Source organism: Crotalus tigris, unplaced genomic scaffold (assembly GCF_016545835.1).
Source record: "Crotalus tigris isolate CLP2741 ecotype Arizona unplaced genomic scaffold, ASM1654583v1 scf7180000024513.1755786, whole genome shotgun sequence".
Classification (NCBI taxonomy): Eukaryota; Metazoa; Chordata; class Lepidosauria; order Squamata; family Viperidae; genus Crotalus; species Crotalus tigris.
This window is the reverse complement of record NW_024100685.1, coordinates 1-122,500: the sequence shown is the minus strand read 5'-3', so window position 1 is coordinate 122,500 and position 122,500 is coordinate 1. Positions and strand designations below refer to the sequence as shown.

Here is a 122,500-nt window from a genome sequence, read left to right as displayed (position 1 = left end):
TAGTGACCGTCTGAAGTGACTTATGACCGTTTTCCCACACGTACGACCATGGCCGCATTCCCTACAGTTACGTGACCAAAATTCCAACACTTGACAACCGACTCCTATTTATGACGGTTGCAGTATTGGGGTGGTAAGTTGAGGATCCCCTGGTAGCTCGATCGCCTCGCCCCACCCCACGAAGCTTTACCACCACCCTGAGCTGCCCACCCACCCCCTCTGACGCACTTTAGACATGCTCAGATGCAGCAAAGAGGCCTTGGCGCCGGCGAGTCCACCCACCCCGAGTCCCGGGTACAATATAAGAGCTTGATTGTCTCCCCTCTTTTGTGCCCGTTTTCTCCTGGCCTGGCATCGCTCCTTCCCCGCACAGGCGGTGTCGGCACGTGGGATCCTGGCAAGGAAGCAATTTTCCAGGTATAAAAATAGACAATTATCTCAGCCATTAAAAAAAACACAATCATTAAAGCAACAGGCTCTCATGAAGGTCGGTCCCCCCCCCACCCGTTCCGGAGGGTCTGGCAAGCCTTCCAGTGGCTGATCCTGCACGGTCCACCCCCCCCCCTGCACTCCCCCCCCCGCCACATACCCATCATGCACTCTCTTGTCCTCATTTCACACACACACACAATACAACTCGATGTCCTTTTGGGTGCCGGAATTGAGGTTAGAGTCTGGAACAAGGAAGCGAAAAGCGTCTCCTAAAAAATCTGCAATCGGCGTTCGTTATCGCGGTTTCCTTTTCCAATGATTTTATTAGGGAGGAGGTGAAGCGTTAAAAACAAAAAATAAAAATAAACCCCAAATGCAAGAGATAAAATACTGATAGGAAAAAAAAATGCAGAAGCCTAATACAAAAGTATAGGGCAGGGGTAGGCAACCTTGGCTCTTTTATGACTCGTGGACTTCAACTCCCAGAATTCCTGAGCCAGCATGGGGAAACTTTGGTCCCTTCATGACTTTTGGACATCAACTCCCAGAATTCCTCAGCCAGCATGGGGAAAACTTTGGCCCCTTCATGACTCATGGACTTCAACTCCCAGAATTCCTCAGCCAGCCATGCTGAGGGGAAAGGGAGAGATTTCCAAGCTGAGCCAGGCTGGCTCAGGAATTCTGGGAGTTGAAGTCCATGAGTCATAAAAGAGCCAAGGTTGCCTACCCCTGGCCTAGGGCCTAGGTCGCTTTATGACTCGTGGACTTCAACTCCTAGAATTCCTGAGCCAGCATGGGGATCTGTGGCCTTTTTATGACGTGGACTTCAACTCCCAGAATTCCTGAGCCAGCCATACTGAGGGGAAAGGGAGAGGTTTCCAAACTGAGCCATGCTGGCTCAGGAATTCTGGGAGTTGAAGTCCACGAGTCATAAAGAGGCCTAGGCCTCGGCCAGGGGTAGGCAACCTTGGCTCTTTTATGACTCGGGGACTTCAACTCCCAGAATTCCTGAGCCAGCCATGCTGAGGGGAAAGGGAGGTTTCCAAGCTGAGCCAGGCTGGCTCAGGAATTCTGGGAGTTGAAGTCCACGAGTCAAAAAAGAGCCAAGGTTGCCTACCGCTGGTATAGGGAGTCCTCGAATTTATAACAGTCCCATTTAGTGACTGTTCAAACTTACAGCGGCACTGAAAAAAAGCGACTTACAACCGTTTTCCACCCCTACGACCTTTGCAGCATCCCCATGTGGTTATGCAATTTACATTCGGAGGATATAAGGGAAAAAAAAACACTGACTCATATTTATGACGGTTGCAATGTCCTGGGGGGGGGTCACGCGATCCCCTTTTGCGACCGTCTGACCAGCCAAGTCCATGGGGGGAAGCCAGATTCACTTAACAACTGTGGTTACTGACTTAACAAGGGCAGTGATTCACTTAAGGACAGTGGCAAGAAAGGTCGTAAAATGGAGCAAACCTCACTTTAGCTACTGTCTCGCTTAGCCGCAGAAAATTTGGTTGTAAATTGAGGACTGCCTCTAGAAAAAGATGATCCCGTGACACCCGGACACTGCAACCATCGTAAATATGAGTCAGTGGCCAAGCGTTACGAATTTTGATCACGTCACAGCAGCGGTCCTCAAGTGTGAAAAACAGGTCGTAGGTCCCTTTTTTCCAGTGCCGCTGTAACTTTAAATGGTCACTAAACGAACGGCTGAAAGTCCAGCAGGTTGTATTCGGTGAGAGAAATCCGACATTTGGGGGGCTTCGTGCTGTGAAGGAGCCTCTGTTTAGATTGCTCAAAGCAATCGTGGAAAACAAACCAGGGTTACAAAACGGAGCTACCAGGGATCTCTTAATATTTTTTTCCCCGCTAGGAAAACAAAAAGCACGGGCGACCATTTTTATCTGCAGTTCTTTCCCTGGGAACGATGTTCCCTCTTTGCAACGGCGAGTGGCAGAAATAAACAGAAATAAAACGTCCTGCTCGCAAAATTGCCTCCTTCCTTGACGCTCTGGACGAGAGGACCCTCTTAAGAAAACTCACACTTTGCTTTATTTGTAACAGGGGTCCCCAACCCCTCCGGGCCATAGATCAATACAGGGCCACAGCCTGCCAGCAAACAGGCCGCACAAACACGCAAAGCAGACAGCACACAAAACCATGCACTCTCCGGTCTGTGGTGCTCCCTGGGGCCCAAAGGTTTGGCGACCTCCGATTTATAAGGAAAAAAAAAAAAAACAAGCCAAGATTCGCCTCTCCCCGACTAACGTTCCCGGTTCTTATGAGGAATCCACCTATCGGGTGATAAGCTGGCAGCTGCCCTTGCTTGGGAAAAAAATTAGAATTTAACCGCTGTTTTCCTGAGATAAAAACAAACGCCATCATCACCAGTCGGGCCCTGTCTCGTGAGCATGGCATGAGAACAAGGGGGCAGGCAGGTGTAGGAGCGAAGGGGTGAACACCACACTTTATGCACAACCGGGCTTCCAAATTGCATGTCCAGGACACAAGACCCCCGTACCCAAATTAAGAAATAGGGGAGGGGGGAAAGTAAGATTTGAGGGAGAAATCCCGTTTAGTTCCGTTCTTTGGAGAAAACAGGGAGCTTGGATGACACCCGGGTCCCTGGGTATCCGATTCAGGCTGTTTTTCAAGGTCCCCGCGATTCAAAACACGACAGTCCTCGAATTACGGCCACACGGCTGAGCCCAGATTTCCAGTTGTTAACTTGGGACTTTTGAAAAACAAACGCAGCTTCTCGTCATGTCTGAACCACGCGAGGAGCTGTGGCAGCAGCCCCGTTGCTCGGTTCGGTCAAGAGGACGGAGAAAAATAAAAAGAATTATTGTTTAATAATAGAATAAGCATGTTTTGAAGGCGTTGTACACCTTTAGCTACATCTGGGTTTCTCCTGATAGGAAATACAGGTACAACCACAATCCAGCCCCAATTTTTTGTTGCTGAGGCCGTTACGTGAGCGTTGCCCCATTTTATGACCTTCCTGGACACCGTTGTTAAGCAAATCACTGAAGTTGTGACGTTAAGTGAGACAGCTGTTCAGTGAATCTGCCTCCCCCCCGTCGACTTTGCTTGCCGTGAGGTCACAAAAGGGGATCACACCACCACCACCATCCTGGGACACTGCGACCGTCGTAAATGCGAGTCAGTGGCCAAGTGTCTGAATGTAGATCACGTGACATTTAACGGTTGTTAAACGTGAAAAATGGTCGTAAGTCGAGCAGGTTGTATTTGGTGAGTGAAATCTGACGTTTGGTGTGCTTGTGCCATGAAGAAGCCTGTCTGTCTGTTTGGACTGCTCAAAGCAATCACGCCAAACAAACCAGGATTATGAAATATTGTCTCGGTGTTTCCCAGCTGGGAAAACAAAAAGCACAGGAGACAATTTTTATTGGCAGTTCTTTGCCTGGAAACGATGTTCCTCTTGGCAAACGGCGAGCGGCAGAAACAAACAGCCATCGACTTTAAAAAAACAAACAAAAAACCCATGTGCATTTCCAGCTGGGAGTTATGGGGATTGTAGTGCTGGAAGAAGGGAAATTGCAATGCAAGCTGATTTCATGAGCTGCATGTTCTTGGCATGTTCTCTCTCCTGAGCTTCAGCAAGTTTATAGTAATAATAATAATAATAACAACAACACCATTGGCATTGACAAATTAGCCATTAGTCAATTGCAAAAGGCAGCCTTACTGCCATCCTGCGACGATATCTGTAATACCATCAAACATCCACATCTGCCTATGTAAGGACTCAATAGGTAGACAAAAATGCCAAATCCAGTCTGAACATCTGGCTGTGTGATGATCCATAATAATAATAAAGTTGGAAGAGACCTTGGAGATCATCTAGTCCAACCCCCTGCTCAGGCAGGAAACCCTATACCAGTGGTTCTCAACCTATGGGTCGCGACCCCATTTGGGGTCGATCGACCATTTCTCGGGGGTCGCCAAACAAGGCGATCCGCCATTTTTCCCCCTCGGGGGGCGCCACCGCGCATGCGTGCCGCGCATGGGGCGCCGCCACGCATGGGGGCGCCGCCTCACATGCGCGGCACGTTTGTGTGATGGGGGTCACCGTCACACAAACGTTGAGAAGCACTGCCCTATACCATGTCACACAAATGGTTGTCCAGTCTCTTCTTAAAGACTTCCAGTGTTGGAGCACCCACAACTTCTGGTGGCAAGCAGTTCCACTGGTTAATTGTTCTCACTGTCAGGACCTTTCTCCTTATTTCTACGTTGCTTTTCTCTTTGGTTAGTTTCCATCTTACAAGGGTTCGTTTAGTGACCAAAGTCACAACGGCGCTGAAAAAGTCACCGTTCTTCACAGTTAACGACCACTGCAGCCACCCCATGAGCACGCGATCAAAACTCAGATGCTCGGCAACTGTATTTATGACGGTCGCAGTGTCCCGGGATCACGGGATCCCCCCTTTTTTGGGACCTTCTGACCAACGAAGTCAATTAACATCCATCAGGGCTACCTACACAATTTCAGAAAAATGGCTGTCCAATCTCTTCATCAAAACCTCCAGTGTCGGAGCACTCACAACTTCTGGAGGCAGGCTGTTCCGTAGATCTCAAAACAGTTCACGTATACGTATACATGGGGTTCTTCCACGCAAAATCGTTCCCGAGAAACTTCAGATTTCATGCACTATCAACCTGTCGCTTATTTTTCCAAATGTCCTTTCTTTATTGTAAAAATCCTGAGCCGTTTGAATCATCTATCAAGTTAATTCATCCTTTACCGTATTTAGTTTTTGTGGAATTGATAGACACTAAAGACGCTAAATCTGGTTGCAGGCATTTGCGGATTTCTGGCTGGGACCGAAATGGGGAATTGTTTTTATTTTTTTGTGCACACAATTCAGAGATATTCTTGCACTTCTTCAGAGATATTTTTGCTTCGTGCAGATAATGATAATTTAGACACACCTGGCCTGGTTTTTTGTGTTCTCTTCGCCGCCTGCTATTTCGAAACTTCACCCATCCTCCCTCACGGGATGGGACAGAGGAGCGAATGAACAAACATTTATTCTTTGCGAGAAGCGGCCGTCGCCCCAAATTCTCCAGTGGCTGTTCAATGCGCAACATTAATCAAACAGGAAAACGGGGCATGGTGCAATGTACAACAAGATTGTGCAAAAGGAATGCAAAATGCGTGTTCACCTCTGTGAGGGACAGAGCTGAGATCGCCCACAGCATGTCCAGGCTTGAGATACGTGTCCTTATGGCTGGAGCATTAATGGACAAACCTGGTGGCCTTCCTCCATCTTTTGAGGAAGCTCAAATTCCAAAGTCAGAAGAGACCTTATTCTATTGTTCACCATCAGCTGACAACAGCAGTCCTCGACTTATAAGCGTTCATTTAGTGACCGTTCAAAGTTACGACACTAGAAAAAGCGACTTCGGACCGTTTTTCTCACAACCACTGCAGCATCCCTGTGGCCACCCAATCAAAATTCAAGACGCTTGGCAACCGGCTCGTATTTATGACGGTCGCAGTGCCCTGGGATCATGTGATCCCCTTTGGCGACCTTCCGACAAGCAACATCAGTGGGGAAGCCAGATTCACTTAATAACCGTGTTATTAGCTGCAGCGATTCACTTAACGACGTCTGCTTTCTTGCCATTTTGGGAAATGTGGCGTGTTTGGGGACACATGCTTTCCCAGGCAACGTCTTCCGTCCCATGAAGCAGGTCCCACGAGACGGTCTCCGAAGAGACCCGGGTCTATGGCCATAACTCCACGGGTGTCCCTAATCCAGGGTTAGGCAATCTTGGCTCTTTTATGACTTGTGGACTTCAACTACCAGAATTCCTGAGCCAGCATGGGGGAACTATGGCCCCCTCATGACTTGGGGACTTCAACTCCCAGAATTCCTGAGCCAGCATGCTCAGCTTGGAAACCTCTCCCTTTCCCCTCAGCATGGCTGGCTCAGGAATTCTGGGAGTTGAAGTCCACGAGTCATAAAAGAGCCAAGGTTGCCTACCTCTGGCCTAGGCCTAGGCTGCTTTATGACTCGTGGACTTCAACTCCCAGAATTCCTGAGCCAGCATGGGGTAACTATGCCCCCTTCATGACTCGTGGACTTCAACTCCCAGAATTCCTGAGCCAACATGGCTCAGCTTGGAACCTTCTCCCTTTCCCCTCAGCATGGCTGGCTCAGGAATTCTGGGAGTTGGTCCACCAGGCATAAAAGAGCCAAGGTTGCTTACCCCTGGCTTAGGCCGCTTTCTGACTCGTGGACTTCAACTCCCAGAATTCCTGAGCCAGCATGGGGGAACTATGGGCCCCTCATGATTCGTGGACTTCAACTCCCACAGTTCCTGAGCCAGCCTGGCTCAGCTTAGAAACCTCTCCCTTTCCCCTCAGCATGGCTAGCTCAGGAATTCTGGGAGTTGAGGTCCACGAGTCACAAAAGAGCCAAGGTTGCCTAGCCCCGGCCTAGTCAATTGTCCTCCAAGACGGAAGAACATTCCAACTCGGGCACAAACACGGGGCAGGCTAAAGGGACGGTCTTCTTCTCGGACACTGGGCGAGCTTTGGAAAAGGGAGGGAGAGCAAGGGCACCCTTGAGGTCCTCCAAACCAGGCCCGGCCTGGAGAAAGTGGCTGGGAGAAACGTCAAGATCACCCAAGAGGAAGAGACCGTGAGAAGGAAGCGCTTCCTCGCGGTGTATTGTTCACCAGGGGAACTCCTCCCCACAGGACAAGGCAGTGGCCACCACTGGAGGGCTTTCCCAGGGACCTGGCTACTTTCATGGAGGGGGGGCAAGGGGAGGCTCTTGGTCTTGAAGACCCCAGGATGGGGGCAGCACTTCTCTAGATGTCGAACTGCAAAGGAATTGGCGCTCAAGAGTCGCTGGATGGTGAGGGGGTGACATATAAATTGAATGAAATGAAATAAAATAATACAATAAAATGAAATAAAATAAAAAATAAAAAAATAAAAATAATAAAATAAAATAAAACAAAACGTTAAAATGTAATTTTAACAATTAACCAGTGGAACAGCTTGCCACCAGAAGCTGTTGGTGCTCCATCACTGCAGGTTTTTAAGAAAAGGCTGGACAGCCACTTGTCTGAAATGGTACAAGATCTCCTGCTTCAGCAGGGGATTGGACCAGAGCAGGGCTTTTCAACCAGTGGCACGGGTACCACCTGTGGTCCATTGGCACCTGGCAGGTGGTACGCGACCATCCTAGAAAAGGGGTAGCAGGGGAGGAGAATGAGCTGAACCGGTGGCAGCACTGCACAAGCCTGAGCGAGAGACGGCTGGAGCTGCAGGGCTGTCAGGGCTCAGCGGAAGCCCCAGGATCAGTGCCAGGCTCCAGCTGGAGCTCGGCGCTGATCCTGGAGCTTCTGCTGAGCCCTGAAGAAGCACCGATCAGCTGGAATGTTGCAACCTCTCCAGGGTCTTGTGATTTACATTCAGATGCTTGGCCACTGATTCATATTTATGACGGTCCCAGTGTCCCAGGGTCATGTGAAGGGACCAAAACCTGCTGCAACCACCCAGCAGACGGGGGGGGGGGGGAAATAAAAACCAAACACCCCCCACCCCACCCCCGCTGCCAATCCTCAACAGAAATGCTCACAACAATGAAAACCTCGGACAGGAGGAAGAGCGCGGGCAGGTGGGCAGGCAGGTGTCTTGCTCGGCTGTGGCTTGGGGGGCCCTTTGTTCAGTGCCATTGTAACTTTGAACAGTCACTAAGCGAACTGTTGTAAGTCGAGGACTACCTGTACTTCATCACTTTTTTTCCAAGTTTTTGACACCTTGCTAGGCGACTGATGGTCCTCGGATGTTGCCATATCCTAAAAGCGGTACAATGGGTGAAAAGATTGAAAAGCCCTAGACTAGATGACCTCCAAGATCCCTTCCAGCTCTATTCTGATCGATTGAAAATGAAATAAAATAAAATAAAATAAATGAAATAACATAAAATAACAACAAAATAAAATAAATAGAAAATAGAATAAATAGAATAAAATAATGAAATGCCATGACATGACGGGAAATAAAATAAACCGTCTCCAGCTTCTGCTTGGAAACTCCAGAGAGATCCAGTTGATCCCTGCCAGAAAGCCCAGCACTGGTCCCAAACGGGCCTCATCCTGATCCAGCAGCGCCACACGATTCTCACATTCTGGATCCATCCAGACATTACTCAAAAGCTTAACGAAGCCCGTCACTTACGGGAGGGAGGGTTCCACCGCCAACGGGGTGCCCCGGTGAAGGAGCCGAGCTAGGCGCTGGGAGATCCAGTTGTGCTTCTCCTTAGGCACGGATGGCAACTGGGGGACCTGGGCCCAGTCCCCACCAGAGACTGAGAAACTGGAAAATACCTATTGATCAACCTGCACCAGATCCCTGGGGTAATTATGGCCCACCACTGGCCAGTCTGGTGCATGCTAGAAACCAGGTGCTGGTGAGTTCTAGTTCCACCTTAGGCATAGAAAACCAGCTGGGTGACTTTATGCCAATCACCAGGAGACGGTGAGTTCTAGTTCCATCTTAGACATAGAAAACCGGTTGGGTGACTTTATGCCAATCACCAGGAGACGGTGAGTTCTAGTTCCACCTTAGGCATAGAAAACCAGCTGGGTGACTTTATGCCAATCACCAGGAGACGGTGAGTTCTAGTTCCATCTTAGACATAGAAAACCGGTTGGGTGACTTTATGCCAATCACCAGGAGACGGTGAGTTCTAGTTCCACCTTAGGCATAGAAAACCGGTTGGGTGACTTTATGCCAATCACCAGGAGACGGTGAGTTCTAGTTCCACCTTAGGCATGAAAACCGACTGGGTGACTTTATGCCAATCACCAGGAGACGGCGAGTTCTAGTTCCACCTTAGGCATAAAAAACCGGCTGAGTAATTTTGGGCTAGTCCCCCTCCCTCTGTCCAACCCACCTCACAGGATTGTTGTTCTGGGAAAAATTGGAGGAGGAATGGGTATTGGGTACGTTGGCTGCTTTAGGAATTATTTATTAAAATAATAAAAAACAAAACCACAGGACATAACTAAATGAACCCCCAAAACCTCCACCAGTTTTATCTAAGGTCGAAGCCAAGCTTCAGTTCAGAAACCCCATTCAAGCTATCCCCCCACCCATCACCCTTGGCCAGGGCCAGGGCAGTCCCGGGCCAGGCTGGCAGGGCAGGATGGATGTTGTAGTACAAGCTCTGCGGAAGACAGCCCCGATCCCTTCACGGGCACCCGGAAGAGCAAAGCCTCTTTTCCTGGCGCCAAGAGGCTGCACCTTGTTAAAAGGAGGGAGGGGGTTTGGGGGTTTTGACAGTTCCTGCACACACACACACACAGCAAAATCAATCCAATGCACTGCCAGCCATTCAGCCAAGCCTTCCAGCTGTGCCTAAACTTAATATATAAATAAAACAGTCGGTGGGGAGGCTGCAGGGAGGGGGCGTCCAAAACGAGCCTGCCCCCCCTCCCGCTCTGCATCAATGCACCAAGCTTTGCTGGGAGGGGGGGGAGAGAAGAGGGGAAGCGCTCGGGCTCCCCCCCTCTTTGGTCCGGGGGGGGGAGGCTGCGAGTTCAGGTTGCAAGACAGCAGCCAGCTGGGGGAGGGGAGGAGCAGGAAAAAGCCCCCCCCATTAATGCAGCTCCCTCCCCCACCCAGGCACAGATTCCCAAGGCCTTGCCTCCCCCTCCCCTCCCCAGAGGCTCCGAAAGCCGCGGGCGCCCGGTTGCAAAAGGAGCGTGGGAGGCTTTATTTTTTGCACAGCGTGGCCCAGAAGCGCGAGGGGGAGCCCCGGGGTGCCACCCGTAGGCCTCGCGTCCCCCCCCCTCTCCATCCTTCCTCAATCCGGGCCCTGCGGCGAAAGCGAGCTGCATTGGGGAGGGGGAAGGACGGCGCACCACGCGGTGATCCCGGGACGGGGAAGCAAGCGGGGGAAAGGAGGGGGAGAGAGAGAGAGAGAGACACCGCCTGGCGCCCCGGGGTTTACAGCAAGGAACCGGGGAGGAGGGGTCCCCACCCCTCCAACGGCCCGCTCTGCGGAGCCCCCCACCCACCCCTGGGGCGGCTGGGAGTGATGGGACTCGGAGTCCCCCGCTTAGGAGCCGCCGGGGAGGAAGGAAGGGAAGCCGGCGCTGCGGAGGGAATCCACTCACCTGGCGTCAGCGCGGGGGAAAGCCTCGCCCGCCGGGACCGCGGCCGCCTCCGCCGAGCCTCCCGCTTCTCCCGCCGGGACGCCGGGCAGCCTCCGCCAAGAGTCGCCCCGCCCCGCCCCTCGCCGCCCATTGGTCGCTGCGACAAAGAGGCCGGCGCCCCACCCCCGTCCCGGCGCGGGTTGATTGGTCCAGGGGAAAGAGGGCGGGCTTTCCCCCCCTCGGGCCTGAGGAGGGCGGGGCGGGGCGGGGCCGAGGGCGGGAGGCGCAGCCAATGGGAGAGCGCGGAGGGCACCAACTGTGGCGAGGCGGGCGCGTGGCCGCCTCGAGCGCCCCGCACTGGGCGGGCGGGCTGCAAAGGAGGCGGGGGGGAGGGGCCTGACCTTCATCCCCAGGACGTGACCCCCCCCTGCAAGAGTGGATTTTGGGGGGGGGCAGCGCCATCTCTCCGCTCCTGGGAAGCGCTTTCTTCAGCAGTCCGGATGACGCCTCCTAGTTGGGTCCTGAAACGTCTGCAAGAAACCCCCCCCAGCTCAGAGAGCACCAAAGACACCCCCCCCCAGTCCTGGTCCTCCTCTTTTCCGCAAGCCCCCCCCTCCCTGATGACGTTCCCTAGTGGAGTAATTAAATGCCTGCAAGAAAATCACCGAGTCACAATCTCCTCCTCTTCCTCCTGGCCATGCACCACACTCTCTTCTAGCCCTGATGATGTTCCCCAGTTGGGTCATGAAACGTCTGCAAGAAAACAACCAGCTCAGAGAGCACCCAGGACCCCACAGTCCTCCTCCTCTTCAAGCCCCCCCCCCCCGCCTTGTAGCACTGATGATGTTATCTAGTTTGGTAATGAAACGTCTGGAAGAAAACCACCAAGAGAGAGCAGAGAGAGAGAGAGCCTCAAGGACCCCCCAGTCTTTTTCCTCCTCCTCCTCCTCCTCCTCCTCCTCCTCCTCCTCCTCCTCCTCCTCCTCCTCTTCTTCTTCTTCTTCTTCTTCTTCTTCTTCTTCTTTCTTCTTCTTCTCTTTTAAACCCCACTCCCTTCTAGCCCTGATGATGTTACCCAGTTGGATCATGAAACGTCTGCAAGAAAACCACCCAGCTCAGAGAGCACCAAGGAGCCCACAGTCCTTCTTCTTCTTCTTCTTCTTCTTCTTCTTCTTCTTCTTCTTCTTCTTCTTCTTCTTCTTCTTCTTCTTCTTCTTCTTCTTCTTCTTCTTTTCTTCTTCTTCTTCTTCTTCTTCTTCTTCTTCTTCTTCTTCTTCTTCTTCTTCTTCTTCTTCTTCTCTACAAACCCCACTCCCTTCTAGCCCTGATGATGTTACCCAGTTGTATCATGAAACGTCTGCAAGAAAACCAGCCAGCTCAGAGAGCACCAGGGACCCCACAGTCCTTTTCCTCCCCCTCCTCCTCCTCCTCCCACCAAATTCCTTCCCTTCTAGCACTGATGACGTTCCCTAGTTGGGTCATGAAACATCTGCAAGAAAACAAGCCAGCTCAGAGAGCACCCAGGATCCCACAGTCCTCCTCCTCCTCTTCAAGCCCCCCTGCCTTGTAGCACTGATGATGTTACCTAGTTTGGTAATGAAACGTCTGGAAGAAAACCACCGAGAGAGAGCCTCAAGGACCCCCCAGTCTTTTTTTCCCTCCTCTTCCTCCTCCTCCTCCTCCTCTCTACAAACCCCACTCCCTTCTAGCACTGATGATGTTTCCTAGCTGGGTCATGAAACATCTGCAAGAAAACCCAGCTCACAGAGCACCAAGGACCCCACAATCTTCCCCTTCCTCTTCCTCCAATCTAGCACTGATAAGGTTACCTAGTTGGGTCATGAAACGTCTGCAAGAAAACCACCCAGCTCAGAGAACACCAAGGACCCCACAGTCTTTTCCTCCTCCTCACAATCCCTCCTCCCTCCTAACATCTCTCATGTTACCTAGTTGGGTCATGAAACATCTGCAAGAAAACAAGCCAGTTCAGAGAGCATCCAGGACTGTTGTTTCTCCTTTATTGGCACGTTCCATTGCAAACTTAAGTTTGGGGCGTCTCTGCGTTTGCTCCTCTTGCACGAACACCTGCTCATTGCTGGGGGTGGGGGGAGCAGGGCGGGAGGCAAGCAGTTTCAGGGCCTGGGGTGTCCGCCCCAGTTGTGCTGTTGATTTATGCCTGTTTCAGATACCTTTTCCGCTTCCTGTTATTGCAAAACCTGGACTGCCGTTTGCAATCGAGCGTTTAAAATTCAAAAATACGTCTGTCAGGGGGAAATGTTATGTATACAGCTGCACTTTGTGGAAGAAGCGGGGCGGGGAGGGGGGGGTAGAAGGAGAAAGGAGCAGGCAAGAAAAGGAGGAAGATAAATAAAGGAAGAGAAAAATAACAAAAGGAGGAGGAAGAAAGAGAAAAGGGAGGGGATGAAGGAAAGGGAGGGAGGAAAGAAAAAGAAGAGGGACAGAGGGAGGGAAGAGAAAGGAAAAGAGGAATGGAGGAAAGACAGGAGTGGAGGGAGGGGGAGAGAAAGACAGGAGAAAGAGATGGAGGAAGGAAGGAAGGGAAAAGGGAGGAAAGAAAAGGGGAGGGGAGGAAGGAAGGAAGGAAGGACAGGAGAAAGGGAAAGAGGGAGGGATGAAAGACAGGAGAGGGAGGGAGGGAGAAAGATGAAGGAAGGGAAAACAGAGGAAAACAAGGGAAGAAAAAGAAAGAAAGAAAGAAAGAGAAAGAAAGAAAGAAAAAAGAGAGAAAAAGAAAGAAAACAAAAAAAAGAAAGAAAAAAGGAAAAGGAAGAAAGAGGAAGAAAGGAAAAGAAAGAAAGAAAGAAAGAAAGAAAGAAAGAAAGAAAGAAAGAAAGAAAGAAAAAGAAAAGTGAGAAGGAAAGAGATGTAATGGACCCTGAGAATGACTCTAATAAACACCAGGCAAAGCCAGCAACCAAGACAGAAGTCAGATCAAAGCAATATTCAATCCTAAGCAGAATTTTGTACAATCAACTAGAATTTTGTACAATCAACTAGAATTTTGTACAATCAATTTTGTACAATCTGATCCTCTCCGTTGCTCTTCTCTGCACTCTTTCTAAAGTTTCCACATCTGTATCATGGCGCCCCCAGGCAGACCAAGTCTGGTAACCCAGAAAAAGGAAACAAAGGCCTTTTGCTGGCTAGTGGTGACCTACTCCTGCCCCCCCCCATCCATTAGGACATTAGGGGGAGAGGATAAACGATACTGGGAACCAGATGGGTCCTAGTCCTCGTGGGGGAATCCAGAAACTTCCCTGCTGGGACCGAGTGGCTAACACAGCCTCCTTCTCCCTGATGCAGGGCAATGGTGCAACGGCAGAGACAGGAAAACGTCTGGTATTCCAGTTGTTTATCGAGCTTTCCTCAACTGCGCCAGGACAAAAGTCAGGCCAGCTGGGAATTTGGGGGCCCGAAGTCCCAGCAAAAGGTTCAAAGGTCAATGTTGCAGGAAACACAGTCCCTGGGGGTGCTGGCTGCCTTCAGAACCAGGCAGTTCTGTTTTGGAAGAGGCAGCCGGGAAGAAGCCCTGATCCTTGGACCCCACGTCCACCCAGGTGGTCAGCTCGGATTTGGGAAGGCAGGCCGGCCAGCGGGACGAGGTGGAGTTTCGTTCCCTACAAAGTTCTCTGCTGATAAAAAGCTAGACGGAAGAATTTTAAAAAATGACAGAATTGGAAAAGAGTTTGGCAGTCTTCTGGTCCAAGGGTCCCCAATCCTAGTACGGGGGTGTGGCCCGTTCAGAACCGGGCTGGTGGGGACCACTATTCTAGGACAGGGGACCCTATTGTCCAATCTCTTCTTAAAAGTCTCCAGTGATTTTCATATGTTTTAGCCTCCAGTCCCCTGATCCTCTTTGTTGCTCTTCTCTGCACTCTTTCCAGAGTCTCAACATCTTTTTGGATATTGTGGTGACCAGAATTGGATGCCCTATTCCCAGTGTGGCCTTTCCAAGGCCTTGTAAAGCGGTATTAACACTTCACGTGATCTTGATTCTATCCCTCTGTTAATGCAGCCTAGAACTGTGTTGGCTTTTTTGGCAGTTGCAACACACGGCTGGCTCCTATTTAAGGGATCGTCCACTTCAAGACTCCTCTCACAGTTGCTACTACTGAGCCAGGTACCACCTATACTGTACCTGTGCATTTGCTTTTCCAAAGCACCTGAAGGCAGGACAAGAAGCAACAGATGGAAACTCACCAAGGAGAGAAGCAAACTAGGACTCAGGAGAAACTTCCTGACAGTGAGGACAATTAACCAGTGGAACCACCTGCCTCCAGAAGCGGTGAATGCTCCAACACTGGAAGTTTTTAAGAAGAGACTGGTCAGCCATTTGTCTGAAATAGGGTTTCCTGCCTGAGCAGGGGGCTGGACTAGATGACCTCCAAGGTCCCGTCCAACTTTATCATTATTATTATTAAATGCAGAACCTTACTTTTTTTCACCGCTTGAATTTCATTTTGTGACCGTTGAATTTCATTTTGTTTTGCTTTCTTAAGGTCCAACTTTCCCAACCCATGGTAGCTACGGGGAACTCAACAGAGTGGACTAACCTAACAACAACAACAACAACAACAATAATAATAAAGTTGGAAGGGACCTTGGAGGTTATCTAGTCCACCCCCCTGCTCAGGCAAGAAACCCTATACCATTTCAGACAAATGGCTGTCCAGTCTCTTCTTTAAAAACTTCCAGTGTTTGAGCATTCACTGCTTCTGGAGGCAGATTGTTCCACGGGTTAATTGTTCTAACCTACCGGTTTTTTTGGCCAGGCTTTTCCTGCATATTTAGCATTATGGGGGGTGAGTGGGTGGGACAGACCTAATTGGACCTATTTCAGGATGAGGTTTTCCCCAGGAGGCTGCCCACGTCCACAGATGGTCGTTTTATGGAGACTTCCTGATTCTCCCACTTGTAATTTGATGCTCAGCAATTAGACGTGATCGGCGGGGGGGGGGGGGGAGGTGGGAGGACCCCATTGGAATTGTGGTCCCTTCCAAAGAACTTCTGTTCACCTTAACTGCCTTCAGGACGGTTTTATGCTTGCAAGGCCCACAGCAAGAAAACGTAACCTTTTCCACAAAAACAAGACTATTTCTGGGAAGGGTTTTAATGTTCACAATTGTGCATTTCATCTCCCTGAAAAGAATAACAGAATAACAAGAGTTGGAAGGGAGCTTGCAACCCCCTGCTCAAGTAGGAGAACCTACACCAGGGGTAGGCAACCTTGGCTCTTTTATGACTCATGGACTTCAACTCCCAGCTTACCCCAGAAATTGCGGGCACTCCATCACTGGAGGTTTTTAAGAAAAAAAACTAGACAATCACCTGTCTGAGATGGTATATAGGTTCTCCTGCTCGAGTAGGGGGCTGGACTAGAAGACCTCCAAGGTCCCTTCCAGCTCTATTCTATTCTATTCTATTCTATTCTATTCTATTCTATTCTATAATCTGTTCTATTCTACAATCTATTCTATTCTATCATTATTCTGTTCTGTTCTATTCTATTCTATCATTATTCTATTCTATCATTATTCTATTCTATTCTATTCTATTCTATTCTATTATTATTCTATTCTATTCTATTCTATTCTATTCCATTCTATTCTACAATCTATTCTATTCTATTTTATTCTATTCTGTCATTATTCTGTTCTGTTCTGTTTTATTCTATTCTATTATCATTATTCTATTCTATTCTATCATTATTCTATTCTATTCTGTTCTGTTCTATTCTATATCATTATTCTATTCTATCATTCTATTCTATTCTATAATCTGTTCTATTCTACAATCTATTCTATTCTATTTTATTCTATCATTCTATTCTATTCTATTCTATCATTATTCTATTCTGTTCTGTTATATTCTATTCTATCATTATTCTATTCTATTCTATCGTTATTCTATTCTGTTCTGTTATATTCTATTCTATCGTTATTCTATTCTATTCTATTCTAATTCTTTCCTATTGTTAATTCTATTCTATTCTATTCTATTCTATTCTATTCTGTTCTGTTCTGTTCTGTTCTGTTCTGTTCTGTTCTATTCTATTCTCTTCTAGTCAGGTCACAGTGATCCTGAGCCATTTGCACAATCTGCAGATGGATGCAGGATTGGGGTGGGGGAGGAACATTTCAAGGGACATTTTGAGCCACACGCCCTCTTTTGGGCGTCCTGTTTGCTACCAACACCCCAACCCTCCCACAAAAAAGAGAGGGAACGGAGGATTAAAGTATTTAATGCTGAAAAGCAGGCAGAAATTACCTTTACAGAAGGAAGCCGCGTGATCATAGAGAAAAATGGGCCAGGGTAGGGCTGGCCCCGCACAAAAGCAGCTGATTGGGCCCATAGCCACAGCTGTTTGAAACTGATAATCCCAGATCAAAGCGCCCTCTGCTGCCCAGTCAGGGGATGACACCCTCTGGATTTGGTTTTGTCTTATTTTGTTTTGTTTTCTGGCACCTGCCAAAACTCGAGACAGACCCACTCACCCACCCACCCATCACCACCAAGAAAACCTCCCCCCACCCCGTGTGGCTTAGCCAGGATAAATGAGCTTTTTGGAATCATAAGCCTATCCGTTTCTCAAAAGATAGCCTCAATTCCTCTCCAGGCTGGAGAGAGATTTGAAGTATCCGGGCTGTTCACAAGACCCTGGAGAGCCCTCTGTCCGTTCCATTGCAGGGAAAGATCATCAGAAGGGAGGCAGAAGTTACCCCAAACTTGGCTGCGCCCTTATTAGGACGGCCAAACGGGAAACCCAAACCCAGAGAACTGTATGGGAACCCCTGAAGCCGCCATTAGACCGAGAGCTCCTCCTGAACTGAGTTGAAGGCACTTAGGGGGTGCTATCTGCAGGGCCACGTGGGAGTAACCGTATTAAGCCACGGGGATCCACAGGGGATCCTGCTGGAAGCCATTGTGTGTAGAAGGCACTAATGGAGGGCTGGGGAGGAATGCAACTTTCCTGAAGGAAAATGATCCCACGGGACAATTTAAAAACAGCCACCCACACAGGTCCTACAAGAGACCAGAGAGACAGCCTGTTGGATCGTAGCTAATCCCGCTTTGAGGAATGGTTCGGAGGTCCAACAAATGTAGACCCCTTCTCCTTTTCTCCTTCCATCTTTGTGCGGGCCCTCAAAGTGTCTTAACGCTCAGCTCCCCTCCCTATAGGACGCCCCCACTTCTCCCAGTAAGATTTGGGATTGTGGAGGGAGGTTGACATAGTGGACTATTATCTGCTCCCTTCCAAGGATTTCCTACTCACTCCCCCCCTCCACACACACACACACACACACACACACACACACACACACCCTCTCTTCCTGTGCAGCAGCACCAGCGTCAACAACAGTTGTGAGAACACTCACACCTCACGCTGGCACCTCCGCAGAACCCCTGGGAAGTTGTGCCTCCCACCTCACCTCCAAGGTGTGGAGGGCAACAGGAGGAAGTGCGAAGGTTCCTTTCTGCCGGATGTGCTTCTAAATTGGATTGATGACCTCCTCGGAGGGGGGGGGGCTTTGGGAAACGGGAGGGGGGGAGAACGTCGCCAGAAGAACTGAGATGGCCACAATTGAAGCAAGGCCGTTCAGAGAACTTCACCCTCAACCCTTCCAAATGACCAATGGAGGCTGGGTCAAACACTTGTTGACTATGGCTAGGAGGTGACCTCTGAAGAGTTGACTTACCTTTTCTTTCCCTTCCCTTCCCTCCCATCTCCGTGCATCTCCAAGGAACGAAGCCATCACTTCCATCTTCGCCTTTAAACCTAGAGGAGGATGGTGTGTGTGTGTGTATGTATGTGTGTTTGTGTGCAGTGGTGGGCACAAGGTGAGTCCAACATCTGGACCATTAATAGTCTCTTTGAACACTGTATGGAGGCTGCAAGCCTTTGACCCAGGCCCCATTGGTCACTTTGATGGGTTGAGGGCCAAGCCTTGCTTTGATCTCAGCCATCTCGGTTCTTCTCGCAACCTTCTCCTCCTCTTTCCCAAATTCAAATGGTGTGAATTGGGTGTGTGAAAAAAAAAAAAAAAGCAGGCTTATGCTCAGACAGGCAGTCCCACCCCATATTTGGCTCCTGAGCTCTACAGAGGGGTGTTGGGGGGAGGGGAAACAGCATCTTCTCTGGGACATGCCTTGATTCAGCCGGTGGCCACCTACGGACCTCAATCAGTGTCTTCACAAAGACGCCCACCCCCTTGTCTGCAGGAAGGCAGAACGGGGTGGGGGTGGAGGTGGGGGGGTGGGGAGGGGAGTCTGCTCCGGTTGGATTTGTGCTAGGAATTTGTGCACATAAGGTCAGAGAGTCAAGAAAGGAAGCTGAGGTCATGCCAAGCCTTTGAAGACCACCTTCCCGTTAGACGACCTCAGAAGGGACGACCAGCAGAAGCCTCCAGCAGGCGTTCCCCAACTGGGGCTGGGGAAGGGGAGGTAGCCATGGGACCCGCTCAAGTGTCTGAAGGTGGGCAAGGGAGAATAGAGGGTCCAGAAATAGCCTCCTGGCAAGAAGCAATCTGGAACAGTAGAAGGACCTCAACCCACTGGAGAAGGACATTCTATTAGCTGGATTGTGCATTTCCTAGGGAGAACAGAATACCTCTCCTCCACACAAACACACATCTCTCTCTCTCTCTCTCTCTCTCTCCCCCAGGGTTTTCCTCCCTTACATGGAGCTCAAGACTTCATCTTGGGTAGGACCAACTCGGTTGTCCTCCTGGCTGTCCATAAGTCTATCCGCAGCCATGCTGGTGGGTTCTTCTCTCTTCTGGAGTCATCAGCAAGGAGAACAGCAGCTACGATGGCTTGAGCTTCAGAAGAAGAAGAGGAGGAGGAGGAAGAGGAGGAGGCTCCAAGCCAACTTCTGACCTCCCAACAGAGCCAAATCTGGGGCAATCCTGGCTAAAGGATTCTTCTGTTCCCGATATTCTTCTGCAAGGCCAGAAAGTCCGTATCCACTGTTATCGCGGGCTCCTTCCCTGGCTGCCTACAGATCCAAGCAGGAGAACTTTTCCTGGGGTCTCCTGCAACTCCAGGAGACAGACATGAGGGTGCCCGGAGACGGGGTGGGTGGGGGGCTGGAGGGGCCCGGCTTCTCCTGGGCTCTTCTGGAGAAAGTGTCTGAATGTCTCCACGTCACCCAGGCCTTCTTTCCTCTGGGAAGGGTCTCCCCAAGACTCGGGTTTTGGGGCCGCCGGCTGGACCAAACTTTGCCCTTCCCAAGCCGGAAGACCTTCGGCTTCCAACATCTCAGCCATGCTGGAGGGCCGCAAAGCAAAGCGGTGGGCGCTCGAAGGACGGAGGGAGCCTCTGCAGGGAGAACCACAGCTGGGACGGGGTGTGTGTGGGTGTGTTTGTGTGTGTGTTTCACTCCCGCTTGGAGAAGCACAGCTGGGAGGGAGGGGTCTTCACTTCCGCTTGGGCTCCGCTTGCTGCAGGCGCCGGCTGAGGTCATCGATCCGGACGTTCTTCAGATGGAGCAGGTGTTCCAGCCTGCGGATTTTCATCTGCAGAATCTAAGGGGAGAGGCCGTCTTCCTCAGAAGCAGCAGGGAGAGGAACCAAGACCACCACCATCACCCCCGGACCCCCAGGGACCCTTCCTCCCTCCCCGGTGCGAGGCTGCTTCCGAAGAGTCCCAGGAAACTCTTTATTATTATTATTATTTATTATTATCGATCATCGCACAGTCAGCCAGATGTTCAGACTGGATTTGGCATTTTGTCTACCTATCGAGTCCTTACCCAGGACCTGGATAGGCAGAGGTGGATGTTTGATGGTATTACAGATATCGTCGCAGGATGGAAGCAGTTCCTAGTAAGGCCGCCTTTTGCAATTGACTAATAGCGAATTTGTCAATGCCAATTGTGTTCAAGTGGTGCTCCAGTTGTTTTGGGATTGCACCCAAGGAGCCTATGACTATTGGTACTACCCTTGCTTGCTTTTGCCACAGTAAGCAAGGGTAGTACCAATAGCAAGCAAGGGTAGTACCAATATTATTATTATTATTATTAAAAAGTTTTTATTTTCCATTTATTCATACAAAATACAATTAAATTCCTAACCATTGGTACCGCCTGCCCATTCCCCCCAGGCTGCGTCCACCCTTTCTAATCCTTCCCCACTTCCCTCCTCTTTCTCTCCTCCCCTCCTACTCTCTTCCCCTCCCCTTCTCCTCTAACCATCCTACTTCCTCCCTACTCCTTCCTCCCCTTCTCATCCCTCTCACACACATGAACGCAGCATAAGGGAAATGCCCAAGCATTTACCATGACTATATTATCATTACCCACCCACTCACCCACCCACCCACCCTCACCCACCCAGGAAACTCTTGACCCACAGCTCTTCCTCCAGGGAGAAAGTAAGGGAGGATTTGGCTAATACGGGCGGTCCTCGCCTTACGAGCAGCGCTAAGCGAGAGGGTCTGGCCCCAGGTTACATCCTTTCCTGGCCTGGGCTGTTAAGCCAATCCCCGCCGTTGTTAAATGAATAAAACGGGGTTGTTCAGTGAATCTGTCTTCGCGCCCCCCCCCTGACTTGGATGCTGAAAAGGTTGCAAAAGGGGGATCGGGCGAGCCCAGGATGCTGCGACCGTCGTAAATAGGAGACGGTCGCCAAGTGGCTGAATTTGGATCACCTGACATGGGCTAGGACTCAGCCTTTCCCGCGGGGCAAGCCTGGTGCGCTAACCACTCTCTTGTGGAAAACGCAAGGACTCTTACCCATTCCAGAGGGTTTAGCAGAGAGATTTATTGCGCAGGTTCGGAAGCAAAAGCAACCAGCAATTCTGAACCCCGAGGGCGGATTCAGACTTCAGTTTTATACTTTCTTTTTCTCAGGAACAAAAGACTACACATTCTAATACACATTGTGATACAGTAGGTCCGTTTCTCACGGGTCTACAATGGAGAGTTTGCTACATACATTGTATCCAAGTGCAATGTGCATTAGGTTAGTCACGTACTGCTAACACAGCATTATTCCAGTAATTATGCAGACCCATCATTATTTTAGTGATTGTTCATTATTATTCCACATTAACTAGACCAGAGGTCTGCGACCTTGACCACATTTACGTCTTGTGGACTTCAGCTCCCAGAATTTCCCCAACCAGCCAGGCCTGTTTCTTTTTATTCCGTCCTCTGGAGTGGAGAGATTGCAGAGAAAGGGATTTGCAAGAGAATAAGCCGGCCACAATGAGGATACACATCCAAAGGAATGCACAGCTGGCTGAGGAATTCTGGGAGCTGAAGTCTTAAAGTGGTCAAGGTTGCAGACCCAACTGCCTCTCTCCCGTCCCTTCCCTCTCTCAACCGTCTCTTTGCCCTGCAGGGGCTTCTGGGAAGACTTGGCCCTTGGAAACGGCGGACAGGGGGGAACTGAGAGGGCCAGGAGCAGAAGAGGTGGCTGAGCAAATCCTGCCCCCCCACCTGTGCCATCCGTGGGTGCCAGGTGAGACACCGCCTGCCCTCACCTGGATGGTCTCCTGGGAAGCCAGCAGGGCCTGTTCCCGCTCGGCCAGGTGCAGGCGCAGGTGGGCGTTGGTTTGCAGCGGCGCCAGGTAGCCCGGCTGTGCCTTGGGCCCCCTGCAAGTGGAGAGCCGTTACACAGAGCGTGACGCCCCACAAATTGTGGACCTCCCCATTGCATGCAGAGAAGACCTCCCCGTCAGCCCCCCACCCTACCCCACCCCATCCTAGGAAACTGAGTTCGAGACTCTCCATTCCAAGAAAGACGGGAGCCCAGATGCTTCCAGATGTTCGGCAGACATTTTCACCTGGCCTGTCCCCGGCCTGGCTCTCTTCTCTTCCCGGAAAGGGCCGGAACCCACTTTAGAGGCATCACGATCCCCTCTAGTGGCAGGGAGTTCCATCGGCCACCACCACCACCACCCCTGGAAGAAGTCCTGGAAGAGCCCTGGCTCTCCTTTGGTGCCTTCTCTAGGGCACTTGCCCGCAGGCCTGCTTTACAGCTAGTTCTCGGCTTACGACCGTTTTGTTTGGCAACGGTTCGAAAGTCACAACGGGACTGGGAAAAGTGAGTTGTGACCGGTTTTTTTTTTTCCCACACCGAACGACCGTTGCGGCAACCCCAGTGTCACACGATCAAAATTCGGGTGCCCGGCAACTGGCTCGTATTTATGACAGTTTGCAGTGTGCCCAGGTGTGTGTGTGTCTGTGTGTGTGTGTGTGTGTGTGTGTCACACGATCCTCTTTTGCAGCCTTCTGACAAGCAGTCGAAGCGCAAGCCCAGATTCGCTTCACGACCGCGTTACTGACTCAAAAGTGTTGGTGATTCGCTTAACGACCGCCGTAAGGACGGTCGTAAAATGGGGGCAAAACTCGCTTAAGAACTGTCCCGCTTAGCCACAGAAATTTGGGGGTCCATTGCGGTCGTAAGTCGAGGACTACCCGTGTTCTCGACTGCCCTGGGCTGCAATTCAACAGGGCAGAAAAGGAGAAAAGAGATCCCTCGACACCCCCCCCACCTGCCGGATTCCCCGGTCCGGGGTTCAAGACACCCACCTGAAGGGGGCAGCCTCAGCTACTCACCCTTCCGAGCCAGGAGAGTCCTTGGTGTAAACCCCGGTGCTGTCGGGTTTGGACTTTGACGTGTAGCCTGTGAAATGCCAGAGAGGGATTAAAGGAGAAACCCCCCCCAAGAAGGGACCTTCGACACCCCCTCCTCACCCAGAGCTCTCTGCTTGCAGACCCTCTTTTGAATTTTTAAAGGGGGGGTCTTTTTAACCACGGACACATCTTCATTTATGTTCTATTTTATTTATTAGATTTTTATCCCACCATCCACCAGGAGGCGGTGAGTTCTAGTCCCCCACCCTTAATCAGGAAAGCCAGCTGGATAACTTTGGGCCAATCACCGGGAGGCAGTGAGTTCGAGTCCTGCCTTAGGCATGAAAACAGGCTCCGCCCACCTTTGCCCTGCCCGCCCTACCTGTCTCCATGTAGCTGTTCTCTTCCACAATGGCGCGCATGCCCAGGTCCTGTTTCGAGAGAGAGGGAGAGAGGCTTGCACGTCGAATGCTATGCCCCCCCCTTGTCCTCCCTGCTCCACCACCCCAAGAGTGCCCTTCCCTCAACCTGCCATTCCAGGGAGAAGTCACGGAAACAGACCGGTGACCTGGCCTGTGCAAGGCCTGGAAGCGGCTGTCTTGAGAAGAGGAGGGGGGCTTCAAGAGCAGACCAGAGCTTTCCAGGCAGCGATCTCCTCCAACGGAGAAGGGGGTTTATGCCCTTCAGGCAGTCCTCGACTTACAGCCACCATGGAGCCCCACATTTCTGTTGCTAAGCAAGTCTTGCCCCATTTTACGGCCTCCCTGGCCCCAATTATTAAGTGACTCATTGCAGCTGTCAAAGGGGATGGCGTGACCTTTCCAAAAGGCCACTGGACTCTCTTGGTGGTTTTCACTGAAGGTGCTGAGCTGAGCTGAGGAACCGAAGAAGCTCCTCGGACGAGAAGCGAAACATCTTCAAGGCAAGTCCAAGAAAGCACCTTTGGGGCGAGAACGTCCAAGGCAACCAGTGCTGGGGTTCGACTTTCGTTCCCTAGATTCAGCTCGGCTTTGATCAACGGCCAGCAAGCCTTTGCCTTTTTTTCTGAGCTGGGATCCAACGGAGAACCAGCGGCACCACCAATAATACCGTCTGGGAGGAGGGGGGGCTTCGTGGTATCTGGAGCAGAACATCCAGATTCGGTCAAAGTTTTGTGCCATACAGCATTAACCTTGTGAACCCTCAAGCTTCCTCCTTCCGTTATGTATTTAACGTGGACAGTGATAGATATTTATATGTTACCGGTGGCGGGATTCAGCCAGTTCGCACCTCTTCGGCAGAACCGGTAGCTAATTCTGGGTTGAGTTCGGCAAACCGGCTGAAGCCCTAGCCCTGTTTCACAAGGCCCAGAACGGACCACCAGAAGTGCATGGACGCCACTTCCGGAAGTCCGTTCTGAGCCAGGGAGACCTCACAGGCCAGAACGGACCACCGGAAGTTCATGGATGCCACTTCCGGAAGTCCGTTCTGAGCCAGGGAGACCTCCCAGGGCCAGAACGGCCCGCCGGAAGTCCGTGGATGCCACTTACGGAAGTCCGTTCTGAGCCAGGGAGACCTCCCAGGGCCAGAACGGCCCACCGGAAGTGCGTGGATGCCACTTACGGAAGTCCGTTCTGAGCCAGGGAGACCTCCCAGGCCCAGAACGGCCCACCGGAAGTGCGTGGATGCCACTTCCAGAAGTCCGTTCTGGGCCTCAGAGGCCCAGGTCCAGAATGAACTTCCGGAAGCAGCGTCCACGCAGAGAAGCGGTTGTTCCAGGTATTTGAATCCCACTATTACATGTTACTTATCCGTAAGGGTGTAGGTCTACACATATGTTGTATAGCAGTATAACCTTTCTAATGCCGCGACCCCATAATACAGTTCCCCATGTTGTGGTGACCCCCAACCACTTATACATCACTGGGTGCCAGGGGCGTGGTCAAAGAAAAGGGGGAAAAATGGCGGACAGCCTTGTTTGGCGACCCCCGTGAAATGGTCGTTTGTCCCCAAATGGGGTTCCGACCCATAGGTTGAGAACCACTGTTGTATAGAGTATGTTTAAATGTGTGTTATGTAGGTGTACGCTTTGAGAGCAACTAAATTTCATTTTTAATGTGTGCCGTTGTGCCCACAGTTAAAAAAAAAACAATAAAGGTTATCTAATATCTAAAAAAATCTAATCTAATCTAATCTAATCTAATCTAATCTAATCTGCCTTTGAGTTATCCTCCAATTACAATTGGCCTCTTTTTTCTCCTTCGGGTGGATCCTTGGTGTGTTTCCAAGCTTTCTCAATTAAGCAGAAAGCTTTGCACAATCTCCAACAACAGCCGTGATCAGATTGGGCCTCCAGGGAGATTATAGAAACCCTTTGAGAATCTCTCTGCCGAGATCCTTTGTTTCGGAGCAAAACAAGAGAGTCCTCTTCTGCTCCTTGACATCCTGCTCAGGATAGTGCTTCCTCTACTAATATTTTGTTTTTTTTAATTCCAATAGCCCTCAGGCACAAATCTAAACTTGCTCACAGAGGGCCTAAGGGGGCTTCAGCTCCTTCTGCAGAGCTAAGAAGTCAACAGCCACTAGTCAACATGACTCAACACACACAGGACAGGCAACATAGAACATCATCCTGGTGAATTTGGCCTGTGGAGAGGCAGGAATGTGCAGAACTTCTAGATCAGGGTCCCCAACCCCCAGTTTGTGAACCAGTACCGGGCCACATCATGCCACCAACCGGGCCGCACAAACAAGCAAAGCCCCATCCGTGGGATGCAGGCAGCACACAAACCCATACCCCCTCCAGTCCGTGGAAAAGCTTTTCTCCACGGAACTGGTGGTCCCTGGTGCCCAAAAGGTTGGGGACCTCGGTTCTAGATCAGTGACGGTGAACCTGTGACACGCGCGTCAAAGGTGATACGCAGTGATGTTTTGAGTGACACACACCAGTGTTCACTTGAAACCGTTCTCAGAAGCATGCCCCGTTCTGCATGATTTTTGGAGGCTGCAGAAGCTACATGAGAATGGGGAATGCGTCCTTGCGGCCTTTGGACGTTGTAGGAGAGGGCTGGGCTGTCTCATGACCTCTGGAACACCCCCCCCATGTTTTGATGGTAGTGGGGGCACTAAGGCTGAAGATAAGGCTTGGATTTCTGCTTCTGCTTTGGCATTGCCCCTGAGTGCCACTGTTCAGATAGGAGGAAGATAGAGAAATGTTTCTCATTTGTTTGGGATGTTTGTGTGTGTGTGTGTGTGTGTGTGTGACACACACACACACAAATCAGAAGTTAGACATTTCCCTAATTTTTGATACGTGAAGCCCAAAGGTTTCACCAACACTGTTTTAGGTGTTTCTTGCCCAAGTTATACTGTAACTGTGTACACTACTGCTCAAAACGAGCGGCAGTGCACAACGTACGGCAATTCATTCAGGGACTGCTCAAAGTTATAAAGATACTGAAAAAAAAAATGACACAACCGTTTTGCATGCTCACAACCGTTGCAGCCTCCCCAGGGTCACATGAAAAAAATTTGGACACTTGGCCACCGGCACGTGTTTAGGACGGTCGCAGCGTCCCGGGGTTCCTGTGATCCCTTTTGTCACCTTCTGACAAGCCACAGCCGGATTACTAACTTCACAACTAGCAACTTAGAACTCAGGAGAAATTTCCTAATGGCGAGAACCATCGGTCAGTAGAACAACTTGCCACCAGAAGTTGTGGGTGCTCTGTCACTGGAGGTTTTTAAGAAGAGACTGGATAGTCACTTATCTGGAATGGTAGAGGGTCTCCTGCTTGAGCAGGGGGTTGGACTAGAACAGGGGTAGGCCACCTTGGCTCTTTTATGACTCGTGGACTTCAGCTCCCAGAATTCCTGAGTCAGCCATGCTGAGGGGAAAGGGAGAGGTTTCCAAGCTGAGCCGTGCTGGCTTAGGAATTCTGGGAGTTGAAGTCCACGAGTCATAAAGTGGCCTAGGCCTAGGCCAGAGGCAGGCAACATCGGCTCTTTTATGACTCGTGGACTTCAACTCCCAGAATTCCTGAGTCAGCCATGCTGAGGGGAAAGAGAGAGGTTTCCAAGCTGAGCCAAGCCTGCTCAGGAATTCTGGGAGTCGGGACCACGAGTCATGAGGAGGCCAAAGTGTTCCCTGTGCTGGCTCAGGAATTCTGGGAATTGAAGTCCACGAGTCATAAAAGAGCCAAGGTTGCCTACCCCTGGACTAAAAGACCTCCAAGCTCCCTTCCATTATTCTATGTCCTATATTTTAATTGCTGTGACATTTAACAACTGTGACAAGAAAGATTGTAAGATGGGACAAAGCTCACTTTACAACCGTCCTGCTTGGCACCAAAAGTTTGGGCTCAATTGTGGTCATAGATCAAGGACTGCCTGTATGGGCCACCTGCATTTCAGGACTCTGGACAGCTCTACCTGTAAGTCTACGTCAGTGGTTCTCAACCTTTCTAATGCCGCGACCCCATAATACAGTTCCCCATGTTGTGGTGACCCCCAACCACTTATACATCACCGAGTGCCAGGGTCGTGGCCAAAAAAGGGGGGAAAAATGGCGGACAGTCTTGAAATGGTCGTTCGACCCTAAATGGGGTCCCGACCCACAGGTTGAGAACCACTGGTCTACGTTGCCTTGTCCCACCAGGGCTACAATACAGGGGTCTCCAATCTTTCTGGGTTGGCGGCCTGATGTGAGAGGGAAGGGCAGGCACTCTACACACACATGGGCAAACATGAATGTGGCTACAGGCGCGTGCAGGCACAAACAGGCTGCCAGCATGCGCAGCACGCAAACGGGGCTGCGAGCATGTACGCAACATTGTCAGCGACACCGGCATCTGTGTGAGGGTTGTGGCATCACCGCCCACCAGACTTGCGGCAATGCCCCCACCGGTGCGAGGATTGCTTCGCTGCCGCCGCTTGCAAGATTTATGCCATGGCCCAAAGCAATGCTGCCACCACCACAAGCATCAGACTACCACCGCCCCTGCACAAGGCTCGCGCCGTGGCCCACCAGGCTTGTGTTGTGGCCTGCAGAGATGCCATCACTTGTACAAGGTTAGCGGCAATACCGCTGCCTGCATGTGGTGCTACCGCCCATGTCACGCGCTATCACCTGTGCAAGATTTGTGGCAATGCCACCACCCGTAGGATACTAGCATCACTGCCACCACATGCACAACACTTGCGGCAATGATGGGACGAGGGGGTGAGCACACGCGCACACACGTGTGCACTGCCCAGCTACTCACGTGGACTGAGGGCCAAGAGGCCACGGCCCAGTAATGCACCGCGGCCCATAGGTTGGGGTCCTCTGCCCTAATTTGAGGACTTCCTGTATCGGTCCAGGTCTGGTGTCCCTCCGAACCTGGCAACTTCGAGACTTGTGGACGTCAGCTCCTCCTGCTGTTTGGGGAATTCTGGGAGTTGAAGTCCAGAAAGTTGCCAGGTTTGGAGACCCCCTGACCTGAAAGGTGGTGACCCTTTCAAAACAACCCCCCTTTTTTTCTTAAAACAAGCAGCATCTGACAAGATCACCCCCTCCCTTCCCCACCTTTTTGTGGCTTTTGATTTAGACCAGTGTTTCCCAAACTTGACAATTTTAAGGCATGTGGACTTCAACTCCCAGAATTCCACAGCCAGCGTTGCTGGCTGTGGAATTCTGGGAGTTGAAGTCCTCATGCCTTAAAATTGTCAAGTTTGGGAAACACTGATTTAGACAAACAGAGAGAGGGAAAACAGCAAGGTGTGTCTCCAGGCAAGTAAAAAGGAAGTGGCAAAAGGCATAAACCTGGGGCAACGGAGTCGGGAAGGAGCAAAGGCTGCAGCAGCCCAGAGGAGTTGGTGGCCGGCCCTGGAAAGAAGCAGAAGAAGAAGGAAAGACAGTGTAAAAAGAAAGAAAAGAGAGAGAGAGAGAGAGAGAGAGAAAGAGAGAGAGAGGGAGGGGGAGATATGTTTGCCATTATCCCCCCCCCATCACCTTTCAAGCTGGATTCAGAGAGTTCCTAAATTGGGAGGGACCTTCTGACCATCATTTGGACCCTGGCCATTTCGCAGGTTGACTACTGCCATGGTCTGACCATGGGGCCATCCTTGGAGACATCCTCCCGGAGCTAAAATACGTGTCTTCTGCTGTTTGTGACTGAAAATGCCACATGGATCCCTCTGTGTGGATCTCCCTGGATCTCCTGCTTGGGCGGGGGATCTCCTCTACAAGTTCCAGGTCGAAACCCAGAGAGGAGCAACCTCACGCTGTGTGTTCCTGCCGTGTGTTTGAAGGGCTTGCGCTGCACGACACAGCAGGTAGTCCTTGGCTTACAACTTTTCGTTTAGTGGCCGTTGGATGTTGCGACGGCAATGAAAAACGTGACCTAGTACACCGCTTTTCACACTTGCGGCCGTCGCAGCGTCACATGATCCAAATTCAGAGGCTCGGAAACTGGCGTGTACTTGTGACGGTTGCAGTGTCCCAGGGTCGCGTGATCCCCTTTTGTGATCTTCTGGCAAGCAAGTCAAGGGGAAAGCCAAATTCACTTAACAACCTAACGTAACAACGGAAGTGATCCACTTAACAACTATGGCAAAGACAGATCGTAAAATGGGGCAACACTCACTCAACATGCGACTCACTTAGCAATGAATATGTTGGCTCAATTGAGGTCCATAAATCAAGGACTACCTGTACAGTCGTTTTGTTTTCAAAACCTTGGCTTTTCTGCCTTCGGGATCTGGTGGGTTCCTGTTAAGGATCCCCCAACCAGCGAGAGAAATTTAGCTGCCCATTGCAATGAGATTCGCAAGAGGTTTAGGCCAGGGGTAGGCAACCTTGGCTCTTTTACGACTCATGAACTTCAACTCCCAGAATTCCTGAGCCAGCCACGCTGAGGGGAAAGGGAGAGATTCCCAAGCTGAGCCATGCTGGCTCAGGAATTCTGGGAGTTGAAGTCCATGAGTCATGAGGGGGCCATAGTTCCCCCATGCTGGCTCAGGAATTCTGGGAGTTGAAGTTCACGAGTCACGAAGAGGCCTAGGCCAGAGGTAGGCAACCTGGGCTCTTTTATGACTGGTGGACTTCAACTCCCAGAATTCCTGAGCCAGCCATTGAGGGGAAAGGGAGAGATTCAAGCTGAGCCCAGAATTCCTGAGCCCAGCCCCATGTTGAGGGGAAAGAGGAGAGGTTTCCACTTCAACTCCCAGAATTCCTGAGCCAGCCATGCTGAGGGGAAAGGGAGAGGTTTCCAAGCTGAGCCATGCTGGCTCAGGAATTCTGGGAGTTGAAGTCCAGGAGTCATAAAAGAGCCAAGGTTGCCTACCCCTGGTTTAGGGGGAAATTGCTGTCTCTCGTGGCACAGCCTGCTTGTACGTTGGAGAAGAAAGACTGTCGGGTGGACTAAGGAAAGACAAGACGTCAAGAGGTCCACGTTTGCTCAAATGAGCATTGCCCAAGCCCTACTGACCTGGTAAGAGCTGGTGGACATCTTAGCTTGCTTCTGCTTCTCCTCAATCTTCTGCCTCAACGGGATCAGCACCAACTCCACCACTCCTGGGGTGCACTGGGCAATCTTCCGGACAACGTCCTCCGGGATGGAAAAATTCAATTTGCTCAACACTTTCCTGAAAAAGAGACGTGGAACTGAGCAGGGGTATTCCAGTGTTTGAGGGGCTACCAGAAAGAAGAGGGGGTCCACCTCTTCTCCAAAACGCCTGAAGGCAGGACAAGAAGCAACGGATGGAAACTCATCAAGGAGAGAAGCAACTTAGAAATAAGGAGGAATTTCCTGACATTAAGGACAATTAACCAGTGGAACAGCTTGCCACCAGAAGTTGTGGATGCTCCATCACTGGAGGTTTTTAAGACGAGATCAGACATCCACCTGTCTGAAATGGCATAGGGTCTCCTGCTTGAGCAGGGGGCTGGACTAGAAGACCTCCAAGGTCCCTTCCAGCTCTATTCTATTCTAGGCACACCCAGAAAGAGGCAGGTGGAGACCTTCCCATACGACGGAGATTTTGGCCCACTGGCCCACTACAATTAGTCCTCGACTTATGTCCACAATTCAGCCCAAAATTTCAGTCGCGAAGTGAGTCCTCCATTCAGTGAATTTTGTCTGCTACCTTTCATGCACCAAGTGTTAAGCGAATTACCGCAGACACGGTCGTTAAATGAATCTCGTTTCCTGATTGACTTTGCTTGTTAGAAAGTCACAAAAAGGGATCATGGGACCCCCCCCAGGGACACTGCTGCTGTCATAAGTCTGAGTCACCTGGAAAAGCATCTGAATTTTGATCCCGTGATCATGGGGTGACTTTTGCTTCGTTTTAGATTTTTCTTGCCAGGGTCGTTAAGCAAATCGCTGCAGTTATTAAGCTAGGAACATGGTCGTTAAGTGGATCTGACTCCCCTGTTGACTTTGCTTGACAGAAGGATGCAAAAGGGGATCATGTGACACCGGGACACTGCGACCGTCATAAATAAGAGTTGGTTGTAAATCACGTGATCACAGGAACGCAGTGATCGCCGTAAGGGCGAAAAACGGTCTTACGTTGCTTTTTTCAGTGCTGCGGCAACTTTGAACGGTCAGTAAACGAACCGTCGTAAGTCGAGGACCTCCTGTGTATCAATATTCACAGGGCCATTTGGGGATCTAACGCTTCCAAACCACCAGAAAACAGGCTTAAAAGCGTTCTGGCGAGGCGTGTCCCAATGGACCACAGCTGAACTCTGTTGATCTGGGATGGGTGATTTTGGATGCTGACTTTACCTGTAGAATACCGACCTGTTCAGGTGTCCCCAGTTGGAGAGCTTCTGTTGTGTGGAATTAGCTGGAGCGTAATTGTGCATTTCCACCATTTTGGGAAAATAAAACTTCACCACCTCGGCAACCAGAACTGGATGGGCGATAAAAACGAAGGACGTCCTTAACTTACGACTGTAATGGGATCTGGCTCCATTTTACGACCTTCCTTGCCACCGTCCTTGAGTGAATCACCGCAGTTGTTCAGCTGGGAACACGGGGTTGTTAAGTGAATTCGGCTTCCCCCGCTGACTTGACGGGTGAGAAGGTCGCCCAACGGGATCAAGCGACCTCAGGACATTGCAACCGTCATAAATATGAGTCAGTGGCCAAGCGTCTGAATTTGGATCGCCTGGCTGTGGGCATGCATTGGAATTAACCGCGGGGATGCTGCTGTGACGGTCGTGTGAAAAATGGTCACGAGTCACTTATTTCCAGTGCCACTGTAACTTTGAAAGTCACTAAATGAACTTGTAGGTCGAGAAACACCTGTATTCCCACATTGTTCTTGTCCTGACCCAGCAACCTTGGCTCTTTTATGACTCGTGGACTTCAGCTCCCAGAATTCCTGAGCCAGCATGGGGGACCTATGGCCCCTTCATGACAATGTGGACTTCAACTCCCAGAATTCCTGAGCCAGCCTGGCTCAGCTTGGAAACCTCTCCCTTTCCCCTCAGCATGGCTGGCTCAGGAATTCTGGGAGTTGAAGTCCAGGAGTCATAAAAGAGCCACGGTTGCCAACTCTGGCCTAGGCCTTGGCTGCTTCATGACTGGTGGACTTCAACTCCCAGAATTCCTGAGCCAGCATAGCTCAGCTTGGAAACTTCTCCCTTTCCCCTCAGCATGGCTGGCTCAGGAATTCTGGGAGTTGAAGTCCACCAGTCATAAAAGAGCCCAGGTTGCCTACCCCTGTCCTGACCTAATGCGATGTTCCTCAACCCATTAAGGCTGAGTGGACTTCAACTCCCAGAATTCTCAGCAATGGCGATGCTGGCTGGGGAATCCTGGGAGTGGAAGTCCATAGACCCGGAAGTGGCCGAATTTGGGGAACCTTGCCAGATTCTCGCAGGGCATCCCTTGAAGAGGAGCTTGTAAGCACTAACGGGGGTTCCCCGGGGGTCTTCCCATCACTGCAGACCCCCCACTGCCCAGTACCCTCCCTGCATGGGGAGGGGTCTCCACCCCAAGGAGCACCTACTCCATCTGGATCCAGAGAAAGGGGCTGGATGTGGGAAGTGGGGGGGGGAGAATGGGGCTGAAGGTTGCTAAAAGGGGAGGGGTCTCCAGAGTGCCTTTGATTTCTGCAACAGTGGAGGCCGCCATCCCCAACCGGGCGCCCTCCAGAAAGTTGTATATGTTTGTTGGGGGGGGGGGCTGAAGATGCAGGAAGACTGGCCAGCTCTGGAGGGCGCCCGGTTGGGGATGTCTGCTTCCCAGACTCATGCCTCCCCCCATTTGCCCCCCACCCCAAACCTCCATCACTGAAGTCGCGGGTGATGTTCCTCTTTGGCCGGGAGAGAGGAATGGCGTCCACCCAGGTGTAGAGCTCGTTCAGGCTCTCCTCATCCAGGTCTCCGTGGGCCATGGTGCCTCTGCTCCTTGCTAGCCAGCAGGGCTGGGGGCGGCCATATTGTTTGCAGGGGCAGCCATGGCAACCTCAGCCTCCCCCCCCCCCGCCATCTCAGGCTAGGCATTGTGGGAGTGGTAGTTCCCTCCAGCTCCTGGCAACCGCAGCCACAGCAGGGTTGCTAGGCAACGGGTGCATCCTAGCAACCACCAGGCCTGCTGTAGAATAGAACAGAATAGAATAGATCTCTATTGCCCTTGTGTAACTCACAACGAAATTTAAGGGCTTTCCACAGTGCGCCCTACACACACGTCAAAACCACACATTAGAACACGCGTTATATACACACACCCTTCGCATTCTATTCACCCTGCCTTGCGCTGAGGTTGCACGTCAACGTTGCACTTTATACAGTGGTATTTCATATGGTTACAGCTCTGGGATTAAAAACTGTTTTTCAGCCTCTTTGTCTGGGAGAAGGAGCAACAGGTTTGGACTGCAGGGCCCATGATTCCCAGCCAGTCTGGAAGCAAGAGGAGGAGACTGCTTTGGAAGAAAGAAAGAAAGAAAGAAAGAAAGAAAGAAAGAAAGAAAGAAAGAAAGAGAAAGAAGAGAGAGAAAGAAAAAAAGAAAGAGAAAGAAAGAAGAAAGAGAAAGAAAGAAGAAAGAAAAAGAAAAAGAAAGAAGAAAGAGAAAGAAAGAAGAAAGAGAAAGAAAGAAGAAAGAAAGCAAAAGAAAGAAAGAAAGAAAGAAAGAAAGAAAGAAAGAAAGAAAGAAAGAAAGAAAGACTGGGCACCTTGCAATAATATCTCTGCCAGGTGGAGTCACGTTGCCAGAATATAGGCTATCGCAAGGGTGTGTAGTTCTTCCTAAACAGGGCTGTACCTGCTGAATTTCTGCCTGCTTTATTTCGTCCTTCTGGGTTTTGACTCCATACAGGTTCAGGGCAGATGACAAAAAAGAACCCACAGAAACATCCAAAAAGGTTAAAGCATCCATGGGGAATATAGATAGATAAAAATACAAGTAGCGACTGTCATAAATAGGAGCCATTTGCCGAGTGTCCAAATTTTGATAATAATAATAATAAAGTTGCAAGGGACCTTGGAGGTCATCTAGTCCAACTCCCTGCTCAGGCAGGAAACCCTATACTATTTCAGACAACTGGCTGTCCAGTCTCTTCTTTAAAACTTCCAGTGTTGGAGCATTCACTGCTTCTGGAGGCAGGTAGTTCCACTGGTTAATTGTTCTAACTGTCAGGAAGTTTCTCCTTAGTTCTAGGTTGCTTCTCTCCTTGATCACGTGACCACGGGCATGCTGCAGCGGTCATTAACTGTGAAAAATGGTCGTAAGTCACTTTTTTCAGTGCCGTTGCAACTCTGAACAGTCACTAAATGAACTGTTGTTTATTTTATAGTTTATTTTATATTTTTAAATTAAGACAGGGGACCTCAGGAGGAAGGCAGATCATGCTGCGTTTTGCTATTAAAATTGTTTTTAATTCGCTGGGGTGAAGGGGGAAGTTATTCGTTCTGCTTTACACTGCTTTTCTTTTTGGGTCTTTGTGCCTGTAATTTTTGTGGTTCATTTAGGATTCTTATAATTTTTTTTTCCTTTTGCAGAAGATGCCAACAATCCTTTTTGCTGCCAGGAAGATCCCAGAAGATCTGAACGACAACAACAACAAAAAATATATTTCCTGCATCATTCATCGCAGGGCGTTGAACCCTGCAATTATTCCCTTCGCTTTGTGTCTTTGCAACCCAAAATGTGAAAGAGTTGGCAGGGCAGGCCCTGACGTGTTGCAAACTCGCCAATTGCCTCTCCCGGCATATTTGCTCCGGGTTCCCACGTGTGTCTTTAGGGAGGGGACCCAAACTTCATCAGCTTCTGAACCCCCCCAGTATTGAAATAATTAAATTCAGAGACCCCAGCTCAGAAACCCCTCGAGATATTTCCCCGGCACAGAAATAATTAATCCCCACATTGGGATTAATGATTGGAGATGACCGAAGCTAGAGGCAAAGAATCCATTTGACTCCAGGTAAATTCCTCTCACCTGCAGATGTGTGCTTAAACAAACAATAATAATTTTCAAATTCATTGGAAGATGCCTGGCAAAAGCTCCGATTTCACACAAGGAGGGTTATGCTTCAGATTAATTCCTATTTCCCCCTTTTTATATGTTAAGAAAATCAGCAGTTATTTAGATAGAGGAGCTGAATCAGAAGCGACTTTACTCTGAGTTTCCTCCCCCCACCCCCAGGGCAGCCATTTGGGGCAATCAAAAAAAAAAAAAAACTCTCTGTGTGAGTGTGTGTGTGAGAGAGAGACTTGCACATGTGAGTGCGAGAGAGGTGTGTCTGTGCGAGGGAAGCGTGTTTATGTGTATGAGAGAGACTTTGTGTGTGAGAGGGGTGTGCGTGTATATGTCTGATTTGTGTGCACGTGAGAGACGTGTGTGTGTGTGTGTGTGTGTGTGAGAGAGAGAGAGAGAGAGAAAGAGAGGGAGAGGTGTGTATGTATGTGAGGGAGAGACCTGTGTGTGCATGAGAGAGATGATTCTGTGTGAAAAGTTAGGGAGACACTGTGTGTGTCGTGTGCATGTGAGAGACTGTGTGTGTGAGAGAGATTTGTATGTGTGTGTGAGAGGCTTGCATGAGAGACACATGTGTGTAGGTGAGAGACATGAGAGAGAGGAAATAGGAGAGAAAGAGAGAGAGATAAAGAGAAAAAGTGAGAAGAGAGAGAGAGAGAATAAGACAGAGAAGAGAAAGAAATAAAAAGAGAGAGAGAAGAAAGAGAAAGGTGAGAGAGAGAATAAGATAGGGAGGAGAGACACAGGAAAAATAAAAGAGAGAGCTGTGTATCCCTTTGGGGTGGCCAGTCTTGGCAAAAAGATCACCAGCGAGTCCTCCCAGCCCTGAAGCACATTCCCGGGGAGGCAAGGCGAGACCCTCCCTCCCTCCCTCCTTGGCCCATCCCCAATTAGTGCCTTCCCTGCAGCCATGTCCAGCTGCAGCCGCCGACCCCTTCTCGGATAATTCTCCCGCCCGAAGTCGCCTTCGGAAGGCCAAAGGAGACGCCCTTGGCCGAGCGCCTGGTGCCAAACCGATAACTGTTGTTCAGAAGCAGCCACCATTTTTCCTCCCTTGCCAAAGTCCGTGTGTGTTTGTGTGTGTGTGTGAGATTCTCACACCACACCTGACCTCTGGACTGAGCTGCAGCCAGGCCCAGTTGCCGGCCACCACCGGAAGATGGAAAATGTGAGCCAGTTTCTGCAATCACAACATCGGGGTGTGCTCGTTAAACACAGCCTATCAATCAAGTCATCAAAGGGCCAAGTTTGAAGACCCCTGATTTAAGAACTGTGGCAAAACCCTTCATAAAATGGGGCAACCGACTTGCTTGGCAATGGAAATTTGGGGCCCAGCCGTGGCCTACCTGAGCTTTAACTCATCAATTGCCACGCAAAGAAACATGTGTGCGCTACAGACCCAGGACAGGCTGAAAGCACGTTGTTTATTTACACAGCCCACAATAGTCCTACTTCTCCTCTGCCACCTGCCACAACTGGAGCTTATCAGACACGTATCCCATCTGTCTACCCTTCCAGGCCAGGTTTTCCTTTGCTTAGTTATCCCACCTTTTTTTCTGGCCTGTTTTTTTTTAGGGAAGGTGCTCCCATCCAGCCCCTGGGTGAAAAAGGAGTGGGGAGGTGTGGCAAGCAAGCAGCGGAAGGCAAGTCATGCATAAAATGCCAAGAATGCAACTCCCGGGATTGTGCGGCCAAAGTCTTTTCTGTTTCCCTCATCTCACCCTGACTTTTTTTTTTCTTTTCACTTTCTTTACCTTTCTTGTGGCAGCTCTGCCCATTTGAGTTTGTTTGCTTATTTATTAGCAAACACGGTTCTTACTTATCTTGGATTGGAAGGAAAGGGTTGGAAGGCAGTGGGTAAGGAGCAGGAGTGTTCCAAAGGCATTTGTGTGTGTGTTTGTGTGTGTGTGTGTGTGTGTGTGTGTGTATGTGAGAGAGAGAGAGAGAGAGAGAGAGAGAGAGAGAGAATGAGAGGCAGAAAGAAAGAGAGAGAGAGAGAGAAAAATAAGAGAGAATGAGAATGAAAATAAGAATGAGAGAATGAAATAGAGAGAATGAAAGAATGAGAAAGACAGAATGAGAAAGACAGAATGAGAAAAAAGAAAAAGAATGAGAGGAAACGGAGAGAAAAGGAAAGAGAGAATAATGAAAGAATGAAAGAATGAGAATGAGAAAGACAGAATGAGAAAGACAGAATGGGAAAGAAGAAAAAGAATGAGAGATAAAGAATGAGAGGAAACGGAGAGAAAAAGAATGAGAGAATAATGAAAGAATGAGAGAATGAAAGAATAAGAGAATGAGAAAGACAGAATGAGAAAGAAGAATGAGAGATAAAGAATGAGAGGAAACGGAGAGAAAAAGAAAGAGAGAATAATGAAAGAATGAGAGAATGAGAATGAGAGAATGAACTAGAATGAAAGAATGAGATAGAGAATGAGACAGAATAAGACAGAATGAGAAAGAAAAAGAATGAAAGAATGAGAGGAAAAGGAGAGAAAAAGAAAAAAAGAATGAGCGATAATGAAAATGAGAGAGAATGAGAATGAGAGAATGAAATAGAATGAATGAATGAATGAGAGAATGAGAAAGACAGAATGAGAAAGGAGAAAGAACGAGAGAAAAAGGAGAGAAAAAGAATGAGAGAAAAAAGAATGATAATGCAAGAATGAGAGAGAATGAGAATGACAGAATGAAAGAGAGAGAGAGAGAGAGAGAGAGAGAGAGATGGGATGGAGAAATAGAGATTAAATCCAGATTGGGGAGGGGGCTGAGAATCAGGCCTGCACAGGCATCATCTGCGGCCCTTGGGGGGGGGGTGCAAAGGCGCCCTTCCTCCCGGACCCCAAATCACCAACCAGGCCCCCTCCTCAATTGCCCCCATCCCCAAGAGACCCCCCCCCGACCCCCACCAGGCCTCCCGGTGGAGGAAGAGTCCGCCGCCCTATCGCGCGCACCGCCGATCTCTCCGCTCCTTTCTGTGCGGGGAGAGGGTTGGGGAGTGGGGGGGGCTGGGGGAGGGGGGGCAGAGCCCCCCTCCAGGCTGCAAAAAAGTCACGTGCTCCCAACCCCCCCTCCTCCTCACCCCCCCCGCCTTCCTCTTTCCCCGCTGCGCTTTTGCGCATTTTCCCCTCCTCCGCTTGCGCAGCCGGGCGGCCATTGGTTGGCGCTGCGCCTCTTGGCTCTGTTATTTTTCGAATCTCATTGCGGGGCTGCCCAGAGGAGGGAGGGCGGGAGCCGGGGGGGGGGGAAGAGCCGGCAGCTGCGGGGCGGGGAGGGGCCGGGCCGGGCCAGCCCAGCGCAGCCTCCCGCGCCGGCTCGGGCGCCGCGGCTCCTCTTTGGCGCGCAGGAGGGAAGAGCCGGAGCCAGCCGCGCGTCCCGCTCGCCTGAGCCTTTCTCTCTCTTCCACGCCCGATGGAGCCGGCCGGGTCCCCCGCGCGCTCCCCGGAGCCCCGCCGCCCAGCCCGCCCGCTGCCCGGGCTCAGCCGGCAGTTCTGCCCGGCCGGGCCCGCGATGTCCCCGGTCACCCACCTGGCCCTCGACATGGACAAGCTGGTCGGGCTGGGCAGGTAAAGGCGAGCGGCGGCCGGGGAGATGCGGGGAGGTGGGTAGCAGGCGCGCCCCCTCCTTTTCTCGCTCTCTTTCTTCCCCCCTTCCTCTTTCTCTCTCTCTCTCCCCCTTCCTCTTTCTTTCCCTCTCTCCCTCCCTCCCTCTTCTGTTTCTCTCTCCCCCTCTCTCTTCCTCTTTCCTTCCCTCCCTTTCTCTTTCTCCCCCTTCCTCTTCCTCTCTTTCTCCCCTTCCTTTCTTTCCCTCTCTCCCTCCCTCTCTTCCCCTCCCTCTCTCTCTTCCTCTTTCCCTCCCTCCCTTTCTCTCCCTTCCTCCCTCTTTCCCTCTCCCCCTCTCTTCCTCTTTCCCTCCCTCCCTTTCTCTTTCTCCCCCTTCCTCTTCCTCTCTTTCTCCCCTTCCTCTTTCTTTCCCTCTCTCCCTTTCCTCTCCTCTCTCCCCCTCTCTTCCTCTCCCTCCCTTTCTCTCTCTTCCTCTTCCTCCCTTCTTCTTTTTCTTTCCCTCTCTCCCTCCGTTTATCCCCTCCCCCTCCCTCTCCTCTCTCCCTCCCTCCCTCTCCTCTCTCCTTTCTCCCCCCCCCCCAACAGTGTGGCAGGCCTCCTTTACACCGTCGCGGCTCTGTGTGTGTGTGTGTGTGTGTGTGTGTGTGTGTGTGTGTGCAGGGGAAAAGAACCGGGACCGCGTGGACCGGAGGGCGGACAAAAGCGGTCCTCCCCCCCCCCTTTGGCGGCAGGAATGTGGGCGCGGGCTGGGCTGTCAGGCGCCCGAGGGAAGGGCGGCCCGGGCCCCGCGGAGGGAGAGGGAGAGTCGCGGAAGGCTTCGCGCCCCTCCAGATGTGCAGATGTGGCGCTGGGGAGGACGGGGGGGGGGCTCTGGGGCTTGCAGGGGGAGGGGGGAGAAATGTTGGGAAAAGGGCCTTTGGCCACCCCCCCCCAAGGTGCTGCCAAGGTCAAGGGTGCCTTTCTCCCCATGCTGGAGCCCAGGGGGGCATAAAAAGCCCCCCCCGTTCCTGGGCAGGCTGGAGGGGTCTCTTTCCAATGGGGGGGGGCGTGGGCAAGGCCTTGCCCTAAGCAGACCTTGGCCTCTTGGGGCGAGATTGAAATTCCTAGCAGCAAGAGATGGGTGGGGGGTCTTCTGCAGTGGGGAAGAGCCCACAGCTCTGCAGCTGGAAACCAGGCTGAACTGGTGTGTGGGGGGGTCTCTCTTCACCCTGCCTGCCTCTGGTCAGGAAGGAGCAATCTGGGGAGGGGGGCAATTGCTTATGTCCTTGGGGAGGGGTCCCACCACCCCGCCTTCCTGCAGCCCGACTCCTCTGGCTTGGCACCTTTGGGGTGCCTTGGTCTGTAGCTAGAGCCCACCCTGCAATTTTCCCCTTTGCATGGGACAAACACTCTCCCCCCCAAAAAAGGCCATTCGTGGGGAGCAAAGGCCTGGAGGGAGGAAGTGCTTCTGGGTGCAATTACTCAGGAGTAAGAGAGAGACATTTAAGGGCCACTGGATGCTGGGAAGCCTAGTTCACATCAGCAGTTGCCACATCCAATAAAACAGCCCCCATTTTTTCCCTCCCCCAGTTCCGCCTGCAAACCTCGGCCACTTCCTCTGAAGCGAGGCCTGCTTGGGGGGGGGCTTCCCTCCCTGATTCTCCCCCCCCCCACCCCCAATAGGATTCCTGGGCAGGGAGAAAATTGGGGAGGGGGTAGTGGATCCTTGGAATGTCTTTGCCTGCGGCAGACTTTTGAATTTATTCCATCTGTTGGCAAATTCTGTCTTTTCCTGGCTGAAGGCAATTTTTATTTTTTTTTGCAAGGAAAGAGGTTTCTGATGAAAGCTTAGAAATTGCACATTTTGGGGTTGGGGTGTGCCTTGATTGGGGGTGGGGCTTCTCTGAACATTCCTTCTTTTTCGGCAATGGTTAGGCTGGCCCTCTTTTTAAAGGCGGCTTTAACCCTGACCCACGGAGTGCCGGTTTTGGGTGGGCCTCCTGTGTCCTGCATTTTTTTTACCCCCCCCTTCTGCCCCAATGCTCAGAGGAGCAGCTGCTCCTATTGTAGTTCTTTGCATAATGCGAGGAGGAAGAGCGGGAGCATGGCTATTAGCAGGAGGGGTGCTTGCAACACGTGGTGTTGTGTGGAGAGGCCCCTTCTCCAACCTTCGATGCACAGTAAGGAGGGGGCTGTTATACAGTGCTGGAAGGATCACCTTGGCTGACCAGGGACCTCCAGGTGCCAAGCCTCAATTTGGGGGGTGGTGGTGAAAAAAATCATCCCCAAAATCCCTTCTGACCCCTTGCATGTTGGGTGAACTCAGCCAACCCTGCTTAGCACAAGTAGCCATGATTAAACCCAGCAAAGGGTCTCTTTCTTCTCTGCTTTGACACAGAGTGGAATAACCAAAGGCTGGGAGCCAAGTTGGAAGGGACCTTGGAGGTCTTCTAGTCCAACCCCTTGCTCAAGCAGGAGATCCTGTACCACGTCAGACAAAACAGTTTCTTCGGAAAAACTTCCAGTGTTGGAGCACCCACAACTTCTGGAGACAATTTGTCAGTTCCACTGATTAATTGTTCTGATGGTCAGGAAATTTCTCCTTAGTTCCAGACTTGGTCTCTCCTTGATCACTTTCCAGCCATCGATCAAGAGAGATCAAAATTAGAACTAAAGAGAAATTTCCTGACAGTGGGAACAATTAACCAGTGGAACAACCTGCCTCCAGAAGTGGTGGGTGCTCCATCACTGGAAGCTTTTAAGAATAGATTGGACAGCCATTTGTCCGGAATAGTATAGAGTCTCCTGCTTGAGCAGGGGGTAGGAGTAGATGACCCCCAAGGTCCCTTCCAACTCTGTTATTCATTGGAAATGGCTCATGGCAAGCTTTATTCAGAGATGGGGCCCAGGTTGTTCTGTAACCTGCCTGGCTGGTGGTTAATCCTTCCTTCCTGCTGACATTTCTGTTTCGGATAACCCGCAGGCTCAGTCTTTTTAACAAGGCCCTAGCTCGGGTAGGCCACCTTGGCTCTTTTATGACTTGCGGACTTCAACTCCCAGAATTCCTGAGCCAGCATGGCTCAGCTTGGAAACCTCTCCCTTCCCCTCAGCATGGCTGGCTGAGGAATTCTGGGAATTGAAGTCCACCAGGCATAAAATAGCCAAGGTTGCCTACCTTAGGCCTAGGCTGCTTTGTGACCGATGGACTTCAACTCCCAGAATTCCTGAGCCAGCATGGCTCAGCTTGGGAACCTCTCCCTTCTCTTCAGCATGGCTGGCTGAGGAATTCTGGGAGTTGAAGTCCACCAGTCATAAAAGAGCCAAGCTTGCCTACCTCTGGCCTAGGCCCCTTCATGACTCGTGAACTTCAACTCCCAGAATTCCTCAGCCAGCCTGGCTCAGCATGGAAACCTCTCCCTTCCCCTCAGCATGGCTGGCTCAGGAATTCTGGGAGTTGAAGTCATAAAAGAGCCAAGCTTGCCTACCTCTGGCCTAGGCCCCTTCATGACTCGTGGACTTCAACTCCCAGAATTCCTGAGACAGCCTGGCTCAGCTTGGAAACCTCTCCCTTTCCCCTTAGCATGGCTGGCTCAGGAATTCTGGGAGTTGAAGTCCACCAGGCATAAAAGAGCCGAGATGGACTACCCTTGCCATAGCTAAAAAAAAAAATGGGTGGGTACAGCTCAGAAATGCAAATTAATTTGATTGATTTATTAAATTTGACAAACTCCGTCTTGCTCTGGTCCACGGACAAGGCCATGAATACAGAAATAAGACAATTGCAGTACGAACAAACAAACGTTAGAACATTAGGCACGAAAAGTTAAAAACATGAATAGTCGGCTAAATACAATACGGGTGGTCCGTTGCTAAGCGAGACAGTTAAGTGAGTTTTCCCCCATTTGACGACTTTTCTCGCCACTGTTGTTGAGTGAACCACCGCAGTTACTCAGTAACGGTTGTAAAGTGAATCTGACTTTGCTTGTCAGAGGGGATCACGTGACCCCGGGACACCACGACCGTCATAAGTATGAGTCAGTTGCCAAGCGTCTGAATGTTGATCACGTGACACTGGGGATGCTGCGACGGTTGTAAGTGTGAAAAACGGCCGTAAGTGGCTTTTTTCAATGCTGCTGTAACTTTGAACGGTTGCTAAATGAACTATAAATACAAATTGTTTATTATCAGAGTCCTTGGCCTTTGGGGCCAGCTTGACCCAGCTATCTTGGACTTTGAGGAGGGAACCCTAAAACGGGACGGGGGTCCTTTTTCAGTCCTTCTCAAGTCCTGGCCTCCAAGGCAGTTCAAGAATTACCCGAATGATTTATTCTTCCATTAATCTGATTTATCTTCCATTATCTTATACTAGCCACAACTGAAGTAGTAGCAAACCATCCCGTCAATTTTAAAAGAGTTGGCCTTCCTTGAAATATTTCCAGGGCTCCTAAAATGGCTGGGCACGTTTGAGCAGAAAAGAAGTTGGCTTTTGCTGACCACAGGTTTTGAATTCGGATTTTACCGGAAAACATTCACAGCCTTCTGCCCAGGAAGAGTCTAGCAGGAAACAGCTGAGGCACAGTTTCCTGAGCTTGTTTTTAAAGAAGAAAAAGACTCAATTTACTAAGATAACATGCAGTTTTGATGTCTGGAGGTCTCAGGTGGACACAGTAGCCAGAAGGTGGGTGGACTTCGATTCCCAGAATTCCCCCCCGTCTTTAAGCTGAGAAACCTCCATCTCGGCTGTTAACTGGTAATAATAATAACCAGAACAGAGCTGGAAGGGGCCTTGGAGGTCTTCTAGTCCAACCCCCTGCTCCAGCAAGAGGCCGCATATCATTCCAGACCAATGGCTGTCCAATCTCTTTAAAAGCCTCCATTGTGGGAGCACCCACAACTTCTAGAGGCAAGCAGTTCCACTGGTTAATTCAGGAAATGTCTCCTTAGTTCCAGGCTGCTTCTCTCCTTGATGAGTTTCCGTCCCTTGCTTCTTGTCCTGCCTTCTTCAGGGGCTTTGGAGAATAAGTGGACCCCTCCTCTTCTTTGGGACAGCCCCTCAAACACTGGAATAATTGCTCTCATGTCCCTCCTGGTCCTTCTCTTCTCTAGACTGGCCGTTCCCAACTCCTGCAGCGGTTCTTTTTTTTTTATTATTAAAAAGTTTTATAAAAATCACAATATAAACCAAAATCAACCCACCCAAAACCCCCCCTCTCCCTCCCCCACTTCCCAGAGCTGAGTACAGGGTTACAAGTATGATAATCATAATCTAACTAAGATTAATCAACTATATAAATAATCAAGTCCATAATGCGCTTTAACTCCCCTTTAACATAAATATAAACAAATTGAAAATAAACATAATAACAAAACATAAACAGGTTGATATCCTAATTATTGAACAATAAAATCTCCAAATTGTTAAACAACAGCCATTCTTCTTCGTATGTTTTTGTCTCCAGGCCTTTGATCATCTGAGTTGTGCCCCTCTTTGCACTTTTTCCAAAGTCTCCACTTGGAACAGTTGGTTTAGGGACCGTTCAAAGTTAGAACGACAAAAAAAACCTGACTTACGACGGACTTGTGACGGTTGCAGAATCCCCCATGATATTCCTACGCTTGACAACCGTTTCACTTTTATGACGGTTGCAGCGTCCTAGGGGGGGTCCGGCGATCCCCTTTTGCGACTCTATGGCAAGCTCAGTCAATGGGGGGGGGGAAGCCGGTTTCACTTTACGAGCGTGTGACTGACTTCACAATTGCCGCGATTCGCTTAACAACCGTGCCCAGAAGGGTCGTAAGCCGGGGCACAAACTCACTTAACAAATGTCTCACTTAGCGGAAATTTGGGGCTCCCTTGTGGTCGTAAGCTGACTACATTTACAGGGGCTTCGTTGGTAGGGGTTGTTAGGGGTTTCTGAGTTGTTAATTCGTGTTTGTGCTAAAGATGGAAAGGGGGAGGAGGAGGAGGAGGAGGAGGAGGAGAGGGAGGAGGAGAAGAGAGGAGAAGGAGGAGAAGAGGGAGGAGAGGAGAGAAGAAGGAGAAGAGAGGAGAAGGAGGAGGAGGAGAGGGAGGAGAAGAGAGGGAGGAGAGGAGAGAAGAAGAAGAAAGGAGAAGGAGGAGGAGGAGAGGAGAGAAGAAGGAGAAGAAAGGAGGAGGAGGAGAGGGAGGAGGAGAAGAGAGGGAGGAGAGGAGAGAGAGAAGAAGGAGGAGGAGGCGGAGGAGGAGGAGGAGAGGAGAGAAGAAGGAGAAGAGAGGAGAAGGAGGAGGAGAGGGAGGAGAGGAGAGAGAGAAGGAGGAGAGAAGGAGGAGGAGAGGGAGGAGAAGAGAGGGAGGAGAGGAGAGAGAGAAGAAGGAGGAGGAGAGGGAGGAGGAGGAGGAGAGGAGAAGAAGGAGAAAGGAGAAGGAGGAGGAGAGGGAGGAGAGGAGAGAGAGAAGGAGGAGAGAAGGAGGAGGAGAGGGAGGAGAAGAGAGGGAGGAGAGGAGAGAGAAGAAGGAGGAGGAGAGGGAGGAGGAGGAGGAGAGGAGAAGAAGGAGAAAGGAGAAGGAGGAGGAGAGGGAGGAGGAGGAGGAGAGGAGAGAAAAAGGAGAAGAGAGGAGAAGGAGGAGAGGGAGGAGAGGAGAGAGAGAAGAAGGAGAAGAGGAGGAGGAGAGGGAGGAGAAGAGGGAGGAGAGGAGAGAGAAGGAGGAGGAGGAGGAGGAGAGGAGAGAAGGAGAAGAGAGGAGGAGGAGGAGGAGGAGAGGGAGTAGAGGAGAGAGAAGGAGAAGAGAGAAGGAGGAGGAGAGGGAGGAGGAGAAGAGAGGGAGGAGAGGAGAGAGAGAAGAAGGAGAAGAGAGGAGAGGGAGGAGGAGTAACTACAGAGAACGAAAAGAGACAGGAGAAGAACTCACAAAAAATAAGCCACGTTCCTCCTGGATTTCTGGAAGGGAAAATGTAAGAGGAAATCAAAGGAAAAGACTCTGGCACAAGTCACATGTTGGGGGGCTGTCTGACCCCCCCTCCCCCTTTGCTTTGCAGTGACTGGGACACCCCCAAAAGGAAAAAGAAGTTGAACCTGGACTTCAAGAAGCAATGGTCATCTCAGGACTCGGTCTCTTCGGAGTCTACGGACTCAGGTGAGGTTTGGGAGGGGTGGGACTGAATTCGAATCCATGCCCTTCCAAACCGGGTCTTCTGTATCTCAGGGGAGTGTACAGCCAGTCCTCGATTTACTACTGGGTTTCTCAGGGATTTTCTGAAATTAGAACAGACTCTCTCAACCGGGGGTTCTCCAAGCTGGGCGACTTTACACCCTGTGGACTACAACTCCCAGAATTCCCGAGCCGGTCTTGAGTTTGCTTATCGGAAGGTTGCAAAAAAAGGGGGGGGGGGTTCGTGTGATCCTGGGACACCGCAGCGGTCGTAAATAGGAGCCTGTTGCCAAGCGTCTGAATATTGGTTGTGGCCATTGGTCGTAAGCGTGAGGAACGGCCATAAGTCAGATTTTTTGGGGAGAGTCATTGTAACCGAACAATCGCTAAGCGAACTGTTGTAAGTCGAGGAGTATTTGTAATCACTGGAGCCTCTTTTTCTGCCGTGCAGGTGTTGGCCCGGACTACTCCCCCATGGAGACAGATGTGGAGATGTTTCCCGAGGATCTGTAAGTTAGCATGCTCGGCTGTGTGAGTTGCGTTGTTGGGCTGCGTTCACACACAAATGTATTTTTGTTTTCCCTGCAAAACGTGAGAATGTCTGGAGACATAGGAGTTGAAGAATTTCTCTTTCTTTCTTTCTTTCTTTCTTTCTTTCTTTCTTTCTTTCTTTCTTTCTTTCTTTCTCTCCTTCCTCCTTTTCCTTCCTTCCTTCCTTCCTTCCTTCCTTCCTTCCTTCCTTCCTTCCTCTCTCTCTCTCTCTCTCTCTCTCTTTCTTTCTTTCTTTCTTTCTCTCTCTCTCCCTCCCTGCCTCTCTTGCTTTCTCACTCTCTCCTTTCTTCCTTCTTTCTCTCTCTCTCCCCCTCCCTTCCTGCCTCTCTCTCTTTCTTTCTCACACTCTCCTTCCTTCCTTCCTTTCTTTCTTTCTCTCTCTCTCTCTGTCCCTCCCTCCCTCCCTTCTTTCTTTCTTTCTTTCTTTCTTTCTTTCTTTCTTTCTTTCTTTCTTTCTTTCTCTCCCTCCCTTCCTCTTCCTCCTTCTTCCTCTTCTTCTTCTCTTTCTTTCTTTCTTTCCTTTTTTCTTTCTTTCTTTCTTCTTTTATTTCCAACATTAAAATACAAAATTAAGAAAAACAGAAAAACAAACCAACACAGCCAACACTAACAATAAAAATAAAACCTACAAAAAGAAAATAACCTTAAATATATAATTGACATTAAACACCAAAGGAATTTCTGCAGCGAGATTTATGTGTTGCCTTACATGCTGCGTCCAGGTATCCAAATTTATTGTTTGTTTTATTTGTGGACTAAACGTATTTTCTGCCCGTCTTATTTCGAAGGGACGCTGGGCGGCTTCAGACAGCCTTAAAAACATTAAAACTGTAAGATATAAATTCCTAAAACAGTAAAAATGGATAAAACCAACCAATTCTGGAAAAATAGGCCTGGACTTACAATGGTGACAGAACCTCGATTTTTACAATAGTCATAAATCGAGGTGTTCACCTGAGCAACTCAATCTTACAACCTTTTTTACACCAGCGTTAAGCAAATGCTGCAGTCATAGAGTGAACGTGGCGGTCGTTAAGCGAGTCAATAGATTCCCAAGGGCTTTTATTTTTTCCGGAAGCTAATCAAAAAGGCCAGTTTCCAGCAAAAAAATAATGTAAATTACATCATGCGACTGCACAATACTATACGGTTGTGTGAAAAAAACGGTTGTAGGTTGCTTTTTTCCGCGTGCTCGATTTTGGGCGTAAAGCGAGGCCTACCTGCGGTTTTTAAACCGCTCATTCCGGAGGATTAAATCCCCCAAAACCAAAAAGGTTTGGATCTGCCTGTCAGCCCAAGAAGAGGAAAAAGAGAAGCCAAACGTGGGGACTTGATTGTTTTCTTTTGCCCGGTTTCGGATGTGCGATCTTAATCTATTTATTGCCCATGGTTTAAGGCAGGCTTGTTGTCAGCTGTGAGGGGATTTGGGTGCTTAAATCCAGGTCTTCCCTTTGCACAACCGGTTTCCAAGAAGTTTGAGTCATCGGAGAGCTTTTGATTGCGTCCCTGCAGGAACGGGGGGGGGAGGGGTGTGTGTGTGGCGAGTTCAAGATTTGCCCCGAGTGTTTAGATCAGAGTCCCTCAACCTTGGCAACTTTTAAGACTTGTGGACTTCAACTCCCAGAAGTCCTCAGCCAGCGGGGTCTTCAACCGTGGCCACTTTAAGACTTGTGAACTTCAACTCCCAGAATTCCTCAGCCAGCGGGGTCTTCAACCGTGGCCACTTTAAGACTTGTGAACTTCAACTCCCAGAATTCCTCAGCCAGCGGGGTCTTCAACCGTGGCCACTTTAAGACTTGTGGACTTCAACTCCCAGAATTCCTCAGCCAGCGGGGTCTTCAACCGTGGCCACTTTAAGACTTGTGGACTTCAACTCCCAGAATTCCTCAGCCAGCGGGGTCTTCAACCGTGGCCACTTTAAGACTTGTGGACTTCAACTCCCAGAATTCCTCAGCCAGCGGGGTCTTCAACCGTGGCCACTTTAAGACTTGTGGACTTCAACTTCCAGAATTCCTCAGCCAGCGGGGTCTTCAACCGTGGCCACTTTAAGACTTGTGGACTTCAACTCCCAGAATTCCTCAGCCAGCGGGGTCTTCAACCGTGGCCACTTTAAGACTTGTGACTTCAACTCCCAGAATTCCTCAGCCAGCGGGGTCTTCAACCGTGGCCACTTTAAGACTTGTGGACTTCAACTCCCAGAATTCCTCAGCCAGCGGGGTCTTCAACCCTGGCCACTTTAAGACTTGTGGACTTCAACTCCCAGAATTCCTCAGCCAGCGGGGTCTTCAACCATGGCCACTTTAAGACTTGTGGACTTCAACTCCCAGAATCCCTCAGCCAGCGGGGTCTTCAACCATGGCCACTTTAAGACTTGTGGACTTCAACTCCCAGAATTAGGAATTCTGGGAGTTGAAGTCCACAAGTCTTAAAGTGGCCACGGTTGAGGACCCCTGATATAGATGCTAGGCCGTCCACCAAATGCTCGGGGCAAATCTTAACGACCAGAGTTGAGCCCAAATTTCCGTTACTAAGCAAGTCGATGGGTTGAGTTGGGGTTCATAAAACAGGCCTGGTTGTTTTTTGGGCAATTTTTTTATTTTTATTTTTTTGCCCAAAGCGATTCACTAAGTGAAACAGGCGGTCGTTAAATGAATCTGGCCATTTCCCCCCCCCCTCCCCAGTGACTTTTGATTGTGAGACGTTCCCTAGGAAGGTGGCTGATGACAATCCCAGGACCCAGGAATGCTGTAATTACAGGCCGTCCTCGGCTTTATGACAGTTCATTTAGTGACCGTTTGAAGTTACGACGGCACTGAAGAAAGCAATCTATAGCCGATTTCACACTTACGACCGTGGCAGCGTCCTCGTGGTCACATGACCAAAATTCAGGTGGCTCATATTTATGACGGTCGCAGTGTCCTGGGGTCACGTGATCCCCTTTGGCGACCTCCCGACTGGCAGTCAATGGGGGGGAGCCCGATTCACTTAACAACCGTGTTTCCCTTAGCGATATAAATTTGGGGGCTCAGTTGTGGTCTACCTGTATTGTAACAAGTGTGAGGAATGGTTAGAAGTCAGTTTTCAGTGCCGTCGTAACTTTGAACGGTCACTAAACGAACCATGGTAAATTGAGGACTACCTGTGTTGGGGAAATAAGGGGGGGTTGAGGCCCGGGGTGGGGGGGAAGGATGGGGGCTGCAGAGGGAAAGTGTGGAGGTTGAGGAGGCTTTTGTGCCCACGCTCCCTCCCTCTTCTTGCTCTTTGTGTGTGTTTGTGTGTGTGTGTGTTTGGCAGAATGGTTGGGGGGGGGATGCCTGGGGCTTGTATCTGACAGATGGTGCCCCTCTGGGCTCCCTCCCCACCTCCTAATTTTCATGCAGGTGGGGGCAACGGTTGTGGAAGACCCAGAAAAGACCCCTTGGAACTCCTTCCTTTGTTGTCGGTCTTTGGAATTGAGTTGGCCCAACCAAGCATGCTGGTGGGGAGAGGGGGTTGGGAAGCAGAAGCCCCCTCCCCACTCTCCGCACTGCAGGCTCTCAATGGAGGAGGAAAGGAGGCCTCTTGAGGGTGGGGGCACACGGAGGCCCAGCCTGGGAGACCGTGAAGGGGTCAGGGGGTGAAGAAAGACCGCACACAAACAGCAAAGCCACACAAACAGCAAAGCCGTCTGCTGGGCCGACATCCCGGACGATCCCCCGATATTTTAGCAGATCGGCAGGAGCTGCTTTGTTCTCCGTAGAGACCGCTGGGAGAAGCTGGGGTTGGCATTGCCTGGGCAGCTAAAGGCCCTCTAGAGCAGTGGTTCTCAACCTTTTTAATGCCGCGTCCCCCCAACCGGTTGTAAGTCGAGGACTACTCAACCGGTCGTAAGTCGAGGACTACTCCACTGGTGCAGCACCCTTTGCAGAATGGGACTTTTGGCGGGCTCAGCAGGGCAGAGACAGCCTGGACAATTCCTATTGGCTTTTGAAAGCCAATAGAATGAGACTCTATTCAAGAGAGTCTATTCTATTGGCTTTCAAAAGCCAATAGAATAAAAGGGAGTAGCACAGCTAAGGAAAAGGGGGGAAAAAAATGGCGGACTGCGTTGTTTGGCGACCCCCGTGAAATGGTCGTTCGACCCCAAATGGGGTCCTGACCCACAGGTCGAGAACCGCTGCTCTAGACCCACCCTCCGGGAGAGAGGCAAGGAATGCAGTCAGGAGGAGAAAGGGGGCCCTGTGGAGCATGGGGCCCGGAGTCGGTCCCTCTTCTGCAACAAGAGCTACTGAGGTTGGAAAGGAACGGGGGGGGGGGGAGACAGGGAAAGGCAGGGAAGGTTTTGAGGGCGACGTTTGAAAAAGGGGGAGGGGGTCTAAAGGGGAGGGGGCACTTGGGTTGTCACGGTCCCGAATTTGGGAATGTATCCGTGGCGACGCCGCCGCAGGTCGCCCTCAACCCACAAGCATTCATTTAGTGACCGTTCAGAGTTACAACGGCACTGCAAAGGGGGACTTAGCACCGTTTTTTCACCCTTAATGACCGTTACAGCCTCCCCCGTGGTCACTGGATCAGAATTCAAGACCCTGGGCAATCGATTCACGCTTACGACGGTTGCCGTCTCTCGAGATCGTTTGTGACCTGCTCCTGAGGGGCAAAGTCAGTGGGGAAGCCGGATTCACTTAACGACCGTGTTACTAACTTAACAACTGCAGGGATTCACTTAACAACGGTGTCAAGGGAGGTTGTAAAACAGGGCCAACCCCCCCCCACTTAACAACCGTCTCGCTTAGCTACAGAAAAGTTGGGGCTCAGCTGTGGCCGAGGACTACCTGTATATTTTTAAATCCTAATGTTCGGCTGGGGAATTCTGGGAGTTAATAATAGTAGTAAAGTTGGAAGGGACCTTGGAGGTCATCTAGTCCAACCCCCTGCTCAGGCAGGAAACCCTACACCATTTCGGACAAATGGCTTTCCAGTCTCTTCTTAAAAACTTCCAATGTTGGAGCATTTACTGCTTCTGGAGGCAGGCTGTTCCACTGATTAATTGTTTTAATTCTACGTGTTTGACTGAGGAATTCTGGGAGTTTAAATCCTACATATTTGGCTGGGGAATTCTGGGAGTTTAAATCCTACATATTTGACTGGGGAATTCTGGGAGTTTAAATCCTATATATTTGGCTGGGGAATTCTGGGAGTTTAAATCCTACATATTTGGCTGGGGAATTCTGGGAGTTTAAATCCTACATATTTGGCTGGGGAATTCTGGGAGTTTAAATCCTACATATTTGGCTGGGGAATTCTGGGAATTTAAATCCTAATGTTTGGCTGGGGAATTCTGGGAGTTTAAATCCTAATGTTTGGCTGGGGAATTCTGGGAATTTAAATCCTAATGTTTGGCTGGGGAATTCTGGGAGTTTAAATCCTATATATTTGGCTGGGGAATTCTGGGAGTTTAAACCCTACATATTGAGCTGGGGAATTCTGGGAGTTTAAACCCTACATATTTGGCTGGAGAATTCTGGGAGTTTAAACCCTACATATTTGGCTGGAGAATTCTGGGAGTTTAAATCCTACATATTTGGCTGGAGAATTCTGGGAGTTTAAATCCTAATGTTTGGCTGGGGAATTCTGGGAATTTAAATCCTAACGTTCGGCTGGGGAATTCTGGGAGTTTAAATCCTACATATTTGGCTGGGGAATTCTGGGAGTTTAAATCCTACATATTTGGCTGGGGAATTCTGGGAATTTAAATCCTAATGTTTGGCTGGGGAATTCTGGGAGTTTAAATCCTAATGTTTGGCTGGGGAATTCTGGGAATTTAAATCCTAATGTTTGGCTGGGGAATTCTGGGAGTTTAAATCCTATATATTTGGCTGGGGAATTCTGGGAGTTTAAACCCTACATATTGAGCTGGGGAATTCTGGGAGTTTAAACCCTACATATTTGGCTGGAGAATTCTGGGAGTTTAAACCCTACATATTTGGCTGGAGAATTCTGGGAGTTTAAATCCTACATATTTGGCTGGAGAATTCTGGGAGTTTAAATCCTAATGTTCAGCTGGGGAATTCTGGGAGTTTAAATCCTACATATTGGGCTGGGGAATTCTGGGAGTTTAAATCCTACATATTTGGCTGGGGAATTCTGGGAGTTTAAATCCTACATATTTGGCTGGGGAATTCTGGGAGTTTAAGTCCTACATATTGGGCTGGGGAATTCTGGGAGTTTAAATCCTATATATTTGGCTGGGGAATTCTGCACCCCACAGGTTGGGGACCCCTGTTCTAATCCAACCCACCCCTTCCACCATAACTGGCTTGCCCACGAGGGACAGAGGCTTTGTTTGATCTATTGGAGGGGTGGGGGCATCGTTAGAAGCCTGGCAGCCTGGGGGTGGGGGTCTCCCAAGTCTTGACCCACCTGGGAAGCAAGCCACCATCCCGTGGCCCTTGCAGAATGATCCTTGGGGGCGTGGGGGTCCTTCTGGGGTCTGCTGGAGTCAGAAATCCTAATTCTCGTCTTTCTTTTCCTCCGCAGGGAATCGCTTCCTCTTCGGAGAATCAAGTCCCTACCGGTAAAAGCTGCTTCTCCTTGGCTGGGACCCCCTGGGTGGGCTTCGGGTTGGGGGGCTTTGCAGAGGAAACTTGAGTCGATCTAGCTGGGCTTGGGCCGCCATTGGGGGGCTGGGTGACGCCGGTCTCTGGGCTAGTTCGAAATCGGGGGTACACGGGGGACGAGGCCTCCCCGCGCGGCTTGGTCTTTCACCCCGAGGGTCCCCAACCCCTGTTCTGTGGAGCAGCCCCTGTCCACGGCAGGCGAAAACCGGTCCACGCAACCCAACGAAGCCCCATCCGCGGGATGCAGGCCACACGTGAAACCGCGGCTTCTCTCCACGGAACCGGTCCCCGGTACCCCCAAAGGTTGGGGGGCCACTGCTTCGCCCTGTGGCCGGGAGCGTCTGGACAAGGGACTCCATCTAGCCCAATGGTTCTCAACCTTGATCATTTTAAGGCACGTGGACTTCAACTCCCAGAATTCCACAGCCAGCAATGCTGGCTGTGGAATTCTGGGAGTTGAAGTCCACGTGCCTTAAAATGGTCAAGGTTGAGAAACACTGATTCTAGCCCAGTGGTTCTCAACCTGTGGGTCGGGACCCCATTTGGGGTCAAACCACCATTTCACGGGGGTCGCCAAACAACGCAGTCCGCCATTTTTTCCCCTTTTTCCTTAACTGTGCTACTCCCTTTTATTCTATTGGCTTTTGAAAGCCAATAGAATAGACTCTCTTGAACAGAGTCTAATTCTATTGGCTTTTGAAAGCCAATAGGAATTGTCCAGGCTGTCTCTGCCCTGCTGAGCCCGCCAAAAGTCCCATTCTGCAAACGGGGCTGCACCAGTTGAGTAGTCCTCGACTTACGACCGGTTGAGTAGTCCTCGACTTACGACCGGTTGGGGGTCGCGGCATTAAAAAGATTGAGAACCACTGTTCTAGCCTGATGCTGTCCACACGCCTTCGATGTCTTTGGAACGTCTGCTGGATCTCTGCGTCCCTGGGAAGCTGGTGAAGGCCCTGAGTTCAGGTTCTGGGGAGGAAAACAGGGCTGCCGAATTGTCGGCCGGGGGGAGCTTGCCGCGGCCCCCTGTTTTCTTGGTGGCAGGAAATTTTATTCGGCCAGTCCTCGGCTTATGACCATTATTGAGCCCCACGTTTACGTTGCTAAGTGGGACGTGTGTTCGGTGGCGTTTGTCCCCATTTTACGACCCTCCTTGCCATGGTCGTTAAGCGAATCGCGGTTGTTAAGTGGGTCACATGGTCGTTAAGTGAATCCAGCTTCCCCCTTGGACTTTGCTTGTTGGAAGGTCGCAAAAGGGAATGAGGTGACACCTCCCCCACCGGGACGCTGCGACCGTCGTAAGTGTGAACCACTAACGACCGAGCACCTGAGTGTAGATCGTAGGTAACGGCAAAGGTTGTAACTGAAAAATGGCCCTGTGCCTCTTTTCTGTGCCCATTGTAACTTTGAGTGGTCGCTAAACGAAGCGTGGTCAGCTGAGGACTATCTGGCCTACAAATCTCCCTGCCTCGAGAAGCGAGTGCCCCGAGCCGGCCCTGGTCGGGGAGCGTTTCTGGCCCTCTCGGAAGGCCGCCCTGCTCGACTTGAGGAGAGAAAAGGAAACTGGGGCACAACATGGCTGGTCCGTGGGCCTTTTTGGCACCGGGCCAGCCCTGGACCCCAGGGCAGAACTCCTCCTGCTCCTCCTCCTCCTCCTCCTCTTCTGCCTCTGCCTCCCTCACCTGCTGCTCTCTCCCCAGGTGAGGCTTCTGGGCTCCAGCCCCGTCCTCAGGAACATTTCGCATTGCAAGCAGTGCAACGGCCCCGGGCAGAAGCCCCCGGCTGCCCCCCAAAGCAACGTGGAACATGTAAGTGAAGGAAGGCCCCTGGCCCTGGTCCCTGGTCCCTGCCCCTCCCCTGCCCTCTCCTCCCCTTCTCTTTCTTTCTTCTTCTCCTCCTTTCTCTTCCTTCCTTCCTTCCTTCCCTCCTTCCCTCCCTCCTTCCCTCCCTCCCTTCCTTCCTCTCTCCCCTCCCTCCTTCCCTCCCTCCCTTCTTTCCTTCCTTCCTTCCCTCCTTCCTCTCTCCCCTCCCTCCTTCCCTCCCTCCCTTCCTTCCTTCCTTCCTCTCTCCCCTCCTTTCCTTCCTTCCTTCCTTCCTTCCTTCCTTCCTTCCCTTCCTTCCCTCCTTCCTCTCTCCCCTCCCTCCTTCCCGCCCTCCCTCCATCCCTCCCTTCCTCTCTCCCTCCCTCCCTTCCTCCCTTCCTTCTCCCCTCTCTCCCCTCCCTCCTCCCTTCCTTCCTCCCTTCCTTCCTTCCTTCCTCCTTCCTCGCTTCTCCTCCCTCCCTCTCTCCCTCCCTTCTTCTCCTCTCTCCCCTCTCTCTCCTTCCCTCCTCCCTCCCTCCCCTCCCTTCCTTCCCTCCTTCCTTCCTTCCTCGCTCCCTCCCTCCCTCCTCTCCCTCTATACCCTCCCTTACTTCCTCCCTCTCTCCCCTCCCTCCCTCCCTTCCGCCCTTCTTCCTCTCTCCCTCCCTCCTTTCCTTCCTTCCTTCCTTCCTTCCTTCCTTCCTTTTCTTCTCCCCTCCCTCCCTCCCTCTCCCTCCCTCTTCCTCGCTTCCTCCCTTCTCTCCCCTCCTTCCTCCCTCCCTCCCTCCCTTCCTCCCTGTCCTCCATCTCCCCTCCCCCCCCTCCATTTCTTGGCTTCCTAAAATTGCAGCCTGCTTGGCCTTTTCTCTTTCTCACAGGACGGGGCCATTTTTAAGAAGCCCTCCCGGCCTGCGAGCCGACTTGCCGGGGGCCAGGGGGACAGGCCTCCCTTCGCCCAAAGACCGAACTCTGCCCCGCAGCTGATGGTGAGCGCTGGCTCTCAAAGCGGAAGTGGGTTTGGGGTGCAGGCGCGGTTGTATGTGTGTGTGTGTGTGTGTGTGAGCGTGCGGCGATTTTGCTTTTATTTTCTTTTTATGGATTGGATCGATTTTTATGGCTGGTCCTGCCCAGCACAGTGCCCAGGGTGGTGTATTTTATCAAGGGCAAATCATCATTTTGGAAAAAAAAAAAAAGACATCACAAAGCAAAATACAAAAATGCAATCCAAAAGGGCCAAATGCTGTGGGGGGGGGCAAAGCTAATTTATGTATCTAACAGATTTATGGAGCTGTCCGACTTGCCCATAGTGATTCCAAGCGGTGCCCGAGAATAATTCAGCAGGTCATCCGATTCGCGGTCCTTGGGAAAGGCAATAGCAAAATAACTGCGTCGGAAGGGACCTTGGAGGTCATCTAGTCCAACCCCCTGCTCTGGCAGGAAAACCCTATATACCAGTGGTGGCGAACCTATGGCACGGGTGCCAGAGGCGGCACTCAGAGCCCTCTCTGTGGGCACGTGCGCTGCCACTGCCAGCAACTTGCGCAGGTCCATTAGGCCGCCGCCCCCCCGGAGTGGAAGCCCCACAAAGGAGGCGAAGCGGCCAGCTAGTGAGCTGGAGTAGGGGTGATAGAGCACGCCCACACCCAACAGCCCAAAGGCCACTCCAAGCAACGAAAGCCAGATCCCCATCAGTGCCATGGCCCCCCCAGCCCCAGCTAGGATTGCCTGCCTCCCCCATTTATGCTGGGCCTCCTCCCCACTGCCCCACCTACCAGAGACCCCTTGGATCTCCCCCCACCCTGTCCGGCCCCCACAGGCGTTCCCTCCCCATGAGCAACATCGAGGTGGCCGTGCCCACCCCAGCCACGCCCACCCAATGTGCCGTGACAACTGCAGCCATGCCCACCCAGTGGACCATGCCCCCCCATGCCCGCCCCCGAGGGCACCACAATGCTGATGGCGGCCCTGGCACTTTGCGATAGATAAGTGGGTCTGGGGTTGTGGTTTGGGCACTCGGTCTCTAAAAGGTTCGCCATCAATGCCCTATACCAGGGCTTTTCAACCAGTGGGACGGGTACCACCTGTGGTCCATTGGCACCTGGCAGGGGGTACGTGACCATCCTAGAAAAGGGGTAGTGGGGGAGGGGAATGAGCTGAACCGGTGGCAGCACCGCACAAGCCTGAGCGAGAGACGGCTGGAGCTGCAGGGCTGTCAGGGCTCAGCGGAAGCCCCAGGATCAGTGCCGCATTCCAGCTGATTGGTGCTTCTTCAGGGCTGTCAGGGCTAGTGGAAGTGCCAGGATCAGCGCCAGGCTGCAGCTGGACCTCAGCACTGATCCTGGGGCTTCTGCTGAGCCCAGAAGAAGCACTGATCAGCTGGAATGTTGCAGCCTCTCCAGGGTCTCGTGATTTACATTCAGATGCTTGGCCACTGATTCATATTTATGACGGTCACAGTGTCCCAGGGTCATGTGAAGGGACCAAAACCTGCTGCAACCACCCAGCAGACGGGGGGAATAAAAACCAAACACCCCCCACCCCCGCTGCCAATCCTCAACAGAAATGCTCACAACCATGGAAACCTCGGACAGGAGGCAGAGCGCCGCCGGGCGGGCAGGCAGGTGTCTTGCTCGGCTGTGGCTTGGGGGGCCCTTTTTTCAGTGCCATTGTAACTTTAAACAGTCACTAAGCGAACTGTTGTAAGTCGAGGACTACCTGTACTTTATCACTTTTTCCCTTTGGGGGGGGGTCATCATGTTTTTGACACCTTGATAGGCGACTGGTGGTCCTCGGATGTTGCCCTATCCTAGAAGTGGCACAATGGGCGAAAAGGTTGAAAAGCCCTGCCCTGTACCGTTTCTGACAAACGCTTGTCCAGTCTCTTCTTAAAAGCTTGCAGTGATGGAGCACCCACAACTTCTGGAGGCAGGTCATTCAAAGCCTCACATGTTGTGGAAGGCAGGCAGGCAAGCAGGCAGAGTCGGGTGGGTGGGGGGTTTCCAGATTTCACAGGGGGTGCTGTTCGAAAGGGTGGGGACAGCCTCAGAGAACACAACCCTTCCTGGGTCATCTCCCAGGATATATTTATTGCAGGGGTGACAGGGTCCCCAAACACGCCAATCCTTCTAGATCAGCGGTTCTCAACCTTTTTAATGCCGCGACCCCCAACCGGTCGTAAGTCGAGGACTACTCAACGGGTGCAGCACCGTTTGCAGAAGGGGACTTTTGGCGGGCTCAGCGGGGCAGAGACAGCCTGGACAATTCCTATTGGCTTTTGAAAGCCAATAGAATGAGACTCTATTCAAGAGAGTCTATTCTATTGGCCCCCAAAAGCCAATAGAAGAAAAGGGAGGAGCACAGCTAAGAAAAAGGGGGGGGGAAAATGGCGGACTGCGTTGTTTGGCGACCCCCGTGAAATGGTCGTTCGACCCCAAATGGGGTCCCAACCCCACAGGTTGAGAACCGCTGTTCTAGATCTACCATAAAGGAAACAGACTGGCTGGAGGGGGTGGTGGTCAGGAGGGGGCTATTCCCAAGGGAACGTGGCCCAACCCTCCTTAAACCTCTCTACGGAGGTTCTCGGTCATCCAGGTCACGGCGATCCCAAAGGTCATTTTTCCGAAGGCGACTGACTTCCTTCGTTTTTCTTGAAGAGCTTTCGCTTCTCATCCCAGAAGCTTCCTCAGTTCTGACTGAAGAAGCTTCTGGGAGGAGAGGCGAAAGGTCTTCCGAGCAAAAAACCAAGGAAGTCCCGTTGCCTTTGGTGGAAAAAGCAACCTTTGAGACTCCCTCAAACATGGTTTGGCTGCAGCTCCTACCTCAGACATGTCAAACACAAGGCCTGGGGCCGGATGCGGCCCGCAAAGTGGTTTCATGCGGCCCACGAAGCCATCCTGGAAACAGTGAGGGAACGGCCCCCACTGCCTTGGCCCTGGCCCAGGCCGGCCGGGAGCCAATGTACAATTTTGTGGTGGCCATCTATGCTGAAACGCATTCAGTCTTAGCTCACAAGGCCGTCTGGAAACAGCGAGGAACCAGCCCCTGCCGTGTCGCCTCCACCCCCTGGGTGCATGCTGGGGAGGTGTCACCCTTTGTGAGGAATGAAGAAATGCACCATGCCCTGGCGCTTGCCCCGGTCCCACCCTCTTCTGCCAGAGACCCTCAGATCTGTCCCACTCCTGCCCAGGCTCCCACAGGCACTCTTGATGCCAATGATGTAGAGCTGGCCACGTCCACTCAGTAGGCCACGCCCATTCCACCCACGCCCACCCAGTAGGCCGTACTCACCCGGCCCCCCGAGGGCAACCACAATGCTGATGCGGCCCTCAATGAAATTGAGTTTGACACCCCTGTCCTAGCTGAATCGCTTGGCCAACGGGAGAGGGTGGGCCCCCGGTTGGGAAACGCCAGCCGAGTCACTCTTGGGACGACGTGACTGCCTGGGAAACTGCCAGCAGAAGCTCAGGCTGCCGTGCTTACGGCTCCTTGCTCTTCAGTTCTGCAGCCCCCAGAAGGAGAACGTCAATCCAGAGAGCCCAGTCTACCTGCGCCGCTCGTCCTTGACGTCCTTCATGAATGACGACGACGACGATGGCTTTCTGGAAGTCCTCGACGAAGAGGAGCTGAAGGTAAAGTTTCTGCTCGGACGGCCGAAGAGGTGGCGGACCGCAGGTGGGGTGGCCTGGAGTGGACCTCGGCCGGCTCTTGAAAATATACCAGGAAGTCCTGGCCTTGCAACCACAGTTTGGGACTGGAACTTCCGTCGCTAAGTGAGCGAACCTGCCCCCCCCCACTGACATGGCTTGTCAGAAGGTAGATCGCACGACGCTGCAACCGTCGTTAAGTCGGCTGCCAAGCGTTCGAATCCTGATCACACGACCGTGGGGATGCCGCAACGGTTCTCGGTGCGGGAAAAAAGAGCCGTATAGCCCCCCTTTTTTTTCCAGTGCCGTTGTAACTTGGAACGGTCACTAAGCAAACGGTCGTAAGCCGAGGACTACCTGTATTTTGAATGTGCTGGTAAACCTCTGGGAAAGGATGGGCCCTCTTTGCCTGTGGCAGCCCTCGGTGGCCAGGCCTGTCCCGGCGTCCTCCGCCTGCTGGCCTGACCGCTCCGCCCTCTTCCAGGCTGACGGCGACATTCCTTCCGGCATGGAGAACCTGCTGACGGCACCGCTGGTGAAGGCGAACGTCGAACCCGCCCCGGTACGTAAAGCCCTTTGCCCTCGTGGAAGGAGGGCGTGGGGGGGGGCGATAGTTTTCCGATGCCAAATTGAGCAGGTGGGTCCTGCGATGTGGGGATGAGGGTGGGAGGGTGTCGGCATTCCTCGATGCCCTGCTGGCCTACGGGGAGAAGGGAGGGTGGAAACCGAATGTCAGCGGTTCTGCTTTGGGTGGCTGAGGCTGGTGTCACGTCAGCCTCCTGAACCTGAGCAGAGGAGAGGGTTGGACTAGAAGACCTCCAAGGTCCCTTCCAACTCTGTTTATTCTATTCTATTCTGTTCTATTCTATTCTATTCTATTCTATTCTATTCTATTCTATTCTATTCTATTCTATTCTATTCTACTCTACTATTCCTATTCCTTATTCTATTTTATTCTACTCTATATTCTATTCTACTCTTCTCTTCTCTTTTCTTCTCTTCTCTTCTCTTCCACTCCTATTTCCTGTTCTGTTCTGTTCTATTCTTCCATTCCTATTCCTTATTCTATTCCATTCCATTCTATTCTATTCTATTCTATATTCTATTCTATTCTATTCTATTCTATTCTATTCTATTCTATTCTATTCTATTCTATTCTATTCTTTTCTATATTCTATTCTGTATTCTATTCTGTATTCTATTCTATTCTATTCTATTCTACTCTACTATTCCTATTCTATTTTATTCTATTCTATATTCTATATTCTATTCTACTCTTCTCTTCTCTTTTCTTCTCTTCTCTTCCATTCCTATTTCCTGTTCTGTTCTATTCTATTCTTCCATTCCTATTCCTTATTCTATTCTATTCTACTCTACTCTACTCTACTCTATTCTATTCCAAATTCTATTCCATTCCTCAACTTTCTGTTCCTCTTGCTTCTCCTCCTCTTCCTTCTCCTCCTCCTCCTTCTCCTCTTCCTCCCCCCCTTCCCCTCCTCTTCTTCCTTCTCTATCACCTGCTGGAGCACTCCCACCTCATCTCTCCTCCCTCCCCCCAACTCTGTGCAGGTGATGTCCAGGAGCTCCCGGTGCCAGCGCCTCTTCCGCTCCCCCTCCATGCCCAGTACCGTCATCCGGCCCATCCTGAAGCGGCTGGACCGGGCCCAGGAGAAAGACACCCCCGTGAAGATCAAGCGGCGGAAGAGCCTCACCGGCAGCGCCATTGTGGAGAAGCCGGAGGAACCGGTGAGGCTGGGGTGGGGGGGTGGGGGCTCCTTTGTACCTGGACCTGAACCCCACAATAGCAGCAGCTGCTGCCTCCTTGAGATTCCCTGCAGGGGTGCTAAGACCCTCGCCCTCCTTTCCCAGATGGTTTTTTGGGGGGAGGGAGCAAATTGGCCTCTTTGCAGCTGTGTGTTTGGAAGACCCCCAATTCTGTCTCCGGGAGGGTCTTGGTCAAGCTCTGCAAATCTTTTGCATCTGGGTTTAGTTGATTGGTTGAATGATGTTAGGAGAATCCCCTTTTTCCGGTCGTCTCCAGCATGTGGGTGGGCCACCCGTAATAGATCAGGGAAGAGGATGCTTGAGGGTGTCCAGGGAGAGCTGTACAACAGGGGTCCCTCCAGCCTGGGAGTCAGGCTACTTCCTGGCAGGCAAGGTCCCAAGAACCAGTTTTGGTCACCACGATATAAAAAAGATGTTGAGACTCTGGAAAGAATGCAGAAAAGAGCAACAAAGATGATCAGGGGACTGGAGGCTAAAACATACGAGGAACGGTTGCTTGAATTGGGTATGTCTAGTTTAGCAAAGAGAAGGACAAGGGGGGACATGATAGCAGTCTTCCAGTATCTCAGGGGCTGCCCCAAAGAAGAGGGAGTCAAGCTCTTCTCCAAAGCGCCTGAAGGCAGGACAAGAAGCAACGGATGGAAACTCATCCAGGAGAGAAGCAATCTAGAACTAAGGAGAAACTTCCTGACAGTCAGAACAATTAACCAGTGAAACAACCTGCCTCCAGAAGCTGTGAATGCTCCAACACTGGAAGTTTTTAAGAAGAGACTGGACAGCCATTTGTCTGAAATGGGATAGGGTTACCTTCCTTAGCAGGGGGTTGGACTTGATGACCTCCAAGGTCCCTTCCAACTTTATTATTATTATATTATTATAACCCTTTTGGTCTCCCAACGTGTGGTGGTAGGTGAGAAGCAATGTGTCATGGGGAATCCAGTTTTGGGCTTAATGTCATGGCTCCGACAGGTGAAACTCTGAGGCATTGTTTACCTTAAAGATTCTTTATTTGTGAAGCATAGCATCGCCCAGTCGAAGCCAAAATCTGAGTTCCCCTCCCCTGAGCACCTAGTATCAAAGCACAATGCCCTCCTCCAATTGACAGTCCTAAATCACATTATTCCCCAATTAGCTTGAAATGTAGGCTTTCCCTCCAGTTCTCCAGCCCGCCAATTCTTATCATCTCTTATTTCATTAACCTTGGTTCTCACACCAAGTCCAATATTATTAGGTCTATCACCAAACTCTCATGCACATTCCTCCACCCCCAGCATCATCTAACTCTAAGAGTAAAACTTAAGAAGAAAATGGTTGCATTTCTACTGTTGCCAAAGCAAAAACATCCAACATTAGCAGCGTTGACATCTTGTTCTCCTCTCCCCCAATGTCCCGTTCTTCTAGGTGCCTCGGCTGTTCCGCTCCCGTTCCTGCTGTCCCTTGGAGATTGGCAACATCTTGGACCAGGACCAGCGTGAGCTGATTGGCGACTTCTCCAAGGTATTGGCTGAGAAGATGAGAAGGAGGTCCCTCTTGACGACTTCTCCCTGGGGCAAGCGAGGAATCGGGTGGGAGGTCTCTGTGAGCTCACGGTAGGCGTAGCCGCTGATGGCCTCCTCCCTTCTCCTCTCTTTAGGCTTTCGTCCTCCAGACCGTGGAAGGGAAGCACCAAGATCTCAAGTACATTTCTCCAGAAATGGTAAGGAAGGACCATTAAAATCTGTTCTTCTCGAGAACATCCATCTTAAAGCATGCCAGCTGGGGAATTCGGGGAGGTGAAGGTCAGTTCACAAAATCCCTCAGCCAGCGTGCTTCAAGATGGTGGACTTCAACTCCCAGAATCCCCCATCAGCATGCTTTAAGAAGGGTGAACTCCCAGAATCCCCAGTGTGCTTTAAGACGGGTGGACTTCAACTCCCAGAATCCCCCAGCCAGCATGATTTAAGAAGGGTGAACTCCCAGAATCCCCAGACAGCATGCTTTAAGACGGGTGGACTTCAACTCCCAGAATCCCCTAACCAGCATGATTTAAGAAGGGTGAACTCCCAGAATCCCCCAGCCAGCATGCTTTAAGATGGGTGGACTTCAGCTCCCAGAATCCTCCAGCCAGCATGATTTAAGAAGGGTGAACTCCCAGAATCCCCAGACAGCATGCTTTAAGATGGGTGGACTTCAGCTCCCAGAATCTCCAGCCAGCATGCTTTAAACCAGATGGATTTCAGCTCCCAGAATCGCCCAGCCAGCATGCTTTAAGATGGGTGGACTTCAACTCCCAGAATCCCTCACCCAGCATGCTTTAAGATGGGTGGACTTCAATTCCCAGAATCCCCAGCCAGCATCCTTTAAGATGGGTGGATTTCAGCTCCCAGAATCCCCTAGCCAGCATGCTTTGCCAAACACATTTGTGGAGTTGTGGGCTTCTTTTTAACCCTGTTTTTGCCCGCAGATGGTGGCGGTCCTAAACGGCCAGTTCAACAACCTCATTGAAAACTGTGTGATCGTGGACTGTCGATACCCCTATGAATACGAAGGCGGCCACATCAAGGTTAGTTCTTCAGCTGCGGCTTCAACCTGCGAATCAGCAGGTTGGCCTGCTGGATGAGGTGGATGGGAAGATGGTAACCCGGATGGATGGGCACCTGGTTCACATGTCATAACTGCATGACTGACTCAAAGAATTCTGGGGGTTGAAGTCCACGAATCATAACTGCATGGCTGGCTCAAAAGAATTCTGGGAGTTGAAGTCCACGAGTCGTAACTGCATGGCTGGCTCCAAGGATTCTGGGAGTTGAAGTCCAGAGTTGTAACTGCATGACTGGCTCCAAGGATTCTGGGAGTTGAAGTCCACAAGTCGTAACTGCATGGCTGGCTCAAAAGAATTCTGGGAGTTGAAGTCCACGAGTCGTAACTGCATGGCTGGCTCAAAGAATTCTGGGAGTTGAAGTCCACGAGTCATAACTGCATGACTGGCTCAAAGAATTCTGGGAGTTGAAGTCCACGAGTCATAACTGCATGACTGGCTCAAAGAATTCTGGGAGTTGAAGTCCACGAGTCATAACTGCATGACTGGCTCCAAGAATTCTGGGAGTTGAAGTCCACGAGTCGTAACTGCATGGCTGGCTCCAAGGATTCTGGGAATTGAAGTCCACAACTGCATGACTGGCTCCAAGAATTCTGGGAGTTGAAGTCCACGAGTCATAACTGCATGACTGGCTCAAAGAATTCTGGGAGTTGAAGTCCACGAGTCGTAACTGCATGGCTGGCTCCAAGAATTCTGGGAGTTGAAGTCCCCGAGTCATAAAAATCCCCATCGTTCCCCCACCCCTGGTCTAAACGTTTGGGGAGCAGCTTTGAAACGATGAACCCCTTTTTCTGCTTGGTTTTCCAGGGGGCTGTGAACCTCCCCCTGGAGAAGGACGTGGAAGACTTCCTTCTCCGGAAGCCCATCGTTCCCTCGGATGATGCCAAACGGGTCATCGTGGTTTTCCACTGCGAGTTCTCGTCGGAAAGAGGACCCCGGATGTAAGTCTCCCCTCCTGCCCACCCTTTTTTGGGGGACTCGGCTGTCTCCCCCTTGCACCTCAATGCTCAAAGGCCCACAAGCTCTGTCGCCACCCATTAAAATTTAGCTGAGCTTGCATTGCACTATCCTGGCCGCCATCTTGACTCTTTTGACTCTACAGGCGTTCTCCTCGACTTACAACCATTGCTCTCCTCGACTTACGACCACCGTCGAGTCCCAAATTTCCATTGCTTGTTGTTGTTGAGCAAGTTTGGGCCCCGTTTTACATCCTTATATGCCCATGTTGTTAAGTGAGTCCCTGCAGTTGTTAAGTTAGAAACACGGCCGTTAAGCGGATCGGGCTTCCCCCGTCGACTTTGCTTGTCGGAAGGTCGCAAAAGGGGACGACGTGATCCCCCCGGGGGACGCTGCGACCGTCGTAAATATTAAACCAGTTGCCAAGCGGCTGGATTTTGATCACGTGGCCACAGTGGGGCGCTGCAACGGTCGTTAAGTGTGAAAAATGGTCCTCAGTCCCCTTTTCCACTTTTGAAGGGTCACTAAACAAACCGTCGTAAGTTGGGGACTACCTGTACAGCGTACGACCACAACTGAGCTATGCGGGCTGGGGGGTCATTGGTCAAGTGAATTTTGCCCCATTTTACGACTTTGCTTGCTACTGTCGTTAAGAGAATCACTGCAGTTTTTAAGTTAGCGACACAGTGGTTAAGCGAATCCGGCTTTCCCCCCCCATTGTCCTCGCTTGTCAGAAGGTCGCAAAAGGGGATCGCGTGACCCCCCGGGGGACGCTGCGACCGTCGTAAATGTGAGTCGGTTGCCAAGCGCCTGAATGTAAGTCACGTGACCCCGGGGAGGCTGCGAGGGACTTGCAAGTGGGAAAAAATGGGGACAAGTCCCATTTTCCAGCCCTATCGCAACTTCGAACTGTTGCTAAACGAACTGTCGTAAGTCGAGGACCGCCTTTATCCTGCCAACTTTCCCCGGCTCCTGCTGGGAAATAAAAGGCAAGGTTGATTGGGGGGGGGCTGGTGTGACGTTGTGCTTTGTGGCGGCCGTTCATCCTTGCCTCTCTCGTTCCCAAAGGTGCCGTTTCGTTCGTGAGAAAGACCGCGCTTGCAATACGTATCCGTCTCTCCACTATCCGGAGCTTTACGTCTTGAAAGGAGGTTACAAAGAATTTTTCCCCCAATATCAGGTGAGCTTTTATTGATTTATTTTTATTTTAAAAAATTACATTGAGATGATCACAACTTAAGTAAGATTACCGCAACATTGGTATAAGGCCACGCTTGGAATCCGGCATCCAGTTTTGGTCACCATGATGTAAAAAAGAGGTTGAGACTCTAAAACAGTGGTTCTCAACCTTTCTAATGCCGCGACCCCATAATACAGTTCCCCATGTTGTGGTGACCCCCAACCACTTACACATCACTGGGTGCCAGGGGCGTGGCCAAAGAAAAGGGGGAAAAAATGGCGGACAGCCTTGTTTGGCGACCCCCGTGAAATGGTCGTTCGACTCCAAATGGGATCCTGACCCACAGGTTGAGAACCACTGCTCTAGAAAGAGTACAGAGAAGAGCCACAAAGAGGATCAGGGGACTGGAGGCTAAAGCATATAAGGAAAGGCTGCTGGAATTGGGGATGTCTAGTTTAATGAAAAGAAGGATGAGGGGGGACAGGATAGCAGTCTTCCAGTATCTCAGGAGTTGCCCCAAAGAAGAGGGAGTCAAGCTATTCTCCAAGGCGCCTGAAGGCAGGACAAGAAGCAACGGATGGAAACGAACCAAGGAGAGAAGCAACCTGGAACTAAGGAGAAACTTCCTGACAGTGAGAACAATTAACCAGTGGAACAACCTGCCTCCAGAAGCGGTGAATGCTCCAACACTGGAAGTTTTTAAGAAGAGACTGGACAGCCATTTGTCCAAAATGGGACTATTCCTCCAATGGGATTTTCCCATGTATTTTACCAGGATAGATAGATAGGGCAGCCTAGAAAAGTCAGTGCCCTCCTAACCATACCCAAGCACTCCGAATTTGTTGGTGGGCACAGTGGTGAGAATGCAGCATTGCAGACTGACTTTGCCCACTGCCGGGAGTTCGATCCTGACCGGCTCAAGGTCGACTCAGCCTTCCGTCCTTCCAAGATCAGTAAAATGAGGACCCAGATTGTTGGGGGCAAATATTTATTTATTTATTTATTTATGAGACTTATATACCGCTTTAAGTGCAAGCACTCTCTAAGCGGTGTACACCAGTAAGCAATGTGTGTATGTATATATATATATATATATATATATATATATATATATATATATATATATATATATATATATATATATATATAATAAAATATAAAAATGAACACTAGGGTAATAAAAACTAAGGAAGTTTTTAATAGGTTAAAACTATAAAAGTTTTAAAAAGCGCCAAGCTTTCGCCGTCACCTGCCGGCCTCCTCAGGGCTGGCGTGCCAGAGAATGAGAAGGTCTTTTTATAGGCGTGCCGAGGTTTGCGCTCGGCTCCTTGATCTTGTTATGGGGCCTGATTGGTTCAGCCGTGTGTAGTTGGCCTGCGCTTTTTTTCTCTTCTTAGTTGTATTTTTATCCTCGTCCGTCTCCAGTTCTCCCAACCTCAGATTAGCTGAATGGCAATTCCAGTTATTTCGGTTGCTTTCATGTTCCGATCTCCCCTCAGGCTTGGGTGGTGGTGGACGTTCCAAATTCCTTTCTCCGCCCCGTTCTGTCCGGTTGCTACTTTTAGAGTCCCATATATTTCCGGTCTCAATGCTTTCGGTTTTAATATGTTTATCATCCTGGTAATCCCGTAAATTGTTACGAGTCTGGTATAGCGTGGGGGGGTATTCCGCATGGTGGAGGGGTCGTCTCTTGTTCGTTGTCATGCCCAGCTGTTTCGCACGTGTCTTACTCCGAGTGCTCAATCCTGGGGGTGTGTGCATAGTCATCGGGGCGCGTCCCTCCTGGTTACCGTGTTCTTCCTTAGTTCTCCCCTTTTTTACCTTGTTGGAAGCGCTCGCGTATGTTCTATGGGAGTCCTCAGGATCGTCCGGTAGGGGGTATGACAGCTCGATCTCTCGCCCCCTGCCGCTCTCCGACTTTCCTTCCTCCTCTCCAACGGTATGTAGGGGTTCATCATCAACCACCTCCCATGGTTTGTCCTCATAGGAGCTGATCGTTCCAGCTACATGGGGAGGTTTTCTCCTCCTTTCCCGACCAGCTGCGATGTGTCTTTTGGTGTGTGGGCAGGCCATTGCGTTTGGTGATTCCTCCGCATTTCCACCTGCCGTATCTTCCCTCATCTCCTCTTTGTAGCCGGGGGTCCGGACCTGGGTTCTTGTCCCTCCCCTGATCTTCTGGGATTGCGGCAGTCCCGCGGGGATGGTCAAGGTGCCTCGCGTTTGCTTCCTTTCTTTCGAATTGCACCTGGTTCGGTGGGCGGTGCGGGTGCTACCCAGATTGTTATCAAGCCGTCGGGGGTGTTGCCGCCGATTATTGGCACTCCATGATCTTAAGGCTAAATAGGATGGGCATAGGTCAATGTGCCTATTAATAGACTTACTGTCTGAGAGCCATGCTTCCCTAAGAAGGCGGCCCCCTTTGGTGTTATCATTTGCCAATACACTGACGTCACTAAAGTTAAACTTATGGCCTAGATCCACCATATGGGCCCATATTTGGGAGTGACAGTCTCTCCTTCTCACTGCTAATTCGTGCTCATGGACCCTGGTCTTAATGCGTTTAGCAGTCTCCCCCGTATAATTACATTGGCAGTCCGTACAGTCAATCCTATAGACGGCTGCTGATCTTTCGGTACTGGGGAGCGGGTCCTTAGGGCGCATTATGGCCGCTCGCAGTGTTTGGTTGGGTCTATGGGCCACCTGTATTTTGTGTGGTGCCAGGATCCTAGCTGTGGCTTCCGATACGTTATGGATATAGGGGAGGGCAATACGTGTGGTGGCTTGAGGCACGGATTCTTGAGATGCAGGGTTACTCCGGAGTCCAGGTGGTCTCCTGAACTGATTAATGATTTTAACCGGGTAGCCGTTGCCTCTACGTGTTCGGAAGAGGTGGTTTCTCTCTTCTTTTTTGGCTTTGACAGTGCTGCAGTGTGTCTCCACTCGTTTGAATAGCGTCCTGACACAACTGGCTTTATGGGCCATCGGGTGATTACTCCTAAAGTGGAGAATCCTCTCTGTACACGTTGGTTTTCGGTATACCCTGGTAGCTAGACATCCATCCACCTGGCGCTGCACTAGTACATCCAAAAATGCTAGACTGCCCTGATCTTCTTCCTCCATGGTGAGGAAGCGCTTCCAACAAGGTAAAAAAGGGGAGAACTAAGGAAGAACACGGTAACCAGGAGGGACGCGCCCCGATGACTATGCACACACCCCCAGGATTGAGCACTCGGAGTAAGACACGTGCGAGACAGCTGGGCATGACAACGAACAAGAGACGACCCCTCCACCATGCGGAAGACCCCCCCACGCTATACCAGACTCGTAACAATTTACGGGATTACCAGGATGATAAACATATTAAAACCGAAAGCATTGAGACCGGAAATATATGGGACTCTAACAGTAGCAACCGGACAGAACGGGGCGGAGAAAGGAACTTGGAACGTCCACCACCACCCAAGCCTGAGGGGAGATCGGAACATGAAAGCAACCGAAATAACTGGAATTGCCATTCAGCTAATCTGAGGTTGGGAGAACTGGAGACGGACGAGGATAAAAATACAACTAAGAAGAGAAAAAAAGCGCAGGCCAACTACACACGGCTGAACCAATCAGGCCCCATAACGCCTATAAAAAGACCTTCTCATTCTCTGGCACGCCAGCCCTGAGGATGCCGGCAGGTGACGGCGAAAGCTTGGCGCTTTTTAAAACTTTTATAGTTTTAACCCATTAAAAACTTCTTTAGTTTTTATTACCCTAGTGTTCATTTTTATATTTTATTATATATATATATATATATATATATGTAGGTCTTTGGTGTGTGTGTGTGTGTGTATATATATATATATATATATATATATATATATATATATATATATATATATATATATATATATATTTACATTGCCCCCAACAATCTGGGTCCTCATTTTTCCTACCCCGGAAGGATGGAAGGCTGAGTCAACCTTGAGCTGATGAGATTTGAACCGCTGACCTGCTGAACACAGTCAGCTAAAGTGGCCTGCAGTACTGCACTCCAACTGCTGCGCCACCTCGGCTCAAATATGCTGACTCTGCTTTAGAGAGGGTTTTAAAAGCACGGTGAAGCAGTATATAAGTCGAAGCGCTATTGCTATGTTGGGGCGGGGCTGATCTTTTGCTCTCCTCCTCCCCAGAGTCACTGCGACCCGCAGAACTACCGTCCGATGCACCACAAGGATTTCAAGGAGGACCTGCGCACTTTTCGTCTGAAAAGCCGCACCTGGGCCGGAGAGAAGAGCAAGCGAGAACTCTACAATCGTTTGCAGAACTGCTGAGGGGGGCGGAAGAAGCACCGGGGGTGGGGTGGGGGGGTTGTTTGCATTCGGTAGGGGGGGCAGGAAGGCTGGATGGGGCATCTTCGGCGTGTATCCCGGGCAGAGCGTCTCCCGCCCTGCACCCATCCAGGACAGACGTCTGCAAGGCGAAAGAAATACGGATTCTCCTTCCAAAACTGCCCTGTTCTATTCCGGCACGGTCCGGTTTTTGCGACGAGCAGGATACAAACTCCTTGCAACCGCGTCACTCTGCTCCGTCGGGCACGCCAGAAGCCAACAAAGGCGTGTGAACAATGCTCTGCAGTTTTTGGGGACAGCAAAGCCGAGCAGAACCTTTTCTTGAATCCAATAAGCTTGCTTCGGGGTGCCTTTTAGGAAGAACAAAGGACACAGCCGCGGGGAGCGTCTTTCCTGGCGACACAAACGTGCGTGTTGCGGGTGGAGTGTGGTTGCTCAGGCGCCACGTGGTGAGCGTGCCTCGTTGGTTTCCCGCCCGTCTTCCTGGAGAGGACAATTGAGGCAAGACGAAGGTGGGAACGCGTTTGCAGTGTTCCCCACGTGTCTCTGGAGTGGTGTGTGGTGTGTAACCTCTGTGCCCGTACAGATTGCTTGAAACGGGAGGAGATTCCACAATATCTCACGAAGTACTTACTTAGAATGGCAGCAAAACTCTTTTCATTGGGGTTCACCCATGGGGAGAAGCTGTTTTAGCTTGCATGCAGAAAGGGGATGTCCTGGGATTATTGCAGGCACGGGGGGGGGGGGAGAGAAAAACTGGGAGACCCTCCACCTAACCACAGCAAAACAATAGAGCAGAGCAGTTTTAAAAAATGAACAGGAATTCTTGGAGGGAGCCAAGCCTTCCCACAATTGCTGTTGCTGAGCCAGGCTGGAAATCACTCTCTTTGAGGACTCATTTTTATTATTCGTATTTTTATTTTGGCCTCCGTGGCGGGCCTGGGAGGACAAACCTTGATGCTGGAGACTGTCCACCGTTTTAAAGTTGTCCGTTTTAAGTTGAAAGCAAGCTTTCCTCCAGTCCAAAGCAAGAACCAGCCTTGACTTTGCCTTTGCCTCCGTCCGTCCAACTCCACATGCTCAAAATAGGCCGGGGGGGGGAAGGGGGGAAAGCTGCCTTCTCTTGCTCCCATCTCCCCTCCCATCCGCGCAGTTTTACCCCTCGGAGGAGAGGTCTGTGGAGACCCTACCCCGGATTGTTCAGGCTTTACTCCAGATTGAGGAGACCGAGGAGTGCGTTTGCTTAAAAACAGATCCCAGATTCTCTTGACCTCCTTTGCGTTGTGTTATGCCAGAGCGGCTTTTTCAAAGGAGCGGGAACAGTTTGGTGTAAAAGTTGGTTTCAGAAAGAAAAATCTTTTTTGGGGGGGGGATATTTTTTTTTAATACCTCCTTTTGACCTTTGTAAAACGCTTGCGTGACTTTTCCCCGGTTGCGAACAACTCTTCCGTTGCACGGCCAAACACTGGTTTCCCCTGGGAAAATTGTGCGGGGGGAACAAACCCACGCCCGCTGGAGAGGAGTCGGAAGAAGCAGGAATCTGCTTCGTGGCCAGGCCAGGTGAGAACCGATTCAAGCCGGGCAGTTAATTTTTCTTTACATCTTGTTCCGCAGTTCCACGTCGACTCCAGCTGGCTTTAAGGAATCGAGCAAGAGCAACTAGCCAAGTTGTTAAAAGTTTGCCACCCTGGGCGTCAAAGCAAGCTCCGTTGGGCCCGTTCTTTGCTGTTGCAGAGCTAGAACAAACAAGAAATCAAAACTTCTACAAAGAAATAAACGCGATTCGGATAGGGTCCCTCACGGGCACAAATCTAGCTTCCTTTCTCCCCCCCCCCCCCCGACGGGAGCCGCTGCACTTAAAAAAACAGCAACAAAAAAAGGAATTGGCACAGGAAGGACTCAGTTCTTTGCCAGTGATTTAACTCTTTAAAGTTTTGGGGATCTTGTCTTCCGGTTTAATGAAGCCGCGTGGTTGTTGGTTTCTTTTAAGCTGTGATCTGCAGGTGTGTGGAAGGGGGGGGGTGTCAGTTTGATGGAGATTTGAGGTAGAATGGGGAGGGTGAGAGAGAGAAACTGGGCAGTTTATTTTGGATGGGATTTTGATGTATCCATCCCCACCTTGGAGGCTTTAGATTGGTAATTTCTCAAGCTGGGCTATTTTAAGATGGGGGAGGACGACTTCAACTCCCAGAATCCCCCAGCCAGCACAGCTGGCTGGGGGATTCTGGGAGTTGAAGTCCCCCCCCCCTCCGTCTTAAAGTGGCCCAGCTTGAGAAACGGAGGTGAAATTTCTGTCAAGTTAAATCCTCAAGGCCTTTTTCAGTGGCAACGATTTGTGTGTTTGTGTGTGTTTTATTTTAAAAAAGAAATCTCTCTTGAGGCAAATTTGAACTTGGCTCTACCGTTAACCTATAATGAAGAATATAAAGGTTTTTTGTTGTTGTTTTTTAAGGAAAACTCCCTCTTAAGGTTGACCGACAAAAAAAGAAAACCACTATTTAATAACCTGGCTGATAGCTCTCGTTTCTTGTTTTGCTTTGTTTTTTTTCTTCCCCACCCCCCCCAATCCAGGTTGTAGTATGCCTGTGCCAAGTTTCAGCAGCGCCTTTTAAGTATTGAGTTTAATTTATGGTAAGCCTGGAATCATGGCAGCAATGTTGAAGGGAAGGGAGAGAAGGAGGGGAAAAAAATTTTTTGTCTCTGAGGCATCAAACTCATTTGCAATGAGGGAAGGTGAAGAATTCTAGATGGGGGGAGGAGGAACGAGGCAGAGAAAATGGCGGGAAACCTTCGCCTTTTGGAATGGGAAGTGGGGTTGTCCCGTGAAGAGTAGGCGAGGAATTTGGGATAGGGGGATAATTCTGGAGAGGATGGGCCCAAATTCCTAAATATTTGCCTTGCACTGTGACAAATGCTCCCGTGGTATCTGCAGTTGAGTTATAAATCTGCCTTTAGCAAGTCAGACCTACCAGATGTGCTGCCAAGAGCCCCTGGGCCCTGCCTTGCACATCTGGAAAGCATCAGCTGGGCCCAGATGCATCTAATCTCCCCCCCCCCCATTCTTTTGCACACTCCAAATTCTTCACAGGACGGTTGCCCTTCGCAGTTTGATGCATCGCAATGTGGGAAGCTGTTCCTGGTCTTCCTTTTGGAGGTGATGGCAAGGAGGCCTGCCCCGCTGGCTGTGGGGTCCCCTGGCATATGCGCCCGTGCCATGTTCCAAGGGTCTTGCACTGGAGAGTTGCCACGGTTGCGTGTTGGGAGAAAGTGTTTTGGCATGAGGGAGAAAGCCAGCAATCTTATATGCCTGAAGTGGGAAAAGTTTTTTCCAGACTCTCAAAGTAGCACTGTCCACATGTCCTGGATTTGACACACATGTCCACATGTCCTGAATTTGACACAGACATAGACACACACACACACAATACCACTCCAGGGACATGGTGGCAATTCCCTCCTCCCCACATTTGACTGGTGCTTTATTGGTTTCAGCACACAAGTGTCCAAGATCGGATCAGGTTTGTAGAAAAGAGGCCAGATATTTAACCCAACGAGGCTTGAAGTCATCGCTTAAGGGGGGGGGGGGCGTTGGAGAGATTGTACTGCCTGTTCTTGCTGGGGCTAATTGTTCCAACCCTTGTTAAATTGTTCTCTTCCCCCCCTGCCCCCCCAGCAAATTTCCTTGTAAAAGTGTCTCCTCGCCCGACGCGTTGAGATGTAATCGGAGAGTTGAATAAATTGCTAGGTTACGGATCGGATTGGGGGTTGTGGCCTGGCTTTCTTCACAAAGGGGAGTGAAAAAGATTGGGGGGTAGCTGCGTTCCACCGTCACTGACACCCCCCCACCCCAGCTCAGTGGCAGGATTGGATTCGGTGAAGGGCCGGCAATTCTGGGAGAAGAATCTGAATGACTCCGTCATAGTTATCCCAAAGGTGCTTTTCCAGGAGGCAGGTGGACTGTCTTGTTTTCCTTTGAAGATGTCTCGCTTCTTATCCCAGAAGCTTCTTCAGTTCTCACTGGATGGTGGGGAATGGAAGGATTTACACTCCTTGCAGACAGCTGGTCCTTTGCCTTCTTTTAGAGCAGCTGTTCTCAACCTATGGGTCGCGACCCCATTTGGGGTCGATCGCCCATTTTTGGGGGGTCGCCAAAGGCGGCAACCTGCCATTTTTCGCGGCGCTGTGCACGCGTGCCGCACATGGCGCTGCCGCGTGCGCGCCGCGCATGGGGCACCGCCGCACACGCGCGCTGCGCATGGGGGCACCGTCGCGCACACGCGCTGGGCATGGGGTGCCAATGCGCACGTGCGCCACGCATGGGGGCGCCGCGCATGCGCGCTGTGCATGGGGCTGCGCCGGCGCATGAGCAGAACGTTTGTGTGACGGGGGTCGCCGTCACACAAACGTTGAGAAGCACTGTTTTAGAGAGTCGTTGAGGCCACCTGGAGGTTGACCTGTGTCCTCGGGGTCACCTGTGTGGGGCAAATGGGAAGCTTTCAGCCTTCCACGAAGGCATATTTGCACCACTCAGGTGACCCTGAGGTCACAGAGAAACCTCCCAGTGGCCTCAATGACTCTCTCAAACGGGGGTCTTCAAACTCGGCCGCTTTAAGACTTGTGGACTTCAACTCCCAGAATTCCTCAGCCAGCTTTGCTGGCTGAGGAATTCTGGGGGTTGAAGTCCACAAGTCTTAAAGCGGCCAAGTTTGCAGAGCTGCTCTAAAAGACGGCAAATGACCAGCTGTCCACAGGGCTCCGCGCCACGCCCCCTTTTCCGAGGCGGGCCAATCCGCTCCGCCCGGCCTTTGGAACGCCCAGCCATTCCCCTGCCTTCGCTTGTGGGCGCCGCCCACTCTGCTGATTGGAGATTTCCCCGCGCCCGCTCGAAAGGGGACCCGCCTCCCTCGCCCGGCCGCCTCCCCTTCCCGGAGAGGCCGGAGGCATTTCACGCATGCGCGAACACAGCCTTGGTTCGGCGGCTTTCCAAAGCCGGTCTAGCCCCGCTTCCGGTTTGGCGCGGGGCCCGTCGGGAAATGTAGTCTCTCTGCTTCCGGGTTCCCGGGTAGAGCCGGCGAGAGGGTCGTTCCCGCAGCTGGGCGGCTCCGGAGCCTGCTGGGTGCCCCCCCCTCCAATACCCGCCCTGCATCGGGAGGGGGCGTCCTCTGCAGCCCCCCCTGCTGCTTTTGCGGGGGGGGGCAGCCTCTCTCTTCCTCCCCCCACAGCTGGGCACCCCCGAGGGTCGCCCCCCCCTCCCAGCCTGCTCCCACCATGGTCCGCGCCTTCTTGATCCACCCGCTGCGCGCCCGTCCCGGGGAAGCGCCCGATCCCTGCCGGCCCCTCTTCTGCAGGGTCTTCGCGGGGGCGGCGGAGGAGCCCCCGGCCCAGAAGGAGCGGCTGCGGGCGGTGGCCAGGTGAGGGGGGGGGGCGCAGCGAGGCCTCCTCGGGGTCCCCCGTCTCACTGGGGGGGCTCATGGGCGGGGGGGTCTCCCTCCTCTTTCCTTTATTTTTTCCTCCCTCCCTTTCTCCCCCTTCTTTCCTTCTCTGTTTTTTTCCCTTTCTCCCTCCCCTGCTTCTTCCTTGCTTCATGTTTTCCTTCCTGCCACTCTTCTTCCTTCCTTTATTTTCCTCCCGCCCTCATCCTTCCTTCTCCATGTTTTCTCTTCTTTTCTCTTCTTTATTCCTCCCTCTCCCTTATTTTTTCCTTCCTTCCTTCCTCTCTTCCTCCTTCCCTTATTTTTCCTCCCTCCCTCTTCCTTCCTTCCTTATTTCTCCCCCTCCCTTCTCTACTCCTCCCTGCTTTATTTTTTTGCTTCCTTCCTTTATCCTTCCTTCCTTCTCTGTTTTTTCCTCCCTCCCATCTCTTCCTTCTCCTGCCCTTTCCCTGCCTGCTTGCCTTCCTTTCTCCTTTATTTTTTCCTTGCTTCCACTCTCCCTCCCTCATTTTTCCTCCCTCCCTCCCCTCCCTCAGCCTTCGTGCTCTTTTTTCCTCCCTCCCTCTCTCCCTTCTTTCCTTCTGTTTTTTTCCCTTTCTCCCTCCCCTGCTTCTTCCTTGCTTCATTTTTTCCTTCCTGCCACTCTTCTTCCTGCCTTTATTTTCCTCCCGCCCTCATCCTTCCTTGTTTTCTCTTCTCCCTCTTTTCTCTTCCCTCCCTTCTCTATTCCTCCCTCTATTTTTTCCTTCCTTCCTCTCTTCCTCCTTTATTTTTCCTACCTTCCTCTTCCTCTATTTCTCCTCCCTCATCTTCCCTCCCTTCTCTACTCCTCCCTCCTTTATTTTTTGCTTCCTTCCTTTATCCTTCCTTCTGTTTTTTCCTCCCTCCCATCTCTTCCTTCTCCTGCCCTTTCCCTGCCTGCCTTCCTTCTCCCTTTATCCTTCATTTTTTCCTTGCTTCCACTCTCCCTCCCTCATCCTTCCTTCTCTATTTTTTCCTCCTTCATCTTTCCTTCTCTATTCCTCCCTCCCTCCTTCATCTTTCTTTCCTTCTCTATTTTTATCCTTACCCTTCCGTCTTTCCTCCCCTTTTTTTCCCCTTTTCTCCTCTCCCTTTCTCTCCCCCCAACTGCTTGAAACAGAACCGCTTGTAAGATTTTAATCCACATTTTGACAGACCTGGGAGGGCACATCTCTCCAAAGTGTGTGTGGGGGGGAAGCTGTCTCCCGTAAGAGATTCATCTCCTTGCCTCCAAACCTTTCTCTCCCCCCCCCACTTTTTGAAGTAGCAGCTGTAAGAGAGAACCCCACCCCTCTCCCAACGAAGCGTCAACCCTGGTTTCCTCTGTGTCCTCAGGCGGGTGGAAACGGCGTTCCGGCTGCAGCAGACCCTCTCCGGGAAGCGTCTCTCTCAGCACCTTCACCAGCCGCTGCTGTCCGACGAAGCTGTTTCTCTCCCGGAGACCCCCCCTGGGGTCTTCCGCCTCCCCGCAGGGGACCCCTTCCCCGAGGACGTTACGGTGCTCTGGCTGGGGGTCCAGGCCTTGGCTTTTGTTCTGGTTTGTGACCCCGAGGAAAACCTGATGCTGGCGGAGGGCACGCTGAAACTCCTGGCCAACGCTCTGCTGGAGCACCTGAAGCTTTTGACCCCGGGGAGCGAGGCGCTCTTGAAGGCCGACCGGACGGAGGCCGTCCTGGAGAAGTTCCTGCCCCACGGACAGCTTCTCTTCCTGAACGACCAGGTTGTGGTGGGGCTGGAGAGGGAGCTGAGCCTCCATTTTGGCAAATGAATGGCTTCCGGGGCCCTCTGTTGCTGCCTCTTCTTATTGTGGCCGATGCATTAAATTGTGGCCGATGCATTAAATTGTGGCCAATGCATTACAAAAAAAAAAAAAAGGGGGGGGGGAAGGCCTTGCCTGCTTGTAAAATGTTAGGAAGCTTTTCAATCCGGCTGCTTGAACAAGATCGGCCTCTATGTCAGCTATTTTGCGTCAGTTTTTTTTTCCCTAAGTTTTTTTTATTAATTTTCCAATGTTACATTTTACATATTTGAAACGTAGCGTGGCGGCTGAGCACAGTAGTGCCATTACATTTGAATAGCATCAGTACAAATCTCAAAGTATGAACAACAACTAATTCCCTCTCTTTCCCCCATAATATCTGCTGTCTCATGTTCGGACCAACACAGTTCTTATTCTATCAATCAAACGGAAAATACCTTTCTGGATTGATCAATAATCTTCTAGTATTCACCAATAATCTTCTAGTATTCATCAATAATCTTTCTAGTATTCATCAATAATCTTCAGTCTATACATATCTGAATTGATTTGACACTCCATCTTTTAGACCAGGGGTAGTCAACCTTGGCTCTTTTATGACTCGTGGACTTCAACTCCCAGAATTCCTGAGCCAGCACAGCTGGCTCAGGAATTCTGGGAGTTGAAGTCCACGAGTCATAAAAGAGCCAAGGTTGACTACCTCTGTTTTAGATGATAACCTGGTAAGTTTTTCTTAATTTTAATTTCCCGTTGGTATTTAAATTTAACGTTTAATCTTTATCATTTCCAGGCCCTCCGTTGCTTCCTCTTCTTTTGCGGAATTGTGGCCAATGCATTAAAAAGAAAAAAAAGGGGGGGCCTTGCCTGCTTGTAAAACATTAGGAAGCTTTTCAATTCGGCTGTTTGAACAAGATTGGCATCTTTGTCAGCTATTTTGCGTGAGGTTTTTTTTCCCCCCAAGAACTTCGTACCAAGGTCGTCCTCAACTTAACCACAGTTCATTTATTGACCCTTCAACGTTGCAACACCTGGGAAAAAAAGTGCCTTGCGATCATTTTTCACACTTAAAACGGCCACTGCAGCCTCCCCGTGGTCACGGGATCAAAGCTTATGACGGTTGCAGTCTGCTGGGGTCACGTGTTCCTCTTCTGCGACCAGCTGATGAGTAAAGGCCACGGGGAAGCCCAGATTCGCTTAAGAACCGTGTGGCTAACTTAAAACAACTGCAGCGATCCCCTTAACAACGATTGCAAGGAAGGTCGTAAAATAGAGCAGGAGCCGCTTAACAAATAGATCGCTTAGCAACATAAATGGTGGGTAACATAAAGTTGTGGCCGTAAGCCAAGGATTGCCTCCCCACTGTTCCTTTTGGGGAGGAGTGGCCTGGTGTCCGAATTCCAGGAGGTGGTTCTTTGGGGGAGCGAAAATGGGGTTGGTCAAAGCTACATCATCCTCATAACCCGATCTGTCCCAGCTTAGTTTTTGGAGATCAGCTGAGGTCAGCTTAAAGGTGCTCTTGGTATGTGACGTGAGACAAGTTCTAGCTATCAGCCTAGCGCCCATAATGTCAGTAGCAATAGCCCTTGGAGTTATATACCGCTTTGTTGTGCTTTGAAAACCCTCTCTAAGCAGTTTACAGAGTCCGCATATTTGCCCCCAACAATCTGGGTCCTCATTTTACCGACCTCGGGAGGATGGAAGGCTGAGTCGACCTTGAGCCGATCAGGATCGAACTGCCGGCAGTCGGCAGAGTCAGCCTGCAATGCTGTATTCTCACCACTGTGCTGCCACATCTATCATCTATGACAGTGGTTCTCAACCTTTTTAATGCCGCGACCCCCAACCAGTTGTAAATCGAGGACTACTCAACCGGTCGTAAGTCGAGGACTACTCAACTGGTGCAGCACCGTTTGCAGAATGGGACTTTTGGCGGGCTCAGCAGGGCAGAGACAGCCTGGACAATTCCTATTGGCTTTTGAAAGCCAATAGGATTAGACTCTATTCAAGAGAGTCTATTCTATTGGCTTTCAAAAGCCAATAGAATAAAAGGGAGTAGCACAGCTAAGGAAAAGGGGGAAAAAATGGCGGACTGTGTTGTTTGGCGACCCCTGTGAAATGGTCGTTCGACCCCAAATGGGGTCCTGACCCACAGGTTGAGAACCACTGATCTATGATAACTATAGATGATAGATTAATGGATTGATTGGTTGATAGTTGATAGATGATAGCAATAGCACTTAGACTTATATACCGCTTCACAGTGCATTTAGTCCTCTCTAAGGGGTTTACGGAGTCAGCCTCTGGCCCCCAACAATCGGGGTCCTCATTTTACCAACCTCGGAAGGATGGAAGGCTGAGTCAACTTTGAGCCGGTCAGGCTTCTGGCAGTGGGCAGAATCAGCCTGCAATACTGCATTCTCACCACTGCGCCATCACAGCTCATCTATCATCTATGGTATGATAGATAGATAGAAGATAGATAGATAGATAGATAGATAGATAGATAGATAGATAGATAGATGATAGGCAGACAGACAGACACACATACACACACACACACAAAATATCTGCACGGTTAAATGTTCATGTTCACCTGCTTTTATGAGTTGAGAATGTCCCTCTCCTTTCCAAACACATGTCCCAGGATCAATTTCTGTACGCAGCTTGTTCCACTTACAAATTGTTCTCACTGTCAGGAAATTTCTCCTTAGTTCCAGGTTGCTTCTCTGCTTGATTAGTTTCCATCCGTTGCTTCTTGTCCTGCCTTCAGGGACTTTGGAGAATAGCTTGACTCCCTCTTCTTTGGGGCAGCCCCTGAGATACTGGAAGGCTGCTATCCTGTCCCCCCTTGTCCTTCTCTTCATTAAACTACTAGACATACCCAATTCCTGCAATTGTTCTTCATATGTTTCAGCCTCCAGTCCCCTGATCATCTTTGTTGCTCTTCTCTGCACTCTTTCTAGAGCATGGGTGTCAAATTTGCCATGTCATGATGTATCGTGAATGTTCACAACTTTTCTTGCTTTGCTGGAGCTGTGGTGCACGATGCAACCGCCCCGCGGCACCCCTGTTGTAGAGTCTCAACATTTTTTATTTATTTTTTTAATATCGTGGTGATCCAAGCTGGATGCAAGACCCAGTGTGTGTGTGTCCTTCTCCTCCCATCCAATGAGGTCACAATCCCACTTTCCCTTCAGCTGCAGGTTTGCTGGGGATTGTGAATGCTTTGCTGAGGACCCCCAGCAGCCAATCAGCAAGCGGCCTGAGTCAAGGGCTGTTGGGTGCCCCCCAAGTGAGGACTACCAAGAAGACCAAGCGGGTGGAAGAAGCAGGGGAGAGCAATGAAAATCCCCAACAAAAACTTTGCTCAAGATTCAGCAGCACAGGAGAAGAAGACAGTAAACATAAGTGAACAATAGCGTTGGACTTTTAACAGAAACCACAAGTAGCAGGTAAAAAATTGAGGGGGGGGGCTTTAAAAAAATCTCTTATTTCCAAAGGTTTTTGACCTTGTACGGCAGGGGTCTTCAAACCTGGCCCTTTGATGACTTGTGGACTTCAATTCCCAGAATTCCTCAGCCAGGCACGCGTGCCTGGCTGAGGAATGCTGGAAGTTGAAGTCCACGAGTCATCAAAGGGCCAAGTTTGAAGACCCCTGATATAGACCTTAAGAGGAGTAGACTTCAACTCCCAGAATTCCTCAGCCAGCGTCCCTGGCTGAGGAATTCTGGAAGTTGAAGTCCACAAGTCATCAAAGGGCCAAGTTTGAAGACCCCTGATATAGGCTTTAAGAGGAATGGACTTCAACTCCCAGAATTCCTCAGCTAGCTGGGAGTTGAAGTCCACGAGTCATCAAAGGGCCAAGTTTGAAAACCCCTGATACAGACTTTAGGAGGAGTGGACTTCAACTCCCAGAATTTCTCAGCCAGCGTGCCTGGCTGAGGAATTCTGGGAGTTGAAGTCCACAAGTTTTCAAAGGGCCAAGTTTGAAGGCTCCTGTTATATGGTATCTTGAAGGATTTCATCCTTAAAAAGCAGATTTCCAATTTTAAGCCCCGGCAAAGTCAGATAAGATATGGTAGCAGCTTTGACTTCAGTTGGGCGTCTACTTCTGGGGTGTCTTGGTCTCCAAGCCACAGATGAGCCAGCTGTCTTGGATCGGTCTTCTGAAGGTCTACTGAGATGACCTCGGGGTCTACAATGCCAACGTCCCTCTCTGGCTTCGCCTCGAAGCAACCAGCAGGACCCGGGAGCGCCTGTCCCACAATCTTCTCGTTGTGTTTGAAGGTGGATGCTTGGGACAGGAGGGAGACCCTGCTGGTGTCTCCCCTCTGCGCTGCTCCAAGTCTTCTCCAGCAGGCTCTGGAGTTGTCCTGCTGCAGCTTGGCCACATCCAAGGGGTGGTGGCATCTTCCTTCCTGTGTGGTGAGGATGGCTGAAGGTGGGAAAATGTTTTCAGTAGCTTTCAGAGCACGCGTGCAGGGCTTCCTGCGGATGTTTATGCTTCGTCCTTGAATGGTTTCTGGAGACATTTCCCCACCACCTCCTATGGAGGGGGGAGACCCATATCGGGCATGTCCGTGAGGGTCAAGATGGTGGCTGTAGACCCCTGGTCAACCCCCTGCTTCCTTCTCTGATGTGTCCCATGTGGAGGAGACATAAAAGGAGTTCGTCATCTGCATTTTTTGACTCCAGAAGGCTGATCCATCTATCCTTCCTTCCTTCCTTCCTTCCTTCCTTCCTTCCTTCCTTCCTTCCTTCCTTCCTTCCTTCCTTTCTTTCTTTCTTTCCTTCTTTCCTTCCTTCCTTCCCTTTCTTTCCTTTTTCTCTTTCCTTCCTTCCGTCCTTCCTTCCTTCCCTTTCTTTCTTTCCTTTTTCTTTCTTTCCTTCCTTCCGTCCTTCCTCCCTCTCCTCTTTCTTTCTTTCTCTTTCCTTCTTTCCTTCCTTTGTTCCCTTTTTTTCTTTCCTTCCCTCTTTCCTTCCTTCCTCCCCTTTCTTTCCTTCCTTCCTTCCCTTTCTTTCTTTCTTTTTCTTTCTTTTTCTTTCTTCCTTTCTTCTCTCCCTCCCTCCCTCCCTTCCCTCTTCCTTCCTTCCTTTCCTTCCTTCCTTCCTCTCTCTCTTTCTCTTTCTCTCTCTTTCCTCCCTCCCTCCGTCCCATAATATACAATGCAGTATCTAACAGGCATATAGAAAATTTCCAGGAAATATACAAATATTTCCTAATAGAGAAATTTCTTAACCGTGAGAACTCAACACTGAAGGCTTTTAAGAAGGGACTGGACGACGTTTGTCCGGAATGGTCCTGGCGGGTCACCCGCTTCAGAAGCGGGGGGGGGGGGGTTGGACTACAAGACCCCTGAGGCAGACTGCCTGCCCTGCTCTCTAGGGCCAGAAGGCAGGTGGGTGGATCAGAAGGCGGGTTCTTGCTTGCGTCTTCCTCAGGGCTGCTTCCTTCCACCTCCCGAATTGTGGGTCAGAGGCAGGGCTGTCTGGTGCTATTCCCAGGGCTGCCGCAGGAGAGAACTGGTCCAGGGGGTCAGCGCGGCCCCTTCCTTTTGATTCCCTGCTGCCCCCCAGCATGTGCCAGCATCCCACCTGCCCAGATGTTTTCCCAAAATGCAGGAAGGCCTGGACTGAGAGGGAGCCGGCTGGGCGGGGGGAGGGGGGGGCCTGGAGGGAGCGGGTTGACTGTCTCTTGCTCAGCCTTCTTTGTGACCGTGTCTTCTTCTCCTCCTTCTCCTTCTTTTCCACCTCCTCTTCTTCCTCCTCCTCCTTCTTTTCCTCCTCTTCCTCCTCCTTCTCCTCTTCTTCTTCTTCTCCTTCTTTTCCTCCTCTCTTCTCCTCCTCCTTCTCCTTTTCCTCCTCCTCTCCTTTTCCTCCTCCTTCTCCTTTTCCTCCTCCTCCTCTCCGTCTCCTTCTCCTCCTTCGCCTCCTCCTTCTCCTTTTCCTCCTCCTCTCCGTCTCCTTCTCCTCCTCCTCCTCCTCTCCGTCTCCTTCTCCTCCTCCTTCTCCTTCTCCTTTTCCTCCTTCTCTCTTCTCCTTCTTTTCCTCCTCTCCCCCTCCTCCTCCTCCTCCTCCTTTTCTCCCCAGCCATGGCCCCGAAAAAACCAGCTGCGCCACCGCCTCCTCCGCCTCCAGCCGAAGGCGAGGAAGTGATCCACGTGCCCAAATTCAAAGCGATTCCCCCAGAGGTGAAATGGCGGGTGATCAGACTGTTTGGAGTCTTCTGCTTCGTCGTCTTCATCGCAGCGACGGTTGCCTGTAAGTTCTCTGCAGGTCGTCCTCGGCCTACAACAGTCTATTTAGGGACCGTTCAAAAGTACCACGGCAGTAATGACCGTTTTTCCACACTTAACGACGGTTGCGGCATCCCCGTGGTCACGTGATCAACATTCAGACGCTTGGCGACTGACTCGTACTTATGATGGTCGCCATGTCCCGGGGTCACTTTTTGTAACCTGATCAGCAGAAGCCAGATTCACTTAACAACCACAGCACCTGTGGCAAGGGAGGTCATAAAGTGGGGCAAAACTCACGTAACGAACATTTCACTTAGTGACAGAAATGTGGGGCTCTATTGTGGTCGTAAAGCAAGACAAGAAACGGTGGAAACCCATCAAGGAGAGAAGCAACTTGGAATTAAGGAGAAACTTCCTAACAGTGAAGACAATCAACCAATGGAGTTGTTCATTGCCTCCAGAAGTTGTGGGCTGTCCATCATCGGAGGTTTTTAAGGAGCGATTGGACTGTTATTTGTCTGAAATGGTATACCGTCCCCTACTTGAGCGGGGGGGGGGTCAGACTAGAAGACTTCCAAGATCCCTTCCAACTCATCCTGGTTTTTGCATGAAAACAGGAGGTTCCCCTTGCTTGTGAGTTGTGGTTTTTAATGGGGGGGGAGAGAGAGAGAGCGCAGGGGGTTGGACTAGAAGACCTCCAAGGTCCCTTCCAAGTCTGTTATTCTGCATTCTCCCGGGAACAACCAGATAAGCTTTCATTGAACAAGGTGACGCCTTTTGTGGCTGCGTAAGGACTCTAAGCTAAGTCCACATTTGATGCCTCCTTCCAGCCTGGTTTTACATCTCTGACCTTCTTTGTTTAGCAGCCCTCTTGATAAACAGCCTTATCAATGAGATTTGAGGGAGGGGGTCAATCAAAAAGCCTGAGTACTTGCAACCACCACTGAGCCCAAAATTTGCCTTACTAAGTGACCCATTGGCTGAATCTTGCCCCATTTAATGACCTTCATTGCAGTTGTTAAGTGAGTCACATGGTGGTTAAGTGAACCCAGCTTCCCCGTTGACTTTGCCTTTCAGAAGGTGACAAAAAAGGGAGTCATGTGTCCCCGGGACACAGAAACCCTCATTAGAGCCGAGGTGGTGCAGCAGTTAGAGTGCAGTACTGCAGGCCACTTTAGCTGACTGTGTTCAGCAGGTCAGTGGTTCAAATCTCACCGGCTCAAGGTTGACTCAGCCTTCCATCCTTCCGGGGTAGGTAAAATGAGGACCCAGATTGTTGGGGGCAATATAAATATATATATATATACATTGCTTACTGGTGTACACCGCTTAGAGAGTGCTTGCACTTAAAAGCGGTATATAAGTCTCATAAATAAATAAATAAATAAGTACATGCCAATTGCCGAGCGTCCGGATTTTGATCATGTGGCTGTGGGGACGCTGCAACGCTTGTAAGCGTGTAAAACGGTCAGAAGCTGCCTTTTTTTCCCAGCGCCCTTGTAACTTTGGTCACTAAATGAACTGTTGTAATTTGAGGGCTACCGGTAATTCAAACAGACGCCTCCCTGTCCAGAATGGGACGTTTAGGCTCCCAGCCCTGGATGCATCCCCTTCGCCCCCAGCCACTGCCGATTTACAGCCAGCTTTCCTCCTCCACTGGCCCTTCCCCGGCCATTCTCCACGGCCCCTGGTCCTTCGTCCTTGCTCATTTACCCAGGCATTGTTTGACCCAGGCCTTTGGTTGCACCGGACAAATAGACCCCAGCGTGCGATGGGCGGGGGCGATCGCAGGGTGCTGTGGGGTGGGCAGCGTGCGGTGCAATTTTTTTTTTATAGGGTCTGCACTTTCTGATCAATTGGAGGGCTCACAGTCTGGTTTGGAAGCACCCCTGCTTCGGACAGGAAGGCGGTGCAGAGAGTGGTGAGGACAGCAGAAAAGATTATTGTCAGTTCCCTCCCTTCCATCCATCCAGGACATGGCATAGAAGCAATGCTTGAGCAGGGTCTGCAGGACTCTCTGACACGCTACACGTCCTCTCCACGATCTGTTTTTCTTGTTACCTTCCGGGAGGAGGGGGCTTCGTGGTCTCTGAAGCAGAACACCCAGATTCAGCCACAGTTTTGTTCCATAGAGCATCAACCTTGTGAACTCTAAAGCTTCCTCCTTCCGTAATGTATTCAAGATGGGCAGGGATTAATATTTATATGTTACTGATATGTAATGGTGTAGGGTCTATTCATATGTTGTATAAAGTATATTTAAATGTGTGTTATGTATGTGTACACTTTGAGAGCAAGCAACTAAATTTCATTCTTAATGTGTGCCATTGTGCCCACAGTAAAAAAAATGACAATAAAGGTTATCCATCTGTCTGTCTGTCTATCTATCTATCTATCTATCTATCTATCTATCTATCTATCTATCTATCTATCTATCTATCTATCTACTATCTATCATCCATCCATATCTGTTTGTCTGTATCTATCTTTCTCTCCACCTATCATCCATCCATCCATCCATCTATCCATCCCTGTCTTTCTCTTGTCTGTCTGCCTGCCTGCCTACCTATGTACCTACATACCTATCTATCCAACTATCTATCTCTCTGTCTGTCTGTCTGTCTGTCTATCTATCTAGCTACTATCTATCATCCATCCATATCTGTTTGTCTGTATCTATCTTTCTCTCCACCTATCATCCATCCATCTATCCATCCCTGTCTTGTCTTGTCTGTCTGCCTGCCTGCCTGCCTGCCTACCTATGTACCTACATACCTATCTATCCAACTATCTATCTCTCTGTCTGTCTGTCTGTCTATCTATCTAGCTACTATCTATCATCCATCCATATCTGTTTGTATCTATCTTTCTCTCCACCTATCATCCATCCATCTATCCATCCCTGTCTTGTCTTGTCTGTCTGCCTGCCTGCCTGCCTACCTACCTATGTACCTACATACCTATCTATCCAACTATCTATCTATCTATCTATCTATCTATCTATCTATCTATCTATCTATCTATCCATCCATCCATCGATACATACATACATACATCTATCCACCTATCTATCATCTATCCATATCTGTCTATCTTTCTCTCCACCTATCATCCATCCATCCATCCATCCATCCATCCATGTCTGTCTTGTCTATCTTGTCTTGTCTGCTTGCCTGCCTGCCTGCCTGCCTGCCTGCTTGCCTGCCTGCCTGCCTACCTACCTATCTATCCACCTATCTATCATCCATCCATATCTGTTTGTCTGTATCTGTCTGTCTATCTTTCTCTCCACCAATCATCCATCCATCCATCCATCCATGCATCATCCATCCATCCATGTTTGTCTTGTGTTGACTTGTGTTGCCTTGTGTTGTCTTCTCTGTCTGTCTGTTTGCCTGCCTGCCTGCCTGCTTACCTACCTACCTACCTATCTGACCATGGTTCTGACAAGCCAGGCAGAGCAAGACGGGGCCCAAGTTATTAAATGGAGGAGTGGGGGGGGGGCAGACAGGGGAGAGTGTTTTTGTTTTTGCAGAGATGGCTTGGCTTGCAACTCGGCCAGCCCCAAGGAAACGAAAGGCTTGGGGAGAGCTTCTAGGGCTGCAGATAGTTCTCTCCCCCCACCCCCCCACCTCTCTCTGGGGAGGAAGGGATGAAGTAGCCATGAGAGTTGTGGCTGGGAAGGGCATAGTTCAGCGCCGCTTTCTTACGTACAGGTGCAAAACCTGGCAGTTGTATAGTAATGTGCAGCACCATCAGGGCGAGGAGGGATGTATCTCGTTTCTCTCCTCTTAACTCCTGGGGTCCAGATTTTATTTGTTTAGAAATTTTATATGGCTGCCCACTCGCTTTCAGTGATTCTGGATGGCTTAACAACAACAACTACTACTACTACTACTAAAATTAATAATAATAGTAAAGTAATAATAATAATTAATAATAAAGCAATAATAATTAATAAAGTATTAATAATAATTAATAAAGCAATAATAATTAATAAAGCAATAATGATAATTAATAATTATTAATAATTAAATAATGATAATAATAATAACCCCATAGACCAGTGGTTCTCAATCTTTCTAATGCCGCGACCCCATGATATAGTTCCCCATGTTGTGGTGACCCCCTCAACCACTTATACATCACCGGGTGCCAGGGGTGTGACCAAAGAAAAGGGGAAAAAATGGTGGACAGCCTTGGCGGCCCCCGTGAAATGGTCGTTTGACCCCAAATGGGGTCCCGACCCACAGGTTGATAACCCCTGCTCTAATCGGTGCTGGATGTCATAAGCATGATGGTAGCATGGAAAATTAGAGATGCTGTACGATGGCTGCATGATCAGCTGCGTTTCCTCTCTTTGGGGTCGGTATGTATGTTGACCTCTCCCAGTCTGATAATCCTCAATTTAACAACCATTCATTTGGTGTCCACTCCAGCATGGCGGACTCAGGAATTCTGGAAGTCCACCAGTTCATAAAAGGGCTGTTGCTTCCCACCCCGATGTAGTGACATAACATCCCAAACTGTTTTTCGGTCGATTTGTACATAAAATCCTTAATATTTTGCATTCTTTCTCCTTTCTCCTGTCTTCGCTTTAGATATTAAGTTGCTTAATGCGCCCCCCAGTCCTTACATAGAACCCATGAATTCCATTAGGAGGACCATGTCCAACGCCTTAAGGAAACCGGCCATCAGTGCTCTAAGCGGTAAGTTGAGACGGAAGAGTCCAGTCCCCTGGGCTGGGCTCAGCTCCCCATTTGGAGACAGGTGAGAATCTGTCTATCTATCTATCTATCTATCTATCTATCTATCTATCTATCTATCTATCTATCTATCATCTGTAGCTATCAATCACCTATCATCCCTCCCTCCCTCCCTCTCTATATCTATCTATCTATCTATCTATCTATCTATCTATCTATCTATCTATCTATCTATCTATCTAACATCTATCTATCAACCATCTATCATACATCTATCTATCATCTGTAGTTATCAATCACCTATCATCCCTTCCTCCCTTCATCTATCTATCTATCTATCTATCTATCTATCTATCTATCTATCTATCTATCTATCTATCTATCTATCTATCATCCATCAATCTATCAATCTATCTATCTATTTCTATTTATCCGTTTCTATCTAATCTTTTCTATCTAATCTATCTATCATATCTATCCATCTCTGTCTATCTATTTATCTATCATCATCTACCTATCATTATCTATCTATCTATCTATCTATCTATCTATCTATCTATCTATCTATCTATCTATCTATCTATCTATCTATCTTTATCTATATATCATCTGTAGCTATCTATCAATCACCTATCATCCCTAACTCCCTCCCTCCCTCCCTCCCTCCCTCCCTCTCTCTCTCTCTCTCTCTCTCTCTCTCTCTCTCTCTCTCTCTCTCTCTCTCATGTCTGTCAGTCTGTCAGTCTGTCTGTCTATTTCAGATATGGGCACTGCGGAGGAGGTGATTCAGCTGCCAAACTACCAGGAAGATACAGAAAAGGCTTATCTGGAGAAGAAGAACAAGTATCGTAAGTAGCCACGTTTCTGCCTAGGATGCCAAAGCAGCCTTGGGGATGCAGTCCCTGGCCGGCCCTTATGAGCTTTGATGACTTTTGCTGCAAAACAAGGTTCCCTGGGTGCCCCCGCTGAGCCCCGTGAGCGTCACAGGGAAGCCTTGGGCCCCCTCCCACTCCCTGCCTGCTCCCTGCTCCCTCCACCAATTTCCCTCAGTGCCCCCCATCCTCATCCCCCCTCCAATTTCTAGCGATGGGCAGGCCAGAGGAGCAGAGCAGGACGGTGGGACAGTGCACAGCCTGGGGGGGGGTGTCGTGCTAAGAGATACAACCCTTGCTCGGGGAGGCGGGTGCAGAATGGGGACGTAGCTTATCAGGCCAAGGACCCTGGCTTGATTGGTGTTTAATCTCAGGGGAGGAAAAGCTCAGAGAGAGTCTGAGTTAAAATGTGCTGAAAAATAGGCCACGGTCAATCTGAACATGCCCCACCCCCATCTATTCTCTCTCTCTCTCTCTCTCTCTCTCTCTCTCTCTCATCTGTATATCTATTTCTCTCTCAGTCTGTGTCTGTCTCTCTCATTTATCTACTATACGTCATTATCTATTATCTGTCATATCTATCATCGTAATCAAGTCTCTCTCCTATCTGTCTATCATCTATTTAGCTATCATCTATCATTTATCTATCTAATTTATTTAGCCCACCTACCTCACCAAACGTGATTCTGGGTGGTGTGCATCGATTAGATTAAAAAACAACTAACAGGCAGGCAGACATCCTCTCCTACCCTCTCTTCTCCTCTCCCTCTCTTCTCCTCTCCCTCTCTTCTCCTCCTCTCCTCTCCTACCCTCTCTTCTCCTCTCCTCTCCTTTCCCTCTCTTCTTCTCTCCTCTCTTTCCCTCTCCTCTCCTGTCCTCCCCTCCTCTCTCCTCCCTTCCCCTCCTCTCCTACCCTCTCCTCTCCTCTCCCTCCCCTCTCCGACCTTCTCTTCTCCTCTCTTCTCATCTCCCTCTCCTCCCCTCCCCTCCCCCCTCCTCCCCTCCCCTCCCTTCTCCACCCCTCTCCTCTCCTTCCCACTCCTCCCCTCCCCTCCCCTCTCTCCTCCTCCCCTCTCCTCCTCCCCTCCCCTCTGCTGAAGAACACACTGATTGTGTGACGTGGATGCCAGCCATCCTTTCCCATCTCTGCTTTTCCTTAGAATCCATCTTTAAGAAAGGCTCGGTAAAGGCTGCCACTCACTGGACGCTTTTTGGGAAGAACCTCTACTACATATCGATCGGTAGAAAGACCTGGTACGACGCTCAGAACTTCTGCCTCTCCAGAGATTCCCACATGGTCTCCATCTTAAATGACGAGGAACAGGTTTCATTCGTTGTTTTTTCCCCCCCCTTTTCTGACTCACCTCTAGAGTTTCTTGAGCAGCTGCCTCAACTGTATTAAATCCCCCGGGATTTTGCATTCACGTCTCTGGGCAAACGATTTGCAAGGACTGACTCAGCCCTTCCTATCTGTGGAGAAATATGGTCAGGATAGATGCAGTCCCATCAGAACAGGCTGCCCACCTGTAATGGTGGCTTTTGTTTTTCCTGGAGAAAAGGATGATGGTGAGATAGGTCTTGAGAAGGGGGTTGACCTAGCCCAGGGGTAGGCAACCGTGGCTCTTTTATGACTCGTGGACTTCAACTCCCAGAATTCCTGAGCCAGCATGGCTCAGCTTGGAAACCTCTCCCTTTCCCCTCAGCACGGCTGGCTCAGGAATTCTGGGAGTTGAAGTCCACGAGTCATAAAAGAGCCAAGGTTGCCTGCCTCTGGCCTAGGCCGCTTTATGACTCATGGACTTCAACTCCCAGAATTCCTGAGCCAGCCTGGCTCAGCTTGGAAACCTCTCCCTTTCCCCTCAGCATGGCTGGCTCAAGAATTCTGGGAGTTGAAGTCCACGAGTCATAAAAGAGCCAAGGTTGCCCACCCCTGCTCTAGATGACTCTAAGATCCCTTTCAACTGAGGTTCCATGTCCCTGCCTAGACACTGAAGCTCCTTCGAGGAATTTGAAGTCTTCCAAAAGTATGACCCGAGTTATCCATGGCAAATTATGGAGGCTTTTCAATTAGAAGATCAGAACGGGGAATTTAGAATTCAGAATAATACAATCCTTGGTGGTATAATAATAATAATAATAGTAAAGTTGGAAGGGACCTTGGAGGTCATCTAGTCCAACCCCCTGCTCAGGCAGGAAACCCTATACTATTTCAGACAAATGGCGGTCCTGTCTCTTCTTTAAAACTTCCAGTGTTGGAGCATTCACCGCTTTTGGAGGCAGGTTGATCCACTGGTTAATTGTATAAACAGGAGCATAGAATCAAAATCACGTGAAGTGTTAGTGCCGCTTTGTAAAGCCTTAGTAAGGCAACACCTGGAATGCCGCATCCAGTTTTGGTCCCCACATTGCAAAAAAGATGTTAAGACTTTGGAAAAAGTACAGAGAAGAAGAACTAAGGTGATCTGAAGGCCTAGAGACTAAAATATACAAAGAACGGTTGCAGGATTTGGGTGTGTCTAGTCTCGAGAAAAGAAGAAATAGGGGTGACAGGATGGCAGTGTTCCAGTATTTGAGGGGCTGCCACAAAGAAGAGGAGAGGGTCCACTTATTTTCCAAAGCAGCAGGACGTGGGACAAGAAACGATGGAAACTAATCAAAAAGAAAAGCAACCTGTAATTAATGAGAAACTTCCTAATAGTGAGAACAATTAACCAGTGGAACGTCTTGTCTCTAGATGTTGCGGATGCTCCATGACTGGAGGTTTTTAAGAAGAGATTGGATAGCCATCTGTCTGAAATGGTCTAGGGCAGGGGTAGGCAACCTTAGCTCTTTTATGACTTGTGGACTTCAATACCCAGAATTCCTGAACCAGCCATGCTGACTCAGAATTCTGGGAGTTGAAGTCCACAAGTCATAAAAGAGCCAAGGTTCCCTACCCCTGGTCTAGGGTCACCTGCTTGAGCAGGGGGTTGGATTAGAAGACCTCCAAGGTCCCTTCCAGCTCTATTCTTGAATTGAAATTGTCAAAGTTTAGTACATAGGATGTGCCTACTGAAAGATCGGAAAAAGGGACAATTGCTTTCTATTAATGCCCGTTCCCTTCCTCTCTATCTACATCACTATTCAATTTGTCCTTGCTTACCAATCTCCAGCAATTGGTTGAAGAGATGTCAGTGCTGAAGAAATAACTTTATAACCAATTTACAACCGTTCACAACAATTGCATGATTCCTCAGTCACATGATCACCATTCCAATTAGTTTGCTTTTATGTTCTGTGTCTCACACATTTTCCCTTCCATTCCCCCCCCCCCCATCCCCTGAGTGGAGAGATTGAAGATGAAGAAATTAGAAAAGAGTAAGCAGACACCCAGTAAGCAGCCAGCCATGTTTGCCATGGTCAGCACGAGCACATTGCTTTCAGTGTATCCAGTATTCCCATTGTGGGCCTGCTTACTCTCTTCTAATCCCTTTCTCTGCAATGAATGTATCTACAAACATTAATTCCCTTCTTGTTAATGGTCCAGAACTGTAGCGAGCATTTCAAAAGGCCAGAGAGCGATTAGGAGGTGAACGTAAGCCAAAGATGTGAAACTGATCGTTACTCTTTTCAGTTTCAAGCCAAAAGGCACAATCATGGTCACGTGGTTTCCTACTTAACAACCACTTTGATAAGTGATTGAATTGCTGGCGTCAGTTGTGAACACTAAATGAGGACTATGTTACCAATGAAGGAGCACTATGTTCTCTCATGCTTGACCTCAATCTCTTTCACAGAGAAAGAAAGAGAGAGAGAGAGAGAGAGAGAGAGAGAGAGAGAGAGAGAGAGAGGGAGAGGAGAGAGAGAGAGAGAGAGAGAGGAGGGAGAGAGAGAGAGAGAGAGAGAGAGAGAGGAGAGGGAAGGGAGGGAGGGAGGGAGGGAGGGAGAGAGAGAGAGAGAGAGAGAGAGAGAGAGAGAGAGAGCGCGCATTCTATAGAGATGATTTCAAAAAGTCCAGTTTGTTCCTGCTGGATGTACAAATATTGATTCCTCCTCACGGCTTTTTTTGGCAAAGGAATATGAGCAGCTTATTGTTAATTTTGGGCATTTTGTCAAACGTGGCATTCCCACCCTGTGAAGCTGCTCCTTCTCTCCTTTTTTGGCAGAAGTTCGTCTCTTTGCAGTTCAATGAGTCTGCCTGGATTGGTCTAAGCGATGAAAATGATGAGGGCATCTGGCAGTGGTCCGATGGGTCCAGATTAACAATACAGTGAGTCTGCAACCACACACTCCACCCCTGGGGCTTCCTGCAGCGGATCACTAAACCTGTGTCAGGCGTGAACAATCAGGGCCACACGGGAAGGGTTCAAACGAGCTACTTTATTGGAAGAGTGCGGTGGCTTATGAAGTTAGGACGCTGGGCTGGCGAGTGGCAGGCTCGCGTTTGAAACTCTGTTGCTGCCGCGATCCGGGATGAGCTTCTGCTCCTGCCAACCCAGCCGTTCAAAAGTGGGCGGCCGCGAGTAGATAGATGGGTACCACCTTAGTGGCGATTTAATGGGGACATGAAAGGAGCCCCCAACTGGGCGTCCCTTGAGCAACAGTGATGTCCACCTGGAAGTGCTTCGGTGTTCTCAACACGACTGTAGTAGTAGTAATTCTTCTCTTGCGTACTTCTCAGGCATCTTCTCAGACCGCTTAAGACTAGATAAGGTTCAATGGTATTCAAGGAGGGTTGGACCTTGCCCTTTGTGTCTATGTAGGGATTCCAGACAGGTCCTGCACTTGACTCCTCCTCCTGACTGGCAACACAGCCTCTCTCCAACAATTTGAGGCAGACTAGATGGAGAGGAAACACAGTTTTGTGGGCTCTTTTGGCGGCACTCTTCAAGTAAGGCTGCTTGCCGTGTAAGTCAGAGCTGCAGTTTCCTACCATACGGAAAAGATTAAAATCGCAGTACAGGTAGTCCTTGACTTAACAACAGTTCATTTAGTGACCGTTTGAAGTTACAACAGGTCCGAAAAATGGGACTCATGACCATTTTTCACACTTATGACCGTTGCAGCATCCCCGCGGTCACGTGATCAAAATACAGACGCTTGGCAACTGATTTGTATTTATGATGGTTGCAACGTCCCATGGTCACATGATCCTCTTTGATGATGTTCTGACAAGCAATGGGGAAGCCAGATTCACTTAACAACCCCATGACTAAGTTAACAACTGGAGTGATTCACTTAACAACTGGGAAAGAAAAAAAATGGGGTAAAATTTACTTAACAACTGTCTTACTTACCCATGGAAATTTTGGGATGAATTGTGCTTGATACTATATCCTCACGGGAGGGGAATTCAGATTTTGGCGTAATGTCATGGTTCCGACAAATGAAACTCTTCGAAGAACTTCGAGGCATTGTTTATGTAAAAGAATATTTATTGAGTAGCATAGCATCGGCACTAACAATAATCGAAGGCAAAGTCTGAATTCCCCTCCCCTGAGCACATAATAACAAAGCACAATCCCCTCCTCCAATTAACAGTCATAAATCACATTCCCCAATTAGCTTGAAATGCAGGCTTTCCCTCCTGTTCTCCAACCCTCCATTTCTTATCATCTCATATTTCAAAAAACCTTGGTTCTCACACTATTATAATATTGTTATGTCTAACTAACTCCCATACAAATTCCTTCCCCTCCCCCCCCCAGTATCATCTAATTCTAACTCTAATTCTAAGAGTAACACATACGAAGGAAAATGGCTGCATCTCCAAATGTTGTCAAACCAAGAACATCCAATGTTAGCAGCGTTGACATCTCCATTTGTGCAAGTGGCGGGCTTTCCACGGGCATGCAAGTGGAGCTGCGCATGCACGCTTGCCCATCACTTCTGTGGCCCGATTCTAAACGGGTCGCGGCCCTGGGGGATTGAGGACTCCTGTTCTACCCTCTGCGTGAAGCTAGGTCTTACACTCTCCTTTCTTTCTCCCAGGTTCTGGGATGTTGGGAGTCCTACCATCCTGAAGAAGAATGGAGAAATGGAGCGAGACTGCGCTTACATAAGCCCTTCCTCTGGCGTATTTAACTGGAAGGATGACAATTGCCACACACTTAAGCAATGGGTTTGTAAGGAGATCATAGTGATGGAAGATTTAGAATATTTAAGCCAACCCTAATACTTGAAGCCACCCTAGATGTGAACACAGTTTTTGTTTTTCTCCATCTGAAACAGTAAAATAATGAAAGCTCTCTTCTTGTCCTTGCCTCCTGGAAGAAAAGAATAGCCGCAAGGCTGATGTCATATATAAGCTCTGCAACCAAGGCCGGACCTCGTTCAACCACCTCCTAAGCATCACGCATGTTTTCAAGACACGCTGCCCAAAGCAACCTGAACTGGTCCTGATTCATAGCACAAATGGGCTGTGTACCGGGTTCCTCCAGACAGACTGAAATGCGATTGACTAACTTATGGGTCATAGGTGGACCTAACCCAATGTATTCATTTAATGCTGAGCATCATCTTGATGTGAGCCCAAGCTTTCCTGTCCCAGTCATTAGACAAAAGGATGCACCTTGTGTGCATTGTGGTAGGCATCTAGGCATCTGGGTGTCATGTTTTGGGCATCACTTGGACCTTCTCATCTCCAATCATCTGCAGAAGGAAGGTCTTCTCCTTCAAGAGATCGTGTTTGAGACATCCCAGTACATAAACTGGAACACTTTCCATTCTGCAAAGCATGCCAGGGTCTACACCAGGGGTGCCCAACCCCCAGTCCATGGACCAGTACTGGGCCGTGGCATACCAGCAACTGTGCCACACAAACAAGCAAAGCCCCATCCGTGGGATACAGGTAGCACACAAAACCATGCCCTCTTTGGTCTGTGGAAAAACCTCTCTCCACAGAACTGGTCCCTGGTGCTCAAAAGGTTGGGGATCTCTCTCTACACCAGACACGTGACGCCGCGCAATGTATCGGGACTATTTTGCCATTGCTGGCAATGGGGTGGGCGCGGCTTCTGTGTGATGTGTCTGGCCTATGGGCCGGCAGTTTGACACCCCTGCTCTACACAATCCTTTGATGTTATCTTCTCAGCAAAAAAGGGGGAGGGGAGCCAAAGGTATCCCACCATGGTCTATGCTGTTGGTGTTTAGGCTCTGGACTGCTGGTTCTGTTGGAACCTGATGTTAGGTGATGAAAAGGCAGGTAGGAGAGAATGGCAGAGAGAATGGGAGATGGCCTAGGTCAGGGGTAGGCAACCTTGGCTCTTTTATGACTCGTGGACTTCAACTCCCAGAATTCCTGAGCCAGCCACGCTGAGGGAAAAGGGAGAGGTTTCCAAACTGAGCCGTGCTGGCTCAGGAATTCTGGGAGTTGAAGTCTACGAGTCATAAACGAGCCAAGGTTGCCTACCCCTGGCCTAGGTGGAAGGTGAACAACTGGCTAGAGAGAACGTGCAACCTGGCTGGCACGGGGTGGAGAACATGCCATCTGCTGGCTTCTTCCTTTTAGGTTCCAGGGTACCCAAGGCGCTAAACCTGCTCATCAATTAATGCCAATTAAGTTCTCAGTGCTCCAGGGAGAAGATACAGTAGACAGTCAAGCTCCTGAGAAGTCTCCTTCCTTTCATTGAGTCAGCCAACCTCTTGGTTCACTGGAGAGCTGAGGACAATAAGGGACATCCGGTGGGACACACCTGGAGGGCCTCTGGAAGAGTCAAGCCCAGCATGGAATGGAGGCCCTCTTGAAAGCCTGCGTGGGATCCTGTTTGGTGGCTGTGGAGCTTTTCCATGCAAGCTAGTGGAGGAGAACCTGGAAGCACCTTCGGTTGTCTTGAGCCAAATGCATCTTGACTTGAACTTTGCCCCTAGCTGAAAGTGGCAATCTGTTTCCTCCCCCTTTTCATCCCAACGTCCCATCCCTATGAGGTGGGCTGGGTTGAGAGAGAAAGGGAGGGGGGACCGGCCCAAATTCACCCAGCTGGTTTCTGTGCGAGAGTGGACGGGACCTCACATTTCCCCAGTTCTTGTTCGGAGCCTAAACAAAGTGGTCTCCAACTTTTCCAGCTTTGCGGATCAGCAGGGGGAGGAGAGGACATGGTTTGTGCAAGTGGCAGGTGTGTGCGTTTGTGCATGCAGCTCTATGTGTGCAAGCGGCGTGCACTCCCGTGTGCATGAAACTCTGCTTCACTCCTGCTGCCCATCGCTCGCACACGTGGAATGTGCGTGCTCGCCTGCCGCTTCTGCGGCCTGGTTCCGAACCCGCCACAGCCCAGTATCAAGCCATGGTCCAAGGGTTGGGGACCCCTGTCTAAACCACTGCCACAACTGGCTCCATTCTTTACTTTTGTGGAACTAGAGAAGGTGAATGGGTTTAGGAAGGGGTGAGGGATATTCCCCCCTTGTTCTTCCTGGCCAGTTATATTGGTCATGATGGTTAAGGCAGGTGACCAATCATTTATCATTGGTGAGAAGTCAATTTCACTACTTAAAGGAAGCAATGGATTTTATAACTATAGAAAAAAGAGCATTTTCTAACTGTTTTAATTCTTCCTGGGTGGTGCGGAGTTGGGAAGGGACATGTTGGCTGTATTCCCATTTCTGGAGCATCCTCAAAGCTCATTTGACATTGCCTTTCTCTCCCACTCACCTGAGGTTTAAGTTCTGGTATTTAACCTTTCCTTCCCTTCCCTTCCCTGCTTCCTTCCTTCCTTCCCTCCTTCCTTCCCACCCTCCTTCCTTCCTTCCTTCCTTCCTTCCTTCCTTCCTTCCTTCCTTCCTTCCTTCCTTCCTTCCTTCCTTCCTTCCTTCCTTCCTTCCAAAATTTTTGCCCCCTGTGTCACATCCAATGAAAAAAAACTTAAAATCACCCATTATAAAAACACAGCAAATAAAAACATTAACAAACAAAATCAGGAGACAAGATGGGAAAGAAAGGAGCCGGACGCAAAGGGAAGGGGGGGGAAGGTGGCGTTGAATTTTAATTAGTTAACTACCTCCACTGTGAAGCTCCCCCATTGGGTCTGCTTCTTAAGAGCATCAGCAGCGACCTAACCAGTGTTTGTATAAACCATTAGTGGCGCCTGTCCAGCACAAATGGCTTATTTGGTGAATCTGATAAGGCAAGAATGCGCTTTGCGGATTGGACTCCGTACGGCAGGGGTGTCAAACTGCCGGCCCAGGGACCGGATGCATCATGCCGAAACCACACCCACCCCAGCTCCGGCAATGGAAAAAAAGTCATGTCACGACACATCACGTGATGTGACGAGTTTGACACCCCTGCTGTACGAGGATGGAGGTTCATCCTCCGAGCTTGTGGGTGGTTCCTGAACGTTTTGTTATCAGGCTAGGAAACATCTTCAGGGGGTGGGTCTTGTGATGGGGAGGTCACGCCAGGTGAGCGTCATTGGGAGGTGAGGTGCTGGTTGGGGGCTGGGGCCATTGCTGGTTGGCTGTGCGGCAGATTTGAATTCTGAGGGGTTTGTAGGCTGGTTGAACATCAAGTGTCTGTTGATGGAATCTGTCCCTGTTTTGCGCACAGGCCTCCTGGGGGAGGGGGGCTCAGCCCACTAGCCTCAACATGCATGTTGGAGAATGCTGTAAAATGCACGCATCCACACAGCACCAGATTTGGGACGGTGACCCTGGCCGTTGGCCTGAGAAAGGCCCCCCTCCCTGCCAGAGCTAATTTAGTTGCCCACCAGCACAGACAGCTTCTTGGGGCAAAGGAGACCACCACACCAAAGAGGGGCTCTGTTGACTTTCTGTTGAGAAACGCCCAGCCAGGCAAAGAAAGGGGGGGTTAAGTGAGGAGCTAGCTTAGAGTCCTCACGCAGTCACAAGAGACTTCAGACTGATCATCCCGAGGTTCCATGGAAACTTGTCTGTTTGTTCCCAAGGGAAGGCAGATACTCTGGAGAGATTCCTGTACTATAGGTGGAACACAATGAAGCGGTCAATTGGATCCTGCCACGTGTGGATCTGGTTACTTGTGCCTGACCAGTTCTCTTTTGATGGGACGCCTTCACCCGTGCCAGCGGAGCCACGAGCAAAGCGGTGGCCTCTTCTCAGAAGAGGTCCAGGGGCCGTTTCTCAGGGCAAGGCCCCCGTGATGTCACAATGCCCCTTCCCCTTCCGGCTGCAGGTGTGCTGGTGGCTGTGGATCTGGCGAGGGGCCCCAGCAGCCAACTAGCAGGCGGTTTGAGCCGTGGAGGATGAGGAAAAGGAGAGCGGCGCTAAAAGTGGCATCAAAGGGCAAGGAGAAAACAGGAGGAGGAACCTTGTAGGAGTTGAAAACAGGCTCAGAAGATGAGCAAGGGAACACCTTGAGTGGGATCCAGAGTCTCCTAAAGGGGATCCCAAACAAAAGGTTTGTTATGGACAGCCCTCTGTCAGGGATATGGAGGAGTGGACTCCTGGGCTGGGCAGGGGGTTGGACTACATGATCTCCGTGGCCCCTCTCCCCACCGCCTTGCCATTCTGAGTCAACCCAGATTCATCTCTGATGTTGACCCCTGGGTGTTGAGGGATCCCCCTTTTCAGAAAAGTCTGAAGGCGTTTCTTAAACATTCCCAAAGCGTTATCCAGACCCTGAAGATCTCCTTCTTGCAAAGGTTGTGTGTGTGTTTTCTTGGAGGTGTTGCCGCACCAAAATTCACCCCCATCACCCCCCCAAGTCCTCCTGCCTGCAGAGGACCAAATGCAGGAGGAGCCTGACTATCCATCCATTCCTTCATTTATTTATTAAACAAATGTATATGGCCGGCCAACTCACACACGGGTGATTCCGGGCGAAATGTTCCTCGGACTGGCGGCTGCTTTAGCTCCGGGCGATGATGGCCGCCGGGTCTCTTCACCGCCTTCCTCTCCTCTCTGCTTCCTGCCCTGAAGCCATGGGACCCCGGCCGGCCAAAAGCCAAGTTTCGATCATTGCTCCTGGAGGCGAGAAGAAAACCCAGATGAATCCCTTCGGCAATATTTCTTCCACCGTCCTGTGGATTCTGCTCGCCTCCTTGGCCACTGTCTGCCTTGTGGTCCTGACGGTGGTCAGCTACCTGTGTAAGTCCTGCTTGATCCGCTGACCTGTCCTTCTGCCTTTTGTTGGCCACAAGCTGGTGGAAGGGGGAAGGGGGCCTCACCCGCCCCCGTCTCGTGAACAATTCATGGGACGTGTGGCCAGAAAATTGGGGGAGGGTGAACGAAGGGCTTTGTTCAATAGGGGGTGGCTTCTCTCAGCCCCATCAGCCCAAGTCTTCAGAGATGTGGAAGACGAGCGTTGACCTGTGACTGACCATGAGACACCAGCCTCCTTCCAGGTTTGGTCGCTGGGTGAGACCACCTTGGCCTAAATCCCACCCACCCCCAAGACAGAGAGGAAAAGGGGGAAAAATGGCCCGGAGTTCACTCTTCACCCACCGGACGTGCAAAAAGGATCCGATTTAAGCTCCGATCTTGTAGTCGGCTTGATTTCAGGTCCCCTTGTAGCCAGATCTGTCCGCGTCTTCCCACGGACTCTGCTGGCCTCCCAGGAAAGGCCCAGAGAGAGTCCCAGATCTCAGGAAAAAGGTATGCAAGAAGCCGCTGAAGGCAAGACGCTGTTGGGCATGAGCCAAATCTTTCTTTGGTGGAAGAGAAATGGACAGAGCCGGAATGTCCCCCGAAAGAAAGAAAACAGCGGGTGTGTTCTTGTCATTGCACTGACCGAACAGTGTTGATGTACTTGGTGATTCTCCAGGCTTGCCCTGAATAACCTTCCCTTTGTATCCCATTCGACATTTCAACTTCCTTGGACACATTTGGGGGCCTGTACGGCTCTCCACAGAGCTATGGGACCCCCCCCCAGAAGTGCATTTTTGCTCATACCCCCCTTTTCAGAGAGATTTGTTTTCTCCTGGATGACGGGTGTCCCAGAGGTAGAATAACGCCTGCCTTGGCGCGGCCATCAGCTGCTCCCCCATTTCTCTCCCAAACCCTTCCTTTTTCCACCCAAAGCTCTCACCAAAGTCCAAAACTTGGGTCTCTGCACAACCTTCCCTCTAAAACTCCCCCGGCTCTTTCTCGGGGGGGGGGGAGAGGATTTCAGGTGTGCCACAGATGGGGCTGTCATGTCGGTGTTTAAACATAGGGTTACTAGCTAAGAGGTTGAACTGGGGTAGCTGGAACCCTCCTGTCCCTGCTTTGCCCACCCCACAGATGCGGCATTGGTCAGCAAACCCCCCCATCCGCTCGAGGAGTCGATGAAGAGGCTGGGGACCACCATGGCGGTGGGCCTGAGGAGTCCAAAGCTCAAGCACGAAAACCGTAAGTGGTTTATTTCCGATTGGTTGAGCATCAACTCCCCCCTTGAAAACATCAGAGGAGGCTCTTGGAGACCCAAGGAATGACATTTCCACTGTTCTCTCTCTCTCTCTTTCTCACTCATTCACTCTTTCTTTCTCTCTCTTCCATGTTCTCTGCCTGTCATCTTTCTTTCTTTCTTTCTTTCTTTCTTTCTTTCTTTCTTTCTTTCTTTCTTTCTTTCTTTCTTTCTCCTCTCTTTCTTTCTTTCTCTTTATCATCTAGCTACCTCTACTATCTATCTATTCATCCATCTATCATCTCTCTCTCTCTCTCTCTTTCATATTCTCTGCCTGGCATCTTTCTTTCTTTCTTTCTTTCTTTCTTTCTTTCTTTCTTTCTTTCTTTCTTTCTTTCTTTCTTCCTTCCTTCCTTCCTTCCTTCCTTCCTTCCTTCCTTCCTTCTTTCTTTCTTTCTTTCTTTCCTTTCCTTTCCTTTCTCCAAATTCCCAGTCTGAGTGGGGAGTGGGATACCCTCTAGGCAATGGGCATCCACTTCTGAGCATTGCCATGTGTCCATTCAGGCCAAAGGAGGGAGGGGAAGGCCTGGGATGCAAACCTGGGGGCTGCAGATCCGGAGGGCCCAATTCCTGGGCTCTGTAAGAGGCGGAGGGGCTGTAGAAGCTCCCCTCACCCTGCTTTCCTGAAGTCTGACAGCCCAGGGAAGTTTAGGTTTTCTCTGTAAATGTGCTGGGACATTTTTGTCAGGGTCTCCATGTTGTGCACCGTTGTCCTCCAAGAAAAACGTTTCACTGCTGCCCTGTTGGTTTTGTCAAAAATGACCTGTTTTTAGAATAGAATAGAGCTGGAAGGGACCTTGGAGGTCTTCTAGTCCAGCCCCCTGCTCGAGCAGGAGAACCTATAACATTTCAGACAAGTGACTATATAGTCTCTTCTTAAAAAACTGATGAAGTGTCCACAATTTCTGGTGGCAAGCTGTTCCACTGGCTGATTGTCCTCCCTGTTAGGGAGTTTTTCCTTGATTCCAGGTTGCTTCTCTCTTCGATGAGTTTCCATCCGTTGCTTCTTCTCCTGCCCTCTGGTGCTTTGGAGAATAGGTGGACCCCCTCCTCTTTGTAGCAGCCCCCCAAATACTGGAACACTGCTATCATGTCTCCCCTTTTTCTTCTTTTCTTTAGACTCGCCAAACCCAAGTCCTGCAGTCGGTTCAAAACAAAAACAATCTCTTAGCTCTACAGGGGTGGTTTGTGACAATTGGGCAGGAGGTTACCGATATTATTCTCGTAAAAAGCCTTCCCTACTTTGGAGATCGCACATTGGGGCCGGAAAGGCGGGATGGAAAGAGCCACGGAAGGCTGTGTGGACAAGGAACAAACTTCTCTTATGGTCCTTTAGCCCAGAAGGTCGCAGAGGAAGCAGTGAAGCTGCCAGACCACATAAAAGACTGCGGGAAGAACTTCAACGAGCAGAAAAGGAAGTACAGTGAGTAGCAATATTTCCCACTTCATAGTGCTTTACATCCTAAGTGGCCCCTCGTGGTGCGCCTTGCCCAGAGAAGCGGTTCCCAGCCAGGCACCCAGCGCAACTCCTAAACGGAGACTCTACATATTCTATGTGACCGTTTGCCCTCCTTTCCTTGCTCCGGTGCCTTAGAATCGGAACCGCTTGCTCCTTATCGTCCCCTTTGTCCTCACAAGGACCCTTTCAGAGAGGCTAGCGGTGAAACCATCTGATATACCCGGGTGGTGGGCTTTTGTTCCTCCCCCCCAGTTACTCATTGCCTTGTATTTTTTCTCTCTCCCCCCCCATTTTATGCAGATTCCCTCTTCAGGAAGAGTCGAAAGTCTGCGATGGAGTGGCAGCCTTTTGGGAGTGGCCTTTACTACGTATCCAGGGGGAAAAAGTCCTGGTACGATGCGGAGAACTTCTGCCTGTCCAGAGAGGCCCATCTGACCTCCATCCTAAGCTCTGAAGAGCAGGTGTTACGTTTCTCTTCTGCTGCTTCCGTTCCCTCCGGGGTCCTTCGCTCTTCTGCTCTCCTTCCGCTCAGATATTGCACGGCACGAAGGTTGCTGTGGGTGCTTCCCTGTTACAGGTGGCAAAGTCATTCCCGATTTTCAGAGAGGTTTTAGCGAGAAGATCGGTCAGGGCAAAAAATCCTGTCCTTTACTGTTTTCTGTGGAGATTCCCCATCCTCCAGGTCCTGGTTGCCCCAAAGGTGCTTTCCCCCCCAAAAAAGGCAACTGGACTTTCTTGGTTTTTCCTCTGGGGGGAAAAAATCTCCAAGGAAGTCCAGACAAAGCACCTTCTCCATTGTTGTTCTCCCCCCAACAGCAGACTTGGGGGTGCCCAAAGCCTGCTTCCGGGGGGGCCTCTCCAGTCAGGGAGGGCCAAAGATCATCAGGCATCTTCCAGGTTCCCCTGCAATTCTTGCCGCTTCCGTGGGGCATAGTCGAGGGGAACCCTCCTTGGGAAAGTGGGGTAGAGAAGCGCGAAGGAAGGGGGCACTTTTGGGGAGATTCCCTGAAGGAGGAAAGCAAGTTCCCCAAGGCGCTCTTTCACGAGACAACTGGACTTTCTTGTTTTTCTTTCAAGACGTTTCATTTCTCACCAAAGAAGCTTCTTCAGCTCCGAAACGTCTTCAGAGAGAAACATGAGGACCCCTCCCCAAATTTTTCAGACCTTTTTAAAGGTCCCCCAGAACCGTCCTCTTAAAAGGGAGGACCTGGACACTGCAGTGCTCCCACAGCTGAGGGCTTCCTTGGACTGGTGGGTTCCCCACATGCATTTTGTGCCTAGACCAAGACTGCTTCTCCATCTCTTCCTTTTGCCTTGCAGAACCATGTGACCTCGCAGCTCACCCAGCCTGCCTGGATTGGCCTGACCGACGGGGGTCGAGGAAAGTGGGAATGGACCGACGGCTCCAGATTAATAGCCCAGTGAGTCTGCCAAGGTTGGGCCCAGAGGGGCTGTGGTCACCTGCCATCAGGAGCCGCAGGACCCTCATTCTTTGCTCGTAACACCAACGCAGCAGGGATCTTTCCTGCCCTGTGATGGGGCAAGCTACAAACCCCTCTTTCTGAGCCTCACATAGGCTTCGTGCATAGGTTTCCCTGGCCACAGCAACGTCCACGCTTGCTGGCCTTGCTCTATGCTGCTCAGGTAAGGTTTTGACACACGAACAAGGATGTGTAAATATATGAAAGTAAATATGCGTGTCCCAGGATAATGTCGCAGCATCCAATATGAGTCAGTCACATTGCAATAAACAAGGACATGCATTCAATTTCACAACTATTACTATTGTTGGCTGAGCAGAGACAAAAAGTCAGGGAAATGATTGAAACCTGCGAACTGGGCCCCTTATCAGTCAATAGGAGTGCTGATTTACCATCAGATTATCAGGTACTTAGGTGCTGAGGGTGCAGTGGCACAAGGAGACATCAATTAACGACTTAATAGCCAGCCATCAATACCCCGATTAACAATTACAAGCTACACACAACCAGGAACTATATCAATGCAACGTGTCGAGCGGCCCAGTGCACATATTCTGGAGAGAGAGAAGTTCCCTGAGGATGGGCTTCAGCATGATCCCAAAGCTTGGAAGAATAAACCTTTGGTCCCAGTGACTGACTCATATTGGATCCTCCAAGGATTGTTCTTCTTCCCTTTTCATAATTCCATGTGAAAGTCCTGCAGAACATTCTAGAACGTTTTGCCCTGCCCCTCCTCTAACAAAACCGTCTTGTCCACACAGGAAGTTGTGGAGAATTTCAAGGACTTGGGAAACCTACCCATTTTGCATTAAAAAAAAAAATCAAGGATGATGAAAACCTGAGAGGGAGTCAGCGTGAGGCCACTGTGTCTCCAGAAATGGGATTGCAGAGTGACGCTGTCTCTTTCCCAGAGAGGCTATGCTGGGACATACAAGATCCATTCTGTCCAATGGCCGTTTCTGGGGACACCTGCAAAGGGGTGTATGTCAAAGAAATCATGTCCACGAGATAGAGCTTTGCTCTTTTGGGCATGCGTCCATGTGGACATCCCAGAACTGAATTCCCTGAGTTGGGAAAGGGGGAAAAGAGAGAGAAACGTATTGGGAAAGACTGGGGTTTCAGCAGCAGGAGAAAGGGGAGATGTTTCTGAGTGATGGGCACTGCCTGCCCGTCATTTACAGTGGCATGGCCACCAGGGATGGCTGTCTCTCCATGTCCTCCTCAGTCTTCCTTGGGTGTAAAATGGGCCTTTTCCCTCCTCTCTCTCTCCAAGGTTCTGGTCTCAGGGCCATCCCGGCCACTCGGAGCGCCCTGGAGACGGAGAGCAAGGCTGCACAATTATTGTCCCATTGTCTAAAGGGCTGAACTGGAATGAGGTTGACTGCAATCAGCTGAATAGATGGGTCTGCAAAGGAACTCTGGGTGCGGAAGAGCCCCAAATTCACCAAACACATTGACCGGAGCCGATGAGATGGACTCAGAAAATCTTCACTGGGGAGTCAAACCCCACCACTTATGCCCGATCAGGAAGAGGCTGTGGATGGACTCTTTCGTCCGAGCGTAGTTCCTCCAGCTGAGAGACAGGAGAGAGGCTGGTTTTATGTGGCCTTTCCGTGTCCAGGTGTGGCCTTTTTTCAGAGCAGAGCCAGCCAGACGGCGTTCAGAGGGACATCATAATTCTGGCCTTGAGGCTAATTCAGGCCCTGAAAAAGCCACAGAGGGAGTGGACGGGGACTCTCCTGGCTCAGCAGTCAGCTGTTATCTCTACCGAGAAGATTTCCTGAAGGAACGAGCGGTGATCTGACTCATCTGTCACCCCATTGGTCGCCAGGGTGGATTCCACTGATCGGACTGGCTGGCTGGCTGGACCTTTCCTCCCTCACTGCCCCATGTGTGCCTCTTCCAAAGCTTTTTTGGGGGAAAAAAGGATGACCACCCCAGATTGAAGGGGTGCACGGATCTTTGGTTGGGGGGAGACGATAGCTGCGCTCCCCTTCTTGCTGGGAGCTCCAAAGAAGCAGAAAGCCCAGGGCATCCTGGCAACTTGAGGTGCACCAGTGGCACACTTCGAAAGGCAGAGCCTGCCAAGGCGTTAACATAGACGTCTTGCTAGAAGCTGCTAGGAGAGTCCAAAGATTTTGTGTTGCAGAAATTTAACAACAACCGCAATAAAAATAAAATAGAAGACAGTGCCAGGAAATACCCAGCCGCAGGTCCTGGAACAAGAAGTTGGAAAAGCAGGCTGGGGGAAGGAAGGGTCCAACCACATCCGTCTCTTTCCCAAGAAAACTTCCTGGACGTGTCCATAAGTCCTCCAGACGTCAAACTCAGCTCTAAGAAAATGACCTCAGTTTTCCCAGCTCTCAGCCCACCCAGAGACCCCATAATGCAGAACAAAGACTGTGCACCTCTAGAGAAGACTGCAAGAGGAATGGTTTCCTTCCTTCCTTCCTTCCTTCCTTCCTTCCTTCCTTCCTTCCTTCCTTCCTTCCTTCCTTCCTTCCTTCTTTCCTTCCTTCCTCCTCCCTCCCTTCCTCACTGTAACTCAGCATGAGTTCATGCCCTCCCTCCTTCCCCTCTCTCCCTCTCTCCTTCCTTCCTTTCCCTCCCTTCCTTTCTTCCTTTCTGGCCACCTTTCTCATCAAAGCAATTCTGGGTGGCAAATAAAGTTCAAAACTAAGAATCACTGTATAAAGAAAATATTAAAATGTATCACAAAGAATTTTTAAAAATGGTGTCTGAGAATTTCAAAAACCGCACAAAATAACGTCAGGTCTCCTGGCCTTTCCCAACTCCCTGACCCCAATCCGTGGGGCAACTGCCAGATCTCGGCATTTCCCCGAAGGCTGGCAAGATGGAGCCTATCCTGATCTTGGTGGCAAGCTGGTCCAGAGGGCAGGTGCCCTGGCTGAAAAGGCGTGTTTCCTGGGTCCCACAGAGACTTTCTTTAAATGCCCCTCCTACGGGGTCCAGCCGAACGGGCAGAGACCACCAGAGGGAGACAAGGCTGTGGGTGTTTGGGCCCCGTACCATAGAGAGCTCTGCAGGTGACACCCAGCACTTTGAATTCTCAGTTGGGCACAGGAAGTCCCGCCCTCGCCCCCTGCTGGGTGGGGTCTGGTACTTTCTCCTCTTCGGTTGAACCTCCACGTGAAGCCGGATGGGATCATCTCTCATCAAAGGCTGAGATATCGTCAGTGTGCCGATGACACCCAGCTGCCTGTCTCGATCCCTGGTGGCTTAAGCAAACGGACCCTTGGCCAGGCGGAATGGATCTACAGCTGGAGTCTTCAGATGGTGGAGAATTGCCGGGTTTGCTTCGGGGTTCAGTTCCAGCCTGTCCCTTTCAAGCCCCTTCATGGCTTGGGGCCAGATTATGGGTAGGACCGTCTTTCCCCAGTTACCTCTCCTTGACCCAGCAGAGGTTGTCGTGGGTCGGCTCCGTCGAGAGGTCCACTCCGTAGCACAAGGAAGGAGAAGGGCCTTCTCCGTGGTGGCTCCCTCCCTATCCTCCCAATGGAGATTAGACTAGCCCCCTCCTCGATAGGCTTCCAAATGGCCTTTGGTTTTGCCAGAGGGTCTGGAGGTCACGGGGTGACATGGAGCCCATCAGGTGGCTTGTCTGAATGTTGTCACCAGGAAGTAGAGGCTGATTGGCTCATTGTATTTGGGAGTTTCATGCCTGGAAGTGCCTGGAGTCCCTCTGAGTGAGTAGAGCGGCCATCTACATTTCTTTAGTAAATAAATAAATACATAAATACATAAATAAATCGCATTCCCCCAAGATTTTGGGGGGTCTCAGCTGGAGGACGGAGGGGCAGGAGAGGGTCCGTGGGGACCAGGCCGTGTAGGGCTTTCAGGGTCAAGCCCAGTTTTATAAATTGATCCCGGAAGCCAATGGGAAGGCAGTGTACTGGACAATTGTGTTTTGTGTTCACAATTTGTGCCATTGTGCATTGTGCTGAAGTAGTGCAAGGAAGGAAGAGGTGGCCCGGAGAATCACCAAAAGTCAGACACGACTGAATGGATAACATCACCACCACCACCATCATCACCATCATCATCATTATCATCATCATCACCACCACCACCACCACCACCACCACCATCATCCTGTTGAATTCTGGACCGAATGGAGCACCTGAATGGTCTTCAAGGACAGCCCCACATATAGTGATGACTGCAGAAGTCCAGTGGATAGAAAGAAACTCTCTCTCTCTCTCTCTCTCTCTCTCTCTCTGTGTGTGTGTGCGCATGCAGCTTTGAGTCAGTCTTGACTCCTGGCAACCATGGGGAAGTCCACATGCTTTTCTTGGCCTTTGCCTTGCCTCCTTCTTCCTGGGGTTGAGAGACAGAGACTGGCCCAAAGTCACCAGCTGCCCTCATGTCTAAGGCAGAACTAGAACTCTCTGTCTCCCGGTTTCTGGCCTGGTGCCTTGAACCCCTACAGCAAACAGGCTCTCCAGAGTGGCCACTTTGCGCTACGTAGCAACTCAGGAGGAAGGTGGGGTAGAGCTGAGCCTCCAGAGCTACTGAGAATTGACTCGGCCTTCCCTTTGAAGAGAGGCTCTACTCTCACACAATCCAGGGCCAGGCCAGGTATGTGTGAACTATGGGACGGACGCCAATGGCTGTTTCTCCAGGGCTGCCCCCTCTGCACTGCCATCACAATCCATCCACAGCTGTGCTTTGCTAAGGACCCGCAGCAGCCAATCAGCAGGCTGCTTGAGTCACAGGGCAGGGGAGGCCTTCAGCTGGGAAGAGAAAGCAAGCAAGCCAGGCCAGAGGAAAGAGGGACCACTCCATCCAGATGACAACGTGTGCAGAAGTCAAGTGACACAAGAGACAAGAACAACAACTACCTAAGGAGATTATCAACAAGGAGGTACAGATTACCCAAAAGGTTCCTTGTTGATTGGCCAGGACAATCAACATCTTGAATTGCACCCAAAGATCCTGGAGTAATCAGAGCAGCTCATGAAGTGAAGATGCTACACATAGCGAGAAGTGCCCATAATTGCCTGGGTCACTATTCTGCATCAACCCTAGCAGGATAAGATACATTGCAGAAGCCCTGAGAGGGAGGAATGAGTGACACACAGGAACGGTCTCCTGAACCGCGAAAAGTCACCCCCTGGTGCATGAGGGATTTGTGCAAAGACCTCCCACCCTCCTGGTTGCCATGGTAACCCCAAACATTCTGCAGACCTCTAGCAACCTGCATAGTTGGGGATAAATGGCCACCAGGATGGGGGGATCACTAAGCAATGTGGGTCATGTCATTCGCGTTTTATAACCAGCTCTTTCAGCGATGGAAAATCCAGTCCCAATTGCCACTGTAACCCAAAAGCTACCTGGAGATGAAATTAGAAGCGTGGTAGGGCCAGTTGCCAAGAATCCAAATTTTGATTACGTGACCATGGGGATCGTGCTACAGCAGTCGTAAGCATGAAAAAGGATCATAAGTCCCTTTTTTTTCAATGCTGTTGAACTTTGGACACTAAATGAACTCTTGTTAAGTTGAGCACTGCCTGTAGGGCAGCGGTGACGCATGCAAGGGCACAGAAATGGGGCAAAGGATTGTGGGTGCGGCTTTGGTCTCTTGAAGTCTTAATGTCCCTGACGTTTTTTCCCTCTTTCCCTCCAAGCCATGGCTCCTAAGAAACCCGCCGCTCCACCACCTCCGCCGCCACCGGATGAAGAGGAGATTGACTTGTTTCAGAACCCGATTAAAAAGGTCCCGGTCAAGTACCTGTGGATGGGCATCTTTCTTCTTACAGTTATCTGCCTGATCATCTTATTCCTAACAATTAAAGCATGTAAGTTTAGTTCTTTTTTGTGACGGGACATTGTCGGTGGGAGCCGAATAAGCTGGGTGGCCTTTCTTTCGTGGTTGAGGCGGAGGAAGTAGTGTCAAAAAAGGATTCTGGCTAAACTTAGCAGGAAGCAGAGCCCAGTCTCTCTCTCTCTCTCTCTCTCTCTCTCTCTCTCTCTCTCTCTCTCTCTCTCTCTCTCTCTCTCTCTCTCTCTCTCTCCCTCCCTCCCTCCCTCCCTCCCTCCCTCTCTTACACGTTTGTTCCGCCATGGTCTGGAAGAACCCCAAATGCATTTTGAAGCAAGCGTCTATAGGTTTCTTAGTCTTGCTGAGTTACCTAACAGGGATACTACTTATAAGAGATCACTCAATCAGAATAGAGCTGAGGGACCTTAGAGGTCTAACCCCCTGCTCAAGCAGGAGACCCTACAACTTCAGACAGGTCCCTTCTTAAAAACCTCCAGTGTTGGAACACCCACAACTTCTGAAGACAAGCTTCTCCACTGATCTCACTATCAGGAAAATTCTCCTGAATTCCAAATTGATTAGTTCCCATCTGTTGCTTCTTCTCCTGCCTTCTGGTGCTTTGGAGAATAGCTTGTCTCCCTCTTCTCTGGGGCAACCCCTCAAATATTGGAAGACTGCCATCGTGTCACTCCTGGTCCTTCTTTTCTCTAGACTACCATGCCCCCTTTCTGCAACCGTTCTTCATAGGTTTTAGACTCCAGGCCTTGAATTATCTTAGTTGCTCTTCTCTGCACATTTTCCAAAGTCTCAACATCTTTTGGGGTGATGTAGGGACCAAAGCTGGATGCGGTATTCCAGGTGTTCTTCAAAAGCTCTTCAAAAAGATGTTGTTTTCAATAAGGCGTTCTTCAAAAGCTCTTCAGAAGAGGTTGGATTGGTGAAAGCTGATGGTCCAAGCATCAAGAGGGCATCTTCAAACCTTAACCTCTAGATGTCTCTATCACTCTAGACAATGCACTGCTTGCTGAAGACTGGAGTCCTTACGATGTGCCTATGAAAAAACTGAGGACTACTTTGTCAATTGGACTTAGGAATCGTAACGTCATGTATTACCAAAATCGTAAGTAAAAAGATGATCCTGACTTCTGACTAGTTTGGGGCCACAATCCTATTTGGAGACCAGGGAAGAAGAAATGAAAGGCCCAGACTGCCAAGTAACATCATGGTTGGAAGAGGTTGGAAGAATGGTGTGGAGTCTGTCTGGCACACAAGGCTACGGGTGCTCCTTCGTTCAAGGGGGTCTTGCCCAACACCAGTTCCAGGCTTAGTTTGTCCTCCATAGTGAGGGTTATGAACCACCTCCTGGCAGTTTCTCCTTGTGGAGTGTTTGCCTCTGCTTCACGGATCCCAGGCTCTGAAGAGTTCGCTGTTCCAACTATTGACCGTGGAAGTGACTCTCCCCTTTCCCCCAAAGTCTCCCTCCGTAAGGCAGGTGGGTTTTTTGACCCCAGCAAGGAGGTCAAGGGATACCCAGTCAGCAACCTGGAATTAGGATGAGTCCAAGGACCTGTCTAAGGTGGCTTGTGGTTAATGAGGGTTTGTGCTGATTGCCAGAGACAAGAGCAAAGCCAGGTAAGGCTAACAGTTCGAAAGGAAGCAGAATATGATGCTGAGGACAAGGGATGGGCAAGGGGACAACAAGCCCATTCATCGGGACAGTGTGGACTCTGAGGGCTTCGGCAACCTTGGTTGAGCTCTGCAGCCTTGAGCAGCCCCTGTGTGGGGATCCATCTGAAGATTAGGGGCTGTGGAGTCCTCGATGTTCTCTGAGCCTGGTTGGGTTTTGGGGAGAAATTTCATTACCCAACTAGCTAACATCTCTAGCACTGGAGACGATAGCGAGTTGGGGAATGGAATATCTCCCAAAAACAATAACCAAGCTCAGAGGCCACCCAGGACGCCACTGTTCAGCCTTGAGCTCCAAATATTCTCTTCTCTAGATAATTCTAGGTCTGTTTGGCCAGACCGGGAAGTTTTTTTTAAAAAAAAATCTAGAAAGGCTGGAAAATAATCCCACCCTCCTGATCATCACTGCCCTTTCCTAGACCTTCAAGGGGGGGGGAGGCATTTCCAAAGCCTTTAAATCCGCCAGGGTTTCTCCACGCAGGTGTCTGTTCTGTGTGTGGGACAGGAAATCAGCTTCTAATTACATCTGGCTTTAGCCCTAAAGGTGTCAGCCATAGTAGAGGACATTCCGCAACATTTAAAAGACTCCGAAGAAGCCTATCGAGCAGAGAAAAAGAAGTATCGTAAGTCTTTTTGTCTGAAAAGAGTCCTATCTCTTATTTGTTCTCATTTTATCCCAGCCGAGTAAAGAAGAATGCCATTTGTGCATCCTGTACTCAAGATTTATAACTTTATTTTTTGCTTAATATAATTTTTCTGGAAAAAAGAAAATCTTCCTTTTTTTTCCTTTTCTTCCCCTTCTCCCTCCCTCCCTCCCTCCCTCTTTTTATCCTGGAGTGAAAAATGAAATCCCTCTTTCTCCTTCACCTCCTTCTTTTTTCTTTCTTTTTTCTCCTCCTTTCTCCTTGTCCTTGATCTCCCTTTTACCTCTTTCTCTTCCTCCTCCTCCTCCTCCTCCTTACAACCACAGTTGAGTCCCAAATTTCTCTAGCTAAGCAAAAAACGTTAAGTGAGTTTTTGCCCCGTTTTACGACTTTTCTCGCCACATGTGTTAAGCGAATCACTGCAGTTCTTAAATTAGCAACACGGTCATTAAGTGAATCGGGCTTCCCCCCCCAGAGACTTTGCTTGTCAGAAGGTCACAAAAGGGGATCATGTGACCCCAGGACAGTGCAACCATCATAAATGTGAGTCAGTTGCCAAGTATCTGAATTTTGATCATGTGACCGGGGGGTGCTGCAACGGTCGTAAGTTGGAAAATGGTCATAAGTCCCTTTTTTCAGTGATGTTGTTAACTTAATTCGTCATTATCACTTCTGGTCAGAGTTACGGGCTGAAACGCAAACGTTTGATGCCCAGGCGTGTTGTACTGCAGAACCACCACCTTCAAGCAGGATTCAAAAACTAGACATGGACGTAAAAGTATCCACCAGTGGTCACTCAGCTATCTTCAGGAAGGTTACCAATACAGACCAGAGGTCAGCGGCCTTCTTCTGCTGTGGCTCCCCAGGAGCTGGCAGGGAACAGCAGGGAGGCTCTAGCCCTCAAGAGTAGCAGCTGCTGGATGAGGCTCCAGCGTGTGGCTCAGAGCAAAGCAGAGCCTCCCGGCTCTGGTGGCGCAGTGGTGAGAATGCAGCATTGCAGGCTGACTCTGCCCACTGCCGGGAGTTCGATCCTAACCGGCTCAAGGTCGGCTCAGCCTTCCGTCCTTGCGAGGTTGGTAAAATGAGGACCCAGATTGTTGGGGGCCACAGGCTGACTCTGTAAACCGCTCAGAGAGGGCTGTAAGGCGCTGGGAAGAGGTATGTAAGTGCTGGTGCTATCACTCTTTCCTACAGTCAGAAAAGGGATGTGGATAAAGGCCATGTGAATGGGTTGAGCCTCTAGCTCAGGGGTGTCAAACTGCCAGTCCGCGGGCTGGATGCATCATATGGAAGCCGCGCCCACCCCATTGCCAGCAATAGCAAAACTGGCCCGACACGTTGTGCGATGTCACGTGACGTCACGAGTTTGACATGCCTGCTCTAGCTCTTCGATCATTTGTTTAGGAGGCCGTCCATCAAAATGAGGAGTGCGGGAACTGACCCAGAGAGACCCTTATTAGTGAGCAGCATGACGGAAGACGCAGTGCTCTGCGTTGTAAGGTGCACCCCAGGGACGCGTGAAATGTCTTGGGCTTCTGCTAAGCCGGAAATAAGAGCGTTTGGAGTTTGGAAGGGATTGAGTCCCAACTGAATTCTGTTTTTAATGCGCTGAGGATAGACAGACGCAGTTAGACGCAAAAACCGAACTCACTCAAGGCAGATTCTGCTAACATACATTTTTCTCTTTGCGTTAATTCCTCTCAGAAGCTCTGTACAAAAAAGGGGTGAAGTTCGGTAACGACTGGAAGCTTTTTGGCTGGAATTTCTATTATGTTTCAAAAGCAAATGAAAGGAAAACCTGGCATGATGCCGAGTATTTCTGCAAATCCAGAGACTCCCACTTGACCTCCGTCCTGAATGAGGAAGAACAGGTTGGGTGTATTTTTTTCTTCTTCTTTTCCTCCTCGTATTTGGGGGCTTTCGACACAGAACTCCATCTTGGCTAACTCTTGCATCTTTCTGTCCTCCTCTGTCTGTTGTTCTTTTCAATTTTCATGCACAAACGTTTGACAATTTTTTTGCAAATGTGGTTGCATCTGCTCCTTTCTCATGTAATCTGAAGCAGTGGTCTGCAAACTGATCAAGGAGAGACCCAACCTAGAACTAAGGAGAAATTTCCTGACAGTGAGAACAATTAACCAGTGCAACAGCTCGCCACCAGAAGTTGTGAATGCTCCAACACTGGAAATTTTTAAGAAGAAATTGGACAAACATTTGCCTGACATTGTATAGGGGCTCCTGCCTGGGCAGGGGGTTGGACTAGAAGACCTCCAAGGTCCCTTCCTAGTCTGTTATTTGTATCTTAACCAATCAGAACAATCATCAATAACATTTCATCTGTATAAATCCAAATCCTATTTTTAAGCTTTACTATTTACAATTAGTGGAACAACCTGCCTTCAGAAGCGGTGAATGCGCCAACACTGGAAGTTTTTAAGAAGAAACTGGACAGCCATTTGTCTGAAATGGTATAGGGTTTCCTGCCTAAGCAGGGGGTTGAACTAGATGACCTCCAAAGTTCCTTCCAACTTTATTATTATTATTATTATTATTATTATTATTATTATTATTATTATTATTATTTATTAATACCATTTCTTCTTTTATCAGAAATCCCTCTTATTCTCCTTCCATTACAAAATAGCTATCCTTCCTAAAAATAAGAATATTACTCCAAAAAATATATTTCTACTCTATTTTAAATCTGTAAGCTATCAATCAATCGATATCTATGAAAAATTCTTTTAACCCACTCAATAAAGTTTAAATCTGATCCAAATAATTGTTATATCCACAACAAGCATATTAATACAGAAAAACATCTTCTTACTAAGTTCACATATTTGATTAATCTTTATTCAATCAAGATCTCTAAAGCCTTATTTACCTGTCAAGTAAAGTTTTAAATCACATTTTTAAATCTAACTCTGGCTTTCTTTCTGTGCCAGTCCGGTTTCCATAATAGAGCTTCTATAAAGCTTCTTTTCTCATTGCCTCCTCATAGATCCTGTTTACAGAATTCTTATTTAAATTTGTTTTCCCCACAATATTCAAAGCATTCTTACTGATTAAGATTTTCTCGAAATTAGTTACACTTAATTATTTAAGTCTTTTTTCTCATACAAGCCATGCCAACACTTTTACATTTCTCGTACCTTAAAAAAGGAAAAAAAAAAACAGAAAACATTTCTTTTATATAAACTATCCCAATAATTATATCTTTCTCATGTCAAAAAACAAAACACAAAGGAAAAAAGAAAGAAAAAAATACTACGTTACTTGAGGGGTTCATCCATCTTAAACTAATCTTCATTTATATCCAAAATCTTTTTATTTCTTTAACCATATTCAAACAGATGTTTAATTTTTAAATATTCCCTCTGATAAATCCCATCATCTAATTTTTTAATTCTCACTTTAGCCTTTTTTTTCCCCCAAACATTTTTCCTGATCAATATGCTTCGCTGAATCAAAGAATCTTTCCATAGTCTTAAAAATGTTGTTGCGGGTATAAAAGGCAAAACAGGTAAGATGTTTTTATAGGAAGATTTCGCCCCTTCATATTCATTGAGAATCTTTTCCTTTCTTTTTTTCTTGATTTTATTTATCATTTTTTTGTCTCTCAAGTTCTTGTAGTTCTCCTGGCAGAATCCATTTTGTCAAATCTTTTTTCTTGTCCTCAAACTTATTTTGTAATCTTAGGGTATAGGTTACCTTTTCCATGTCCAGTATTTCCTGTAGGTTTTTTTCCATCTGAGTTAAGTCATACTTTCTTTTATTGTTAAGTTCCATTTTAAAATCTTTTTCCTTGGTCTCATATTCAGTTGTCTGTTTTTTCTGCTCACTCTCTGTTTTTATTTTCTGAGAATTTTTTGTTGTAAAGTTAAATTGGAGATGTGTTCATTTATATTTTCAAAGTTATTTTTAATTTCCTCATGGGTTGAGATCATTGTTGTTTGGATTAGTTGCAACATAGCATAGATCTCCTTCTGGAAAGTATTTGTTTTTTCTTGGTATATTCTTACTGCAGATCTCTGGTTTTCCATGGTCGCTAAAAATCAGGGTTTTCCTTTCTCTCCAGACAGCTTTAGAGTCACAGTTGAGTTGTATTTGTAATCCAGAAAGGTCAATTCTTTTTTTTTCTTTTTTTTAGAGTTTATAATTCTCACTTTGTAGATAGCCCAAAATGTTTTTTTTTTTTGTCACTGCTGTTCTCTGTTATTAAGACATTAAAGGTCACCAAAACCAAGTTATCTTTTCCTAGGCTTTGCCAGTCCCTGCAATAAAGCAATTGCTATTGTATATTTTCATCCACCACTAGATGTCAGCACCAGTCAGTAATAGACAATTGTTTACTTCTATTTTCATGATTTAAAAGAAAAATCTTAACATATTCCACCGATTTCAAACTTATCCAAATTAAGTCTTATATTCATTTCATTTCAATATATTTCTGTTCCCCCTGAAAAGTTTAATTCACTGTTTCCATCTGTTTCCCCCCAGGAAATCAATTTTCAAGTAGAAGAGAGAAAACCACTGTTCTTACCCAGTTCCAGTCAACTTAAAGTAGTGCTTTTGGGCTTCAGCTGCTTGTAGCTTGGGCTAAACTCTGAAGTTAAGCTAGCCTTTCTCCTGCTGGTTTCTGGAGGGCTTTTCTCAAAGCTGTCTCTCCACAATTGGTGGGACTTCTTTCCTTCTTTGTTGCCTCTATGGGACAACTTCAGGCAGAAATTGGCTGTAGGGTGCGGACCACCACGATCCCTCGGCTGCTGCACCACTGCGCAAAACCGGAAGCCTGCTACCCATGTTCTTGGTGTGCTTTTATTGAACAAGGGTGGGGCATAAAGGTGGAAGCCCCCATGTCCCGTCTTCAAAATTGCGATGTGACTTACCTCACCACAGCATGGAGCTGATTTTTCTTCGGGCAGAGTGGAGTCCTTTGGCAAACAACAGTGACCTGTTCATGGTTAATTTTAAGCACTGGGGCTACACAAACCCAGCCCTGAATCTCTGATTATATTTCTTCTGAATATAATCAATCCATCTTCTCCAAACTGAAATATATTTTTCTTGTAAATAATCCTTCAGATATGCAGAGATTTTTGCCATTTCTGCTAAATTAGACACCTTAAGTATCCATTCTTCCATAGTAGGCAAAGAATTTTTCTTCCAATATTGCCCTACCAATAATCTTGCAGCTGTTATCAGATTCAGCATCAAATTAATTTCTTTAACATCAAGATCTACAATAACACCTAACAAAAATAATTGCGGCGTAAACTTTATCTTTCTCTTAAAAATCTTTTGAATATTCCACCAAATCTTAATCCAAAAAGCTTTTATATCTTTACAAGTCCACCAAATATGATAATAAGTTACATCTAAGTTTCCACATCTCCAACATTTGGGCTGTAAATTAGGATACACACAGGACAGCTTTTGGGGATCCAAATGCCACCTATAAAGCATTTTATAAAGATTTTCTCTTAAATTTTGAGCTTGAGTAAATTTTACATTTCTAACCCAAATTGTCTCCCATGTGTCCAATAGAATCGGCTCTTGAATATTTTGAGCCCATTTTACCATACAACCTTTAACTAACTCCGTTTCAGAATCCAATTCTATTAAAACATTATAAATTATCTTTATATGGGCTCGAGTTTGATCTTTAATCTGTTTTACCAAATTCACATCCTCTAAAGTAATACCAACCTTTTGATCTAAACTCCACCTCACTAACAATTGGTTGTACTAAAACCAAGAACGTACAATATTTTCTTGCTTCAATTCAGCTAAAGCTTTTACCAGCCCTGAATCTCTTGAGTGTGGAATCCCGTCTTGTGAAGTTGCTCCATCTTCCTTTTCATTTTTGTGTCTTTGCAGAAGTACCTCTCTTCCAAGCTCAACGAATCTGCCTGGATTGGCCTAACGGACGAAAATGTGGAAGGCTACTGGGAGTGGTCGGATAACTCCAGATTAATAGTAAAGTGAGTCTCCAGGTTATGTTCATTTGAAAAGTCGTACTTAGAAGCAGTAACTTTTCAGAAACCATGGTCAAATTTAGGCTCCAGGCAGCTCGGATTGGCCTGGGTGCTACAAAGCATGCTTAATGCTTGCAGGTTTTATGCTAAACATGGAGTTTATGCATGCTTCCTGTCGTCCTACGATACACTGGACCCAGACAAGACAACAATATTACGGCTTTGTACAATGACCTGCTTTCACATAACCTGCTGAGAAAATGGGCTGCGTTTCCAGACCGAACCGAGAATGACCCAACCTTGCCTAATGTCATGTGAACGCAGTTCATTTGTGCCAATTCTTGGTCCAAGGCTGGCTATGCTTCGGAATGGAGCAAAGATTTTGGCTTCTGCCTTATGGATGTCTCATGCAATCGGTCCTCTTCTCTTCTGCATGCGAGCCCTGCAAATTCTGGCTGAAGAAGCCCACATTGGCCTGATCTTCCATCTCCAGGGATTCTGCCAATCTTTGTGGACCATTTTGCCTGGGAAAGTGAATGACAGGGGCAGCAGTGGGGAGAAGAGGGGCAAGTCCCCCAGACATCCTCCACGCCTCCTTATCCTCACTTCCACTCAACGTGGTCTTTCCTTTAAACAACTTTGTACTCCTTTGGCTGCATGGAGAAGACCTCCAAGTCCCTTCCAGCTATTCTATTCTATTCTATTCTATTCTATTCTATTCTATTCTATTCTATTCTATTCTATTCTATTCTATTCTATTCTCTGTCAGTCCTGCCCCAACTTGGTCCCTTGAGTAAGAAAGACCCTCGACTCCATTCGGTGTGAAAGGTTTACTTTACTAAAGGCGAAGTGGATTACAGTACAGCAAAGTCAGAGCTGAAGTTTGCATGCCAAACTTTCCTGGTTGACTTCCCCCATCCAGATCCTCCATCCTTGCTGGTCTCTTATTGTCCAATTATATTTGAATAAATTGTCTTGGGAACTGTCTCTGCAACAGTGGGTGGGTTGGTGAGCCATTATATTCCATTCTCAGCGCTTTGACCTTGAGATGGTGTCTCTGGAAGGGATAAGTCATGAGTACCCCCCCCCCCAGACCGGCTCCCTCCCCCCCATACTTCATGGCAGGCTTGAGCATATGAGGGTGGTTCTGACACCAACCTTCCCTGTCTCTCTTTTTAGATACTGGGCCGAGGGCAATCCCAATGGATCTGTCAGAGATGGAGAAGCAGATGAAGACTGTGCTGCCATAAATCCCTCAGGAAGTGATTTGAACTGGATTGATGCCAATTGTCAAGAACTTAAAAGATGGGTTTGTAAGGAGACTATAGAGTTTGAAAACACATAAAGTTCCTCAACCATGTTAACTGGAACAGGATTAAATGTGGAAAAAGATGACTTTTTAGAATCAAACCTCATTGGAATTCTATAGCAATCACAAAATAAACAGGCGCCTCCAAGTATTAGAGTCTCCTGTATGATACCTATAGAGGCAAGCTACAGGCGGACACTCACACATACTATAACTTTTGAGATAGTGTATATGGAAATGATCTTTAGGCTGCATCTGAGCACAACAATCCACTTCTCTCTCTATTTTTCTTTCAACTACTGAAACACACAGAGTTGCTAGTTCATCATTTCATCAAAGTCAAGAAATAGCAAAAGAATGGAAACTGGAATAGAGTCTCTGAGAGATGCTTGCCTGAATGGTTTGCTACTTCACAGCAGTGCACAGAAGAATAGTCCAAATTAAGTCCAAAGTTGTGAGACCTAGGTCAAAGTTGTCAACTGGTCCAGAGGTCAGAATTACGCAAGCAGCATTCATGCTAACATCACGCAGGAGAAAGAGCTTAGACTGTCATTTCCAGCAAAGAAATGTGGGTCAAAGCTGCCTCTTCAGTCAGGTTGCAGCCAACGATCCTCAATCAAGAGATTCCCTTGCTTGGCAAGAAGTCTCATGGAACGTCCCTGCTCTGCTTTTCATTCTGCTCACGGCATGGTTGTGAGAGTTGGAAAGAAAGTTTCCAATTCCATCTCCTTGAGCACAGGTTCTCCACAGGGCTGTGTCCTGCTGTTCACCTTGATGACCCACGACTGCTATGCCAAATCTGCTACGAATCATATTGTGAAGTATGCAGACAACAAGGCAGTGGTGGCTCTTATCTGGGATGACAGTAAAGATGCTTATAGGGAAGAGGTGAAGGCTCTGGTGGACTGGTGCAATAAAAATAACCTGGTTCTGAATGTTGATAAAACAAAGGAAATCACTGTAGATTTTAGAAAGAGCTGGCATAGTCATACTCCACTCAGTATCAAGGATGCAGCTGTAGAGGTGGTCAATAGTATTAAGTATCTGGGGGCGGGGTGCAGATAACTAACAATCTGAATTGGTGTCTCCACACGTCATCCTTAGTGAAGCATGCAAACCAGCGTCTGCATTTCTTGCATTGGATGAAGAGAGCACATCTTTCTCCTTCTGTCCTGGACACTTTTTACAGAGGCACGATTGAAAGCATTTTACAAACCGCATCACGATGTGGTTTGGTGGCAGCAGTGCTTCAGACAGAAAGTCCATACAGAGAGTGGTGAGGACAGCCGAGAAGATCATAGGAAGCTCGTTCCCTGGTGTTCAGGACGCTGCTTATAAACGTGATGTGCTTAGAACTTATTGTTAGAGACCCACACACTTACTTTACAGTCTGTTTCTGTTGCTCCCCTCTGGGAGGAGGATTCGAAGTATTTATAGCAGGACTACCCGATTCTGTAATAGCTGTGCTCCCTATGCCATCCGCCTGGTAAACTCACAAGGTTCATTTTTCTCGCCATGCACATGGATACATAATCCGAACTAGACTGTTGTTTCTCTGTGTCATATAATATGTAGGTATGTGCATAATTCTATATTTATTTATTTATGTCATACTTATGTAGTGTATATCGGAGGTGGTGACCCTTTGAGAGCTGTACGCAACAAAATTTAATTTTAATGTATGCCGATTAGTGTCCACTCCAAGTGACAATAAAAGTTATTACTCTATTCTATTCTATTGCACGTGGGAAGAGTGGTTAGGATGCTGGGCTGACAATTTGCAAACCCCTGTTCGAAGCCCGAATGCTGCTCAGCATTGGGGTAAACTCCCATCATTTATGCCCGCTCCTGCCCATCTAGCAGTTTGAAAGCGCGGAAACACCAGTAGATAAACAGATGCCGGTTTGGTGGGCACAAGCCAAAAAACCCAATGCAATCCTACGTTTCAATCACAGAAGGACAGAATCCAGATCACATGAACTGCTCATACCCCCTTATAACGCCCTGGTAAGGCCACACTTAGAATATGGCATCCAGTTTTGGTCACCATGATGTAAAAAAGATGTT

The 122,500-nt window shown here is 49.6% G+C and overlaps 7 protein-coding genes across 16 annotated transcripts in view; 5 read left to right on the top strand and 2 right to left on the bottom strand.

The window, feature by feature from the left end:
- CUNH20orf27 (chromosome unknown C20orf27 homolog) overlaps positions 1-10,711 on the bottom strand; it is a 30,558-nt gene extending 19,847 nt beyond the window's left edge. Inside the window, exons 1-2 of one of the 5 annotated variants that reach the window (XM_039333890.1) lie at positions 10,600-10,676; positions 283-394 (exon numbers count right to left, since the gene is read on the bottom strand). In XM_039333890.1, coding sequence (XP_039189824.1) covers positions 283-355 — 73 coding nt within the window. In that variant the 5' untranslated portion in view covers positions 356-394; positions 10,600-10,676. Of the gene's footprint in view, positions 1-228; positions 249-282; positions 395-10,599 lie in introns of those variants that run through there. The other 4 variants (XM_039333891.1, XM_039333894.1, XM_039333893.1 and 1 more) reach the window with 4 other exon arrangements.
- Positions 10,712-16,824: 6,113 nt separating this feature from the next.
- On the bottom strand, positions 16,825-34,106 carry SPEF1 (sperm flagellar 1). Of its 2 annotated transcripts, XM_039333895.1 has the most exons (8): positions 33,439-34,106; positions 31,948-32,059; positions 30,628-30,784; positions 28,962-29,024; positions 23,562-23,610; positions 23,162-23,228; positions 22,084-22,195; positions 16,825-20,123 (listed from the first exon to the last, which is right to left on the bottom strand). In XM_039333895.1, the coding sequence occupies exons 1-8, from the start codon at positions 33,548-33,550 to the stop codon at positions 20,016-20,018; spliced, it is 780 nt and encodes a 259-aa protein (XP_039189829.1). In that variant the 5' UTR covers positions 33,551-34,106; the 3' UTR covers positions 16,825-20,015. The 2 variants fall into 2 exon arrangements, with proteins under 2 accessions (XP_039189829.1, XP_039189830.1); XM_039333896.1 differs by lacking the exon at positions 28,962-29,024 and having other exon boundaries at positions 33,439-33,626.
- Positions 34,107-38,916: 4,810 nt separating this feature from the next.
- On the top strand, positions 38,917-70,723 carry CDC25B (cell division cycle 25B). Its single transcript, XM_039333904.1, has 15 exons — positions 38,917-39,196; positions 46,189-46,286; positions 46,753-46,810; positions 53,370-53,406; positions 55,147-55,254; positions 56,127-56,234; positions 59,745-59,876; positions 60,376-60,453; positions 61,461-61,637; positions 63,078-63,173; positions 63,310-63,372; positions 64,120-64,218; positions 65,062-65,195; positions 66,280-66,391; positions 70,570-70,723. Exons 1-15 carry the CDS (start codon positions 39,042-39,044, stop codon positions 70,708-70,710), a joined length of 1,596 nt encoding a protein of 531 aa, XP_039189838.1. The 5' UTR covers positions 38,917-39,041; the 3' UTR covers positions 70,711-70,723.
- Positions 70,724-75,763: 5,040 nt separating this feature from the next.
- Positions 75,764-78,055, top strand: AP5S1 (adaptor related protein complex 5 subunit sigma 1). The gene is made up of 2 exons (XM_039333925.1): positions 75,764-76,139; positions 77,517-78,055. Exons 1-2 carry the CDS (start codon positions 75,997-75,999, stop codon positions 77,947-77,949), a joined length of 576 nt encoding a protein of 191 aa, XP_039189859.1. The 5' UTR covers positions 75,764-75,996; the 3' UTR covers positions 77,950-78,055.
- A 2,794-nt stretch (positions 78,056-80,849) lies between these two features.
- Positions 80,850-95,984, top strand: LOC120303961 (CD209 antigen-like). Of its 4 annotated transcripts, XM_039333951.1 has the most exons (8): positions 80,850-81,392; positions 83,113-83,339; positions 84,031-84,201; positions 88,781-88,888; positions 89,647-89,733; positions 90,918-91,081; positions 93,903-94,006; positions 95,728-95,984. In XM_039333951.1, the coding sequence occupies exons 3-8, from the start codon at positions 84,033-84,035 to the stop codon at positions 95,909-95,911; spliced, it is 816 nt and encodes a 271-aa protein (XP_039189885.1). In that variant the 5' UTR covers positions 80,850-81,392; positions 83,113-83,339; positions 84,031-84,032; the 3' UTR covers positions 95,912-95,984. The 4 variants fall into 4 exon arrangements, with proteins under 4 accessions (XP_039189885.1, XP_039189884.1, XP_039189887.1 ...); XM_039333950.1 differs by lacking the exon at positions 83,113-83,339; XM_039333952.1 differs by lacking the exons at positions 80,850-81,392; positions 83,113-83,339 and adding an exon at positions 83,427-83,475.
- Positions 95,985-99,252: 3,268 nt separating this feature from the next.
- On the top strand, positions 99,253-106,904 carry LOC120303920 (C-type lectin domain family 4 member F-like). 2 transcript variants are annotated; one of them, XM_039333864.1, is made up of 6 exons: positions 99,253-100,105; positions 101,929-102,036; positions 103,428-103,514; positions 103,851-104,011; positions 104,871-104,971; positions 106,305-106,904. In XM_039333864.1, the coding sequence occupies exons 2-6, from the start codon at positions 101,973-101,975 to the stop codon at positions 106,486-106,488; spliced, it is 597 nt and encodes a 198-aa protein (XP_039189798.1). In that variant the 5' UTR covers positions 99,253-100,105; positions 101,929-101,972; the 3' UTR covers positions 106,489-106,904. The 2 variants fall into 2 exon arrangements, with proteins under 2 accessions (XP_039189798.1, XP_039189797.1); XM_039333863.1 differs by lacking the exon at positions 99,253-100,105 and having other exon boundaries at positions 101,849-102,036.
- A 2,914-nt stretch (positions 106,905-109,818) lies between these two features.
- LOC120303937 (C-type lectin domain family 4 member M-like) lies at positions 109,819-120,568 on the top strand. Its single transcript, XM_039333906.1, has 7 exons — positions 109,819-109,916; positions 110,680-110,850; positions 111,823-111,933; positions 113,036-113,122; positions 114,848-115,014; positions 119,027-119,130; positions 120,304-120,568. Exons 2-7 carry the CDS (start codon positions 110,682-110,684, stop codon positions 120,467-120,469), a joined length of 804 nt encoding a protein of 267 aa, XP_039189840.1. The 5' UTR covers positions 109,819-109,916; positions 110,680-110,681; the 3' UTR covers positions 120,470-120,568.
- The last annotated feature ends 1,932 nt before the right edge of the window (positions 120,569-122,500 follow it).

Bases quoted from the DNA above. Each gene is read 5' to 3' on its own strand.
- SPEF1 (XM_039333895.1), bottom strand. From the start codon at position 33,550: ATGGCCCACGGAGACCTGGATGAGGAGAGCCTGAACGAGCTCTACACC. The intron at 23,229-23,561 runs GTAGGGCGGGCA...GGCATTTCACAG, and splicing joins GAACAGCTACATGGAGACAG to GCTACACGTCAAAGTCCAAA. The intron at 22,196-23,161 runs GTGAGTAGCTGA...CTCCACTTGCAG, and splicing joins GACTCTCCTGGCTCGGAAGG to GGGGCCCAAGGCACAGCCGG.
- CDC25B (XM_039333904.1), top strand. From the start codon at position 39,042: ATGGAGCCGGCCGGGTCCCCCGCGCGCTCCCCGGAGCCCCGCCGCCCA. The intron at 61,638-63,077 runs GTGAGGCTGGGG...CCGTTCTTCTAG, and splicing joins TGGAGAAGCCGGAGGAACCG to GTGCCTCGGCTGTTCCGCTC. The intron at 63,373-64,119 runs GTAAGGAAGGAC...TTTTGCCCGCAG, and splicing joins AGTACATTTCTCCAGAAATG to ATGGTGGCGGTCCTAAACGG.
- AP5S1 (XM_039333925.1), top strand. From the start codon at position 75,997: ATGGTCCGCGCCTTCTTGATCCACCCGCTGCGCGCCCGTCCCGGGGAA. The intron at 76,140-77,516 runs GTGAGGGGGGGG...CTGTGTCCTCAG, and splicing joins CGGCTGCGGGCGGTGGCCAG to GCGGGTGGAAACGGCGTTCC.
- LOC120303961 (XM_039333950.1), top strand. From the start codon at position 84,033: ATGGCCCCGAAAAAACCAGCTGCGCCACCGCCTCCTCCGCCTCCAGCC. The intron at 89,734-90,917 runs GTAAGTAGCCAC...GCTTTTCCTTAG, and splicing joins GGAGAAGAAGAACAAGTATC to AATCCATCTTTAAGAAAGGC. The intron at 91,082-93,902 runs GTTTCATTCGTT...CTTTTTTGGCAG, and splicing joins TCTTAAATGACGAGGAACAG to AAGTTCGTCTCTTTGCAGTT.
- LOC120303920 (XM_039333864.1), top strand. From the start codon at position 101,973: ATGAAGAGGCTGGGGACCACCATGGCGGTGGGCCTGAGGAGTCCAAAG. The intron at 103,515-103,850 runs GTGAGTAGCAAT...CATTTTATGCAG, and splicing joins CGAGCAGAAAAGGAAGTACA to ATTCCCTCTTCAGGAAGAGT. The intron at 104,972-106,304 runs GTGAGTCTGCCA...TCTCTCTCCAAG, and splicing joins GGCTCCAGATTAATAGCCCA to GTTCTGGTCTCAGGGCCATC.
- LOC120303937 (XM_039333906.1), top strand. From the start codon at position 110,682: ATGGCTCCTAAGAAACCCGCCGCTCCACCACCTCCGCCGCCACCGGAT. The intron at 111,934-113,035 runs GTAAGTAAAAAG...ATCTGGCTTTAG, and splicing joins CGTCATGTATTACCAAAATC to CCCTAAAGGTGTCAGCCATA. The intron at 113,123-114,847 runs GTAAGTCTTTTT...AATTCCTCTCAG, and splicing joins AGCAGAGAAAAAGAAGTATC to AAGCTCTGTACAAAAAAGGG.